A 144,179-nucleotide genomic window follows, 5' to 3' on the forward strand; every position below is an offset into this window, starting at 1 on the left:
AGACTGATCATTGTCTCTACCTTGGTTCTGGACTGCGAGGATTCTTTGGCGATTGAATAAACCCAGGTGAGTTGGCACTTTGACAGGGACGTGAAATATTCCTATATTGTATAAACATTGCATCACCGCCCCTATAAGCTTTGACTGGCAATAGTCCACGAGGTATTCGTTTTCCTTATGTGATGGAGAACAAGAGGCCTCTGCTCTCATGGCCTCAGTCTGTTCCTCTCCCCATTACTAAATCCAGAGGTAGCATACATGTAGAACACTTGTGTGTTACATGGATTTGATCTGATATTGTATCATGGATCTGCATCACATCTCAATTCTATATGTATTATGTAATGTTAATGAGGACATGAAGATGGATTCGTTGCTCTGGATCTCCTAGAGATTGAAAGATTACTAGTGATGATGCCCACTATTAGATGGTTGTGGAACACCTATCTCCAGACCGGACTGAGCTGAATGAGAGAGATGGACCTTCATTTGTCATTTGAGATCAAGTGAAGAGAGAACTCCCTGTTTTATGATCTCTTGGAACCCTCCCACCTTGAGATATTCCACTTATTTTGTCTTCCCTCCACTCGCCCGTAACAACGAATAAAATAACCAGACATTGAAACACTTTGAACGAGATTGGATAGTTTGATATTTTATTTTGACTTCAGCTGAGAATAGTGAGCATTTTTGTATATAGAGTGCACTTGAATGTAAACCAGACTTTATTAAATTGTGAACTTGGTGGGAACATATTTTTCTTCTAGAGGAACATACTTGAATAAAAGGGTTCGGGTTTCGTGTTATGTCTTTGTTACAAATTACATGGCTTAACCCCAGATGTAAGACAAATACATACACATAATATCTTCCTTACCCAGACTCTATGAGACACATCTGCAATGCTTTTCTGACACCGTTAAGTGATTCTGTTTTATATTGTTCTGGTTAGGCTAACGTTTGTGCCAAGGATTTGAAGAAAATTGATTTCAACCCTTCACTTGATGAATATGTTTTCAAAAGGAGAAAATGTATTTGCTTTTTTAAATTTGACAAGGTGTTTGTCAGAGTTGTCAACAAATGTTAAACACGTTCACATGAGTCATTTATGTGGATTAAGGAACATACAGTACCTTGAACTGCTGTTATTCCGTCTTTAGAACTAAACTCAAATTACATAGATGACATTTGCAATGAAGTTTAGAAGAACACATGTATGGGGGTATTTCCATTGATGATCCAAAAGAAGTACCACCAAGAGAATCTTAGACAAAAACACTTTGCAGGTAATGTAATTCATGCTTGATTCTGAATGTATTACGTATTAATGTCACATGTTCCATTTCTACTACCATTTGAACACAAATTACGACCCAGTTCTATCCAGGAAAAACACACTACCCGAAGGCCACTTTTACTTTTCAAGTTGAAGGTGCTACCCTCTGCCCTCACCTTTCAACGAGAATCTCTTCATTCTCCCCTTGGAGCCTTGGCGTGCTCAGAAGCTGTGTCTGGCGGTGTATACTGTGTAAACAAAACATTTAAAATGGGTCATCATCATCCTTCAAAATCTGTCCTTTCCACCAGAATACATGACAAAGCAACATCTACAAATTGCCTTTGAATTGCTCCATGGTGAAATCCCAGCTTCAGGGTTGAGATTTTTTTCTCTCTCCAGTGAATGAATCATTAAAATGTGACAGTTTGACATTGGGTTTGGAGCTGATTAATGACTGTAGCTATAGCTGCTGTGGAAAGTCCTGAACGGTTTTGAAGACAGCCGCTAAGCGCTGTATCAGGGCAATCCCACTCTGTGTGTCCTTGTGTTGATTCCCTGACATAACATCTGGTGGGCAATTCCCTATCATCCCCCATGACTGAGCTCTAACACATTTGGAATCAGGCATCCTGTTCCTTCTGGTATGATAGAAATCATATATTCGGGTTTGATGACAGAACTAGAACTAGGAGTTACAAGCAAAGACATGACACTTACTGCATGTTAGGTGATGGTCCCTTAAAGTGATATTTCACTCCAAAATCAAAGTTTGTTAGACCTTTTCCGACCTCCAAAGTGTTCTAATGTCGAGATGAGTCCCTGTCCCATGCCAGCTGTGGTGTAGAACTAGCTATAGGCCTCAATCCCACATGAATGGAAAAGATGGGTACTGTCTAATTTCAGCATTTTCCTGTTCATTTGGGAACATGGACACCCTGGATGTGACCTATGCATAAGAGGGTTGCAATGGCAGCTTGCTACCTTCAAGGTCCTTCTTGGGTTGCCCTCTCTGACTAAGCACCGGTGCCTCTGTCTGCACTTCTTTGTTGACTTTGTTGATCAAAAGCTTCACCTCTGAGTTAACTTATACCTCAGACCAGCTATGTTGAGTTGGCACACTCTGTTCATACATCACTGTTGGGAAGAAAGATTGCTTTAATATAGCTAATCATAATCACATACCTTGAGTCACATAAACTCACGAACTCTGAACTTTGATTGGCCGGCCAAAAGGAGATGCGTGAACTTTGCAAATTTAAATTAAATGATTTCATCCACACTGCTCACGTGCGATTGGATTGAATCCTGACCTCAGTGTCACAAAATTCACATTTTAATAGAAGCTCTTATCCAGAGCAACTTACAGTAGTGAGTGCATATGTTTTTCATGCTTTTCTGCACTGGTCCCCCATTGGAGTTGAACCTACCACTCTGGCATTGCAAACCACCTGCTCTACCAACGGAGCCGATGGGACCCAATTGTCACATTATTCAAATGTTGTCGTGGTTCCTTTCACCTTGTTTGCAGTAAATTCTGGAACACGTATGAATAAATGGATAAACTTATCAAATGAATTGCTTAAGCTGGAGAAAGATGGATAATGGATGTCAAAATACTGTATCAACAATTTTCTGTGGTGAAGTACACTCTAAAAAGAAAAGGTTCCTGGAGTATCCTGTAGGGGTTCTTCAAATTGTAACTGTGGGGGAACCCCCATAAGTTCTTAGAATAAAGAACCCCTTTAATTGGATTCTTGAAGAACCTTTTGAATAACCTTTTGGGGTACATTTTTTAACTACCCCCCCCCCCCCTCCTCCCCTACTATTATTATTATTATTAACAAAATAATTTGCATAACAATAACCCAATATTTTAGTTCTCAGTGTTTATTATGATTTAAATATGAGGTAAACTCCCAGCAGAGCCCCAAGTCCAATGGGCACATCTTCTGGCATGTTGACGTTAATGTGTTGATGTTCTCCATGTCCATAGCCAGACGGATTTTGCAGTGCATGGTGATCGAACAGGTTTCCTGTTATATTCATCAGAGGTGTAGGGAGGGTGAAGTCTATGATTCCAAAAAATAGTCATTATACAGATGATTAGCAAAACGTGCACAGAACAGAATTCATACCTTGGTGTTTGTGGTTATGTGAATGAAAGAAACTGCTTGATAATGGTGTTCATACACACACCTTGTCCATAATGTAGAGGCCTATGTGATATTCATTGAAGAGGTAAGGGAGGAGGATGGTAAATGTGATCTGCATAACATACCAATGCCAATTGGCATACCATTGTATGCCTCCTTGTCTGTATACCTGCAGACACAGACATAAAAGCGAGCAGTTCAGTCATCTTTTCTGTTTTGGAAAGATTGGCACAAATATGAAAATATAGATGGTATCATCATACAACAATATGAATAGAGATCATACAAGGGACAAACCTTACCTTAAATTGAGGAGATCTTTACATTTTTCAGTTAAGTGCCTGCACCTGCTGTCCTTTCAAACCGAAATGTTTCAGTTGGACAGTTAGGTTCCTGCAAGAACCCCCACCAACTAAGGAGGTTCCTTTGATGAACCCCACCTTCTATGATGTTCTTGCAACAACCTTTTGGGGGGCATTTTCAGAGAAAAGAACCCTAAGGTTCTTCAAAGAACGTTGTGGAACTAAGAACCCTTGTTGAACCCATCATTTTTTGAGTGTTGAGACCATTATTATACATAGTTTGCATGTTGCAATTAGCACATCTAACGAGATGTGCTAATTGGACTTCTATTGGACTTTCTTTGCTAAAATGAGCTAGCATTTTGTGAGGGCTACTGACAAGGTTTAAGGGAACACTTAAACAACACAATGTAACTCCAAGTCAATCACACTTCTGTGAAATCAAACTGCCCACTTAGGAAGCAACACTGATTGACAATAAATTTCACATGCTGTTGTGCAAATGGAATAGACAACAGGTGGAAATTATAGGCAATTAGCAAGACACCCCCAATAAAGGAGTGGTTCTGCAGGTGGTGACCACAGACCACTTCTCAGTTCCTATGCTTCCTGGCTGATGTTTTGGTCACTTTTGAATGCTGGCGGTGCTTTCACTCTAGTGGTAGCATGAGACGGAGTCTACAACCCACACAAGTGGCTCAGGTAGTGCAGCTCATCCAGGATGGCACATCAATGCGAGCTGTGGCAAGAAGGTTTGCTGTGTCTGTCAGCGTAGTGTCCAGAGCATGGAGGTGCTACCAGGAGACAGGCCAGTACATCAGGAGACGTGGAGGAGGCCGTAGGAGGGCAACAACCCAGCAGCAGGACCGCTACCTCCGCCTTTGTGCAAGGAGGAGCAGGAGGAGCACTGCCAGAGCCCTGCAAAATGACCTCCAGCAGGCCACAAATGTGCATGTGTCTGCTCAAACGGTCAGAAACAGACTCCATGAGGGTGGTATGAGGGCCCGACGTCCACAGGTGGGGGTTGTGCTTACAGCCCAACACCGTGCAGGACGTTTGGCATTTGCCAGAGAACACCAAGATTGGCAAATTCGCCACTGGCGCCCTGTGCTCTTCACAGATGAAAGCAGGTTCACACTGAGCACATGTGACAGACGTGACAGAGTCTGGAGACGCCGTGGAGAACGTTCTGCTGCCTGCAACATCCTCCAGCATGACCGGTTTGGCGGTGAGTCAGTCATGGTGTGGGGTGGCATTTCTTTGGGGGGCCGCACAGCCCTCCATGTGCTCGCCAGAGGTAGCCTGACTGCCATTAGGTACCGAGATGAGATCCTCAGACCCCTTGTGAAACCATATGCTGGTGCGGTTGGCCCTGGGTTCTTCCTAATGCAAGACAATGCTAGACCTCATGTGGCTGGAGTGTGTCAGCAGTTCCTGCAAGAGGAAGGCATTGATGCTATTGACTGGCCCGCCCGTTCCCCAGACCTGAATCCAATTGAGCACATCTGGGACATCATGTCTCGCTCCATCCACCAACGCCACGTTGCACCACAGACTGTCCAGGAGTTGGCGGATGCTTTAGTCCAGGTCTAGGAGGAGATCCCTCAGGAGACCATCCGCCACCTCATCAGGAGCATGCCCAGGCGTTGTAGGGAGGTCATACAGGCACGTGGAGGCCACACACACTACTGAGCCTCATTTTGACTTGTTTTAAGGACATTACATCAAAGTTGGATCAGCCTGTAGTGTGGTTTTCCACTTTAATTTTGAGTGTGACTCCAAATCCAGACCTCCATGGGTTGATAAATTTGATTTCCATTGCTAATTTTTGTGTGATTTTGTTGTCAGCACATTCAACTATGTAAAGAAAAAAGTATTTAATAAGAATATTTCATTCATTCAGATCTAGGATGTGTTATTTTAGTGTTCCCTTTATTTTTTGAGCAGTGTATTATTTTGGCATGCGCTCATTCATTATAATGAGATAAAGATCGGAACGCCATTGTTTATTGTAACTCCTGAATCATCTAAGAAATTGTCTGTACCTCCAACGCCAAGCTCTGTCATGCAAAATGGCTTAATTATTTTGAATTATAATATTAGCTTACAGTATACTGTGCCTTCAGAAAGTATTCACACCTCTTGACTTCTTCAATTTAGTTGTTACAGCCTGAATTTGAAAGGCATTAAATAGCAAACAAAATAGTCACTGGCCAACACACAATACTCTATAATGTCAAAGAGGAATTGTGTTTTTTAACATTTTACCAGATTAATTAAAAATGAAAAGCTCAAATGTCAATAAGTATTGGCAAACCTAAGTAAGTTCAGGAGTAACAATTTGCTTAACAAGTCACAAGTTGCGTGGACTCATTCTGTGTGCAATAATGTTTTTTTATGACTACCTCATCTCTGAACCTCACACATACAATGATCTGTAAGGTCCCTCAGTCGAGCAGTGAATTTCAAACACAGATTCAACCATAAAGACCCGGGAAGTTTTCCAATGCCTTGCAAAGAAGGGGTCCTATTGGTAGATGGTTAACAATAAAAAATAGCAAACGTTGAATATCCGTTTGAGCATGGTGAGGTTATTAATTATAGTGTATCAATACACCCAGTCACTACAACGATACAGGCGTCCTAACTCAGTTGCTGGAGAGGAAGGAAACGGCTCAGGGATTTCACCATGAGGCCAATGGTGACTTTAAAACAGTTACAGAATGTAATGGCTGTGATAGGAGAACACTGAGGATGGATCAACAACACAGTAGTTACTCCACAATACTAACCTAATTGACAGTGAGAAAAGAAGGAAGCCTGTACAGAATAAATATATTCCAAAACATGCATCCTGTTTGCAACAAAGCATTAAAGTAATACTCCAAAAAATGTGGCGCAGTTGTCTAAGGCACTGCACCGTAGTGCTAGCTGTGCCACTAGAGATTCTGGGTTTGAGTTCAGGCTCTGTCGCAGCCGGCCTCGACCAGTAGACCCATGGGTTGGCGCACAATTGGCCCAGCGTATTCGGGGTTACAGGAGGGTTTGGCCGGCAGGGATGTCCTTGTCCCATCACGCACTAGCGACTCCTGTGGCGGGCCGGGCGCAGTGCACGCTGACACGGTCGCCAGGTGTACGGTGTTTCCTCCGACACATTGGTGCAGCTGGCTTCTGGGTTAAGTGGGCATTGTGTCAAGAAGCAGTGCGGCTTGGTTGGGTTGGGTTGTGTTTTGTAGGACGCACGGCTCTCGACCTTCTCCTCTACCGAGTCCATACCAGAGTTGCAGCGATGAGACAAGACTGTAACTACCAATTGGATACCACGAAATTGGGGAGAAAACGGGGTAAAAAAAAATAAATGTGCTAAAGCAATTATGTTTGGATTTGCCTCAAACATACAGTGTAATGTTTGGGGAAAATCCAATACAACACAATACTGAGTACCGCTCTCCATATTTTCAAGCATAGTGGTGGCTGCATCATGTTATGGGTATGCTTGTAATTGTTAAGGACTGGGGAGTTTTTCAGGATAAAAAAGAAACAGGATGGAGCTAAGCACAGGCAAAATCCTAGAGGAAAACCTGGTTCAGTCTGCTTTCCAACAGACACTGGGAGATGAATTCACCTTTCAGCATTACAACAACTTAACCCTCATATTATGTTGCGGGTTAATTTGACCCATTTCCACTTTTGAGTTGTCTAAAATACTAGTTAACCTCTCTTTTTCTCTATGAAATTAAATGACTTTTCCCAATTTAGGGTCATGAACCTAACTTCAAAATGCGGACACACTGATGTGTTGTGGAATGTCTGTGTAGATTTTGTATACAAACATGATGTTGTTGGTCATTTTGACCTGGAGGCTTTCATGTGTATAGATATTTGCACAGGTCAAAATAAACAAGTGTCTCTGATGTATTTAGTTTTGACTGGTTATGATTGCACTTTTATAATTGTTTGGGTGAAAAGGAGCTTTCCCAAGCTTCTCCTTCTCAGTGCCAGAGCAGCAGATCTCTGACACAGACATGCAAAAATGAGCTCCAAACTGAAAATGCTTGTTTGTGAGAATAGATGTTTAACAAATAGTCCTTAAATTGAGTTTTTGAAATCAAATGTTTGTCACCCCCTGACCTGAGATATCTCTGTTTTCTTTATATTTTGGTTAGGTCAGGGTGTGACTAGGGTGGGTACGTTCGTTTTTGTATTGTCTAGGGTTTTTTGTTTGTCTAGGGTTTTTGTAGGTCTAGGTGTTTTGTATGTCTATGGTGGCCTGATATGGTTCCCAATCAGAGGCAGCTGTTTATCGTTGTCTCTGATTGGGGATCATATTTAGGTAGCCATTTTTCCTTTTGGTGTTTGTGGGTCCTTGTTCTATGTTTAGTTGCCTGTCTGCACTGCTCATATTAGCTTCACGTTTTGTTATTTTGTTGTTCAGTGTTCGTTCTTATAATAAAGAAGAATGTACGCTTACCACGCTGCGCCTTGGTCTCCTCCTTACAACGGCCGTGACAATGTTCTTGTATTTCTTCTTTCTGAAAGGTCTGACAAGACAAAAGAACGTTTTGTCAGTTTTTTCACTGTGCGGGTCAATCTGACCCATACCACAATGGACATCATTTTTTCCCAGCAAAGCACAAGGGTTAAAACACAAGGCCAAATCTAGACGGTAGTTGCTTACCAAGAAGACAGTGAATGTTCCTGAGTGGCAGAGTTACAGTTTGGACTTACATTTACTTGAAAATGTATGGCAAGCCCTACAAATGGTTTGAAGAATTTTGAAAATAATAATTGGCAAATGTTGAACAATCCAAGTGTGGAATGCTCTTAGAGATTTAAGCAGAAAGACACAGCTGTAATCACTGGCAAAGGTGATTCTATGTGTTGACTCAGGGGGTTGAATTCTTATCAGGGGGTTGAAATCAAGATATATTAGTGTTTTTTAACATTTTTATTGTACATTTTTCTTTCACTTTGACATTATAGAGTATTTTGTGTAGACCATTGCCAAAAAAAATCACAAATACGTTTTAATCCCACTTTGTAACACAACAAAATGTGGAAAAATATACTTTTTGAAGGCAATGTACCAAAGGGAACTTCCCTGCAAAAATTCCTTTTGAAGTCAGCAAAATCACTGCTCTAGAGGAGATCTGCATGGAGGAATGGGCCAAAATACCAGCAACAGTGTGTGAAAACCTTGTGAAGACTTACAGAAAACGTTTGACCTCTGTCATTGCCAACAAAGGGTATATAACAAAGTATTGAGATAAACTTTTGTTATTGACCAAATACTTATTTTCCACCATAATTTGCAAATAAATTCATTAAAAATCCTACAATGTGATTTTCTGGATTTTTTTTCTCATTTTGTCTGTCATAGTTGAATTGTACCTATGATGAAAATTACAGGCCTCTCTCATCTTTTTAAGTGGGAGAACTTGCACAATTGGTGGCTGACTAAATACTTTTTTTGCCCCACTGTAGCTCTATACCAGGGATAGGCAACTGGCAGCTCCGCGGAACCATTTCCAATAAGTGGGGGCGGTCGAGGTCTCAATTTACTGTTGAGAGTTAGAATAGTAGAATATTGAACAATTGACCTTTCGCTAAGCCCCGCCACATAATTTTGGGCAACCGATCTCAGCGCTCCGTTGGATAGCAAGAATCTCGAAACAAGCTCGTGTCGGACGTCATCGGACCAGCGCTTGTTTCAAAAGCATGGAAGCCAATGGTAAAAACTCAGTTTTTAAAATGTATTTGTATGGCTAAATAATTTAACAGTGCGATTCCTGAAATGCAGAATGTCATATTTTTTTTAATCCAAAATTATACTTTTGTTGTATTGCTTGCTAGCTGGTTAGCTAGCTTTGTGTCATTGGCCAACTTTGAAAATGCTCCTAACGCTAGCTAGCTAGCTAGCCAGTTAATATAACTTATTTTCTCCAAATGTATTTTAGCTAGCTAAGTGAGTTATGTCATGAATATAACTGTCACCTGCTGTCAATGTCAGAATATTATTTGAGAGCACCAATTAGGTCCAAAGGGGGTTTGTAGCTTTGACTGCAAGCTGACAGTGCATAATCAGAGCCATCCTAGCCTATTCATAGAGGCTAACTATCTCTAGTGCAGGTAAGAGTATGGCGGACTGCAAAATGTCTCATGAAAAAGCTTAGAAATAAATGTACATAAAACTGACCAAATAATAGTACTTTTATCCACACCGGATAATAACTCAAAACAACTTGTAAGGCAAGAGAATTTCATAGAAAAATAATACAAAAGCAGTCAACACCAAAACATGGCAGAGAGTAAACATGGAAAGAATGGAGAACCAAACACTAAAAGAAAACGAAGAGACTCTTCACCTAACACAGATTGGCTTTTTTCACCACCTTGTACGGTAAATGTGGAAACCAAACTGCTAAAATCTATAAAGTATGAGTTAGGCGTGCTTGAGTTAGTCCATAAAGATGTACAAGAGGTGAAGGCAAGCCTTGTAATGAATGATGAGAAAGCCGCGACACTGAGAAGAATGTACTATAAAGCTGAAGGGTACAGTCAATGTTATCGAAGATGAGGTTAATGAACTTAAAAAAAGGCACAAGATGTTAAGAGAATCCCTACTTGATATACAGACTAGTTCAATGGAAATCTGGTGCTTATGGAATTAAAGAGGATGGAGGTGAGGATCCAGAGTTTGGTGAAAGAATTCATGGTTAAAGCACTGCAGTTCCCAGGCGATACTGTCGAACCAAATAAACTTGAACACATGCATCGTTTCGGACTGAGGGGACAGCGGTACCAGCGGCCATTCATTGCCAAATGTGCACCCTTTAAAGATAAAATAAGGGTAAAAAGCCTGGGCAAAAGACTCGCCGGCTATAAAATAGGCATGAACGTTCAGGAAATTGCAAAATGAAGTGAAGTACTGTATCCACTCTTCAAAGACCATATACTAAAATGAAGACGTGTAGCTCTTATAGTCGACAAGCTATACATTGATAATCAACTGTTCTGAGACACCAACACCACTCCATGGCTATTCTAAATAAAATGAACATCCAACCCTATTAATGGTAGGGATAGTAATAATTAAAAAAACTGAAATAATAAAATACAACAATTAATAAAGAAACTATAAATACACTATGTTATTCAAGTTACGGAATGTTGTAAAATTATTTGTATTCTATTTTTTATGTATAGTATTGATAAATAAATAAAAGAAAGGACAATTTATTAAATAATAAATCACAAAATACAAGGAACCGGAACACAAAGCACCCAAAGCCCGAAATTAGGCAGGAATCAATCTATGGGTGGAAGGGAAGAGAGGGGCATAAATGTTTGTTTAGGATGGGTGGGGTGAGTGAGTGTATGCATCCCACATCTGTTGATAAAAATAAAGAATTCCTACTGCCCACCCTTGTTACAGGTAACAATCCTCCGTAGAAGTGCTTATATTATTACACATATTATTTGTCGATTGTTTGAATAAATTTAGATATGCAAGATTATTTTAGATATACACTACCGGTCAAAAGTTTTAGAACACCTACTCATTGTACTATTTTCTACATTGTAGAATAATAGTGAAGACATCAAAACTATGAAATTACACATATGGAATCATGTAGTAATCAAAAAAAGTGTTAAGCAAATCCAAATATATTTTATATTTGAGATTCTTCAAATAGCCACCCTTTGCCTTGATGACAGCTTTGCAGACTCTTAGCATTCTCTCAACCAGCTTCACCTGGAATGCTTTTCCAACAGTCTTGAAGGAGTTCCCACATATGCTGAGCACTTGTTGGCTACTTTTCCTTCACTCTGCGGTCCGACTCATTCCAAACCATCTCAATTTGGTTGAGGTCGGGGGATTGTGGAGGCCAGTTAATCAGCATTCCATCACTATCCTTCTTAGTAAAAAATATATATACACTACCGGTCAAAAGTTTTAGAACACCTACTCATTCAAGGGTTTTTCTTAATTTTACTATGTTCTACATTGTAGATCTAACTGTACTTTGTTTCATTCATCTTTTCCTCGATCCTGACTAGTCTCCCAGTCCCTGTCACTGAAAAACATCCCCACAGCATGATGTTGCTACCACCATGCTGCACCGTAAGGATGGTGGCAGGTTTCCTCCAGACGTGACTCTTGGCATTCAGGCCAAAGTTTCATCAGACCAGATAATCTTGTTTCTCATGGTCTGTGAGTCTTAAGGTGCCTTTTTGCAAACTACAAGCAGGCTGTCATGTGCCTTTTACTGAGGAGTGGCTTCCGTCTGGCCACTCTATCATAAAGGCCTGATTGATCGAGTGCTGCAGAGATTGTTGTCCTTCTGGAAGTTTCTCCCATCTCCACAGAGGAACTCTGGAGCTCTGTCAGACTGACCATTGGGTTCTTGGTCACCTCCCTGACCAAAGCCCTTCTCCTCAATTGCTCAGTTTGGCCGGGGTGCCAGCTCTAGGAACAGTCTTGGTGGTTCCAAACTTCTTCCATTTAAGAATGATGGAGGCCACTGTGTTCTTGGGGACCTTCAATGCTGCAGACATTTTTTGTTACCCTTCCCCAGATCTGTGCCTCGACACAATCTTGTCTCGGAGCTCTACGTACAATTCCTTCGATCTCATGGCTTGGTTTTTGCTCTGACATGCACTGTGAAATGAGGGACCTTATGTAGACAGGCGTGTCCCTTTCCAAATCATGTCCAATCAATTGAATTTACCACAGGTGGACTCCAATGAAGTTGTAGAAACATGTCAAGGATGATCAATGGAAACAGGATGCACCTGAGCTCAATTTCGAGTCTCATAGCAAAGGTTCTGAATACTTTTGTAAATCCGTTTTTTCAGTTTTTTCTAAAAACCTGTTTTCACTTTGTCATTATGGGGTTTTGTGTGTAGATTGATGGATATTTAATCAATTTTAGAATAAGGCTGTAACGTAACAAAATGTGGAAATGTCAATGGGTCTGAATACTTTCTGAATGCACTGTATCTATTTGGGCTTCTTTCGCTCAATTTGCGTTCTACAAATTATTAGTAATTATCTTCTGTCCCCCTGACCATCCATCTAGTACATGATCCCTGGTGTACAGTAAGTGTGTGTTTTGCATTTGTGAAATTATTTTGATGTGATATGAAAGTCGAGGTCTTCATGTTTCTAGGACCGTACCGCAATTGAGAATCGATTTACGTTTAGATGGAGTATTTGGCTGTTTTGGGTGTCAGAGTCAATTTACTTTTTAACAACATTTAAGGTCCTTGGACCATAATGAGTAATGTTAGGCTCCTTTAGTCCATTTCATGGGCTAAAGCCATCCATGCTAGCAACATTACAAACTTGATCTTACCAGGTTCCTGTGAAGCAAATGTAATGACAGCCCACCACAACAAACCCGAGAGTCTCCTGTTAAATTTCATTGTGTAGTAAAAACACCGTTTGAGATCATTGGGATGGGGTTTTCTCCAGTGTTCTGAATGAGGAATTGGGCTTCCCAGGAAAATGTTGTCCAAGAGAGCATGGCTTAGCAAAGGGTCAATTGAATGCAAGCTTTACAAAAATGTAAATTGTTAAAACATTCTAGCCTGTCTATCTATGGGTAAGAGTTATGCTCGACCCACTCAGTTTTCCACCACAAAACACCAGAAAATGACAAAAAAGAGTAGACGCAGCTCACCTGCTTTTACACCGTTTTGACTAGAAATTCAATGTTTGAACAAAAAAAGATTTTAAAAAATGAATAGTTTCACCATATTAAAATGGCAGTTAAATTTACGTATCAAAGTTGACCTTAAAATGAGGGGCAGATGTAAATGAATCACTAATCACATGAAATATAAAATAATCTTCGGGAATTACTTTGTCAAAGCAACAACATAACTAGGGCTTTACAATGATGGTGAAAACTTGGAGAAATGTTTGGGTTAAGTGGGATACAATCTTCCTAGAAGTCACAGAGGGTGCACAGAGGAATTTAATTCTCCGTGTGTTCTATATTAAAGGAACCTTCATTGAAAATATCAGCCTTTTAATTACAAATATTTCATATTTAAATTCGATATTGGTGCACAATTTCTATTTAAAATATCAAAGGGAACATCAAAGGCACTCATGTCGTGGAACAACCCAACTACCAAACTTGGCCCCCAACCCAGAGATCTGAAGAGGCTTGTTTTATTGCTTACTAATGATTGCTGATGCAGAATTCATCTACTGTATAATCAACACAGTGAACAATGCATGAAGTAAAATTTCCCCTTAGATCTTTAAAGCGGAAGTCTAGAAAGGATACCTGCTGTGGTGGCAGGTACCCTAGTGGTTAGAGCGTTGGACTAGTAACTGAAAGGTTGCAAGATCAAATCCCCGAGCTGACAAGGTAAAATTCTGACGTTCTGCCCCTGAACAAGGCAGTTAACCCACTGTTCCTAGGCTGTCATTGAAAATAAGAATTTGCTCTTAACTGACTTGCCTAGTTAAATAAAGGTAAAATAAAAAAATGTTTAAGGTCTGACTGATCCTATACTCCACCTTCACTGGCTGGTAAGATTAAAAGATGGGTCTCATCATGCCTGGTATTGTTATCGAAATTGACCTGATGGGTAAGATAAAACCCTTAGCTGTGCCTAAGTGCCTATACAGATCTCTGTCTACACAGGAAAAAGATAAGTGTGGCTCTGCCCAGCTCCAACCGAAGCTTCTAATTTGGTGGCTGGATCACAGAGGACACCCTGGTGGGGTGCGTGGGAAGTCTGGAGATGGATAAAGACTGAGCTCATCCAAATGATGCCTTACTGCCTTCCTGTACACTTCTGAAACAGGATACCATTCTCTGTTCTATTGGTCAAAGGGTAAACAAACCTCCTATTCTCAACACACAGATCCGTGTGTGAGATCCTACATAGGGCCAACTCACAGCACTTACTAATGTGTAGCACCCACCGGGGTGATGCCATGGTGGCCATTTTATGCTGTAAAGCTCCCTGTTGACCACCCATCAGGTATTATGATAGAAGTCTTGTAAGACAACATTGTTCCTGTACTGTGAGAAAGCCCCTGAATTTCTTGTTGATCCACTCCGTAATCCTTGTTTGGCAACTAATTGTTCTGCCACATATGGTATCATGGCCCTCCCGATCAGCCCAGTTAAAGCTCTTCTCTGTCCTGGCACCACAATGGTGGAATGAGCTCCCCCCTGCCCATCTTCAGAAAAATGTCTGAAACCCTACCTCTTCATGTAGTAACTTGACTAATCCCACAGTGACCCCCCCCCCCCCCCCCCACATAAAAATGTTAAATAAACGAGCACCCTTTCGTGAACTAATACTTACTAGCACTGACTTTGCTAGGGCTTGACTAAGATACAGGTAACTGCCAAAATAAAGTCAACACCAACATAGTGTCTTATTAGGGCATTGAGCCTCCATGAACCAGAACAGCTCCAATGCACATTGGGTTGGTATAGCCCACAAATCTTTGTGGGCTATACTCGGCCTTGTCTCAGGTTAGTAAGTTGGTGGTTGAAGATATCCCTCTAGTGGTGTGGGGACTGTGCTTTGGCAAAGTGGGTGGGGTTATATAATGCCTGGTTGGCCCTGTCCAGGGATATAGGGGCCCTGTCACAGTGTCTCCTGAACCCTCCTGTCTCAGCCTCCAGTAATTATGCAGCAATAGTTTATGTGTCAGGGGGCTAGGGTCAGTCTGTTATATCTGGAGTATTTCTCCTGTCTTCTCCAGTGTCTTGTGTGAATTTAAGTATGCTCCATCTAATTCTCTCTTTCTCTCTTTCTCTTCTCTCGGAGGACCTGAGCCCTAGGAACATGCCTCAGGACTACCTAGCTTGATGACTCCTTGCTGTCCCCAGTCCACCTGGTCGTGCTGCTGCTCCAGTTTCAACTGGTCTGCCTGCGGCTATGGAACCCTGACCTGTTCACCGGATGAGCTACCTTGTCCCGGACCTGCTGTTTTCGACTCTCTCTCTCTACCGGACCTGTTGTCTCTAACTCTGAATGATCGGCTATGAAAAGCCAACTGACATTTACTCCTGATGTACTGACCTGTTGCACCCTCTACAACCATTGTGATTATTATTTGACCCTGCTGGTCATCTATGAACGTTTGAACATCTTGGCATGTTCTGTTATGATCTCCACCCGGCACAGCCAGAAGAGGATTGGCCACCCCTAAGAGCCTGGTTCCCCTCTAGGTTTCTTCTTAGGTTCCTGCCATTCTAGCGAGTTTTTCCTAGCCACCGTGCTTCTACATCTGCATTGCTTGCTGTTTGGGGTTTTAGGCTGGGTTTCTGAATAGCACTTTTGGACATCGGCTGATGTAAAAAGGGCTTTATAAATACATTTGATTGAATTTGATTGATAGATTCTGCAACTGTCTGGAACTCTATTAGAGGGATGCGACTCCATTTTTCCACGAGAAATTCCATAATTTTGTGTTTTGTTGATGGTGGTGGTAAACGCTGTCTCAGGTGCCGCTCCAGAATCTCCCATAGGTGTTCATTTGGGTTGAGATCTGGTGACTGAGATTGCCATGGCATAAGATTTACATAGTTTTCATGCTCATTAAACCATTCAGTGACCACTCGTGCCCTGTGGATGGGGACATTGTCATCCTATGGGGGCATAACCATAGTACCCAAGCATTTTCATACATGACCCTAAGCATGATGGGATGTTAATTGCTTAATTAACTCAGTAACCACACCTGTGTGGAAGCACCTGCTTTCAATATACTTTGTATCCCTCATTTACTCAAGTGTTTCCATTATTTTGGCAGTTACATGTACTGTATGTGGTTGTCTCACCTAGCTATCTAAGATGTATGCACAAACTGTAAGTCGCTCTGGATAAAAGCGCCTGCTAAATTACTAAAACGTAAACATAAAAATGTAAATGGGCCTATAAGGAAGCTATAAGGGTAAGTATAGGGAAATGGCCTATGTAATTACATTGCAGCAGGAATGTTAGTACAGGCAGTTACATAGCACTTACCATTGTTCATTCTGTTTTCCAAGAAGATCACAAGCGAGTGTGAAAGTACCCATAGCTGCATGTATTTACTAGTCCGCTACTATGGTAATTACGTAGATTGTTCTGCTTGTACTTGCTGTAGTATACGACCTACGTAATGTTAGCGTGACTCACCACTTTATTGAGTAAATAAATCAAAACATGTATTCTTAAAACACAATAGATGTGACAATCCTTTCATTTCATCCTTATACGTCTGTATTGCTACTCATCTTCGGGAATGCATGTCTCAGGTAGGCAGTTAGTGGTGAATCAAGTAACCGGTGAGGTAAAAAAAAAAAAATGACTTTAACATGTGTGGGTTCTCTAGCTGGGGGACTCAGTACTCCACTATATTGAAAATAAAAAGAAAGCCACTTGATAAAAATACCATTCAAATCGAGACTTGAAGGCAGTCGAGCTCTGTTTCCGGCACACATCATCCAGAAGACATCTGCCAGAGCTGTACATGATGGAGCAGTGTGGGTGCAGCAGTGGGCTCCACATTCAATATGCTTTAGTCATTCATTAAATAGAGGGAATTCCCCCTGACTCTGATAGTTGAGACTGATGCCAACAAGAATTATTGCCAATGTGTTATACACTACTGTATGTAAGGTATCATTGTCTTAAAGATAAATCAGAAAGCTTTAGTAAATCTTGCCGTAGCCCTTTCCTGCAATCAATGACAGAAAGTGCCCTCTTTGGCCTCATGGGTGGAATGTTATTCATATTTATAATTTCAGAATTAATAAAGGTACATTCTTTTACAATGAAAATCTGGTGTTTCTGTGTGAAACAGTTTTGTTATAGTTCAGTCTTCTGTGATGCATTTAAAGTGTAATTTTGGAATGCAAACTTTTTTTTAACAAAACAATGTTTAAGCCTGTAACCATGTGTTTGAGATGTCTACTTAGGTGATCCTGATTTAGCCCACTGCAGTAAATGGTTATTAAGTGAGTAAGGGGAGAACATTTACTGATGCCGAACTGTGGTCACAACAATACAATAGGCATAAAAGTCAGATGAACAACATTGGTTGACGTTCATTTCCTAATTTCTTTGCAAGTGATCAGCCATCAACATTTCTCAAAACATTTTGTCAACTTGCATGATCATGGTTTGAAGAGACATGGAGGTCTATGAGAGTGACCAATGGACTGTCTTTCTTTTCCGAAGGTGCCACAGCGTCGACAAAAGGCAGTTGCATAATCTGTCAGGTTCTCAGGTGACGTCCCTCGGTCATGGCTGCGTGCCCGCAGTCGGCTGTTTTGTTGTGATTGGGCTATGCTGATCCGTTTCATTAAGAGGTAACCCGAGACCTCGTATCTCAGTTTCACCGTCTTGAGGGAGTCCCCTGGGTGTGCAAACAAAGCCAGCGGGGTCCTACATGGGGTACACCTCAGGAGTGGGGTTGAAAAGAGAAGGCTGGTTCAGTTACCTGTAAACACAGACAGGCAGGGGTACTGAGGAGGTCACATGCATGTGTGGGCCTTTCTTACGTTTCTTACAGGACATTATGGGTTAAAAGTGATTGATCTTCACCATGGAACATCTCAGCCATGTTCAACAGCCAACATATAGTTCTCATGTTTTTACTGACCTGTATTTCTCGGCCTTTCTATCTCATAGAGTACAATAAACACAGGTTCCACATTGATTGAGAGAACAAGCTCACATGGAAAAAATCTTGACTGTTTCTTGTTTGCTAAAACGTTTATCTTATGGAAAAACAGACATCGGCTAATATAGCATAGTATTTGTAGTGGCAATTCCATGAACTATTCAAACAAGTAACTCGTCTACCAAAGGTTGTTTCAGCATGACACTTCAAGAAATCTTTAAGGTAGCCTGTGCAGCCGTCCATGGGTCATGAGTCGGCGTTCACCTGAGAAAAGATTGATTTGGTGTGTCGTTTCTCACCTTGACCCCGGACACTGTCCAAACACGTGTGTGTGTGTGTGTGTGTGTGTGTGTGTGTGTGTGTGTGTGTGTGTGTGTGTGTGTGTGTGTGTGTGTGTGTGTGTGTGTGTGTGTGTGTGTGTGTGTGTGTGTGTGTGTGCGTGCGAGCGCGCATGAGTGCACGTGTGTGTGTTTGCGTGGGGTCAACTATGTGTTGAGAGAAGGGTTCCTATGTGTGTGAGTGCTTTGGTTTGCACATGAGTAAGTAAGCAAATATGCTTTCAAAGTCCAGTAGTCTGTGATCCACGGAGACCACCACACAGCCACTAATCCCGTTCACAGCCAAGGCAAACACATTAGGCACACAACATCAACACCCAGGCGAAGAGCCCCATTGACAAATCCTTCAGTCTTTCACAATGGACCCAGTAGGATAAGCCAGTGTTATGCCTTAAACAGGTTGGGAAATCTATTTGATAGAGGATCCTCGTTGCGTTCTAAATAAATGGTGACGCGTTTTTTTTTTAAGATAAATTGTATTCTTGTCTTTTGTTGTTAGAGTGGTTTGGGTCCCTAAGTGATCATGCTTAGGAAACGATACACTACTCTGATGAATCAAGCACTAAACGATGTTGATGACATCATGGATACAGGTCAATGATTGGACGTAAACCATTCTCTTCTTCCCTTGACACTTCCCTTTTTTTTCTGTCATTGGCTCATTTTCACGACATAAGTATATCACCTGAATAACAAGAGTAAACTACACATAGAAAGCAGGCACAATGAAAGAGTTTCATTTCAAACCGCTATGTGTTCATTTTCTGAAATGTTGGTAAATTAGCTTTTGTTGTTTAAAGAAATGATGAAAAAGTCATGGAATGGGGTTGTTCAATTCCAGAAATGTATTTGTTTAAAAACTATCACTTGATGGTTTAATTTCAGAGAGACAAATAATCATGTTTTTTTTGCAAAATTCTACATATCCACCCCCCTCTCAATGAGGTAGTACTGGTGGGATTTACAGTCAAATGTAACAAATAACTACATGTTTTATAAAGAACTGTACAAATGATACATTTGTGACATCAATATTTAAAACATTGAAATAATTCAAAACAGTAATATGAGATATGTATGTAAAACATTTATATTTGACATTTAAGTAATTTAGCAGATGCTCGTATCCAGAGTGACTTACAGTAAGTGCGTTCATCTTAAGATAGCTTGGTGAGACAACCACCGATCACAGTCAAATATAGAGGATACAAACATTCCATTCCAATGGATATATAGAGTTTTGCAACAAAACAAAAAAAAGGTTTCATAAACATCTATTTTACATACACATGAAGGTACCCATAAGCAATAATTTCTGATAAAAAAACTAAAAAACTAATGGGAAGATAAAAATGTTTCGGAAATAAACTCTTAAATTGTTTATCATGTGTGTTTGTGTTTGTTCTAGAGGCAATACGGTCTATACGATTTCATTTGAAACACAATACCATCTCTAAACAAACACTCCCTGTATAGATTGACACAACAGGATAACAAACCTCAGTGCTCCCTACAACAACTGTTGGCCTATAGAACTTGAAAGGCTATCCCATGCACAATGGGACTAGACAAGAGGCCCCGGGCCCCATGGCCGCTTGCTCCGAGCAAAAGCCTGTGGGCTCCCTGCTGTTCTAAGCAACATGCTGAACAGTAGGGGGTCACTCTCTGTTTGTTTAAAACTCACAGGAGTCCCATTAAATCCCTGATTCCCCTCATTTAGGACTTCCACGGGGACACAAAGGACAACCCTGGGAAGCGGCACGTTGCAAGGGATACCAATTATCAGGGCGAAGACACAGTCCAGCTTGTTCGTGCTCAGGGACATGTCAATTCGTTGGACGACCCCCTTCGTCAAACCCATTGACCACAGCGCACGGAGAGGCATCTTAATTGGTGTTGGGTAAACAGATTTTGTCACAAAGTAGCAAAGGAAGCTAAGTAGCTGAATGTTCACATTGTCCAACCCCTGACCTGGGCTTCGGGGCCATTCCCAGGCATCATTATGCTCCGTTACTTTGATTAATCGTCTCTGACTCCCCTTTACGGTAGCGGGAAATTCAGGACAGCAATTAAAAGCAATATTCTGGCAATAACCACCAGAGTAAATAAAAAGTGAGCCCTTTTCTCTGTGTACAATGATATGATAGTGGCGAGAGGCTTGGCAGACAAAATCATCAAGTTGGTTTGTGTTTGGTTTTTTGTCTCGATGTTTGTGCCTCTTTTTTGCCCCCCCCCCCAAACCTGGCCCCCTCCCTGATCACCCCACTACCCTACCCGGCCTCCCCCTCTTGTGTCTTTCATTCCATTTAAAAAGGGGATTTTGTTAGGGAATCACTTGACATCATTAGTTTTGGAGAGCGGCCACAATGACAGTGTGCTTGTCTTGTATTACGAAAACATATGTCAGATCAGCAGTCGAAGACCAGAGTTCCGACCTCAGGTGAAAGGTCTGGGAATATTTGTTTCTTGCCAGTTGCTTCTGTTCCTTCTGGTCCCTATATCTCTGGGCCTTTCCTCTGTCTTGGTTTGGGAGGAGTCCATCTTCTCCAGGCAGAACCCAGTCCCATGATTCATTATTACAGGGACTGACCAGTCACAATAGGCCAGTGTTGTCCCACGGGGCCTGAAGTACAGAGTGTGAAGTTCAATGACCGATGATGGGCTTTTATGCCAGGTGACAGTGCGGAAATTAGCAAGAGGATATTGACTTGATCTCATCTGCTTCACACGCTTTATCAGTGTGATAATGCGAGTGAGCCAGATGGGTACTGGAACTCACAATGTAGAGGGTCCTAGGTCCACGTCCACGTATGTTGGGAAGGCAGGGATGGACCCTACTTTGTTACATTTAAAAAAGAAATACCGCACTTGCCACTATCATTGTCTTTAGAAAGACAAAGCCTATACTCTGTCAGATGTTTATCAAATGTAAATGTTCTATAACTCGTAAAAAAACAGCACATATTTTCTAGGATGTGTAAAATTGAAATGATCTTGCTATAACTGCTCAATAAAGAGTTGTTTATCTGATATGCTGTATAACATTATGTAGATCAGGCTAACAGGACAAGGTTGTCTCTAAGTAGATTAACAAACAACCATGTGGCCTCCTCTCATTCACCCCCAACATGTGAGGGACCACAAATATACTGTAAGTAACCTCACATTAGTAGTGCTGAGTAATTAACCACGTTTTCGGTTTTTAAACAACAAATTTACTGACATCGGTTCAATTATTTGAATTTAATTTTGTTCTTTTTTTCCTGTGAGCTCAATTCACACATTGCACAGTTTTTCTAGCGATAAATCACATCAAGCCCAAACTGTGAGATGTAGTAGTGTTGCAGTTTCCAACAGGTCAATATTCTACATAATTTTGCGCAGAAAACGTGGCAATTAACTACAACGACCATAATCCATTGCGCGCCTACTTGTCCGGTCTGTTTATTTGAAGCCTGCTATGTAAAAGAGACAAGAATGTGCGAACAAGAGAGATAGAGAGCAGTTCCCTCGCAAGGTATCTCTACCTGAAAATACATCTAAGTGATTGATAGTTGGTATTCAGCAGTCACAGAAGTATGCCTTATTTACTTTGATGAACTACTAAAATACGGATTTTGTCAGACAGCATAGGCATCAGCTCTATAGAGATACGATGATGGAAATTAAATAAATAAAGTCATCATATAAAACAAATGTAATATTCACAACAACTGAAATATTTTATGAAACTAAAGTAATGTGAATTAATGATAGTTAATAAGTGGTCATCAGTACTGGGCGATCAATACCATCATGTGACTTTTATTAATTGTTTTAATTTTGTATTGTTACAGCATTCAACACACATAATGCATAGTGCATCATTAATGCATCATTATTTTTTCATAACGAACCAACCTCAAAAATAACTAATCCCTCAGCACGACAAATTAATTACATTTTTAGGTTGTTTACTCAGTTATAACAATGTTCTAATGACGAGCTGCTTGTAATATATATCTATATATTTTTTAATCATATTTTTGTATTTGTTGTTTGTGTACTGTATGTTTGTTAGTTTGTTTCTCTGGCCATGTTTGGAGTTATGCCTGCATCCTAATGAATAATATCTTTATTTTTAGCACTAAAACAAAACACTTTGAGATCAAATAAAATCTGACACTATACTTAGTGAGATAAAATTAGCTATCAAAAAAAAGAAGAAAGAAATGTGACAAATAAGAGCACCAGTAGCGGTACATGATCGGACATTTTGTTTCAAGTCGTAAATATATCCAGTTAGACTTACTCGTGTGACCCTAGCTCAAAATCTCGGTTCACTTGCTCTAGTGGTGTTTAGATGATCTGATGGCCAAAAAGCATCGCTCCTTTGAAGAGGCTTAGATTTGGCCTTGAAAGAGTCAAGGGGCTTTTACCCATTGGTGGGAAAATGCTGATTAATTGTGTCGTAGCCCTGTGAGAAAGTACGCCCAGCGCAAAGCACTAATTATGGGCCCTCCACTGCCCGAGGAAAAAGGGCAAAAACTCCCAACAAAGGCTCATCTCATATCTCAAGACAATGAAGGCCGAAGAGAATAGGAGAAAGGGGAAGTTAATGAGGTGTGTCACCTGGCAGCTGCTGATAGTGGGAGGGGAGGAGGGGGGAGTATTGGGGAGACAAGGGGTATTCAGGACTATGGACTATGGAAGTCCTTCTGGAGGTCCCTTTTTTCCTCAGGGGGGGTACCCAGCAGGTTGTGTCTGCCAAGGATGTGAAGAGATACGCATGAAGGGCCAAAGCCTGGAGAGTGCCTAAAAGAGATCATTGCGGAAATAAAAAATCCCAGTTTAAAAAGAAATCCCGGTATATAACAACAACAAAACTAGGATCAGTTGCCTTCAGAAAGCATTCACACCCCTTGACTTTTTTCACATTTTGTTATGTTAAAAAGTGGGATTAAAATGTATTTATTTATCGTTTTTTGGTCAATGATCTACACAAAATACTCTAACGTCAAAGTGGAAGAATAATTCTAACATTTATGAAAAATGTATGAAAAATAAAATACAAATATATCTTGATGAGATAAGTTTTCATCCCACTGAGATTATAGATGTTAGAAACCCCTTTGGCAGTGATTACAGCTGTGAGTATTTTTGACTACGTCTCTAAGACCTTTGCAACCTAAATTGTACAATATTTGCCCCATTATTCTTTAAAAGATTCTTAAAGCTCTGTCATGTTGGTTGTTGATCATTGCTAGAAAGCTATTTTCAAGTCTTGCCATAGATTTTCAAACCGATGTAAGTCAAAACTCTAACTAGGCCACTCAGGAACATTCAATGTTGTCTTGGTAAGCAACTCCAGTGTAGATTTGGCCTTGTGTTTTAGTTTATTGTCCTGCTGAAAGGTGAATTTGTCTCCCAGTATCTGTTGGAAAACAGACTGAACCAGGTTTTCTTTTAGGATTTTGCCTGTGCTTAGCTCAATTCCATTTATTTTTGTCCTAAAAAACTCCATTGTCCTTGCCGATGACAAGCATACCCATAACATGATGCAGCCACCGCAATGCTTGAAAAGATGGAGAGTGGTACTCAGTAATGTGTTGTATTGGATTTCCCCCAAACAACACTTTGTATTCGGGACGTAAAGTTAATTTCTTTGCCATATTTTTTGTAGTATTACTTTAGTGCCTTGTTGCAAACAGGATGCATGTTTTGGAAATAGTTTTATTCTGTCCAGGCTTCCTTCTTTTCACTCTGTCATTCTAGGTTAGTATTGTGGAGTTACTACAATGTTGTTGATCCATCCAAGGTTTTCTCACATCACAACCATTAAACTCCGTAACTGTTTTAAAATCCCCATTGGCCTCATGGTGAAATCCCTGAGCAGTTTCTTTCCTCTACAGAAAGTTAGGAAGTCTTTATCTTTATAGTGACTGGGTGTATTGATGCACCATCCAATGCCTAATCACCATGGTCAAAGGGAAATTCAGCTTTCTTTATTTTAACACATCTACCAATCAGTGCCGTTCTTTGCGAGGCATTGAAAAATGTCCCTGGTCTTTGTGGTTGAATCTGGGCTTGAAATTCACTTCTCGATTGAGGGACCTTACAGACAATTGTATGTGTGGGGTACAGAGCTGAGGTACTCATTCAAAATGATGTTAACCACTATTATTGAACAAAGAATGAGTTTAAGCAACTTATGTGATTTGTTAAGCACATTTTTACTCCTGAACTTATTTCGGCTTGCCATTACAAAGGGGTTGAATACTTATTGACTCAAGACATTTCAGCTTTTCATTTTTTATACATTTTGAAAATGTTCTACAACTAAAATTCCACATCGACATTATGGAGTATTGTGTGTAGATCAGTGACAACAAATCTCAATTTAATACATTTAAAATTCAGGCTGTAATACAACAAAATGTGGAAAAAGTTAAGGGGGTGATTTCTTTCTGAAGGCACTGTATATGTAGGTATTTAAAAAGAATATGTAATACATCAAATTAACACTTTTACATGTACTCTATATCATTTATCATAAAAAAATCTATCAATAGAATAATATTTCTCAAACGAACCACTTAGTAGGGGTCAACGGCTAAAGCAACTACCCATCAAGAAGACCATCAGTCTGTAACTTGCTCATTTTTCCATTATTTTCCATTTTAGCAGATGCTCTTATCCAGAGCAACTAGGGATAAGTGCCTTGCTCAAGGGCACATGGACAGATTCTTCACCTATTCTGCTTGGGATTCAAACCAGAGACATTTCAGTTACTGGCCCAATGCTCTTAACCACTAGGCTACCTTCTGCCTAGGCGCAAAAGACTACATGAAAATCTATTATTCAAAGAAAACAGACGGTTTTCAACAAAAAATAGTATATAAGCAGATTTATAATCCTGTAAAAACACTGCTCAGCTGTATATTCAAAGACAAACATTCAAAACATTGAGAATCACAAAATGTTTCCCCAGTGGATTTTTCAGTCATAAAAGAAGACCAGTCAAGTGCGGTTTAACGTTTAGCTAGAATAAGAAAGACTGCGGTGTCTTGATGGTAAATGACGTGACATAGATCTACAGTAAATGGCATATGTAAAATGACTGTATTAGGGCTTGGGTACCATTTTGGTTTTGTCTTTGTTTTTCTCTAACCTGAGGGCAAGTTAAGTAGTCTTCGAGAGACAAAGGTGGTTCTATGTCTCAAATAGTGTGCCACCAAATTTCTGTTGACAGGGCTTCTTATTAAGTTTGTGGTTGCTGATGCTTGAATTCTGAGGAACACTTTGGTTGTTCCACTGACATTTTATTTGACTTATGTGCCACCACAAATAGAACAAATTTCCTCAAGACAGTGACAGAGGCCGTTGTAATGCCATTCTTAATATGTTGTTATATGTTGATGGATGATGTTAGGAGCTGCGTTGAGTTAATAAAGAATCATTTATACATTTTTTGCACGATGAAAAGAAAATATCTGATAATAGAATAAACTCTTTTGCCGCTACTGCATTTAGAGATTCAGTTCCCTGCAGAAGACATTTGGAACGAGGATTTCATGTTTCATTTGAAAGTTATCGATTCAGCTCCAAGTCTATCCTACAGTGATCAATGGTTAACTCAAATAAAGGCTTGGCAGGAGGTTTATACAAAATGTCTTCAGATCATTCCGAAAGGTTCAATCCATTTGTTACCATTGGTGCTCGTTTAGACAACCCTCAACCTCTATTTCTTAAGATTACATCTCTCTTCTTTCTCTATCATAACAAGTTGTTGAGGGACATTATTAATATGCATATCATTCTTTCATCATTACTATTCTGTAAGTAATTTGCACAGGCACAATGTCTGTATTCAGATATATTAAATTGTCACATTTCTCACCCTGGTCTGTATGAACCTGTTAGGGGATTCTATAATTAAATTGAACGAGTATTGCAAGAGTATCGCACATGAAAAAACGTCATGTAAAATAGTATTTTTAAAAGCAGACAGAGCATGAGACATGCATGAGACCTCTAAATCCAATGACGGAATAGTGTCTTCATCTGGTATAGCTAGGTGGCTAGGCAGACTGCCGTGTGTCTGATAACATCAGTAGGAAGTTAAACAAAATACGTTTTTTCTTCAAAACTGCCATCTTTCAGTCTGACGGTTACTGTAAACACCATTCCAGCGCACAACATTATAAGACATACTATTGCACATTCCTTCACCCTGTTTTTTAGTAGGAGAAATGTCTCAAACGCTTTTGCCAAGAGAAAGCTCACAACATTATATAAAAGTGGCATCCTTTGTAGCAGAGTAACACAAGGTTCAGTTATAGCATTTCTAATAAAATACTTGTGTGAAACAACAGAATAGCAGAAAGTTCACAGCAGAGGACTCTCTGCTATTCTCTCAACACTCCTTGTCTTTCAACCTCATGGCAAAATATCCTCTTTCTTGATATACAGTTGTTGTGCCAGTAAGGTGGCAATTGGAACACTCGCTACAGAAAATATCTCTTCATATTTCCACATTTTGAATTATGACAAACTTCTTAGGAGATGTAAAACGAACTCCTTTCAGACTGGTTTCCGGCCTTGATTTTGATGTCTGCATAACATCCCATGGAAGTTGAGGACATCCCAGTTATGATCGCAATTTGCGTAATGGGAAAGGTTGTACAAGCCCACATCTAAACCCAGATGTTAGATGAATCAAAAATGATATTCGTATCAAGTGGACCAAATTCAAATGACTTTTGTTCCTTGTACACAAAATTGCCTTACAGTCCCAATAGGATTTAGCAGTTGTACACCATGCACATACAAGCACTGTTCCTAAAACATAAACTCGATCAAAATATTAAAGAGGTGATGAGAGGTACCCACTGGGCAAAATCTGGTTGACTCAATGTTGTTTCCACGTCATTTCACCTCAAAATGTAAATGTGTTGACGTTGAATAAAGGTGGATTTGCAAAAAGTCATCAACGTAAGGGAATTTTGTATTTTTTTCCCCCCAACCAACTTTTAACCTAAATCAAATGACATGGTGAAATGTGTGGTTGACTTCACGTTGAAGTCACGTTACTTGACAACTCAACCAAATGTAAATCAAAACTATACATTGAAATGACAATGGATGTCGTTCCGTTGGATGTCGTCTTGGCACAGACACAGCTAATGTACTATCAAAGTTCATGGTTAGGTTATAGTAAACGTAGCTCTTACAATGATTCCGCAATGCAACATTTCTCAACCTAGAAACCTACTGCTGTTAAAAGCAGCCTTCACACATTTAGGTTTGTATAGTATATGAAAATGCATTTAGTGAATTTATATAACCCCAGTGTGTAGGAGAGAAAAGGCATGCATTTGCCTCTCAACTATAATACCAGGACAAGTAAATACATAGAAAAATTGTTTTAAATATAGTCCTCATTTTATTAACAGAGGCCAAATAAATTCATCACATTGTATTTACAAAGAAAGGCAATAAATATCTTATAATAGTCATAAACTTGTTTTTGCATACATTTAAAAAAACAAAAACATTAACGTGTCATGTTGTTAGTAGCATCTCATACAAAACCTGTCAGGTGGTAGACAAATATATAGGCTACTACAGCTCTACCCAGGAATAGAGGCTGAACTTTGTCATCAATGGTAATGATCTACAATGTTCTGTAGGGATCACAACTCCTCTGGTTGTCTGGTCTAGTATTGGCTGCAGTCTGTTTCCCGAATCCAAGATAAGCATATTTCTGGTTGTACGGTTTTCAGGGTTTGAGAGTTAGGTCTTACAACACAGAGATAGTGGGTGGATAGGATGAATCTATACCTGTCTTAGTACACATTTGAACAATTCAGTGCTCTCGACATTATAACTGGCTTGATTGAACACATTGTTAAAGATTAACAGTTTTTGGGATGTCTCTTTGAACATGGGTGCTTGGGTGCACCATGAACAACCAGAAATACAATCCACCTTTTGGTTGTAGGCCTATGAAAAGCAGGGCAAAATTGGTGGATGCAGATGTTAATAATAACAGAAAGCTTGCTCTGTGTCAAAAATGATTCTGAAGTATATCAGATAACATCATATAAGGCAGTGTTTGAAAAGCTGTCCAGTATTCATTAGGCTTGTTTCAACTTTCTACCACAGTAAGACGAGTAAGGCTAAAGGTGTGATATTATGTTTCCCATTGTAATAGTCAGTTAACTTCTGAGCCACATCAACTGAGGTTAAACAAAACTACAACCCCATCTGTCTGATACCTGGCTAGTCAAAGCATGTTGAATCATCAGTTGTACAAAAATGTCAAGGAAATCACACTGTACACATCGTGTTCAGCGCATTCCAGCCAGAGTAGCCAACGATTCAGGCAGAAGGTATCAACACAGAGGGAGAGTTGGGGGAGAGAGAGTGGGCACTGTCAAATATTGCACTCAAAGCTACACAGTTATCTAGGTAGACTGTGTCACCTGCCACTGTCACCTCTTTCCGTTTCGTCTCCTTGGCGTCTGATTCCAGTAGAAATACGGGATCCATGTTGTCGGGGGGGGTGACACAAACAAAACTGACAGGTATTCCAATAAAATCTAGCGCTTTCTTTTTATAACATTTATAAACTCATGCTTCCACCCTCATTGTCAGAAATATGCCTTCAGTTTGTAATTCAAAGGAGCAGAAGACAAGCAATAAGGGTCCTTTGTCATTCTTAGTTTATCCGATATAAATAAAATAAGACACATTATAATAATTATAACAACCCAGAAACATCCAACATTTGGGAGATGTTCAATGTTCCTGAAATATAAAAATAAAACATCTTTGAATGTTTGTTCTTTTTTTGTCGTCGTTCTTTTTACAGAAGAATCTTGTGATTTCCTTGGAAAACAGTGTGTCTGATGTCCATCGGACCATCAGTTAGTTTCGGGGTTCTGTTTTAAGCGACGCGCCCTTCGTGTCCGCTTAGTTACTGTAGTGAAACGGAACTCTTCCAGTGGGTCCACCTTGCCCTTTGGGTGGCGTTTCATGAAATGCACTTCCTGTTGTGTTTGTGTGGTCCGCGATCCTTTTTTGGGCCTCCCCTTCCTGTTGAAGCCTAGGTACCACCCTTTGTACTTGGCCGACACGAGAGCTGTGTAATTGTTCTCCAAGAATTCTTCCACAAAGACGCACTCCTGATTCCTTCCATTGAGCTGCAAGGAAAACAACATGGTTTTAGACACTTAGCACCTGGTTTCCAACACTGTGAAAAAATCACTTCCGCCTTCCACAACGGCAAACCATCAAGGAAATCTATTTTACCTACTGCCAAAGAAACATTTCTGTATGTCATATAGGCCAGGAAGAGATGGAACTATTACAGTTGCATAAAGTTGTTATTCATTTGTTTTTAAATTGTGTTTCTGGTATGGCTCTTGTAAGGACACAAACTTTACGAGACATTTCAAACTTTGCTTTTCTCAGTTTTAAACTATGTCTGTATTTAAAAATAATTATACATTTTTGTGACATACACTTCCATACTTATGTATTTGGACAGTTAAACTGCATTTGGACGGTGAAGGAACAAACATCACACCTCACAAAAAATGCTGAACTCCCCTGTTATTGGAAATGGTGAGAGGTTAGCATTTTTGGAAGGTATGATCTTTGTTTTTCTAACTTTCTCACACATCATTATTCAGGATTAATTCATGATTATCCATAAACATGGTAGCATCCACATGAACTTGGAAGTGTTCAGAAACATCTTCTATTCTTATTTACAATAAAAGTGACTCCAAAATTACACAATACATTATTCACTATTCAGTTCCTCCTGGGGAAATTTTTCCGAAACCAACCAAAAACTGCAAATGTATCCAACAAGTTTGTAGAGTCACAAGCTTGATGTAGTCATTACGTGCTAGAAATAGGGGACCAAATACTAAACTTTTAACTAGACATGTATAAAAACACCCTCAAATAAAAGGTGACATTCTGTACTGTCGTCTTAAATGAAACATTTGATCTCAAATCCAAAATGCTGAAGTAAAGAGACAAATTTTTAAATGTTAGCTTCACTGTCCAAATAAATACGGAGGGGAGTGTACATGCTGCTATCCAGTGGTGTAACGTACTTTAGTGAAAATACGGTATCTACGGTATTTTCGGTATCTGTACTTTACTATTTATATATATATTTTTTAAATTATGTACTTTTTACTCCATACATTTTCCCTGACACCCAAAAGTACTCGTTACATTTTGAAAGCTTAGCAGGACAGGAAAATGGTCTTCAATTCACACTCTTATCAAGAGAACATCCCTGGTCATCCATACTGCCTCTGATCTGACAGGCTTACTAAACACATGCTTCATTTGTAAATGATGTCTGAGTGTTGGAACATGCCCCTGGCTATCCATAAATTAAAAGAACAAGAAAATGATGTGGTCAGGTTTCATTAATATAAGGAATTTTAAATTATTTATACTTGTACTTTTGCTTTTGATACTTAAGTATATTTTAGCAATTACATTTACTTTTGATACGTAAGTATATTTAAAACCAAATACTTTTAGACTTTTACTCAAGTAAAATTTTACTGGGTGACTTTCAAATTTACTTGAGTCATTTTCTATTCAGGTATTTTTACTTTTACTCAAGTATGACAATTGGGTACTTTATCCTTCGCTGCTATTTTACATTGCGCCACCTGGTGAACAAGAGGTATAATTGCAATGGCAATGCTGCTATGAGGCCATTAGCCTGTCAAAGCATTGTGATGATTGCAGTCTATAATTGACTGGTGGAGGATCAAAAGGAAAGCACAGATTACGTAGCAGGATGCCAGTGAGTTATCAAAAGATTTCTGTCAGGGGTACACTGAGTAAAGCACTCTCCATCCTGGCTTGTATGTTCGGCAAGTGAACATATGAAGATTTTCATTCCAAAACGCTATATATTTTTTATTTACCTTGATTTAACTAGGCAAGTCAGTTATTAAGAACAAATTCTTATTTTCAATGACGGCCTACATCCACCAGGCTCTGAGAAAGAAGTAGTGCTGCTTGGTTTTACACAGTTAAATGTAACGAATAACTACATTTAAAAAAGATATAGAACTGTACAAATTATACATTTGTGACATCAATATTGAAATATAAAAATAAATAAATACAGTAATATGAGGTCGGTATGTAAAACATTTACATTTGACATTTTAGTCATTTACCAGATGCTCTTTTCCAGAGCAACTTATAGTAAGTGCATTACTTTTAAGATAGCTAGCTGAGACGACCACATATCACAGTCAAATATATAGGACACAAACATTCCGTTCCAGCTAAACAATGGATATATAGGGGTTTTGCTAAAAAAAAAAAAAAAAGAACGAAAGTCTATTAATAAAAAATCTGATAAGAGTAATATTTTACACACATATGAAGGAACTCATAAGCAATCGTTTCTGATGAAAAAACACAAATGCAAAACATTTGTGGATATGGCGTTTTGAAAATAAATATTTTTCATCTATTTATGTCTTATGTATGTCTTAGTCTTGCTAAAATATCCGTAAAGTGTAAATCCACAGCTGAAAAAATAACCGCCAGGGCTTCGGTAAAAAGCTAAGGAATGGGAATGGAGAAATGTAACCACTCTTAAATGCATAGACAGAGCTATGGATGCAAGGACTGACCATCCATGATATCAACAGTATACTTGTCACCATGTCTTGAGACTATACAGTGTCAAGTTGAACTAAGCTCATGAAGCACTTATAAGCTATATTCTTCAAGAATCAATGTGTACATATAATTCTTTTAGAAGTCCAACAGTGGATGTAGCAACTGTAGATTTCCCCTTTAAAGAGGAACTTTAGCACACATAATAATAAAAAAAAACTTATTGTGTAAAAGTATTTTTTCTAATGTTAGTTATAGTAATGTCTTCATCCACTGGAATCACTCAAAGAATCTGTTATTGGCACTAGGCAAAACATTTGTTTCCTTGAGTAAGATTTGCCACATTCTCTAGCAAGAGAGTAACAACCAAGGATATGCTTACCTTCCCAATGATTTTGCCATTCTTGTTCATACAGATGTAATACTCACTCTCCTTCCCTTTTATTCGAATATGGCTCCCAAAGGTTTCCGTCTCGACAACAAGAAGAGCTAAAGGGGAAGGAGAAACACATTTACTTAATGAATACTTTCAACCACTTCATTAAGTTGATACAGACCATTTGAAACAGATAATAACTATTGGTTCATGAAAAATACTCTATAATTGACTTCGCCATCTCCACAGAATAACAAATATACAACTTTAGCCTCATAAACATTTGAAACGACCCATTCTAAACAAGCACGCCGGCGGCTTCTTTTGCTCTGGCACAACCTTAACCCCTGTGGGTTCATCTTTGTTTCTGTTCGCTCCTCGCGGGCAAGAGATCTGCCAAACATTTTGGAGCGGTTACGCTCCCTCGGGATTAGGTTTCAGGTTCTCTTTAGTCTGTGCTCACTCAATCAAAAAGTTAAAGATGATCCATTTGTTTAACACACTGGCCTATTCAGTGGCACTCAAGGGAACGGAGGCGGGCGGGCGGGCGGGGGGGGGTCCTCAAAAATAGTCCTGTAAAACAATCTTGTAGGTGAGTGGGAACCTCATCTCAGAACTGACGTTGAGCGAGAGAGGGAAGAAGACATGCCGCTCTTTCAACCAGGGAGCAAAGAGGATAAAATGACTGCGGTGAGACTTCTCTGAATGCACAGGTTTGAGAAACACATTGGAGCTCCTGAGAGGAGTTGGAGGAGCTGAGACAGAGACAGCCACAAGTCCCCACTTAGCTGCCCCTCTTCCATCCCTTTCATACTACAATGGAATAAAGCGAGCTGTACCGTGATATCCCGGGTTGAAGAGGGTTTTAGTGTAGTGTCGCTCACTGCGGCCAAGCTTAATAAGAAACACAGCATTCTCAGCGCTGAATCGCAAACGACTGTGCCTCGGACTTATGCATGTACCACTGGAGACTCCAATTGCAACCTGAAACTACAGGTGCAACAACTGCCTCAAAAAAAAACACTTCTGCCTGTTTCACGTGGATTCTATTTATTTATTTTTCTTACAAATGTGACTATGCATTTAGATACATAAGATGCTATCGGACAAATGGTGACATCAATTATGTGGGATTGCATGTGACACATTCTCTAGCCCAGCTCTACTGCCTGGGGAGAATTAGAACTCTGTCTTATCCGCGTGTATATGTGGGGTAGCTGACCTTGTAGTAGCTGAGGCTCCATTTCTCAGCCGTGCTTTCTGACCCTCCATTGTGAGGTTGCTGTTATGACTGAGTGAGGATTAGTGCAGAGAGGAGAGAAGAGTGTCTTCCCGAGCCTCCTGTTAAATCAGTGTCAGGGAGTTCACAGGTGCCAGGTACTGGGGCTGAGTGGAGGGGGCAGGGTTGGCAATTCCTCATGGGGAACATTGAATCTGCTTCCACTCAAGCTCTAACAAGCAACGAGAGGAAACCTCGCCTCAGTGCATCTGTGACTGAACACAGTCGACCGGCGGTGCTTGTTGGCGACTCATACATGTGAGTGCAAACAGGCAAGCACTCCCATACAAACGCGTCTAGACCGCAGCCCAACTTTTAATAGAAAATGGGCCATGTCCACAGTGACAAGTAGTGGATATAGCAACTGATAAACCCTCCACAGAGTTGAAAAGAACTATGCCAGGCATCACGCAGAATTACTTTCCATGACAACAATCAGATGTATTTCCACCTCAATATGATCACTGACCAGAACAGTGGAAGGAACACAGCTGAGACACAATGAATAAAGACAATATATACAGTATCTCTAGATGTGCTTTCTCTGTGGCCGGACACGCTCATAGCCTCACATTCCCACACTATTCATAATCTTAATGGCTTAACCAAGCAATCAGTAAGGAGCTGAGTTAGGGTCAAAGTTCACTCATTAAAAATATAAACCCAACTCTGACCAGTAGCGGTCGTAAATAGGTCGAATGAATCCTGTTTCACATGGGATAAATCCCACAATAAAAGACCATTGATGAGGGGAACTGGCTTGAAGCGTCTGTAAGTGAAGTGCACAGGAATTCTCCCGTACCGTACTTGCCCCCATCGTCTCCGTTGGCGTTGACCTTCTTGCCCAGGATCTGGACGTGCTTGCCCGTGGTGTGGCTGTACAGCTGGTAGATACGGATCTGCTTCCGGCTCAGGTCGTCCGGGTTCCGCGTGTGGTTCTCAATATAGATCCTGAAATCGGCTGAGCTCTGTTGAGATTCCTGGAGGAGAAAGACATGACACAGGTGGTCATAGACCAGCTTTTACCAGGGCCTCTGTCGTGAAGCTCTGCTTAAAGGCCAGAAACTGAGGTAACACCTAGGAAGTTGTAAGCTGACATTTTAAGTTCCGTTTGCACATTAAAACTGACAGGTTTCTTCCACACGACATGTTTACAAGGTAATGAAACTGTGCGGCATTGTACAAATTCAAAGGGCGCACACTGTAGAAGTTCATCGAGAACAAAAGCACAACATGGTACATGCTTCATTATTATTGTATGTCTTTGTATTGAGGCAGCTGTCTATGCGCCCGGGGATATCTTGAAAACAGTAATCCATTTCCACAAGCAAGCAAGCCACTAGCAATTATACACCTGAAGCATCCAGCCCTGTTACACTATCATCAAACAAATATCTGCCTGAGGGCCCAGTAAGGCCCATAAATCACAGTGGAGATGTGGATGTGATGGCGAGAGGCAGCTTGTACCACAAAAACACACTCGGAGGGAGCCTCTTGTAACATAAATTCGCCATTCAAATATTTCACACTGTTAGCCTGAATGCAAAGGTCTGTTCCGCACTTACAAGTCAGGGCCAAAAAAAACCCGGAAGAAATCGCTGACTTCGACAACACGTCAAAATGAACGCAGCCTGTGTGCCCTGTCACCCAAACCCATATGTGAATGGGAAGGGTAACGTATACTTTCGAAACCCCTGGAATCTCGATTTGCGCCAAGATCCCATTCCCCAGCTGTATCATGTGGTAATTACATAGTAACTGCCTTTTTATGTGGCTTCTCTCAGGTGGCTAATTATATACACATTACATACTCCAACTCCTTGTTGTTTTAACCTCAGAAAATTAATGACATTTAGTGAATGAGAGGGGAAATATGGTCATGGCAGAACAAATCTTTAACACAGGGGGGAAAACAAACCACTGATCTGAACACAAATCCCAGTAGTGTCAGCAAGGTGTCAGCAAAAATGAAAGCAACTAAGAAGCAGAGTCACTTTTGGATGGTCTAGAAACAACGGCAAATACATGAATTGAAAATATGAAACAATTGTACATCGTGTTTAATGTAAGGGATAATCCACAAGGGGCTATGCTTTCTATGATAATTAACGAATGACGTGGTAGTTGTGTTCCACGACACGCTAGCGGAGTGGAACTGACCTTCCACTGAGTTACTGTTTCCAGAGAACACATCGAGCCCCAAGCTGACTATCCCTTTATACCATGGCTCTAATTTAACACATTTGCTGCTAAAAATGTGTTCATTTGCCGGTAGAAATGTGCTCAACATCCACTGAAGTATCTAGCAAGTTCACTAGATAGCAACAGTAGTTGACGTGGTAACCAAACAAACAGACTTGCTGGTTGAGCTAACCAAACCATCAGTCGTAGCTTGCTATTATGAAATTCAAATTCAACAATGCCAATGATGTTTTCAATTCGACTTTTGCTTTCAAAAGCAGCTCAAACATAGAACATGCAACAATGAACTATAGCCATTGAATTCTACCGTGCAAATATACTGTGCGTTACAGGGAAATAATACACGCTCTATAATCCCCTTCAAGCCAATCAGAAACATGTATTCAACAATGCCATGGTACAACACTAAAATTAAATTGTTTGCCTAAAACAAAGATGCATCTTAATCAATAAGCAAATCTTATTGAAATCTCTATATCAAACTTCCTTTGAATTTAGTCAATGCTTAGGCGGAGGAACATTAAGAATTTGTAAGTCGCTCTGGATAAGAGCGTCTGCTAAATGACTTAAATGTAAATGTAAATGTAAGAAGGTTATTATGACACACCTCATACTTCCGTACCTAAGAAACAGTGCATCCAATAGAGAATCCAGAACCCCATTAAAGCTTCCACAACTCTAAAAGAGCATTCAAAACTATCATAGAGCAACCAAATCCAATAGAGAATCCAGAACCCCATTAAAGCTTCCACAACTCTAAAAGAGCATTCAAAACTATCATAGAGCAACCAAATCCAATAGAGCATCAACATCTCCATTAAAGCTTCCACAACTCTGAAAGAGCATTCAAAACTATCACAGAGCCTCCAAATCCAATACAGCATCTTAATAGAGCTTCCAAAACTCACCACGACCCTAGAATGAAATTGTCTTTCTATTATACTACCCCACAAAGTTCACCACCAAGCCAGCATTCACTAAAAATACTTTTAGGATAACTACTGCTTTGGGATTTGTATCAAATCTCTCCATCTCCAAACAAACATAAAGGTGTGTTTTGTAGACAGTTGCATTTCACATGGAGGAAATAAAGGCAAGCCGCTGCAGAGGGCCGAAGGTAAACGCAATCGACCCCAAAAAACATCGGGTCGTCTCCCTCTTCAAAGACGGGACGAAAATGGGTATGGTTGAAACTTTAAAAGCCTGGCACCATCTTTGCTGGGAAGCTTAGCCCCCTTGCATCTCAGATACACCTTACCATCTGCGTAACCCACACATAGGTCTACAAAACACTCGACATGCCATCAAGGTTGTGCTACGCAATTGTATTGGTCTATCTAAAGTGTATTTCCTGCAAGAAAGCCTCTACGAGACTTCCTTCTGACCTACCTCTTCTTTGCAGAAGCAATTAGCCATGCAAAGCATGAAGCATATTGATATATATCACCGCAGATATGGGAAGCAATTAAAATGATATTATTGCGATTGCTGTCTCGGTTGGGGGAGATATCAGACAGTTGACACTAGTGTTGTTTTTGCCAATTCCTTTGGAACAAGAGCACATACCCTTACATAACCCAGTTGTCTCCTATTTTTTTTTAAACCACCAGCTTTTTTCCTCGCTGAGGGGTGTCTTTGTAAGATGTCCCCTTTATTATGAAATGGTAATGCCAGGTTTTATAATCATGATCCCTTGACCCATTTGTTTAGAACATCTCTGACAGAGATGTGATGTCCAAGAGGTAGAATGAGGGATTGTACTCTATGTCTTCATCTATTGCAGCATCATAGGATGGATTGGGCTTCTCCATTAATAATTTGTTTGGCATGAGTGGTTTGTTGACAATCTTAATCCTCATCTTCAATGCAAAGGATTACTTGTTGAAGCAACTCTGGAAATGTTAAGATTTTTAAACTAGGTGATATCTTATCACCTCAATCAAGGGGAAGGGATTGGGCACATTGTATGTAATTACTTATCCCTGTATAAATAGCCAGCAATCTTTCTGACTTTTAATAAGCATTAAATTGGAGACAGGGAAAAGAATCGAGTAATTCTCTGTAATCCCTGAGAGATTTGATTGGCATCAACCCTGGTATATGATACTGACTAGACTACAAAACTAACCTCAACAACAGAGGCATGGAAGCATTTCAGGATGTGGGCTAACCGCTGCCTCTCACTGTATCCAACAATATAACATGCTGGTTTCCAAACTACCCTTTGTATCTGCTATTCATTTACACCAAATACATCATGACAAATAAACTGAACTCAAAATAACCAACACATTCATGCCCAAACGCATTCATTTTTTATATTAGGCAACAGTTACATCTAACTCCATGCAGCATGTTACACTCCATGATAGTGAATGTGGATTTTTACTGACGTTTGCTATAGACAACCAAGTTAACAAATAAATCGCATGCGTAAAAGATGCGGGGTTAGTGCGGTTTATACTATTATTACAAAATAGATCCACGAGGCTGAAATTGATCAAAATAGCAAATTATCCTCATCTAAATGTCCTTGAAATGTATTTTCATCTCAGTTTTTTCTCTGTCTCAATGCTGGTTGCCTGGCTCAATTGTGCGCGGTGGGTTTATCTGGTGCACTCGAGGATGCCTCGTTCATTAGCGAGATGCAAAAGGATAGTTTCCTCTACATTCCAAACCTATTTCCTTACAATAAAATGTACTATATTTTAACAAGGGTAGAGTTACTTTGCTTGTATTTTTGTTTGACGAACAACAAACATCGATCTTTAATTTGGTAATTGTGTTCATTTGATCTAATTAAAGTAACATTAAAAAGTAACTGAAATCTGAGAAAAAGAACCAGCGCGTCTAACCAAGTTATGTTCAAGGTTGCCAAGTGTCCACAAGCTAAAATAGTGTATAGTTACTCTCTCCAATTGTATGAGTATTTGTTCATAAAAAATCCAGAATGGGTCCAGCAAAATCACACACACACACACACACACACATACACACACACACACACACACACAGTGTTCAAAACCAGAACAATCAAATCAACCTACCTGGAGGTGGAAATAGAGGACCAGAACATGTAAACACCTGGAGAGAGAAAAGGGAGGAGGGGGTTAATCACAAGCAATTACATAAAATATAAACGGCTATATCCATACCTGAATGTCAACGGTAGCAACTATGAAGCTTTTAGCGACTTCTATTGGTAAGAATGTACGTGTTTTGAGAAACGAAAGTAATAGAAAGATGGAATCCTTACAGGTATATGAACCTCGAAGGCACAACAGACATCTTGACTTGCTGAAATACACCTGTTTCCACAGTTTTAAAGCCCCGAGAGAAGTTGAGGATAGACCCGCCAGCGTCCTTACGCACACAATCCCGGAGGTGTCTATGAAACCCAGTGTAATGATAAATAACTGGAGTGCAAAAATGTCACTGCATGCAACATTAGGTGCTTCCTTGTTGTAAGAAAATGATCCAGAGGGAAAAGGTAGCGTATTGTTTCTTGTCCGCCTCCAAATCTCCTAGCTCCGATCTCACGGTCCGTTTAGACAGCGGTATCTTGCCAGGCGCGGAAATATTCAACTTGCAACCATTGCTTAGTAGATTTCCCCTTGTTTAAAAATCCATTGCGCGCACCCTCTTTCCTCCCAAAAGGTGCTCCTCCAAAGATCAGAGGTACTTCAGTTCCGTCCGTACCTGCGGGGGATATCTACACATTGCAAGGATCATTTTAAATCTTCCGACTCCACAGTGGAAAAATGACAAAAGGGGACAAAGTGCGTAAAATCGAATATGAAAATAAATATTTTTTTATGTGGAATACCTCGCGTTCTGATAAAAAGTTAGTGTTATCCAGAGGGTAGCTATACATATGAAACCTGAATCTAACGTAACAGCAGATCTTCGTAGCAGGGGCGATGGTGTAATGCCTGTCAGTGGAGTATCTGCGGCTATGGATTTGGGCACAGTGAGGTTTTTCTGTTGGTGGTGGGTGGAAATTGTCAGCGGTTTGCACCTGATAGGGTAATCTTTGAGAGGCCATCAGTTTGGAGAATGTTTTCCTCTAGTCAGAAATGATAGTGATTGGGAGGGAGTTGGTACAAGGAGGAACACACGAATTGATGGACTTGTTTTTACCTTTTTTAGAGACTTTTGTATATAGGCTACATTTTATTTGGAACAATTCGATATTACCTTAAAAGCAGGTGTAAGCCTATTTCAAGTTCCAAATAGTTTACTTGGGCGAATAGTGGATTCTCATTTGAAGCTTAAATCATATTTTGTATTTTTCATAAATGCCTATCTGTTTTTTTAAATATATATTTGTATTCAGTGTTAGTACTATTAATATCGAATTAATATTAGTTTATTATTGCAGCAGTTTTTGTTGTATTACCTTTGTAATGATAAACAATGTGTAATGTATTTTCAGAACACAATATTACAAAATTGTGTGCCGAGTTGGTAAGGCAACAGTCAAGACTACTCTTTCTCGGCTTCTCTTGTTTTCAGGTTATGTTGGAGGTCACTTCGTTTGTGGATTGGGCTTTACTCTCCCAGACAGCATTGAAATGCAGGTTGTTGTGGAACTCGATTTTTCAATAATGTGCTATAACTTATCCCGCATTTAAATGAAAGAGAGGTGTGAATGTGTTTACGAGGCCCTCTGAACTCGCAGTGGAATGATCGATCATCCCTCCCGCCACTTAGGACCATTGTGTGATTCCCCTTTATTGTCCTATTAGAACGGGAATTACAGCATTCCATCCTCATTGCATTTCAAATAAAAATTCATAATTTTCCCATATGGTTAGAGGTACCTATTTAAACTATAGTTGATTGCACTTTGAATAGCCGGCAAGAATGAGGGTGGCTCTGTGAATCAATATAATGCCAAAATATTATCCCCAGAATTGTGAAATTCTGTACCTATGTAAAATACATTTGTACTACCAGAATTCAAAGCTCCTAGGTCCTCCATTGACAAAATTCAAAAAATCCTAATTGCACAAAACATTATAATTTATGATAGGAACAGTTGAATTAACACAAGGTGTGAATGTCTGATGATTAGATTGACCTGGGGCTTCCATTTGGTGTACATCCAAAATACTTACAATCAACAAAAGACAATATGTTTGAAGCATTGGCTTGCAGTCCAAAATGAAGCTTTTTGAAAAGTGATTAAAACCACAGGCATGATAAACTATAATTACGATACTGCACAAAAGGAGCCAGCATTGAGTAGATACTCATCACCTCCAAAGCACAGGCTTGTGCCAATGCCTTGAAAGTATAAACCAGGAGCTGTGGCACAGAGTGAACAGAGCTGTGTCTTTGATGTGCTGCTCAACTGTGTGACACTTGTAGCAAGCTTCAAAAGAAGAAGCTCCTTGCATTCTGCTTACCTGCACATTTTCACTTTTTTTCTACTGCCTCGGCCAGATGTTGAAAAAGCTTGGTGGCAATCTTGAAATAAATGATGGAGACTCATGAAAATAAAAAGTCCTTGTTCACTGTTTTGTGGCACTTCTATGGTATCTACCCCTCTGGTAGAACCACGTTACAGCAGGTATGACACATGGAGAAACTTTTCCATTCAATAGTTTATTCTAGGATGGAGGATACATTGCATTGACCGTGGACTCTAATCAGTCACATTAAGCGACACGAACTACGGCGTGTCAGATTTGTTCTTAGAAACATTTACATTTCGAATTTAGACTAAGTGGCTATGAAGGTGGGTCAGAATTGTGATCAACAATTGAGAATTTTTTCTTGGGTGGAAAGTTGAGCCTACTGGTTGACAATGACTAGAGTTGAGGTTTATGAATGGGGAGCTGTCTCAGTCCTTCTGAGGAGAGGAGGGGGAGGTGGGCAGGCAAGCCAGCAACTCAAGAGTTAGGATTAGGTTACCCACAAAGCTTACCCACAGCGACTGACTGAGTGAAGAAAAGAACAAGCAAGTAAGCTAATGGTCTTGGGATAAACCCCACAGCCGCAAAAGAGAGTTTGTTACAAAATGCACCGTGGCTTTGCACCATCATCGCTACCGGTAGATGTCTGAGACTGTGTCGTGACGGTCATCAGGAATGTGGAGAATATCTCATTGACGCTAGAAAAAAAAGGCGGGGTGAAAAAAGCTATACGAGGGCGGTCAGCCAGGGGTTCAAAGGGCCTAGCAGGCCTTTAAGCTTGACAAAAGAACTTGGAAGTTCTGTAAGTGAATTCCAATGTACTATATTAGTGTCAGGACCCCCCTGCCACCCCCTTTCCTCCCCTCACTTCCCACTTTCATCTCCGACACGAACATATCGACTGGGGGGGTCGGGTGTTTTTTGGGGGGGGCATCTGCATCCTATTGAATTCTCAAGGTGAGGAGACGGCCGAGAAGGACCTAGTGGCTCGTATAAGCCGTCCAGACCCTTTTCACTCCAAGTCACAGCCCAACGAGCGTGTGAGGAGGCGGGGATAGCCTCTTCCTCTCATCTCCCAGGAATCAACACAACCCCATTAGTATATTGGCGGCCCCTTTCACACTGTTGGCTTAGCTCTTTGGCCCTGGGCCCCCGGAGTCCCGTGGCGTAAGGTGGACTAGTCAGGAGCAGGTCACCGCGGGGTCGCGACACCTCGGTGTGCGATAGGGTGACGGAGAGAGTGCCCAGAAGAGTGTCGCTGAGAGAGAGGGCGAGCCTTGAAGAAAAGCTGGGAAGCATTTTGTATTTTGTAATTTGTCCCCCATCACATTTGCTTGGAGTCATTTAGGGCATCTTTGCCTTGAAGTTTGGGGCCACAGTGTGTGTGTGGGTGTGTGTGCCTTGAAGTTGGGGGCCACAGTATGTGTTTGTGAGAGAGAAAGAGACCATGTGAGTGTGGGGTCAAAATTAAACTATTGCTCCTCGACAAAAAATCTCAGAGTACCGCGATACATGCAGAACCTATTGACAAATCCATTAGCTTCAGTACCCAGCATGACACTAATGATGATATTTCCCCCTCTCAGTTCAACAGAGGTCTTACGTACACACATAAAAAACAAACACACAGTATGGATCCCTCGCCACTAGTTGCTAACATATGATATCATTTTCATGATGTATTTGCACGCCTCACTAAACTCCTCTTACAATTACTCTCAGGCTCCAGGTTAATGGATGGTGAAAAAGGCAACTGCCAAAAACTGTCATGATGTAGTAAAAACAATTGTTTCATAACACTGATCAATGAGCCACATACCTCTACTTTTCTGGTCCATTTTGTATCTTTGGCATAATATGAAGATTCACTTGGATAGCAGAGGCTAATGTTGGGGGCTCATTTAACCTGTCAAACCAATGCTGAATTCTATGAGTTATGTGCTAACGACATAATAACTGCTAAGAATTGGGTGGACCTGTGAAAGAAGTTTCAGGGAGCAAAATGAAGTAATTTGTTGTCAGCTCTTGAAGTTTTTCTGCATTGAAATGACCCCCTAATTGTTTGTTGGATTGCTGTAATTACCAATTTAAGGTGCTGGTTGTTGGTAATGTGGCACAAAATTGCTGCAAGATTTGGAGAACCTGGTCAGAATGGTTGACTCAATCCATACTGTCAGCTTTCAGTTTTGAAGACTGGAAAGTGTCAAAAAAAGTTATACAGCTGTACATACACAACCATATATTTGAAAGAAGTGTCTAAATGCGTAACCATTTTGTAACTTCGACAACAAATTAAAAACACCTCCAAAAAGAGGCTTCCATGAGATTATACCCGTGTCGACACCATGCCACAGCCCTCCAACCTCATGACCTAGTCAACCCACCTAAGGCAGTAAACACTTTGATTTGAAGTCATTACCATCAAGTCAATGGGCGAGAAGTATTTAGTGAGTGTTTAAAGGTTAAAACCTGTTAACAGAATAGATCAACCCATCTAATTGCTATTAAACTGTGGAGTGGGCGAGTATACTTCTTCAGGTAGAGGTGGGCTTTGAGAATGTAGTCCCATTTCACTCCTAGAGGTCAGCTGTATGGTTAGGATTGGAATAACATGGCGCTGGAGAACAAGGCTGACATTTTACGTATTCCTAACCAATTGTGTTTTTTTGTTTGTTTCTTTGCGTAACTTGTTTTTTTAACTTATTTTGTACATAATGTTGCTGCTACTGTCTCTTATGACCGAAAATAACTTCTGGACATCAGAACTGCGATTACTCACCACGGACTGTCAGAATCCTTTTTTTCCTTAACGTGTCTGACAGAATGATATACTGCTTTCCCGTCATTTGCGTGAAGAGAAGGCAGAGAAAAAGGGGCAAGAGGGCGGGCTGCCTTCTGAGAATTTGTAGGCGATCTAATAAACCCCCACTTCCTTCCATTCTGCCAGCAAACGTGCAATCTCTGGAAAATTAAATCGATGACCTACGCGGAAGTTTAAATTACCAACGGGACATTCAAAACTGTAACATCTTATGATTCACGGAGTCGTGGCTGAACGACGACATTATCAACATACAGCTGGCTGGTTATACGCTGTATCGGCAGGATAGAACAGCGGTGTCTGGTAAGAGAAGGGTCGGCGGACAGCTGGTGCACGATATCTAAGGAAGTCTCGAGGTTTTGCTCGCCTGAGGTAGAGTATGTCATGAGAAGCTGTAGACACACTATCTACCTAGAGTGTTTTTATCTGTATTTTTCGTAGCTGTCTACATACCCCCACAGACTGATGCTGGCACTAAGACTGCACTGAATGAGCTGTATTCCGCCATAAGCAAACAGGAAAACGCTCACCCAGAGGTGGCACTGCTAGTAGCCAGGGACTTTAATGCAGGGAAACTTAAATCCGTCTTGCCAAATTTCTATCAGCATGTTAAATGTGCAACCGGAGGGAAAAAAACTCTGGCCACCTTTACTCCACACACAGAGACGCATACAAAGCTCTCTCTCGCCCTCCATTTGGCAAATCTGACCACAATTCTATCCTCCTGATTCCTGCTTACAAACGAAAATTAAGCAGGAAGCACCAGTGAATCGATCAATAAAAAAGTGGTCAGATGAAGCAGATGCTAAGCACAGACTGGAAAATGTTCCGGGATTCCTCCGATGGCATTGGGGAGTACACCACATCAGTTATTGGCTTCATCAATAAGTGCATCGATGACGTCGTCCCCACAGTGACCGTATGTACATACCCCAACCAGAAGCCATGGATTACAGGCAACATCCGCACTGAGCTAAATGTTGGAGCTGCTGCATTAACCTGGAAGCTTATAAGAAATCCCGCTATGCCCTCAAATGAACCATCAAACAGGCAAAGTGTCAATACAGGACTAAGATCGAATCATACTACACCGGCTCTGACGCTCATCGGATGTGGCAGGGCTTGCAAGCCATTACAGACTAAAAAGGGAAGCACAGCCGAGAGCTGCCCAGTGACACGAGCCTACCAGACGAGCTAAACAACTTCTATGCTCGCTTCGTGGCAAATAACACTGAAACATGCATGAGAGCACCAGCTGTCCTGGAAGACTGTGTGATCCCACACTCCACAGCCGATGTAAATAAGACCTTTAAACAGGTCAACATTTACAAGGCCGCAGGGCCAGACGGATTACCAGGACGTGTACTGCAAGCATGCGCTGACCAACTGGCAAGTGTCTTCATTGACATTTTCAACATTTTCCCTGTCTGAGTCTGTAATACCAACATGTTTTAAGCAGACCACCATAGTCCCTGTGCCCAAGAACACTAATGTAACCTGCCTAAATTACTACCGACCCGTAGCACTCAAAGTGCTTTGAAAGGCTGGTCATGGCTCACATCAACACCATTATTCCAGAAACCCTAGACCCACTCCAATTTGCATACCGCCATAACAGATCACAAATAATGCAATTTCTATTGCAGTCCACACTGCCCTTTCCCACCTGGACAAAATGAACACCTATGTGAGAATGTTATTCATTGACTACAGCTCAGCGTTCAACACCATAGAGCCTTCAAAGCTCATCAATAAGCTAAGGACCCTGGGACTAAACAACTCCCTCTGCAACTGGATCCTGGACTGGCCGTGATCAGAGACCTGGCAGTGTGGTGCCAGGACAACAACCTCTCCCTCAACGTGATCAAGACAAAGTAGATGATTGTGGACTACAGGAAAAAGAGGACCGAACAGGCCCCCATTCTCATCGACAGGGCTGTAGTGGAGCAGGTTGAGAGCTTCAAGTGTCCTGGGTGTTCACATCACCAACAAACTAACATGGTCCAAGCACACCAAGACAGTCGTGAAGAGGGCACGACAAAACCTATTCCCTCTCAGGAGACTGAAAAGATTTGGCATGGGTCCTCAGATCCTCAAAAGGTTTTATAGCTGCACCATCGAGAGCATCCTAACTGGTTGCATCACTGCCTGGTATGGCAACTGCTCGGCCTCTGACCGCAAGGCACTATAGAGGGTAGTGCGTACGGCCCAGTACATCACTGGGACCAAGCTTCCTGCCATCCAGGACCTCTATACCAGGCGGTGTCAGAGGAAGGCCCTAAAAATGGTCAAAGACTCCAGCCACCTTTGTCATAGACTGTTTTCTCTGCTACCGCATGGCAAGCGGTACTGGGGCACCAAGTCTAGGTCCAAGAGGCTTCTTAACAGCTTCTACCCCCAACCCATAAGACTCCTGAACATCTAATCAAATGGCCACCCAGAATATTTGCATTGCCCCCCCTTTTACGCCACTGCTACTCTCTGTTGTTATCATTTCTGCATAGTCACTTTAATAACTCTACCTACATGTACATATTACCTCAACTAACCTGTGCCCCCGCACATTGACTCTGTACCGGTACCCCCCTGAATATAGTCTTGTTATTTTACTGCTGCTCTTTAATTACTTGTTACTTTTACTTCTTATTCATATATTTTCTTTAACTGCATTGTTGGTTAGGGGCTCGTAAGTAAGCATTTCACTGTACAAATCAAATCAAATTGTATTTGTCACATACACATGGTTAGCAGATGTTAATGTCAGTGTAGCGAAATGCTTGTGCTTCTAGTTCCGACAATGCAGTAATAACCAACGTGTAATCTAACCTAACAATTTCACAACTACCTAATACACACAAGTGTAAAGAAATGAAGAATATGTAAATAAAGATATATGAATGAGTGATGGTACAGAACGACATAGGCAAGATGCAGTAGATGGTATCTAGTACAGTATATACATATGAGATGAGTAATGTAGGGTATGTAAACATATAAAAGTGGCCTTGTTTAAAGTGGTTAGTGATACATGTATTATATCAAGATGGCAAGATGCAGTAGATGGTATAGAGTACAGTATATACATATGAGATGAGTAATGTAGGGTATGTAAACATTATATGAAGTGGCATTGTTAAAAGTGGCTAGTGATAAAAAAATGTAATCAATTTTTACATTGTTAAAGTGGCTGGAGTTGAGTCAGTATGTTGGCAGCAGGCACTCAATGTTAGTGGTGGCTGTTTAACAGACTGATGGCCTTGAGATAGAAGCTGTTTTTCAGTCTCTCGGTCCCTGCTTTGATGCACCTGTACTGACCTCGCCTTCTGGATGATAGCGGGGTGAACAGGCAGTGGCTCGGGTGGTTGTTGTCCTTGATGATCTTTATGGCCTTCCTGTGACATCGGGTGGTGTAGGTGTCCTGGAGGGCAGGTAGTTTGCCCCCGGTGATGCGTTGGGCAGACCTCACTACCCTCTGGAGAGCCTTACAGTTGTGGGCGGAGCAGTTGCCGTACCAGGCGGTGATACAGCCCGACAGGATGCTCTCGATTGTGCATCTGTAAAAGATTGTGAGTGCTTTTGGTGACAAGCCAAATTTCTTCAGCCTCCTGAGGTTGAAGAGGCGCTGCTGCGCCTTCTTCACCACGCTGTCTGTGTGGGTGGACCAATTCAGTTTGTCTGTGATGTGTATGCCGAGGAACTTAAAACTTACTACCCTCTCCACTACTGTCCCATCGATGTGGATAGGGGGGTGCTCCCTCTGCTGTTTCCTGAAGTCCACGATCATCTCCTTTGTTTTGCTGACGTTGAGTGTGAGGTTCTTTTCCTGACACCACACTCCGAGGGCCCTCACCTCCTCCCTGTAGGCCGTCTCGTCAATGTTGGTAATCAGGCCTACAACTGTAGTGTCGTCTGCAAACTTGATGATTGAGTTGGAGGCGTGCATGGCCACGCAGTCGTGGGTGAACAGGGAGTACAGGAGAGGGCTGAGAACGCACCCTTGTGGGGCCCCAGTGTTGAGGATCAGCGGAGTGGAGATGTTGTTACCTACCCTCACCACCTGGGGGCGGCCCGTCAGGAAGTCCAGTACCCAGTTGCACAGGGCGGGGTCGAGACCCAGGGTCTCGAGCTTGATGACGAGTTTGGAGGGTACTATGGTGTTAAATACTGAGCTATAGTCGATGAACAGCATTCTCACATAGGTATTCTTCTTGTCCAGATGGGTTATGGCAGTGTGTAGTGTGGTTGCGATTGCGTCGTCTGTGGACCTATTGGGGCGGTAAGCAAATTGGAGTGGGTCTAGGGTGTCAGGTAGGGTGGAGGTGATATGGTCCTTGACTAGTCTCTCAAAGCACTTCATGATGACGGAAGTGAGTGCTACGGGGCGGTAGTCGTTTAGCTCAGTTACCTTAGCTTTCTTGGGAACAGGAACAATGGTGGCCCTCTTGAAGCATGTGGGGACAGCAGACTGGGATAAGGATTGATTGAATATGTCCGTAAACACACCATCCAGCTGGTCTGCGCATGCTCTGAGGACGCGGCTGGGGATGCCGTCTGGGCCTGCAGCCTTGCGAGGGTTAACACGTTTAAATGTTTTACTCACGTCGGCTGCAGTGAAAGAGAGTCCGCAGGTTTTGGTAGCGGGCCGTGTCAGTGGCACTGTATTGTCCTCAAAGCGGGCAAAGAAGTTGTTTATTCTGTCTGGGAGCAAGACATCCTGGTCCGCGATGGGGCTGGTTTTCTTTTTGTAACCCGTGATTGACTGTAGACTCTGTCACATACCTCTTGTGTATGAGCCGTTGAATTGCGACTCTACTTTGTCTCTATACTGACGCTTAGCTTGTTTGATTGCCTTGCGGAGGGAATAGCTACACTGTTTGTATTCGGTCATGTTTCCGGTCACCTTGCCCTGATTAAAAGCAGTGGTTTGTGCTTTCTTACGACACGCTCTGGACAGTGTGTACAGCCCGGGCTACTGCGCTCCGAACTGAGTAATAGACGCAGGCAGCCTGGAGAGCCTCTACGGGTGCTAGCTAACATTGAGAGCCTCTCTCGGCGGGCATATGCTCACATGCCCCCCTCCGTGCAGAGCGAGCTAGCACGGGACCAGTTCATACAGGCGCTCTCTCCTACGGAGCTGCGCATACAGACCCAGCTGGCTCATCCTGAGTCATTGCAGACAGCCTTGGAGATGGCTTTGGAGAGGGAGCTGGTGTGGGCTGGGGCTTCAGCTGGGGCTTTGGTGGGGGTGCAGGGAGACACACCCTCTGTGCGAGGGTGTGTCTTTCAGTGTCTTTCAGCGTGTCTTTCAGTGTCGCGCGAATGTGTAACGGTCCTGACCTGTTTTATGTTGTTTTTGTATGTGTTTAGGTCAGGGCATGTGTTTTGGGTGGGCAGTCTATGTTATCTGTTTCTATGTTGGTTGTGGTTGCCTGGTATGGCTCTTAATTAGAGGCAGGTGTTTTGCGTTCTCCTCTAATTAAGAGTCATATTTAGGTAGGGTGTTCTCACTGTTTGTTTGTGGGTGATTGTCTCCTGTGTCGTCGAATGTATGTACCATACGGGACTGTTTGGCTGTTCGTTTATTTTGATGTCGTCTGTTTCCTGTCCGTGAGTTTACGTTTAGTTATGTAAGTTTATGTTCAGGTTTCGTCAACGTCGTTTTCTTGTTTTGTATATTTGAAAGTGTTTTGTTTCGTGTTGCCATCATCGTATTGAAATAAAAAGATGGCTTACTTCCCGAATGCTGCATTTTGGTCTGATGATCCTTCTCTCCTCTCCTCGTCCGAGGATGAGGAGAGAGACAGCCGTTACAGAATCACCCACCACGCTAAGACCAAGCGGCAAGGGAATGCTCAACAGAGCAACAAGGACTCCTGGACTTGGGAGGAGATCCTGGACGGCAAAGGACCCTGGACTCAGCCAGGGGAATATCGCCGTCCCAAGGCGGAGCTGGAGGCAGCGAAGGCAGAGAGGCGCTGGTATGAGGAGGCAGCGCGGCGACGCGGTTGGGAGCCCGAGAGTCAGACCCAAAAATTTCTTGGGGGGGGGGCACACGAGGAGTGTGGCAAAGCCGGGTAGGATACCTGAGCCAACTCCCCGTGCTTACCGTGGAGGAAGAAGGCGTCGTACTGGTAAGACACCGTGTTATGCGGTAAAGCGCACGGTGTCCCCAGTACGCGTGCTTAGCCCAGTGCGGGCTATTCCACCTTGCCGCACTGGGAGGGCTAGGTTGGGCATCGAGCCGAGTGCCATGAAGCCGGCCCAACGTATCTGGTCTCCAGTACGTCTCCTCGGGCCGGCGTACATGGCACCAGCCTTACAGGTGGTGTCCCCGGTTCGCCTGCATAGCCCAGTGCGGGCTATTCCACCTCGCCGCAATGGCAGGGCTACGGGGACCATTCAACCTGGTAAGGTTGGGGAGGCTCGGTGCTCAAGAGCACGTGTCCTCCTTCACGGTCCGGTATACCCGGTGCCACCTCCATGTACCAGTCCTCCGGTGGCAGCCCCCCGTACCAGGCTGTCTCTCCGGGTTCTCTCTCCAGCTGTTTCCTCCTCTCCAGCGCAGCCAGTGCCTATACCACGCACCAGGCTGTCTCTCCTTCTCCTCCCTACAGAGCCGTCCTGCCATGACCAGCCAGAGCCGTCCTGCCATGACCAGCCAGAGCCGTCCTGCCATGACCAGCCAGAGCCGTCCTGCCATGACCAGCCAGAGCCGTCCTGCCATGACCAGCCAGAGCCGTCCTGCCATGACCAGCCGGAGCCGTCCTGCCATGACCAGCCGGAGCCGTCCTGCCATGACCAGCCGGAGCCGTCCTGCCATGACCAGCCGGAGCCGTCCTGCCATGACCAGCCGGAGCCGTCCTGCTATGACCTGCCGGAGCCGTCCAGCCAGGACCTGCCGGAGCCGTCCAGCCAGGACCTGCCGGAGCCGTCCAGCCAGGACCTGCCGGAGCCGTCCAGCCAGGACCTGCCGGAGCCGTCCAGCCAGGACCTGCCGGAGCCGTCCAGCCAGGACCTGCCGGAGCCGTCCAGCCAGGGCCTGCCGGAGCCGTCCAGCCAGGGCCTGCCGGAGCCGTCCAGCCAGGGCCTGCCGGAGCCGTCCAGCCAGGACCTGCCGGAGTCCCTCAGCCAGGACCTGCCAGAGTCCCTCAGGCAGGACCTGCCAGAGTCCCTCAGGCAGGACCTGCCAGAGTCCCTCAGGCAGGACCTGCCAGAGTCCCTCAGCCAGGACCTGCCAGAGTCCCTCAGCCAGGACCTGCCAGAGTCCCTCAGCCAGGACCTGCCAGAGTCCCTCAGCCAGGATCTGCCAGAGTATCTTAGCCGGGACCTGCCCCTTGTCCCGGTGCTGCTCCTTATCCCGGTGCTGCCCCTTATCCCGGTGCTGCCCCTTGTCCCGGTGCTGCCCCTTGTCCCGGTGCTACCCCTTGTCCCGGTGCTGCCCCTTGTCCCGGTGCTGCCCCTTCTCCCGGTGCTGGCCGTTCATTTAGGGGAAGTTAGTTTTAGGGTGGTCATTGGAAGAGGAAGACAGAAGCGGGGAGTGACTATGGTGGTGTGGGGGCAGCGTCCAGAGCCTGAGCCACCACCGTGGTCAACTGCCCACCCAGACCCTCCCCTGGACTTTGTGCTGGTGCGCCCGGCGTTCGCACCTTGAGGGGGGGGTTCTGTAACGGTCCTGACCTGTTTTATGTTGTTTTTGTATGTGTTTAGGTCAGGGCATGTGTTTTGGGTGGGCAGTCTATGTTATCTGTTTCTATGTTGGTTGTGGTTGCCTGGTATGGCTCTTAATTAGAGGCAGGTGTTTTGCGTTCTCCTCTAATTAAGAGTCATATTTAGGTAGGGTGTTCTCACTGTTTGTTTGTGGGTGATTGTCTCCTGTGTCGTCGAATGTATGTACCATACGGGACTGTTTGGCTGTTCGTTTATTTTGATGTCGTCTGTTTCCTGTCCGTGAGTTTACGTTTAGTTATGTAAGTTTATGTTCAGGTTTCGTCAACGTCGTTTTCTTGTTTTGTATATTTGAAAGTGTTTTGTTTCGTGTTGCCATCATCGTATTGAAATAAAAAGATGGCTTACTTCCCGAATGCTGCATTTTGGTCTGATGATCCTTCTCTCCTCTCCTCGTCCGAGGATGAGGAGAGAGACAGCCGTTACAGAATGCTGCCATCAATCCACGGTTTCTGGTTTGGGAATGTTTTAATAGCTGCTGTGGGTACGACATCGCCGATGAACTTGCTAATAAACTCGCTCACCGAATCAGCATATTCGTCAATGTTGTTGTTTGAGGAGGAAGGTCTACACCTACACCTGTTGTATTCGGCACATGTGACTAATACAATGAAATTTTATTTGATACAATGCCCCTTCTGATGGACCGCCAGTAAGCCATGTAGCTTCTTAGCGATAGCAGCAACCGCATTAGGTAGGAGGAGTCCCCTCAGCGCAGGAGGGTGCCCCTTCAGCTAGCCTCAACCTGCAAACTCCACTCAGCCTAATGGTTGAGCCCAATCCATTCCCCTGTCTCGCACCTCTTTAGAGCCTCCTCACCCCTTTGTTCTGACAATACACAAACGGCCATTCAAATGGGGGGACTCTGTAATCAGTGAAATACTAGCCTCTGGGCTTTGTAGAGAAGAAAAAAGAGAGAAGAAGAGAGAGAACTAGAAGGAGAGAGAGGGGGGGGGGGAATCCATCCATGACCAATCAGCTCTAACTACCTGTCTGGGCTTTTAGCTGCAGATGTTATTTGCAGAAGGAAAAAATTAGCTTTTCCAGATGTAGATTTGAAGATTAAAAAGGCGAGCAGACTGATACCTCCACCCACTGTAAAACACTGAATTAGTCGACACCCTTGGAGTTTCTGTTGTTGTTGCTTGAGTGTCTTCATTTTTGAGGAGGGGAAACACTATGTTATAGACTACATTTTTGCTGTGAAATCTGCATCAACGGATTTCCTTTATGATAACTCACTAAACACTAGTTATTAACATCATGATATTAACTGCGAGGAGTGTCTAGATTCATGCGCAACGGTGTTGCAAAAAATTACTAATTCTCTTTGCTCAAATAGGCCGATTCGAATAACACCTGGGTGTTTTGTATTGTCAGTTATAAATCAATCCACCACCACTTGAGTAAAATGGTACATTTTCTTTGCAAGAAGACCTGTATATTCTCCAACCTTAGCAGAATGTGCAGGGGCGGACGTTAAGTGGGGCCAAACAGCAACTGATCCTTCCACTAGATGAGTTGTCTGGGAACATTGTTTTATGAGTGTTCAGTGTTCAATGCTACACGTGCGCTACAATTTATTCATGTTCTGTCCAAAAATCGCATTTGAAGCCAGGTGTGTGTCTTCCGTGCAAAAGAAATAGATATTAAATCAGTTCTAATGAAGTGCATGTTGACGATTAAGCTTATGGATGAGTGTAAACTGTGTGTCTACAACAATATACAATATGTTGTTTAACATGCAAAACAATACATAATACTATGAATATGTAGCAATTTAGATAAAACGTTTTTCCCAAAATAGATATCAGAAGAATACTTTTAAAAGCACTATATTATACATAAATGATCAGCCTAACACGTTCATGTGATTCTGCTAACTTGAAATATGATATGGTGTAAAGTAACTAAGTAAAAATACTTTGAAGTACTACTTAAGTATTTTTTGTGGGGGTAGTAAAAATACTATTTATATTTGACAACTTTTACTTTTATTCCTCTACATTTCTAAAGAAAATATGTACTTTTTAATCCTACATATTTTCCCTGACTCACAAAAGTACTTTTTACATTTTGAATGCTTAGCAGGACAGGAAAACGGTCCAATTCACGTACTTACTGTATCAAGAGAACATCCCTGGTAATCTTTACTGCCTCTGATCTGGCAAAGGCACCAAACACTAATGCTTTGTGTGTAAATTATGTTGGCGTGTGCCCATGGCTAGCCATAAAATAAAATAGAAATTGTGCCGTCTGATTTGCTTAATATAACGAATTTGAAAGGATTTCTAGTATATTTAGACTTTAATTCAAGTAGTATTTTCCTGGTTGAATTTCACTTTTACTTGAGTCATTTCCTATTAAGGTATCTTTACTTTTACTCAAGTATGACAATTGGGTACTTTTTCCACCACTGTAAACTACATAGGTTGTGCGTTGACAGACAGATGTACGTTAGACAACATATGCAGAACCAATCACATTGGCACAGAGTGAGGCAGCAAATCATAGCGCTTGTCACACACCATTTAGCTGTAAATGGGTTCAACTCATCTTGATAAGAGCTTCCAGAGCAGATACGCTTTAGCTGAAAGCTACCATCATTCTTTGAATACTGAAGGTTCCCCCATTACGGTTAAGTGAGAGTACTAAATACCCTCACACCTCGGGGGCTACACTCATCACAGATACAATCATATTTTTGGAAGTGTTTGGGGACTGACAAATTGCTTTATTCAACTCCACTGTTGTGAGTGAGACATGTTAGCCAAATGTCTGCTTAAATAACCTACAGCCCAAGGCTTGTGCTGGGGTTGGACTCAAATGGAGGGAAGCAACAGGGGACCTTTATGAGGAAAATGAGGGCTCTCAATTGGAAGTATTTTTTAGGTAGCATATCTCACCTTTGCAGTGACATTTTAAATAACCACATGACGAGTGCGGTTACAGTAAAATGTCCTCAAATGGGCTGTTGTAGGGTACTTCTGAACACTCACAACATGATATTACTTATTATGGGTTCAATAATAGCTTTTGTTGTCCAACTCAAACAATTTGCATGAATTCACATGCACAAAATGACCAATCGAAGGGTCACTCATTCAAGGGCCAAAGTCTACAGAGGCAGACTGTAGTGAGGGTTATGGTGTGAGGGTTATGTGTCACTACTTATGGTGACTCGCGACACTAATTGATTGTTTAAAAGCCCAATGCATCTGTTTTTATATCAATATCAAAGCATTTCTATGTAACAATTATGTACCTTACTGTAAATAAAAATTGGCAAAATAGATTTTTAACCAAAAACTATTTCAAATTCCTTGCTTGAGAAATTTATCTTTGCTAAGAAGTCATTATAATTGAAAACAATCACAGTAAAGTACTAATTTTTACCCAGAAAATTATTTGATATTGAGATAAAAATGGCTGCATTGTAGCTTTATGTCACGCCCTGATCTGTTTCACCTGTCTCGTTATTGTCTCCAACCCCTCCAGGTGTCACTTGTTTTCCCCAGTGTATTTATCCCTGTGTTTCCTGTCTCTCTGGGCCAGTGTATTTATCCCTGTGTTTCCTGTCTCTCTGTGCCAGTTTGTCCTGTATGTTTTCAAGTCTACCAGTGTGTTTTTTTCCCCTTGCTCCTGTTGTCTATTTCTCTTTGCTAGTCCTCCCGGTTTTGACCCTTGCCTGTTTTCTGGACTCTGTGCCCGCCTGCCTGATCACTCTGCCTGCCCGCTGACCTGTACATCTGCCTTCCTCTGGATTACCGACCTCTGCCTGCCTTGACCTGTCTTCTGCTTGTCCCTGTTGGAACATTAAATATTGTTACTTCGACAGTCTGCATCTGGGTCTTACTTTGATTCCTGATACTTTAACCAATTTACCACATTGTGATGTCACCATGGAAAGCTGAAACTCCCGCCCATGCAAACCTGCTGATTAGAAGGTCCTGTGTATCTTGTATTTTCAACCAGCAATTATTAGGAAATAACACTGATCTAATGTTTTTCACACTTTTACAGTTTACATTTCATCAGCGACTGTACAATATATAAAACACAGGAAAAATAGAATATTGACTGCTCTGGGCCTTTAATACCGGGGTGGCCAAGTCTCCTCCTATAACCCTGCTGGGTGTGTAGGCTTTTGTTCCAACCCTACTCTAACACACCTGATTCAGGACCTTTATGAGCAGAATAAGGTGTGTTAGAGCAGCAGGGCTGGAGCAAAAGCTGATGAAAGACAGAGGGTGCATGCTAAAGGTTAACGTGTCCATCACACAAATGCACTTCTATCCAAGCTCCAAAGAGGTGAAACACAAACTTGCAACACAGACACTACTGAACAAGTCCACAACAAATCCACATGAACTCACTATCTTGCTAAAGTGAGACATCTCCCAACTACTGTTACTGCCTCTGCTCTGTTGGTTAGAAAAAAAGCCTGGGTTTGTGGGCAGAGGAATGCAGCTCACATCTTTGCCATAGCCAGCCGTGGAGGTAATGCTCTCGCGTGTTGGCGCTTGTCGAGCAAAGCACACCTCCCCTCTTATTAATAACCGCGGCCTATTGCTGTACCCAACACTGTATTTTACTGGTCCGGGACGCTTATGGGAATAGATGATGAACTCCCTCACGTCCTCTATCCCACCCTCCTCCTCCAGACAATCTCTTCCTAACGTCTGTTTTGGGAAGTTGTTCTAGCAAAGTCCCCCATCCTTGGATAACCCCTACTCCCCAAAATTCTCCTTGCAATGTAATTGGCCTAGAAGTAACCGTCTAAAAGAAGAACTGAAAATAAATGTTGCCTGCTTTCTGCCTATAAAGATATACATATGTGTGGAAGTAAGAAGTATATCCAAGGAATTGTTGTCAAGAGACAGTAGACTGTCAAAGTGGTTCCTGTGAAAATAAATCCCTTACAATGACGGCTTCCTTTCTGTCTAATATAAACATACCAGCATGATCACTTTTTCCCCCCGAGGCCAACTCATTGTTCCAGTTCCATTTTGAAAGCTCTCCATGAATGCTTAAAATGTTCCCTTTTTTTTCTTCTTCTTGTTCATTTAATTGGCTGTATCTAGGTGGTGTCAGCCTGTCACTTACTGGCATATAGATCAGCGTCTCCTCAAAAGAAAGGTCACAACATTTGAAAGGGGGTGGGAGGGAGGTAGACCCCACACTCAGCCCATTGATATGCCCCTAACATGAAGAAAGATCTATGGTCAAAAACATCTACACCTTGGCTGTATGCCTGACGCCAGAGCTATAAGACTCTATGCACCCCTAATGCAACACTAATCTTGTTGCAGCACTGGACATGTTTGAAGTGATGTTGTCAGAGCGTTGTGATTATAGTTATGTCCAATTCGATATCAGCTGTGAGAGGAGAAGGTTACTGCTAGAATGTCTCTGTGAGCGAGTCAGCCTGAGTAGAATATGCAGCCATTACGAATTGGTAAGGGCTGAAATGTAAGCTATGTCGGTCGGTCCGGGTACAGTTGTCTGCTAAGTACGGAAATAACAATACTTCTAAAAGAGATCTCGGGGGGATTTGACACGGTCAAGACACCAGTCGACCTCAGCTATTCATAGGCCCCTCGGCTGTCGTACGTCTCTGTAGTCAGCCAGAGGTGGCTGCAGTACGCATCTCTGTAGTTTGCCAGAGGGGAGGTCAATTTGATTCCATTACAGTTTAACTAGGTGTAAGCATTTGTACTAACACACAATTAAACTAATCTAATCATCAAAAAAGCCCTTGACTGACTGAAGGAGCATTAGTACAAGGCTGGAACTGGGTTGTAGGTCCAAAGGATCAAGATGTAAAAACATTGGTAAAACAATGAGATCTGAGATCAGTCTAAGGTCACGGGGCTGAGGTCCACTCAGGACTGTACAATTTTGCAGAATCTACACATCCTCTGCATCCATACTCTACCACAACCAGTCCATCCAGTAGTGTCGGAGAACACACTGACCAACAGCACAAAGAACATATCTCAGATGTGAACAGTGATGTTCAGTGCTGTTCAGATGCCCATGATAACCCTTCATAGGTTGTCACGAATGTGGCCAGTAATGTCACGCTCCACAACGTGCAGGGAGAGAGTGAGCGTAAAGGGCGACATTTCCCTATGCGTTGTCAAGTCTCACTGGCATGGGCCGATAAACCTCGGACATGACACATGTCTCTTAGCCTTCCGCTCAATATTTTCCTCCCATCGTCTATCTCCCGTACCTCCAGGCTGCATTTAAGTCAAACCCTGGCCTGGAATTCAAGTCAAGCACAGCAGGGGCTTTCCACGTGCCTGCCAGTCATCTCCAAGGACCATAAAGTGATGTGTCATCGTGCTGCTTACATCCTCTAGCGGGTCTCACTTCCTACGAGCTACAGGGCAAACTCACTGACTTGGGGGAACGATTCTCATAGCTCACGGGTGGAAGATCTGAGCTATATTACAGTTGGGGGACAATCAATTCATACTTAGGTGAAGCATGCTTTGAAGTAAGCCATGGACATTACTGCCACCAAGTGGTGACTGGTCCTAAGTGATTAATTGGAATCATAATTCATAACTAATGTGCGTCATATTTATGGATGGTAAGAACGGGTAAGATCATGTCTCAGGTCATGTGAGCTCACTTTTTGAGTTTGTTCTCTAATCTAGATAAGTGGTCCATAAATGTCATATTTTTGTGTAAACAATGGCATTTTTAAATCAGCTTCTGATGAGGCAATGGCAATGTAACCTCGTCCCTGCAGAGCCAGACTTCTCCTTTTGAAAGGACTGGGCTTCCCGCTGTTGCCAGAGTTGGTGTGATCCCAGCATTATACATTAACCATGGCTAAAAGGGTAATATATTCTATGTAATGTGAAGTAGTCAGACATGAAGCATGATGTATTAGCTTTACTTGAATGATGCAATGTAGTGTGCATTCAGTTATGCAACTTACAGCAATTAGAAAGCAATCCACCCTTCAATTAGGATCCATCATAATGTCACCTAAAATAAGTCATTCAACTACTAGACTACAGCATTTATTTAGTGAAAGGAACCAGTGTGAGAACCAGGTGTTGACGGCTATCTGATTACACTACCAAAAGTGAAGCTGTTTTACAAATGCCTCAGGGCTAGGTTTTGTTTATTCTGATAAAAGGGAGAAAGAACAGACAAAAAAATGGACGGATATGTTGATCTCAACAAGCCATAAATAAACAACCACTCACTATGAACCGTCATGCGTCATACGTATCAAGAATATTTGAAATATCAGATGAAATTACAAGTAGTCTTTTGAACTTGCCCAATGCCTGCCTTCCTTCCTCCAGTCAACTTTCCTGCCATGCAACTGTAAAACGGGTGTACAAAACATTAAGAACACCTGCTCTTTCCATGACAGAGACTGACCATGTGCCAAGAACTGCAACGCTGCTGGGTTTTTCACACTCAATAGTTTCCCCTGTGTATCAAAAATTGGCCCCCAGCCAAAGGATATCCAGCCAACTTCACACAAATGTGGGAAGCATTGGAGTCAACAAGGGCCAGCATCCCAGTGGAACGCTTTCGACACCTTGTAGAATCCATGCCCCGAAAAATTGAGGCTGTTCTATTAGGAAGGTGTTCTTAATGTTTTGTACAATAACATAACATTTTGTACAATAACATAAAATTTATCAGAAATATAGTGTAGACATTGTTAATGTTGTAAATGACTATTGTAGCTGGAAACGACTGATTTTTTATGGAATATCTACACAGGCGTACAGAGGCCCATTATCAGCAACCAATGGCACTTGTGTTAGCTAATCCAAGTTTATCATTTTAAAAGGCTAATTGATCATTAGAAAACCCTTTTGCAATTATGTTAGCACAGCTGAAAACTGTTGTGCTGATTAAAGAACTGGCCTTCTTTAGACTAGTTGAGTATCTGGAGCATCAGCATTTGTGGGTTCGATTACAGGCTCAAAATGGCCAGAAAAAAATAACTTTCTTCCGAAACTCATCAGTCTATTCTTGTTCTGAGAAATGAAGGCTATTCCATGCGAGAAATTGCCAAGAAACTGAAGATCTCATACAACGCTGTGTACTACTCCCTTCACAGAACAGCGCAAACTGGCTCTAACCAGAATAGAAAGATTGGGAGGCCCCGGTGCACAACTGAGCAAGAGGACAAGTACATTAGAGTGTCTAGTTTGAGAAACAGGCACCTCACAAGTCCTCAACTGGCAGCTTCATTAAAAAGTATCCGCAAAACACCAGTCTCAACGTCAACAGTGAAGAGGCGACTCCGGGATGCTAGGCTTCTAGGCAGAGTTCCTCTGTCCAGTGTCTATGTTCTTTTGCCAATCTTAATCTTTTCCTTTTATTGGCCAGTCTGAGATATGGCTTTTTCTTTGCAACTCTGCATAGAAGGCCAGCATCCCGGAGTCGCCTCTTCACTGTTGACACACTACCGTTCACTGTATATGTATATATACAGTGGGGCAAAAAAGTATTTAGTCAGCCACCAACTGTGCAAGTTCTCCCACTTAAAAAGATGAGAGAGGCCTGTAATTTTCATCATAGGTACACTTCAACTAAGACAGACAAAATGAGGAAAAAAATCCAGAAAATCACATTGTAGGATTTTTAATGAATTTATTTGCAAATTATAGTGGAAAATAAGTATTTGGTCAATAACAAAAGTTTATCTCAATACTTTGTTATATACCCTTTGTTGGCAATGACAAAGGTCAAATGTTTTCTGTAAGTCTTCACAAGGTTTTCACACACTGTTGCTGGTATTTTGGCCCATTCCTCCATGCAGATCTCCTCTAGAGCAGTGATGTTTTGGGGCTGTTGCTGGGCAACACGGACTTTCAACTCCCTCCAAATATTTTCTATGGGGTTGAGATCTGGAGACTGGCTAGGCCACTCCAAGACCTTGAAATGCTTCTTACGAAGCCACTCCTTCGTTGCCCGGGCGGTGTGTTTGGGATCATTGTCATGCTGAAAGACCCAGCCATGTTTCATCTTCAATGCCCTTGCTGATGGTAGGCTTTGTTACTTTGGTCCCAGCTCTCTGCAGGTCATTCACTAGGTCCCCCCGTGTGGTTCTGGGATTTTTGCTCACCGTTCTTGTGATCATTTTGACCCCACGGGGTGAGATCTTGCGTGGAGCCCCAGATCAAGGGAGATTATCAGTGGTCTTGTATGTCTTCCATTTCCTAATAATTGCTCCCACAGTTGATTTCTTCAAACCAAGCTGCTTACCTATTGCAGATTCAGTCTTCCCAGCCTGGTGCAGGTCTACAATTTTGTTTCTGGTGTCCTTTGACAGCTCTTTGGTCTTGGCCATAGTGGAGTTTGGAGTGTGACTGTTTGAGGTTGTGGACAGGTGACTTTTATACTGATAACAAGTTCAAACAGGTGCCATTAATACAGGTAACGGGTGGAGGACAGAGGAGCCTCTTAAAGAAGAAGTTACAGGTCGTGAGAGCCAGAAATCTTGCTTGTTTGTAGGTGACCAAATACTTATTTTCCACCATAATTTGCAAATTAATTCATAAAAAATCCTACAATGTGATTTTCCTCCCTAATTTTGTCTGTCATAGTTGAAGTGTACCTATGATGAAAATTACAGGCCTCTCTCATCTTTTTAAGTGGGAGAACTTGCACAATTGGTGGCTGACTAAATACTTTTTTGCCCCACTGTATATATATATGTATAAATATACAGTTGAAGTTGGGAAGTTTACATACACTTAGGTTGGAGTCATTAAAACTCGTTTTTCAACCACTCCACACATTTCTTGTTAACAAACTATAGTTTTGGCAAGTCGGTTAGGTCATCTACTTTGTGCATGACACAAGTCATTTTTCCAACAATTGTTTACAGACAGATTATTTCACTTATAATTCACAATTCCAGTGGGTCAGAAGTTTACATACACTAAGTTGGCTGTGCCTTTAAACAGCTTGGGAAATTCCAGAAAATGATGTCATGGCTTTAGAAGCTTCTGACAGGCTAATTGACATCATTTGAGTCAATTGGAGGTGTACCTGTGGATGTATTTCAAGGCCTACCTTCAAACTCAGTGCCTCTTTGGTTGACATCATGGGAAAATCAAAAGAAATCAGCCAAAATTGTAGACCTCCACAGGTCTGGTTCATCCTTGGGAGCAATTTCCAAACGCCTGAAGGTACCACAATCATCTGTACAAACAATAGTACACAAGTATAAACACCATGGGACCACGCAGCCGTCATACCGCTCAGGAAGGAGACGCGTTCTGTCTCCTAGAGATGAACGTACTTTGGTGCGAAAAGTACAAATCAATCCCAGAACAACAGCAAAGTACCTTGCGAAGATCTGTGAAACAGGCACAAAAGTATCAATATCCACAGTAAAATGAGTCCTATACTGACATAACCTGAAAGGCCGCTCAGCAAGGAAGAAGACACTGCTCAAAAACTGCCATAGAAAAGCCAGACTACGGTTTGCAACTGCACATGGGAACAAAGATCATACTTTTTGAAGAAATGTCCTCTGGTCTGATGAAAGAAAAATAGAACTGTTTGGCCATAATGACCATCGTTATTTTTGGAGGAAAAAGGGGGAGGCTTGCAAGCCGAAGAACACCATTCCAACCATGAAGCACGGGGGTGGCAGCATCATGTTGTGGGGGTGCTTTGCTGCAGGAGGGACTGGTTCACTTCATAAAATAGATGGCATCATGAGGATGGAAAGTTATGTGGATATATTGAAGCAACATCTCAAGACATCAGTCAGGAAGTTAAAGCTTGGACGCAAATGGGTCTCCCAAATGGACAATGACCCCAAGCATACTTCCAAAGTTGTGGGAGGACAACAAAGTCAGGGTACTGGAGTGGCCATCACAAAGCCCTGACCTCAATCCTACAGAAAATTTGTGGGCAGAACTGAAAAAGCGTGTGCGAGCAAGGAGGCCTACAAACCTGACTCAGTTACATCAGCTATGTCAGGAGGAATGGGCCAAAATTCACCCAACTTATTGTGGGAAGCTTGTGAGGCTACCTGAAACGTTTGACCCAAGTTAAACAATTTAAAGGCAATGCTACCAAATACTAATTGAGTGTATGTAAACTTCTGACCCACTGGGAATGTGATGAAATAAATAAAAGCTGAAATGAATCATTCTCTCTACAATTATTCTGACATTTCACATTCTTAAAATAAAGTGGTGATCCTAACTGACCTAAGACAGGGAATTTCTACTAGGATTAAATGTCAGGAATTGGGAAAAACTGAGTTTAAATGTATTTGGCTAAGGTGTATGTAAACTTCCGACTTCAACTGTATATCTTAGCCAATTGGAGCTCTTGTCACCTACTACATTCATGCTCTGAATGGCACACATACACAATCCATGTCTCAATGGTCTCAAAGCTTTAAAATCCTTCTTTAACTGTAATGTAAGCTTCAATTGGCTAAGACCCTAAATCCAATTGTGATCAATGGAGTGTGGTTCATTGATAGTTTAGCTCAATGAGTGATGCAATCTCTTCAATAAACATTTGCCATTCTCCTCCATAATGTGTTACAGTATACAAAAGTGTAAAGAAAACAAAACTCAACGCAAAATTAGAGAGCAGCGTTAAAACGAACATTAAAAACAAAAATACACAAGCCAGAACCAGAGGAGTTTGTTTCGATAACCAATCTACAGTATTTTGAAGCTACCATAACAGCGCATTAAATTGTACGGACTATTTACAAATAACAATGTCATCATTAAAGGTACAGTTAACAAAGTACAGGATAAAAACACATCATTTCCCACTTACCTAGGCTTTCGTCTAGCAACCCAATTATTTTTTACAAAGCGACGGTAATGAAATCATTCCCTTAATTACTAATGATCATCTCTGGAGTGATATGGTAATTTTGGAATGTTTATTCTAGCATTGCCACAATTGATGCCAATGGACATGCTAAGAATACTAACATTCTGAGCTAACCAGATGCTGGTGAAAATGACTAAATAACCCACATACGCGCCTAAAACTGGGTCGATCGACAACAACCTACGTAATAAGAAAATCATGTATGAACTATTCCTTTAATAAGCAGGGACTTGATTGAACATATGAAACAGTTTGCAAAACATCACCATAGTGCACCCAAACAAGGGCACTGCGTTCATCCACCTCTGGCCTGCTCGCCTCCCTACCTCTGAGGAAGTACAGTTCCTGCTCAGCCCAGTCAAAACTGTTCGCTGCTCTGGCACCCCAATGGTGGAACAAACTCCCTCACGACGCCAGGTCAGCGGAGTCAATCACCACCTTCCGGAGACACCTGAAACCCCACCTCTTTAAGGAATACCTAGGATAGGATAAAGTAATCCTTCTAACCCCCCCCCCCTTAAAAGAGTTAGATGCACTATTGTAAAGTGGTTGTTCCACTGGATATCATAAGGTGAATGCACCAATTTGTAAGTCGCTCTGGATAAGAGCGTCTGCTAAATGACTTAAATGTAAAATGTAAATGTGCAAAGGCCTATGGCTCACCGATGGACACCAACAGTAGGCTAACACCATTTCTTTAGCAGGGGGGACATTACACACGTATTCACTGATGCTCTTAGTAATGGGTTAAAACATTAGAGCTACAATGTTCTTGGGGAAAGCATAGAGAAAACAAAAAAATCCAACATAACTGTAAGAAATGCAATGACTTATTTCTTCTCTGTTTTCAATGTTTGTACAAAGTTCCAGAGGTCTTTAACCACCTGTATGAGACAGAGAGAGATAGAGAGAAACTAATTATAATGCATGCAAATGACATGCTGCATAGCAGAGAGCTATGATTTTTTACTAAAGAATGTATTTTGTGCGCCTTGCCTTGCCTTACCATGCCTGGGGAACAATGAATTGAGACAGCATGTAGGGGTACAAGGGGTTGGGTGGGGGGCAATAGTACATACCAGAAAGAATGACTAGGTGCTCGAGTCTGACACATCCCAGAGTCTTTGGCTTCGGAACCAAATCACTTCCACAGATGTTTTCTACACATTGGGATCAAGCCTCCCCTGACCGCACCTTGCAGTCTAAAGACTTTTCACCTGCACAACAACTGCCGATGATGACAGCATGTTCTTAATGGAGGCCTTAATATGTCAGGCGGTTGGATTCATCTCAAAGGACTCCTCATCAATAAAAAGACAGCCTGGTCTGTGACTTGACCCATCCTAGTGCACACACACTTTTGCACGCACGCACGCACACGCACACACACACACACACACACATTTGAATGCTTACATTTGCAAATACACCCGCAAACGCACGCATGCACGCACACACACTCTCAAGCACACACCCAACCATTTAAGAGGGCTTTTTCTTGTTTGACACAAACATTCCAATTCCAGTTGTAATAGTTTCCCAGAAACTAAACTGGAATAAAATGGTGATTAGTGAATGCAGTGTCATCACCATCTTGGCCCCATGTGGTCAAGATTAAAGGACTCTTTACTTAAATACTCCAAGTAAAATACTGCTTGGGTGCTGCATCGACATGAGTAAAAATAATCTTCAATGTACATAAAGTCCCTGCATTTCTGCATTACGTACAGTAGCCCAAGATTCATCTAGAGGAATATTCCTTCAGTTGGTCAAAGACCTTGAACATGACAGAGTCTGGTACCATTCACAAACCTCAAGTCCCTTAATTAGGGCTACAAAAGACACACTTGTGAGAGAACTACGACATTAAATCAATGGGGAAGACTTTGCCTTGGCAGGTCTACTCCCATTCCATCCCAAAAGAGAGCGCGGACCCAAGATGAACATATTTCACTGCACACACTTTGCAAAAAAACTATCTGAAATAACTGGGACATTTTTTGTTTCTAAGTTGTGTGTTATACATTTCAATGTTTCAGGTTTTTTATTCAGCAATTCATGTCAATAGTCTATAATAACTACATACATATGCTACAATGCTTATGCTACAGCAAATACTTTCACTATCAAGACAACAAGAATACTTACTTTTTTATCTGACATCCTGAAAGAACTTTTGGCAAAATTTTCAAACTTCGCCTCTTCGGAAGAGGTTTTCCCAGATTGGAAAAGAGCCAGTAAATATGTTTTTAATCTGGGTGAGACATTTAATCAAACTAATGTTTAATCACACTAGAGGGGAAAACAACATTATTACAGTGTAATAACATGTATAACCTACAATTCTGTATTATTCACGAGGCAAATATGAAGTGGGCCTTGTACAGCTGATTCTGCCAATACAGTTGGAAGAGGTTTCTGTAAGAGAGGAAGAGGAAGAGAGAAGCTAATCCCTCTCTATGATGTCATGGCTGCGTGTGCGCCAGTGGTCAGTCACCCCCCACCTCAGGCCTGGTGGCAATTGGCGAGGTCAGAGGTTATTCCCACACAACTATGGAGGATGTGTTTCATGTGTTCCACTGAGGCTTTGCTGCAGCCCTTTTTGAATGGAATCAGTGGGAAAAACAAGACATCAATGTGAATTATCTTCAGAGAACACCTTTGATGCCAAGCAGACTTTGGCGTTTATGGCATGTTATGTATGGAAGCTTGCAGAGGGAGAGATCACCACAAGATAACCTGTGAACTTTTGCTAACGACTTGGTGTTCTAAGCTTAACTTTGAAGCATGAAAATGACTTATGGCTGGTCGATATGACCAAAATATGATATCACAATACAGTGCCTTGCAAAAGTATTCATCCCCCTTGGCGTTTTTCCTATTTTGTTGCATTACAACCTGTAATTTAAATAGATTTTTATTTGGATTTCATGTAATGGAAATACACAAAATAGTCCAAAATGGTGAAGTGAAATGAAAAAAATGACTTGTTTAAAAAAAAAGAAAAGAAAAGTGGTGTGTACACACCCCCTTTGCTATGAAGCCCTTAAATAAGATCTGTTGCAACCTATTACCTTCAGAAGTCTCATAATTAGTTAAATAAAGTACACCTGTGTGCAATATAAGTGTCACATGATCTGTCACATGATTTCAGTAAATATACACCTGTTCTGAAAGGCCCCAGAGTCTGCAACACCAGTAGGCAAGGGGCACCACCAAGCAAGCGGCACCATGAAGACCAAGGAGCTCTCCAAACAGGTCAGGGACAAAGTTGTGGAGAAGTACAGATCAGGGTTGGGTTCTAAAGAAATATCCCAAACTTATTTCTTGTTTGTTTCACAATAAAAAATATTTTGCATTTTCAAAGTGGTAGGCATGTTGTGTAAATCAAATAATAAACCCCCCAAAAAATCTATTTTCATTCCAGGTTGTAATGCCAAGGGGGGTGAAAATAGGAAAAATGCCAAGGGAGGTGAATACTTTCGCAAGCCACCGTATTTTTCACATTTTTGTTTTTTAATAATACGTTCTAAATTGACTTTATGAGCTGTGCATGACCCTAGGGTGGCAACACATACATTCTAACTGATTTCAATGGGACTTTCTCCATTCTGTATGTTTTATACTGTTCAATCAAACTTCAACCAAAAGTTGATCTCATTTGAGATCATTTCCACACTGCTACTTTGGGCTGCATAATATGGGCAAAATATATATATATTTTTTAACATGAAATTGCAATTGCGATTTGACTTGCGATTTAGATCTAAACACTTATTCTAATTTTACTGTTAGAATGTAATTGTGGGCACTTTGAATATAGTGTTTGACATGACAACGAATGAAAAAGCCAGGGAGGTGTTCATAGAATTAGGAATTATAATACTAATAGAATCTCTATGGAGGCATTATTGTGACAGGGTAGGAACAAAAGTGTTGGTCAGTGTTTTCCAGGAGAGTGGGACCCTATAGTCTTTGGCTACATTAAATGTTTTCTCTTACTTCATAGCTAACATATTCCTCTGATTTAGAAGATACGGTTGCACAAACAACATGTTAATTTACGCCTACTCCAGCACTGGTATTAGGCTGTATTAGCGAGCTACGTTTGCTCTGACTGAGTACATTTATTAGCTAGCTAGCTAGCCAGCTAACTAGCGATTAGCATTAGCCACAACCTGCTAAGAAAAGACACAAACTAATAGTGTAAATATATAAAACTCTTTATATAAAACAGATTTATATTAACTCAATGAGGCCCACCGTATGGCTGGCACGTTTTGCACTTCTAACCCCTTTTAAACATAGTGTGTTTGAGCTAAAGACTTCCGAGTTGTACCATTGTATTCGTTGATTTCTTTTACATCCATAGATACCAACAATTCGTCTGTGTGATTAACGGGGGCTGAGCTAGAGCGGTGTTTGTGAGACAAGGGCGGATCCCGAAGGGGCTGGGTCTTTTGTACAAAAACGTCTGTAGAGTCCGAATGGTTTGAGCTACAAACTATTAAAAACTATTTATGAAAAGCTGAGACTGTCACGAACCCGCCAATGTTTTGCTCTGCTTCGCTCACAAGACACACAAGGGTCATTAGAAGGCCAGGGTCTATAATACTGTAATAAACTCACATAGTTGCTTTCACAAACTCCACACAGTTGTCACTGACTCGTTGGATATTAATTTTCCAGTGAGCAAAAAAAGTTATAAAAAATAAATACTATTCTGTACTTACAGCATTCATATGAATGCATTTCATTTATCAGGTTTTTGCTTTGGCTGACCTTATTTTTTTATTTGACATTTATTGACTGTTTATGTCAAATTGTTTTGTGTTCTACCTGTAGCCCTGGTTGTCCTGAAAAGAAAATGGTAAAACACTTCATTGTGAGGCTAAATATAAGGGCTGGACATACAAATAAATGAAAGTCAGATAAATGAAAAGCAGATGTTTCCTGGGGTCTCGGGACTGATAGGGTTAAGAAGCAAAGTAGAAAGCAGCATTGTTGTCATCAACATATTGTTGCATTGACCATGAACACTGAAGAGTGAACGGTCGCCAAGTGACCTTGTGGTCGAGGGGGGGGGGGGGGTTGTTGAGAGAGAGAAAGACAATTCAAGTAGAGGAATAAACTATACAAACAGAGTGATGTATTACATTTAACAAAACAAACATTGAAATACACTTATAGAAGGTAAGGTAAAAAAAAAACTAAACCAGTCCGTGCATCAATACCGGTCTAAAGTAAAATACATTATACCGCCCAACCCTAAAATGAACGTGTTACCTCTTTGGCTAACGATGCTAGCTTGCTCTTGATTTCAGGCACGGTGAGAACATTGGATGGGCCAGCTCCAGACTTTTCCTTCTGACTCTTGTCTTTTCCTCCCACTGGTGTCTGCAAGTCAAACAAGATCAACATCATTCAAAGTATCATTCAGTGGTGTGCTTGTTCCAGTAACTAACTAGCCTAACTGAAAAGTTGAAACTTAGGCTTAGATTGGTGTCAATATTCACTAGTTTCTATGTAGGCTACATACAGTACCAGTCAAAAGTTTGGACACACCTACTCATTAAAGGGTTTTTCTTTGTTTACTATTTTCTCCATTGTATGGATTGTATAATGGTTGTATAATGGTGAAGACATCAAAACTATGAAATAACACATGGAATCATGTAGTAACCCAAAAAGTTTTAAACAAATCAAAATATATTTTAAATTCTTCAAAGTAGCCACCTTTTCCCTTGATGACAGTGTTGCACATTCTTGGCATTCTCTCAACCAGCTTCATGAGGTAGTCACCTGGAATGCATTTCAATTAACAGGTGTGGCTTGTTAATTTGTGGAATTTCTTTCCTTAATGCGTTTGAGCCAATCAGTTGTGTTGTGAAAAGGTAGGGGTGGTATACAGAAGATAGCCCTATTTGGTAAAACACCAAGTCCATATTATGGCAAGAACAGCTCAAATAAGCAGAGAAATGACAGTCCATCATTACTTTAAGACAAGGTCAGTCAATCTGGAAAATCTCAAGAACTTTGAAAGTTTCTTCAAGTGCAGTCGCAAAAACCATCAAGCACTATGATGAAACTGGCTATCATGAGGACCGCCACAGGAAAGGAAGACCCAGAGTTACATCTGCTGCAGAGGATAAGTTCATTAGTTACCAGCCTCAGAAATTGCAGCCCAAATAAATGCTTCACAGAGTTCAAGTAATAGACACATCTCAACATCAACTGTTCAGAGGAGACAGGCCTTCATGGATGAATCAGGCCTACATGAATCAGGCCTTCATGGTCGAATTGCTGCAAATAAACCACGACTACAGGACACCAATAATAAGAAGAGACTTGCTTGGGCCAAGAAACCCGAGCAATGGACATTAGACCGGTGGAAATCTGTCGTTTGGTCTGATGAGTCCAAATTTGAGATTTTTGGTTCCAACCGCCGTGTCTTTGTGAGACGCAGAGTAGGTGAATGGATGATCTCCGCATGTGTAGTTCACACCGTAAAGCATGGCGGAGGAGGTGTGATGGTGTGTGGGTGCTTTGCTGGTGACACTGTCAGTGATTTATTTAGAATTCAAGGCACACTTAACCAGCATGGCTACCACAGCATTTTGCAGCAATATGCCATCCCATCTGGTTTTTGCTTAGTGGGACTATCATTTGTTTTTCAACAGGACAATGACCCAACACACCACCAGGATGTGAAAGGGCTATTTGACCAAGAAGGAGAGTGATGGAGTGTTGCATCAGATTACCTGGCATCAACAATCACTTGACCTCAACCCAATTGAGATGGTTTGGGATGAGTGGTCCCGTGTGGCTCAGTTGGTAGAGCATGGCGCTTGCAACGCCAGGGTTGTGGGTTCATTCCCCGCGGGGGGACCAGGATGAATATGTATGAACTTTCCAAATTGTAAGTCGCTCTGGATAAGAGCGTCAGCTAAATGACTTAAATGTAAATGTAAATGAGTTGGACCGCAGAGTGAAGGAAAAGCAGCCAACATGTGCAGTGGGGAACTCGTTCAAGACTGTTGGAAAAGCATTACAGGTGAAGATGGTTGAGAGAATGCCAAGAGTGTGCAAAGCTGTCATCAAGGCAAAGGGTGGCTATTTGAAGAATCTAAAATCTAAAATATATTTTGATTTGTTTAACACTTTTTTGGTTACTACATGATTCCATATGTGTTATTTAATAATTTTGATGTCTTTCATTATTCTACAATGTAGAAAATATTAAAAATAAAGAAAAATTCCTTGAATGAGTAGGTGTGTCCAAACCTTTGACTGGTACAGTAGGTCTTTAGTGTGTTCCTCTTCCCACCATGACAACATAAGAAAATCATTGTCTACTGGCCAAAACAATTCATGTACATCCAATCAATGTATCTGTGAGGGGCATCTATGCCATTCGCCCATTTTCAACTGTCCCATAACCATGCGATTGGTGGTAGCTAGTGAATTGGCCTTGTGAGCCCAAGACCAGCCTGTGCTTAGTATGCTGGCTACAGCCCCTATCCTGACCTATTTAGTGTGTCACGCCCTGACCATAGAGAGGGTTTTAGTCTCTATTTTGGTTAGGCCAGGGTGTGATTAGGGTGGGCATTCTATATGTTATATTTCTTTGTTTTTGGCTGAGTGTGGTTCCCAATCAGAGGCAGCTGTTTACCGTTGTCTCTGATTGGGAATCATACTTAGGCAACCTTTTTCCCACCTGTGTTTTGTGGGTAGGTATTTTCTGTTTTAGTGTCTGCACCTTACAGAATTGTTTCGTTTCTCACTTTGTTATTTTGCTTGAGTGTTTTTGGTGAATAAATTATCATGAACACGTACCACGCTGCGCTTTGGTCCACTTCTTCAGACGAGCGTTACAGTGTGACTGAGAGAGGTTCCTCTATTAGGGACAGCTTGAGCAACCAGCTGGAAGGGGATTAAAGCAAACGGACACCAAATTCTACCCTAATTACAGCACCTTTTGACAAATAAGGTGGGAAAAAATTATCCTTTTATTGCTTCCAAGCAGAAGAGGGCAAACCCAGACTTTAGCGTTGAGCAACAGAGAAAAACGAAAAAATTAGGGTTAACTCCCCTAGACTGACACTGTGAAAGGGATCATTCTACAATGGGAAATGCAGCGGCCGCTTGCTCACGTTTCGCTAAACGTTTTGCGCTACGGCTAAGAGTGAAAAGCTACCAACGAACACTCCGAGAAGTAATATTGAGTAATATTACGAATCCAGAGGCTCTATATAGTGGTGAGAGACTTTTCCCGCTCATAGCAGTTATGTAAACTGACAACGTTTGAGTTCCATCGTCATTGTTTTCCTTTACAACACAAAGAGGCCCTTTGTTTGTTTGTCTGTGCGTGTATGTAGGCATGCATACAGTGTGTGAGCCTCAGAGAGCCCTCTGCGAACATGGTGTTAACAGGGCTACAGGTGTGTCCAGAGCTGGGCGGACAAGGCCCCAGAAGTCATCAATTAGGAGTGTGTGAGTGTGATACAATTTGACACGCCATACGCCGTGGCTGCGCGTTACACAAGCAGGGAGCCTGTTGCTACATGCAGGCCCGGCTGGAATCCACTGTGATTGCAGGGTTTGATTGATGGACGGAGCTGTGTTAAAAAACTAGGGGAGAAGGACCTTCTTGGAGAGACTTTCTGTCATGCGACTGAGGAACTAACAATAAGAAAGCATTCTGTTTTTTATGACCAAGGAGTGATATTTTTGCTCCTAGCGAACACTTGACACTTGCCTTAAAAACTTTTACCCGTACCAGCACCATAGTACAGTGAAAATAATGACCTGCACGCAATCCAAAGCCGCCTGTCAAAAATACTTCTGTGCAACATTTGTGAAAAGTATCATATTAAATCTCAGATTGTGTGTATTAGTGTTTTGACGTTACAGTGTTAATGATGGTGCGTGACGTCAAAAGGTTTTTAGACAATCTTTGCCATTTTGAATGTTAAATATCAACATACAATAACGGATGTAAAGATAGCAGCATCTACGCTAAAGAGGTGATGGAAGCAAATGAGGATAGTATATTCAAAGTTGGCACATTCAAATGGCATGTCACTCAGAATCACCACGGAAACATCAGGCTGTGTGCGTCCACAACAAGCGTGTGGACCCGGACAGTGAGAATAGAATAGGCTTGTCGCTAATTCAAACCATTGCATTTGAAACATATTGAAAGTAGATGCGTTCCATTGTATTTGGAACATATTCAAAGTTGTGTAAACTGATCATTACCCAAAATAATAACAGACCAGATATCTTGATTGTCGGATGGACAAAGGAACCTCTTTTTTTCCCCCATCGTACAGATTAAAGGTATCAAATAAGAGGGCAAACACGCACACGGGTACACACACAAACACACATATGCACACACACCCTCACACCTTCGACTTGAAAAAACCCACATGCCACTGGCTCCTGGCCAAGAAATGGCCGGCGTATTTATTATTTGGGGGGCGGCTCTCCACTTCCAAAGGACAGCTGTGGAACTGAAACAGCTGATAAACAGACAGAGCAGAGCAAGCTGTTTAATCTGCGCCAGACACTGATTACAGATGCCACGGGACATGTGACTTAATCACTTGCACACTATCATTTGATGTAATCGCTCGTCTCCGATTCGCTCGTCTTCGCTCCAAATACATGGTCATGATGATACTTCTGCCGGCTAAGTCTGAATGTCTGAGGTAGTAATTGTTCCTTTGGTGTCTTGTAGGAGGGCTTTGGGGCCAGGTAAAGAGACAAAAGACGTTTCGCTGAGAAACTTCCACTCTCAAGACCAGGACAAAAAAAATACCTGTTTTTATTGATAAAAAGATAGAGCTCAACTTAATTAAAATAGAACAATGCAGAACCATTGAAAAATCGGGCAAATTTGCGATGGGATTAAAACAATCGTGAACAGGGGTAGGGATGTGTGAAATGGACAATGTTCAAACACATTTTCTCCGGTTTTCAGTAAAAACATTTTATTTAATTTTTATCATAAAATTCCATGTGAATTCACAATGCTGCTGCCAGCAACGGTTTGGGTCTCATGGCGCGTCCCTTTCAGATTGTTAAACATTGCACGTGTACTACCATTACTGTACCTCAATTCCCCCTCACAAAGTTAGCATTTCCTTCTCATTTAACTTCTCAAAGTATTGTCATACAGGACTTCACTGCGGTTGCTTGCCTTTCCCTGCCATTTTCCCAACTGTTAACGACGATAAAGTAGTGATTGAGAGTCGGCTCAAAAATAATTGATTCCTCGACTGTATTTCAATGTTTATTTTGTTAAATGTGATATGCCGTGTGTAACGTCCATTTTTATTGTTTACTTGGTAACACTTTTCTTGACACCCAGCGTCATAACACGCTATGACACAATCATAATCATGTCATTATATGTCATAACAGCAGACATACCTTGTCATAACCTGTTATAATATGGTCATAACACTGTCATGACACATATATTTAGACCTGTTGTGACATTATTTTATAGCTGGTTATGATACCTCCATAGGAGTGTAAAAACCACAAAACCTACCATGGTAGTTCTTTTATGGCTGGTTATGACACCTACATAAGAGTGTCAAAACCCACAAAACCTACCACAAGGCAAAACATTCCATTACACCATTACACATTAAATTATCATTGTAATTGCGCACACATTGATGTCAGACATGCACCAACGCAAATGCTCTGCTGCTGATGACTGGGATGAAAGCAGGAGAAGATTTCAGAAACAGGACAAGACACCCTCTTTTTGACTGATATATGGGCATGTATGTGATAGGTTATCTGGCTTATATGATTATGGTCATAATGCTTCTTGACAGTGTCATAAAGTGTCTTTTCTACAAGTTATTTAAAATATGATGGAAAAAAACAACAAAGGATTTAAGAAACAAGCCTTCAAATGAAAGGAAACTTCTTGGTAGGGAAAACCCCCCAAATTTGAATAAATGTGGTTTTGACACTGTTATATAGGTGTCATAACCAGCCATAAAATAATGCAATATATGTCACAACAGGTGTAAATATATGGGTCATGACAGTGTTATGACCGTATTAAGACATGTTATGACAAGTTATGTCAGCTGTTATAACATTATGACATGGTTATGACCATGGTTATGAACACACTGAGTGTCAAGTAAAGTGTTACCGTTTACTTCGCTACTTGAGTAATCTCTCTCCGCTCTCTCTCTCGCTCCATGCTGCTTCCCACACAGACTTAGAGCGCATTTGTTGTTCCTCGACCACTAGACACTTGCAGTTCAGTCTGCATGGTCAATGAAGCACATGCAACAATGTTGATGACAACGATGCTGTTTTCACTTTGCTACTTAATATAAATCCACTAGTGTTCTATAGTTACACTATTAGTTTGTGCTTCTTACATCTGCAAACAGCTAGCTCGTATTTTCTTAGCAAGTTCAGACTAAATCTTGTTAGCTGATAATGCTAATCGCTAGTTAGCTGGCTAATAAATGTTCTCAAATCAAATGTTATTTGTCACAGAAAATGTAATTAGCTATACAGCCTGATAATACCAGTGATGGTGTAGACCTAAATCAGCATGTTGTATCTTCCAAATCAAATAGGAATACGCGATTCATGAATATGTTAGCTACATGAAGCAGCTAAGAGAAAACATTAAAGGTAGCCAAAGATTATAGGGTCCCCTAGGAAACACTTCACAACACTTTTTGTTCTGTCACAATAACTCCTCCCTGTCATTTTCATTCGTTGTCATATCAAACAACACTGTACTCAAAGTGCCCACTATTATATTATAACTATAGAATTAGAATAATCATTCTATTTTCATGACTACAACACCAAAGTGTGTTGCTCTAAATCGCAATTGCAACATTTGGAGGAAAGGCAGAAACGTACGAGTCAGAACCGTGCACTAGGCCTATCTTTTTTATTTAGTTTTATTTTATTTTTTATTTCACCTTTATTTAACCAGGTAGGCCAGTTGAGAACAAGTTCTCATTTACAACTGCAACCTGGCCAAGATAAAGCAAAGCAGTGCGACAAAAACAACAACACAGAGTTACACATAAACAAACGTACAGTCAATAACACAATAGAAAAATCTATGTACAGTGTGTACAAATGTAGAAGAGTAGGGACGTAGAGGCAATAAATAGGCCATAGAGGCAAAATAATTACAATTGAGCAATTAACACTGGAGTGATAGATGTGCAGATGATGATGGGCAAGTAGAGATACTGGGGTGCAAAAGCGATAGAGGATAAATAACAATATGGGGATGAGGTAGTTGGGTGTGCTATTTACAGATTGGCTGTGTACAAGTACAGTGAACGGTAAGCTGCTCTGACAGCTGATGCTTAAAGTTAGAGGGGGAGATATAAGACTCCAGCTTCAGTGATTTTTGCAATTCGTTCCAGTCATTGGCAGCAGAGAACTGGAAGGAAAGGCAGCCAAAGGAAGTCCAGTGCAATATACCTGCTGGAGCGAGTGCTACGGGTGGGTGTTGCTATGGTGACCAGGGAGATGAGATGAAGCGGGGCTTTACCAAGCAAAGACTTATAGATGACCTGGAGTCAGTGAGTTTGGCGACAAATATGTAGTGAGGGCCAGCCAACGAGAGCATACAGGTCGCAGTGGTGGGTAGTATATGGGGCTTTGGTGACAAAACGGATGGCACTGTGATAGACTACATCCAGTTTGCTGAGTAGAGTGTTGGAGGCTATTTTGTAAATGACATCGCCGAAGTCAAGGATCGGTAGGATAGTCAGTTTTACGAGGATATGTTTGGCAGCATGAGTGAAGGAGGTTTTGTGGCGAAATAGGAAGCCAATTCTAGATTTAATTTTGGATTGGAGATGCTTAATGTGAGTCTGGAAGGAGAGTTTACAGTCTAACCAGACACCTAGGTATTTGTAGTTGTCCACATATTCTAAGTCAGAACCGTCCAGAGTAGTGATGCTAGGCGGACGGGCGGGTGCGGGCAACAATCGGTTTAAGAGCATGCATTTAGTTTTACTAGCATTTAAAAGCAGTTGGAGGCCACAGAAGGAGTGTTGTATGGCATTGAAGCTCGTTTGGAGGTTTGTTAACACAGTGTAAAAAGAAGGGCCAGATGTATACAGAATGGTGTCGTCTGAGTAGAGGTGGATCAGAGAATCACCAGCAGCAAGAGCAACATCATTGATGTATACAGAGAAAAGAGTCAGCCCGAGAATTGAACCCTGTGGCGTCCCCATAGAGACTGCCAGAGGTCCGGACAACTGGCCCTCCGATTTGACACAGTCAACTCTATCTGAGAAGTAGTTAGTGAACCAGGCGAGGCAGTCATTTGAGAAACCAAGGCTGTTGAGTCTGCCGATAAGAATACGGTGATTGACAGAGTCGAAAGCCATGGCCAGGTCGATGAAGACGGCTGCACAGTACTGTCTTTTATCGATGGAGGTTATGATATCATTTAGGACCTTGAGAGTGGCTGAGGCGCACCCATGACCAGCTCGGAAACCAGATTGCATAGTGGAGAAGGTATGGTGGGATTCGAAATGTTCGGTGATCTATTTGTTAACTTGGCTTTCGAAGATTTTAGAAAGGCAGGGCAGGATGGATATAGGTCTGTAACAGTTTATTCGGCAATCCAAAGCTGTATCTCGCAATGGAATGTTACATTTGAAGTCAGAATTTACATACACCTTGGCTAAACACATATAAACTCAGTTTTTCACAATTCCTGATATTTAATCCTAGTAAAAAATTCCCTGCCTTAGGTCAGTTAGGATCACCACTTTATTTTAAGAATGTGAAATGTCAGAATAATAGTAGAGAGAACGATTCATTTCAGCTTTTATTTCTTTCATCATATTCCCAGTGGGTCAGAAGTTTACATACACTCAATTAGTATTTGGTAGCATTGCCGTTAAATTGTTTAACTTGGGTCAAACATTTCGGGTAGCCTTCCACAAGCTTCCCACAATAAGTTGGGTGAATTTTGGCCCATTCCTTCTGACAGAGATGGTGTAACTGAGTCAGGTTTGTAGGCCTCCTTGCTCGCACACGCTTTTTCAGTTCTGCCCACAAATTTTCTATGGGATTGAGGTCAGGGTTTTGTGATGGCCACTCCAATACCTTACTTTGTTGTCCATAAGCCATTTTGCCACAACTTTGGAAGTACGTTTGGGGTCATTGTCCATTTGGAAGACCCATTTGCGACCAAGCTTCAGCTTCCTGACTGATTTTGTGAAGTGCACCAGTCCCTCCTGCAGCAAAGCACCCCCCACAACATGATGCTGCCACCCCCGTCCTTCACGGTTGGGATGGTGTTCTTCAGCTTGCAAGCCTCACCCTTTTTCCTCCAAACATAACGATGGTCATTATGGCCAAACAGTTCTATTTTTGTTTCATCAGACCAGAGGACATGTCTCCAAAAAGTACAATCTTTGTCCCCATGTGCAGTTGCAAACCGTAGTCTTACTTTTTTCTTCTTCTTCCTTGCTGAGCGGCCTTTCAGGTTATGTCGATATAGGACTCGTTTTATTGTGGATATAGATACTTTTGCGCCCATTACCTCCAGCATCTTCACAAGATCCTTTGCTGTTGTTCTGGGATTGATTTGCACTTTTCACACCAAAGTACGTTCATCTCTAGGAGACAGAACGCGTCTCCTTCCTGAGCGATATGACAGCTGCATGGTCCCATGGTGTTTATACTTGCGTACTATTGTTTGTACAGATGAACATGGTACCTTCAGGCATTTGGAAATTGCTCCCAAGGATGAACCAGACTTGTGGAGGTCTACAATATTTGTTTCTGAGGTCTTGGCTGATTCCTTTTGATTTTCCCATGATGTCAAGCAAAGATGCACTGAGTTTGAAGGTGGGCCTTGAAATACATCCACAGGTACACCTCCAATTGACTCAAATGATGTCAATTAGCCTATCAGAAGCTTCTAAAGCCATGACATCATTTTCTGGAATTTTCCAAGCTGTTTAAAGGCACAGTCAAGTTAGTGTATGTAAACTTCTGATCCACTGGAATTGTGATACAGTGAATTATAAGTTAAATAATCTGTCTGTAAACAATTGTTGGAAAAATTGCTTGTCATGCACAAAGTAGAAGTCCTAACCGACTTGCCAAAACTATAGTTTGTTAACAAGAAATTTGTGGAGTGGTTGAAAAACAAGTTTTAATGACTCCAGCATACTGTAAGTGTATGTAAACTTCCGACTTCAACTGTATATCTCGCAATTTCTTAGCTTTCAATGTCTCGCAACGTCAGTAAAGCAGGGCCTACTATTAATGGATAGGATAGGATATTGATGAGATGAGCGAGATGCAACACTGTGTGAGAGTCACACACAGGATCGGTGCACGTGCATGGGTTCGCTTCATGCTGTTCACAGCGTGGTAGCCAGGGCACCAAAACAGCGGAGATGTTCAGCCTCACTAGACGGCTAACTTCACACAACTTTCCCCAGGCCTTTATAGCCTATTGTCCAGTTAGGCTATAACACAGAATATTATAGGTTTTGTGCTAACTGCACTGTGATAATTGTTTTTGTGAAAACATAAAATAAAACATTTGGTTAGGGATTTTTCTTAATGTTAAGGTTAACCCCACTAGTACACATTGAACTGAGTGTCCGTCTTTTGCCAATAGTGAAGATTTACGTATTCCAAGGAGGATCCCAGGCAGAGCATCTTACAGCTTTACAACCGTGGCGCAGGCTCGGAGGCATCATCACAGAACAGGCAGCCTGCTTCCACTTCCATCAATCAAAAAGTACTAACACACTACTGACTATAGAATTCAGACCGACAAACTTGAACGGCAGTCATATCGACCCATTTCGCTCCATCAAAAAACGTAGATGACGCGGCAAAGAGTTTAGAAATATGGTGAGAGAGGCACTGGCAAAGGATCTGACGAGCCACCCTAATGACCAGTCACCTGCACTAAGAAAACGCCTGCTTCCTCCAACCTCAGGGGCATCTGGGAGCAACCTGCCTGCTGCCCCAGACATCAAACACCCGTAATGAGAGCAATTGGGAGAAGGTGTGTACAGGAAGCGAGGGGTGTGAGGAGGCTGTTTGAGAGGGGGGGAGGGAGGGAGCGGTGGCTGAGGGATGGGGGGTCGGGGTTAGGATTAGGTGGGGTGGGACTGGGGAGTTAAACTGGCAGGTTTCAGTGGTTAGCCTGCTGGTTAATCCCCGCTAGCACTTTAACAACGGCTGTCGTAACGTGCTGAACAGCGGCCATTACAGAATTAAATAGATTAGCCAGCGTGCTCTACCACACACCGCACGCTTCCCTGAGGGCTACGCAATGCCTCGGGTGATTAGCATAGCAGGTCTCACCTCATTATGCATTAGCGTCTGACATCACACACAAAGGGTACAGTTTTCAGTCCGAAACAATGTTCTAGGAGGATTTTGATAATTTCTTGTCATGACAGGAAGTGTTTTAGGCGTTTTACCTTACATATTGTTTGAGAGAAAAGGAGATTTTGACTTTTTGAGACACTGCTATGAAGTTCTGAAAAAATGAAATAAGAGGTTCTCACATGGTTAACTTCTTTCTTGATTAATGCTCATCAAAGGCTAGCATATGTTATGTCAATACAAGAGAGAAATGACAGGTCACTGGTAATGTTTCAAATCAAGCTAGAGTCATTTGGGGGGCTACGGGGGTGGGGGCTGATTAGGGCATTCTTAAGGACGGGTGGAAAATGAGAAGGTTGCAAAGGTGGGAGGTGGGGGGAGGGACATTTTAGCATCAAAGTGGTCTTCAACCCAAAACGGTAGGTCAGGCCGAGGGGTCGTGGTCTTAAACCCTGTCCTGGGAAACGTGTTCAGGGGTCAGATGTGTTTGTTTAACACAGAGAGAGTTCAATCCTTGGGTTTGTAAGGCTGTCGTCCAAGACATTCCACCTGAGAAATGAAGTACCGGTCTAGAGCTAATTGCTACTTGGATTCATCACATTCTTTGCTGTGCTTTGATTCCATGCAGCTTGCTGAGAGTCTGGCAAGTACCTCTGGGACAGTGGTCTTATAAGCAGACAAGTCTTATAAATATTTGTCTTGACATGAACATTCAAATGTAACTACTATGAAAATGTACAGGTTTTAATAAGCTTAATTTACATTTTAAAATGTAATCTAGTCTCTTGTTACAAGACTGGCAACAGAAATGTCTCTAGTGCACGCAGGGTTTTCTACATTGTCCAGCATGAACAATTTCATGGAAGGAAACAGCTGATGCGTCTGTTCGCTACACATCACATCACATTACTCCTATATGGCGAAAGATGTCTGCAATTTTTCATGTTCAGCAGCATAACGCCGACCTTAAGAATCTTCTTTCTAAACTGGCTGGCAGAGAACATGTGTTTTCCAGGAGTTTGTTTTGAAGCCCAGACCACAAATGCCCCCTTAAACTGTCTGCTTTAGGATTGCCTAACCACAAACAACTCCTTGGAAACTCTCATTGCCTCCTCAGCTCTAGGCCTATTTTGGAATCACCTTACCTTTTCCCATAGATTGAAAACTCTACGATTTATCTGGCAAATGAAAATACCACTTTTGGGAGCAGTCAACAGTGGTTCATTTTGATGTGCGTAATTACTCTGGCTTCATGTTGGCCTAAAGAGGCCTAAACAGGTGTAAAAGTTTACCTACCTTGGTTTGAGGTTTAGCCAATGGTCCCCCTTGATTCCCTGGTGAGCCATTCTGCACCAATGTCACACTTTTAGGCTTCTGCCCCAAAGGCTCCGGGCTCTGAGAGACAACAGCATTAGTTGGGAGAGATGCAGGAAGCACTATACACAATCGAAAATCCAATTACAGTAATCATTTCATTTGGAAGGACATGTTGACACTGCAGAAAAGTATTGCTTTTGTCAAAATAGACCATAGCACTTTTAATACTTTTCAGTTTGAACAGCATTTATCTCACTGTCCGTCTGTCTGTACACTACTTTAGTCAGATCAGTAAAGGAGGTCGTTGGGGAGTAAAGGAGGGCAATTAGTATGCTCTCTGTCCTCTGTGTTTCAACCCAGGAAGCATATTAATATCCATGCTGCCACTGCTCATCACTATAATACAGTATGAGCATGACAAAGAGACAGAGAGCAAAGAAAATAAGAGGAAGTAGAAGAAAATACAAATAAATAATGAATGAAGGAGAGGAGCTGTGTGTGTAGCAGAATAAATCAACAGGTGACCGAAATGCTCAGCTGTCGTCTGGCTCTGGGGCTAGAATCAGTGCTCATGTCGCAGGTATGTGCATCTGCCCCGCTTTGATCTCTCGCGGTCTGGCACAGTTAAGACTTGGACGCTGCCTTTAAAATCACAAACAGACACACGCACACAATGATACACACACACACACACACAGGCACACGCGAACACGCACACTGTTCAAAGACAAAGGCCAGGTGCAATGACGGACTGTTGAACAAGAGAAGGGGGTATCAGACAGAAAGAGAGGATAAACAGAGCAACGAAAGAGAAAGGTGGGAGGACTGAGGGACAGGACATGTAGGCCTAGGTGCCTTATCGAGGAGAGGGGGTGGGGGGTGGAGGAAATAGGAATTCCCAATGCCTAGACTTGTAGGCTGTGTTTGTCGAGTTGTCTTTACTGCGATAGTATGTGTCTCGCTCTGCACAGTGCTGGTGAAACACAGAGTGCTCAGGTAGATTACAGAGGAGAAATCCCATCATTAAACCCGGCAGACCCTGTGCTTTAGTCTCGAAAAAACAGATGGGTACAAGAGGGAACAAGATGAAAAAGTTTCCTCCGCTCCGTCTCGAGCAAAATGGCCGCAGGTCAACGGGTGCAGAAATGAAAGAGCTAAAAACATGTCTAGTTTACAGAACATGCAATAACTATGAAACATTTACAAAATTGTATTTGACACTGATATTCACAACACAAATAAGACCTGATGTTAGACAATAAAATATATATAAAATATAATATGCCTACAATATGTCACAATCCTAACTTTCTAAGATGGTCCCGTGTGGCTCAGTTGGTAGAACATGGCGCTTACAACACCAGGGTTGTGGGTTCGATTCCCATGGGGGACCGGCAAAAAAATGTATGCCCTCACTACTGTAAGTTGCTCTCGTCTGCAAAATATCAATATAATAGGACTTTTTGGATCTAAGGCTGCGTTTAGACAGTCAGCCCAATTTGTCTTTTGACCAATCAGATCAGCCCTGAAAAAGATCTGATATGAAAAGACCTGATGTGATTGGTTAAAGACCAATTAGTGGGAAAAATATCAGAAATGGGCTGCCTATGTGAACGTGGTCTATTGGCATGCTCTGCTACATGGACAAGTCCTTGTCTAGCATGACACCTAGTGGACATATCTGATACATCATCTATGCCCAGTGTCATGTTTTTAGTTGAACAGAGAATAAAAGGGCTTACTTTATGGTTGGTTTGACTGGGACCTTCTGTACTTTCACATCACTCTCATCTTCATCACTATCGTCGTCGTCGTCATCATCACTACAAAAGAATAGAACACGAAAATGTACGTCACGTCATCGAATGGTAGTCCAACAAAGACACATGACGCAAGACACACACCAACAAACCTAAAATACAAAAAAGAAGATTCATACTCATCATCGTCGTCATCTTCATCGCTATCATCATCATCATTTGACTCCATTTTCAGTTTCTTCTGCAAAGGGATACAATATTTTCTAACTTTTGGTAATAAATAAGACCTGCTGAGGAATATGGTATGTACCGTCAGGACAAAAATTATTGGCACCCTTGATAAAGATTAGCAAAAAAAGACCACAAAATAAAGAATACAAATACTGAGCTATTATTGTAAGCTCCAAAAAATTGGGAAATTATATTTTTTTATACAATTGCTCAGTTAAAGAGATTTGGTTCAAAAAGTAATATTTTTTCTCTCAAAAAGATAGTATTCAAAATTATCGGCACCCCTGTATAAAAAATACCTTTCAATACCTCACCTTGCGAGGATAACGGCACTGAGCCTTTTTCTAACATGTTTTTTGAGATTGGAGAACATATTGGATCAATAGCCAGCCTCCACCCAGTACCCTGCCCTGAACTTAGTCACTGTCACTAGCCGGCTACCACCCGGTTACTCATCTCTGCACAATAGAGGCTGCTGCCCAACGTACACAGGCATGGAACACTGGTCACTTTAATCATGGAACACTGGTCACTTTAATAATGTTTACATACTGTTTTACCCATTTCATATTTATATACTGTATTCTAGTCAAGTCCATCCTATTCAACTATTGCTGTATACTATTATATCCATGTATTCTACAGATATACTATATATCCTATCCACACTGTCCATAATGTCTATACATCCCATCACATATATACTGTATATATTTATACTCCGGACTCAGACATTGCTCGTCCTAATATTTTTTAAATGTCTTAATTCCATTGTTTTACTTTTAGATTTGTGTGTATTGTTGTGAATAGTTAGATACTACTGCTGTCAGGACCCGGTGCGAGAAACAGTCACTAAATCGGCAGAACCCAGAAGATGAGGCAGACACAGCAGTACTAGAGATGGTGGTTTAATAAAAAATAGATATCTTCCAAAATACAAAGAAAATCCACAAAGTGGTAAAAACAGCAAGGGAAAAACAAACCTCAAAAGACTAATCCAAAATACAAAAGAACAAAACCAGAGAACCTCTGGAAAATCCAACAAGAGAAAAATATATGTTCACAACAAGGCTTGGGCTGGGGCTGGGTGCTAACATACAAACACTGAGCAAGGAACTGAGGAACACACAGGGATTAAATACTAACAAGGGAACGACATACAGGTGCAAACAATAATTAGAGCAAGGGAAAAACAAAAGGTACAAAAAAGGTGCAATGGGGACATCTAGTGACAAAAAACAAGAACAGTCCTGGCCAAAACCTGACAACTGCACTGTTGGAGCTAGGAACACAAGCATTTTGCTACACCCACAATATTATCTGCTAAACATGTGTATGCGAAAAAGTTTATTGATTTGACGTAAATGTCTGGAGTTTGCTAAATGGTATTGACACTTGGATTGGAACCGGTGTCTTTGGCCACGCACATCATCGGTGGATTTGGCATTGAAAGAACGATGCATATGCAGAACAGAACCCCATACCTACTGTAAAATATGGTGGTGGATCTTTGATGTTATGGGGCTATTTTGCTTCCAATGGTCCTGGGGCCCTTGTTAAGGTTAACGGCATCATGAACTTGATCAAGGATCTGGAAAGATTCTGTGTGGAGGAATGCTCTACGGTTTTTCCCAATATGTTCTCCAATCTCATAAAACATTTGACAAAAAGGCTCAGTGACATTATCCTCGCAATGTGAAGTATTGAAAGGTATTGAAAACAAGGGTGCCAATAATTTTGACCCCTATAATTTATTTATTTATTATTAGTTGTTGTCTATCTCAGAGAATTAGAATAAAATAACATAATTTCCAATAGTTATTTTTAAGAATACAGTATTTGTATAGCTCAGTATTTGTATTCTTTATTTTTGAGTCTGTTTTGGCTTTATCAAGGGTGCCAATCATTTTGGACCTAAATGCATGCAGTTGAATCCAATCCAATAATGAGCTAAGTAAACAGCAGGAGGAACATACCGGAGCTGGACGCTTCCCTGAGGTCAAACTTGACGGCCTCGTCACAGGTGACGAGCTGTTTTCCTCTTCTTCGTCATCAGAGTCCTTCACATCTACAAATTGAGATTAGGTTACACCTAATCTCAATGCTGCTGCTGCTGTCTTGTAATGTCAAAATGTCACCTTATATCTAGCCCAAAGAGAGTATACAAACAACTAAATCAGCAGACTGCAAATGAAGTCACTCACTGATAAAATGCTGTCCACTGATGTACACTGGTCCACAGCCAGACTGGAGGCGGAAGGTTACTGGAGGGGTGATCCCAAACCCTCCTAAATTCATCTGCCAAAATTAGGAATAAAATAAGCAAGTCGAATCAACAAAAAATGTTCAACGTCACAATTTTTATTTTTTTTACAGAATGTACATTCAAATTGCGGAAGGGAGGGAGGATCCCACACACCTGCAAGCAAAGGTGTCTTATCAAATTATCTATTACTACATTATCTTATCAAAATCAAAACATCTATTCAGATGTATCTGCTTGCTAAACATTAAAGAAGTGGGTGCTGCCAGACAGTTGTGAATGTGAATTCCAAACTGCCAGGCCATTGTTCTGGTTGCGATAGCAACCAAACAAAACACAGATGTATGTGTTAGAATAACTACTGTAAAAATTTTCAGGTAGTGATAACTTCCATAAATAACACAATTATCCACTCACAGCTAGTGTTTTCAAGCCCTGAACCAAAACCAAAATACACACTAGCTTGTAACATTGGCCCGAGCTTTGCAGAAGGCGACAAGCCAAGCATGTTTAAACAATGGAGGTCATAAACAGAGACAATCAATCAAATGTATTTTATAAAGCCCTTTTTACATCAGCAGTTGTCACAAAATTGATTATACTGATACCCAGCCTAAATCCCGAAAGATCACGTAATGGTGACAGTGTTCTCTGGATCTCTGGATCAGGGCGGCAGTCATATTTTCCATTTAATAGGTGGAAACTGGATTACTTTAGGAGCAACAAGCCTGACATCATGGAGACATAGCCGCTCATGGTCTGCTTCAGAGTCATTCACAAGCGTAAGTAGCTGTCTCTAGAGCCACCAATGTAGTGTGTGCAAAATCATGTGCAATACACTGGAAATGGGTTGTGTGTTTCATTGCATCCAGCCCAGTGTTGTGGCTTGGATCATGGCCAAGCATACCTGTAGCATCTTTGTAGACCTCTGTCGTAGTAACACTGTAATTACTACAGTAACAACACGTTATTTTAGTAATTGCTTAGTAATTGCATGGTAATGGAGTTGAGTGCTTTTCACTATTATAAAAGTGGAATAACAGACAGGGTTAAAAGAAGCTTCAGGTAAGTAACAGCACAGAACTATGGCGATTCATCATTCTAAAACACTCACAGAGGGCAGCACAGACGGCTTCAGCACAGCCAGTGGAATTTTGGTGGTCTTTCCGTCGTATGTGATGCCCTCGATCTCCACCGTGTGAAACTTATCCTCTGCCTCAGCACCCAGGCACACCTGCAACACCAACACACACACAGCTGTTTCACAGATATGATACTGTATGTTTCGCCACTTTGGAACACGCCAACAACATACAGTCTCCCACATTTCTCTGTCAACCATCATCTCTGCTTGGTGGCAAAAAGGGAGTGACTGAAAGCACATTACGATGATGATATCCATTTAGAGGACAGGGACTGAGTCATTTTCAATGGTAGGAAAAGGTTAGCTAAGTATAAGAAAACACATTGTTGATTAAAATGTTATTCCTTTAAATACACATCAAAAAACTATGACTAGATATTGTATTCATTGTATTATTATTCACGTTTGCTGACATTTATAATATTGACAGTGGTGAACTTGGTATTGTGGTGTGGCGGTACACAAAATAGGAAACAGGTGAAATATAGACTGGATATGCAATGACATAAAATAAAAGTTGTCACTGTATGTCTTACATTTTTCTCTAACAGGTGCAAAGATAAATATACTGCAGAAAGTGTACAAATAAAAGGACTCGATGAAGAATATTATAAAAAACATTCCAATTACAGAAACTCTCTCAGTGTAGTTTAATTGAAATGTGTCAATTGTCAAGACCTAATTCTGATGGACCTTTTTAATGCATGTATCGTTTGTTAGGACATTTTTTATTGTTTTAAAAATAAATAATGAACCTTTGGCCAAGTACAATGTTATGATATTCTCTAGTCCAGGGTTTCTCAAACTCAGTCTTTTTGTCCTAGCACTACACAGCTGATTCAAATAATCAACTAACCATTAAGCTTTGATCATTTGAATCAGCTGTGTAGTGTTAGGGCAAAAACGTGCACCGTGTTTGGGAAATGCTGCTCTCGTCTAACACAAGCTCGTGCTCAGAATTGGCATAGTGATGATCTTACTGCTTTGAGTGACAGCTGATGATCCGCATCATCGTCCTCCTCAACTTTGAACTCCTTTTTGTCCGATTTGAGTGTACAACCTTAAGTTGACAACACATAGGTTAGCAAACTCTAAGCAAATAGCTGTTGGCGTACTACAATTGAAAACGGAAATATAACATTATCATTGATAACAAATTCATCTAGTTAGCCTGTTAGCTTGCTAGAACGCAAACAAAGAGCGGTTTGTTGAATTGGCGCGAGAAGCGCATTACCTATCTTAAAGTTAACTAGCTAGATACATATGGTGTGTTTGGGACAGCTATAGCTAGCTAGCTACATAACGAAAGACACACGTCTGTTATTACTAACAGTTAACTAAAATTTAACTTGGCAGTGCAGACGTGCTCACCAAATAAATACATTTGAAATCTGGTTATATCTGGAACGCTATCATCAGCCATTTTCCCTGAATGTTATTGTTCTGTTCCGTAAAAGCAAGTGACATTCAGTAAGCCAATGGGATAGCTGAAAAGGAAGTTGTGGAAATCATACGTCCAATCGAATCAAAGGCTTGGGTGGGACAAAAGGGGGGAACATACACTTTGGTTTACGTCCGCTAGATGGAGTCATTGCAAATAACCTAAAAATAAGTCTGTGTGTGTGTGATACTTGCAGAGATTGGAACATATAAGGTAGTATGATACTGCTGTTTTGTAATGGTGTGTAACACTTTACATGACATACAATTGCGTTTATACTTGTGTTGTAACACTATCTACTACAATAGCATTACTACTTTTGTTATTGCACAGTAATGAAGTAGTGTTTGCAATAAGGAACTGTGCATATTTCTCTAATTACAGAAATCACTCAACGCCATTGCGATGCAAAACAAAAATACTATCTACAACATGTTGATTCAGTGTTGTTGTGTAAAAATAACAATGTCACTACTAGGTACAAGACCAACTTAATGTAATGTGTTGCTGTGGGTCAAAAGAACAGGACCACTTTTAAGGGTTCACATTAATGTATTCTTCATTCCTATTAAGGATTTGACATTTTTGTTTCTTCTACATCAATGAAATGTTATTGTTGGTTTGTCAGCTGTCCTTTTCTTTGAAAAGTGATGGTGATAATTAGTGTTGCAACCTTATGCTGGTTCAAGTATTTTGCTAAGATACGAACAGAGCCGTCATTAAGGTGACTGACCCGTATCAAGGAATGGCGGCTTTTCATGCAGGTGGTTTGAAGTCTTGTTTGTGCAGCAAAGTCTGCTCTGGCTTGTCTCAAGAGCCATTTAAACAGGTGATACATGGCCCCTGCACTCAATCAACAGTTTTTCTTCCAGGCGCCCTCTGAATCATAAGAGTACTTGTGTCAGCACGATCAGGTAACTCTGGACTGATGCCACAAAAACTACTGTCACTACCGCAAGGTGACTCCTCCATCCCACATGTCAGATTCCATTTTACGTAAAATATCATATGATACAGTAGGCTAGCTTGTCTTTGTGTGTTAAAAAAAAACCCACTGAAAGCCAATGCTACTTATTTCTCTGGGTTGGTGACAACATGCTCACTGTACACATGCCCTTAGTAGATATATATACCTTCAGGAGAGACCCAACTTGTAATACTTCAATAAATCCATTTAGTTTGATAAACATAAATACATTTGGATTTAATTTTATTGTGATCCTTTTCTTAATACTTTAGTTCAGGACAAGGTAAAAGCCTAAAACATTTTTCACAGATTATATCTGTTGAAAAGAAAACAATGAAGATCCCAATCTCCTGTGAGACCTATGGATTGGTTTATCTTCGATGTGTGTTGACTTCTTCCCACCGAAGCGAATCTTCAGTGCAAAACATTTGTGCGTCATTCATAAGTATTTTGAATTCGTACATGCTACTTAAGACGCCGGATCCCATTGAGGGTTGAGGCAGAGGACAAAGAAACTAAACCGTAACATAAGGTTTTAGGTTTCCTCACACGCTCAACAGATTGAGTGTTGGAACAAATTCGAAAATTAAACGAGGTCTTCGATACTTCTCTCAGTGTGAACCACTTGTTTATGTGTTTATCTATTAACAGGTTTCATTTACACAAAGGCAGCTAAAGAGGTTGGGTGAATGCTGGTATGGTATCCAAAACAAGTATTTTATATAGGCCTTTTATTCTGTAAATGGATCCAAAATCACAACTGACCATGTAGGTTTTTGCTTTCAATACACTTTACAAAACTGGAAAATTAATGAATAGAAAATGGTAGAGTGAAACTTATAACATGTGATGTATAGTAATATTTTGGTGCCCTGTACCAAAACTTGTTTTTGTGTGGAGACATTTTATTGGAAACGGATAAGGCTATTTTTGGCGGAGAGGTAAAAAAAAACACACACTCAGCCTCTTTAAGCACCTGTAGCAAAACACAGTGCATGGTTTTGAAAACAGTAAGGCTGAGGAATTTTTGCAAAATGGGCCAAGTCACGTCTTCATGGCATTGGAGACAGCAGGATGAAAGAGGCCCAAGGTCTGGGCAGAGGAAATGGGGGTTGAGTAGGCGTCACCTGGACAACTGCCTGCAGTTGACAGGATCTCAACCAGGTGAGACGCCCTCAAAACATGCCATCTCTGCGCAGTAAGGGTGGCTGACAGTTGTTTTGAACTAGGAAGGTTCTCCAGATTCTCTTGATATCAATGACTGATGCGTTGTATGGCCTTTTTGTAAACAGTACAACATGGGAACACTGAACAATGGAAAAGTACTACTTCCTGGTTTGAGCAACCATCTGTGATCTATGTGAAGTAGAGAGAGTGAAGCTCCTTTACATACAAGAGAAATGCAGTTATATATGCCCCAACCTAGAGATCTATCTAGATTAGCAGTGTTTTGTGCCTTCAGATAGGACCTTTTTGTTTTGACTTGACATGGATGATATTGGATGTTGACGACTGTCCAGTTTATGGGTGGACATGGTTCACAGACATCCCCGACACTGTTCTCCCCACAAGGTATCTATCGTTTTAGAACAAACTGTTCAGAAAACCTCCCACCTGGGCCTCGTTTCCCAGAAAATGTGTTGAGATAGGCTAATCATTACATCGATAGCATCCAAGCAGTCTCACAAAAACCATTGTTGCACTAAATTGTATATACTGTAGTAACTCTCACTTTACTGATGAAAGCATGCTGTGTAAAACTTTATACAGCCTTTTCTGGTGTTATATGAAACATGCCCTGCTGGTTTGACTATGGAGAGGAAGTTGTCATAAAGGATGGAATATTGAAATGAAAGAGTAACACTGAAAGATGCAAATAAGTGTGTAATAATCAATAACATTAGGTTGTTAGAGTAAAGGACACTCTTAGTTTAGGAGGTGTGATTTTGTGAAATTATGCAGTTATCCTTTCTGGTGAAAGAACCACAAGACACAACAACAAAACAGGCTTTCAATTTTGATAATCTTTTCAAAAAGTCACAATATCATTTAATATAAAACACCTTTAAATGTAGTAAGTTATGAGGAATCCTCGAAGAGATATTCCACAATACCACTTGCAAACTGCAGTCAGGGAAGGGATCCACCTGGAAAGCTGGTGACTTCAACGGCAATTCCAAGTGCACACAGAAATATCGGAAACATGCATTACTACATTGTACAAAGCCAAACGCAAAGGAATCAGATCCAGTTAGAGGAATCCGATCCAGTTAAAGGAATCAGATCCAGTTTTGTTGCCATATGGCTGAGAGTCAGTGCTTCCCTGTTGGCAACAGGACAGTCTTGATGGTAGGCATCTACCGATGTGTCCATTAGATTTCAGGTAGGATTTAGCTCCGTCCTCTGTTTAGACCGACAGCTGAAGGGAGAGTGAAAATCTAGTGTAAGGTAGGAAAATTACTTGACAGAATCAGGTCTGAAAAAACTTAGTAGACTCATTGATCATTGTCCATTTCAGTGGAACTAAATGTATGTCTGTCCACGCCAAGAAGTCCACATATGATCTATAAAAGAGAATACGTGGTTTATAAAGAAATACATCGAGAAAACGTCATATACTATAGGTTTCCTCCTTGTCCTTATTGTCGGTTGTTATGCACGTTAAATAACAAAACATATTACTGTACAATTCCACAATGCAACAGTCTGCATAAAATGCATTTTAATGTGCATCCGTCTACTGTAGATATGTGGTCCCTCCCCAACAAATGGCCCACCCACATTTAGAAAAATCCTCAACATTACTATTATATTCTTATTATGAATTACACAGATGCACACACACCATTCCCCCCGACACACACACACGCACGCACACACACTGTCAGTCAGACCACAGATGCCAGGGAGGTGACGGAGGTCACCTTGTTGTCCTCTGCCCAGGGCTGTAGGTTCTGTAGGGCGTACAAGGAGGAGTTGTGCAGGCACAAGGGGTCCTGCTGCAGGGGCTGGCTCAGGGTCTTCTGAAATGCCTCCTGTTGGAGCTGCAGCATCAGACGGTTGGCCTGCTGTCTCTCTGCCTCGCGCTCCTCGGCTGTCTGTCTCCTGGTTCCACAGTGGGAAGAAGATGTTTTTTTGTTGTTGTCAAAACAGTGCCTAAATATTCATATTCATGTCATCATAAATCCTACTTTCAAAAGCAAAATACCAGATACTTCCTGAAATATGTGTTAAATGCCCTCAAAAAGTGATATTGATCAAAATAACTACTTTATAATAACTACTATATATAAACATGATTATTTTACTTAATTATTTCATTTTCACCCTTAGTTATTTCAGATTACCATTATTTCATTATGATGGAGAATAATTTTTTTTTTTTTTTACAATCGTGTATGTCGTAACTACATATGAGGACACCAAGGGGACTCAGTTGTGGTCTCAACTTACTGTTAAAAGTGATAATACACAAGGTGCTATTTCAAAATGTTGTTGTGCATCAGCAGTGTTCCTCTTGTTATATGTCACTCACTGACAGTCACTGAATTAGCCCATGTCAATAAAAAAAAATGTGATTGGTAAATTTGTCTAGTTAGTCTAAGCTAAGCGATCTAAGCTAATAATCATGGCAGAATTACCAACCGGGCACGCAGGGCACATGCCCAGAGGCCCTGACCTCCAGGGGACCCCGATGGATTTTTGTAAATTAATTAAAAATGAAAGCTGAAATGTGAACATCTAGCAACCTAAAGGTTGTGAGTTCGCATCTCATCACGGACAACTTTAGCATTTTAACTAATTAGCAACTATACAACTATGTACTACCTTTTAGCTACTTTGCAACTACTTAACCCTTCCCCTAATCCTAAAACTAACCTTAACCCTTTCAGGTAACCCTTCCCCAAGCCCCAACCTTAATGCGTCTAGCTAACTCCTCCCCTAACCCTAACCTTAACCCTTTAACATAACTCCTAAACTTAACCCTAACCGCTAACACCTAGCCTACCTAACGTTAGCCACCTAGCTAGAATTTGTAATATACAGTGCATTCGGAAAGTAATCAGTACTCTTGACTTTTTCCACATTTTGTTACATTACAGCCTTATTCTAAAATGTATTAAATTCAATTTTTTCCCCATCAATCTACACACAATACCCTATGATGACAAAATGAAAACAGGTTTTTTGAAATTTTAGTAAATGTATTAAACATAAAAAACATAAATACCTTATTTACATAAGTATTCAGACCTTTTGCTATGAGACTCAAAATTGAGCTCATGTGCATCCTGTTTCCATTGATCATCCTTGACATGTTTCTACAACTTGATTGGAGTCCACCTGTGGTAAATTCAATTGATTGGATATGATTTGCAAAGGCACACACCTGTCTATCTAATGTCCCACAGTTGACAGTGTATGTCAGAGCAAAAACCAAGCCATGAGGTTTAAGGAATTGTCCGTAGAGCTCCGAGACAGGAATATGTTGAGGCAACAGATCTGTGGAAGATACCAAAAATGTCTGCAGCATTGAAGGTCCCCAAAAATACAGTGGTCTCCATTATTCCTAAGTGGAAGAAGTTTGGAATTCTTCCTAGAGCTGGCTGCCCGGCCAAACTGAGCAAAATCGGGGGAGAAGGGCCTTGGTCAGGGAGGTGACCAAGAACCCAATGGTCACTCTGACAGAGCTCCAGAGTTCCTCTGTGGAGATAGGAGAAACTTCCAGAAGGACAACCATCTCTGCCGCATTCCACCAATCAGGCCTTTATGGTGAAGTGGCCAGACGGAAGCCATTCCTCAGTAAAAGGCACGTCACAGCCCACTTGGAGTTGGCCAAAAGGCACCTAAAGACTTTCAGACCATGAGAAACAAGATTCTTGAGTCTGATGAAACCAAGATTGAACTTTTTGGTCTGAATGCCAAGCTTCATGTCTGGAGGAAACCTGGCACCATCCCTACAGTGAAGGGAGGTGGCAGCATTATGCTGTGGGGATGTTTTTCAGCGGCAGGGACTGGGAGACTAGTTAGAATCGAGGGAAAGATGAACGGAGCAAATTACAGAGAGGTCCTTGATAAAAAATCTGCTCCAGAGCGTTCAGAACCTCAGACACTAAGCACACAACCAAGACACCGCAGGAGTGGCTTCGGGACAAGTCTCTCAATGTCCTGGAGTGGCCTAGCCAGAGCCTGGATTTGAACCCTATTGAACATCTCTGGAGAGACCTGAAAATAGCTGTGCAGCAACGCTCCCCATCCAACCTGACAGAATTTGAGAGGATGTGCAGAGAAGAATGGGATAAACTCCCCAAATGCAGGTGTACTCAATTCTGTAATCACTGCCAAATGTTGTTCAACAAGGTACTGAGTAAAGGGTCTGAATACTTATAGAAATTTGATAATTTGAAAAAATCTCTAAAACCTGTTTTTGCTTTTTCATTATGGGGTAAATTAATACATTCCATACGAAACGTTACATATAATACTAAAGGAGTTTCTCGGATTTACATTCAGAATAATACAAAATGTTCTGAGACCAGGTTGCACCTATTGGTAAAGAAAATAACAGACATTGAATATCCCTTTGAGCATGGTGAAGCTATTAATTACACTTTGGATGGTGCATCAATACACCCAGTCACTACAAAGATGCAGGCGTCCTTCCTAACTCAGTTGTCGGAGAGGAAGGTAACCGCTCAGGGATTTCACCATGAGGCCAATGGTGACTTTCAAACAGTTACAGATATTAATAGCTGTAATAGGAGAAAACTGAGGATGGATCAACAACATTGTGGTTACCCCACAATACTAACTTAATTCATAGAGTGAAAAGAAGGAAGCCTGTACAAAATAAAAAATGTTCCAAAACATGTATCCTATTTGCAACAAGGCACTAAAATAGTAAATGTGTCAAAGCAGTTAACGTTTTGTCGTGAATACAAAGTGTTACGTTTGGGGCAAATCCAATACAACACATTACTGAGTACCACTCTCCATATTTTCAAGCATATAGATGGCTGCATCATGTTATGGATATATTTGTAATCGTTAAGGACTGGGAAGTTTTTCAGGATAAAAAAAATTATGGAATGGAGCAAAGCAAAGGAAAAATCTTAGAGGAAAACCTGTTTCAGTCTGCTTTCCACCAGACACTGGGAGATTAATTTACCTTTCAGCAGGACAATAACCTAAAACACTAGACCAAATCTACATTGGAGTTGCCTACCAAGAAGACAGTGAATGTTCCTGAGTAGCTGAGTTACAGTTTTGACTTAAATTTACTTGGAAATCTATGGCAAGACCTGAAAATGGTTGTCTATCAACGATCAACAACCAATTTGACAGAGCTTGAAGAATTTTGAAAATAATAATGGACAAATGTTGGAAACTTACCCAGAAAGACTCACAGCTGTAATTGCTGCCAAAGGTGCTTCTACAAAGTATTGACTCAGGGGAGTAAATACTTATGTAAATGAGATTTCTCAAAACATGTTTTCACTTTGTCATTATGGGGTATTGTGTGTAGATAAGTGGAATTATAATGTTTTTAATCCATTTTGAATTCAGGCTGTAACACAACAAAATTTGGAACAAGTCAAGGGGTATGAATACTTTCTGAAGGAATGGCAAAATGTATAGAATTGCAGGAAAATAGCTTTAAATTTGCAACAACAACAAAAATCTGTAAAGCGAACTCATTTGTTTACTTTTTGTTAATAAAATACTTTTTCTGTTAACAGATCCCTCTGTACATATTAAATTATACTTTTTAATCCCGGTGCTGAATTTATGTCAGTTAATATGTAGCGGCTAATTGTATTGCTAATAGGCTATAGCTGTGTTCGAATACCCATACTAACCTACTGTATACTACATACTTAATGAGTATATACTACATACTATATACTATAAGTTAATTTTAGTATACTGTAAATGAACGGTATCCTTTCGATTGTCCATACTAGCGCTACGCTTGCCTATCGGAAGTTGATGCTGTTGCTATGCCCCCTCTTGCTAGTTGGTTACTGACACCGGCCATATTCAACAGGTGTTGAGCATTCTTAAATTCATCAGTTATTCTGCACTCTGGGAGAGTGCTCTGAAATCGGCGTAAATAGCCAGAGTGAACTCATGTCCATTGAGAACACACAACGACTATACCACTTAGCTAAGAATGACGTGAATAATCAAGTCAATAAGCGTTGGGTAGTTAGTTAATATACTGGTAAATTCAATGTATTAGTAGTCAACTAACGTTAGGTAGCTAGCTAACATACCGGTACCTAATGCTGTAATGATATGACCTGCAGTTCATAAGGATAGCGTAGCCAACAAATTGTCAGCCAACATAAGGTGTAGCGTAACTTATTTGAAAAGTCATTACTTTATTACATTGCTCAACATTTCCTTAAGATATGTCATAATTAGTTAAAGCAATGAATTTGTATACGCTCTCGTCGGACTTCGGCTGCATATTTTCCGCCATTTTCTTCAAATCTGAAAACAATGTGATGCCAAGCCCATTTTCTGAAAAATTGCATTACGGGCCCTAAAATCACGGAAATAGTGTCCACTGCTTGTATACTTCATATTTTGTCGAATGTAGTATGACATCCGGGAACTTATGGCATACTAACTCTATCCATACTATGACCAATAAGCATACTACATTCTCAATTTACATCACAAATAGTATGGTTAGTATGAGTATTCGAACACAGCTTATATGTTTGTAGATCGACTGAGGTGAACGAAGCTTCAGCAACATGTGATAATGGCTGGGGTAATTTTTGCTTGTTCTCTAAATATCATTTTAGGACCTCACTAAAACTCAAACCCTGGTTACGGCCCTGGATGTATGTCATTCTTACATGGATATTATGCTACATGCTACATGACCAAAAGTATGTGGATGGACACCTGCTCGTCGAACATCTCATTCCAAAATCATGGGCATTAATATGGAGTTGGTCTCCCCTTTGCTGCTGTAACGGCCTCCACTCTTCTTGGAAAGGCTTTTCACTAGATGTTGGAACATTGCTGCGGGGACTTGCTTCCATTCAGCCACAAGAGCATTAGTGAGGTCGGGCACTGATGTTGGGCGATTAGGCATGGCTCGCAGTCGGTGTTCCAATTCATCCCAAAGGTGTTCGATGGGGTTGAGGTCCAGGCTCTGTGCAGGCCAGTCAAGTTCTTCCACACCAATCTCGACAAACCATTTCTGTTAGGACCACACTTTGAGGGCGTTGTCATGCTGAAACAGGAAAGGGCCTTCCCCAAACTGTTGCCACAAAGTTGGAAGCACAGAATCATCTAGAATGTCATTGTATGCTGTAGTGTTAAGATTTCACTTCACTGAAATTAAGGGGCCTAGCCCGAACCATGAAAAACAGCCCCAGACCATTATTCCTCCTCCACCATACTTTACAGTTGCTCCAGAGTCCAATGGCGGCAAGCTTTACACCACTCCAGTCAAAGCTTGGCATTGCACATGGTAATCTTAGGCTGCTCAGCCATGGAAACCCATTTAATAAAGCTCCCGACGAACAGTTATTGTGCTGACGTTGCTTCCAAAGGCAGTTTGGAACTCGGTAGTGAGTGTTGCAAACGAGGAAAGATCATTTTTATACACCTCGGTCCTGTTCTGTGAGCTTGTGTGGCCTACCACTTCGCTGACCTTTCCTCTTCATGATAACAGCACTTACAATTGACCGGGACAGCACTAGCAGAGCAGAAATTTGACAAACTGACTTGTTGGATAGGTGGAATCCTATGACGGTGCCACATTGAAAGTCATTGAGCTCTTCAGTAAGGCCATTCTACTGCCAATGTTTGTCTATGGAGATTGCATGGCTGTGTGCTAGATTTTATACACCTGTCAGCAACAGGTGTGGCTGAAATATACGATTCCACTCATTTGAAGGAGTGTCCACATAGTTTTGTGTATATGGTGTATTTCCATGTGATGGTTAGGTCTGCATGTGCAGCAGAGTCAGAAAAACACCTCTAAAATATTGTTTTATACACACCATCCTCCTTCCATTAGCCACACGTTATTGTTAACTACATTATCGTAATCTGATTTCGCTGCTGTTCATTTGATCATTTGCTTGTTACTAGCGTAGCTGTGACACAAATACATCTTTCATGCACATCCTATCAACACACTATGGGGAAATATAAAAAATCACACCAAAACTAGCTTGGAAATTAGGAAAGTGAGTTAGCCAATTCCCTGGTTATTCATGATATGCCATTTAGCCATTCTTTTTTTCATGTTTCTGTAGGAAACATGGCCCTGTGTTGACGCCTGGCACATAAATACCTATTGAAATAGGATCCCAGGCTTTACTTTTCCACCTGGTATTGAAATAAATCATTTGCCAGCTTTTCAAAGGTGAGTCACATCACAAATCCAATTATTGCTATTGGATTTCGTACGGCATTTAATGACCTACGACCCCATGTGCTGTTCACAATATGGATAACAACAATACATCCTTGACCACATCAGGTGAAGGTCAGCCAGATCAGTTGGATCTCAGTGAATGACCACTATCTGATCACAGAGTCTATGATTGAAGATGACTCAGATGTACAGGAATGACTACTACAGTACATGCATTCCCTTTAGTTCCTTGTTTGTCATCAAAGGTTAAGTAAGGCATTATAATTTGAATGTCCACTCATTCATTTCAAATGACCATAAACAACCGTTTGAGTGAGTTAGGGGGAAGAGTTTCGGCCATGGACAATGCACTCAATTATTCAGACTAGTGTGTCAATATTGCTTTGGACAGCATCTTTCCAGAGGACATTTTAAGAACAGGGCTAATTGTGCTTGGTCAAGGGAATTGGCCTCCAAAAAACAAGTAGGAGCTAAGCTAAGCAAAAAAGGTGTTTCCCTGTCACAACAAAATGCCTTGGGTGCATAGAGTGGTCCTTTAAAACATCACAAAAGCTTGCTCACCTCAAGCAAAGCAATTCACATACTATACCATACTCTAATTTAAACAGCTGCCTAGTTGTTACTTTGTGACACTTCCTGCATCAATCTGATGTATCAAAATGCATAAAACATAAGGCAGCATAACAATGGAAAGCAGTTTTGGGGAAAAAACTTGAAATAAAAAATGTCCAAAAGCGATAATTAAAAAAAAACATTAACACTGAGAGTGTTGATACAGACAGTGTTAAAGAATGTCTAGAAGTGTGTTGCTGTAATGCGTTGCTGTAATGGGCCCCTACCGCCATTTTGTCCTCCTATTCTGGAACCAGGTTTTGACCTGTGCGTCTGTCATCTTCAGGGCCTTGGCCAGGGTGGCGCGCTCCGCCGATGCCAGGTACTTCTGTCGGTGAAAGCGTTTCTCAAGTTCGCAGATCTGCACACGGCTGAATGAGGTGCGGGGCTTTTTTCTTTTGGGTGGCGTCCGGTTCTGATAGGGGTGGCCGATGCGCCGGGTCACCGAGAAGGGAGAAAGGGCTGCTGAGAGAGAGCGAGAGAGAGAGAGAGAGAAAGAGAGACTAAGTTTGTTTTTCCAGAGATGAACCTTGGTCAAGTGAGAACCTTCTCTGACATATACCATTCTTTGCCATATATTTAGCTTGCATGATCACTCATCTTATAATTGTGATTATGTTGTCCATCCCTAACGCAATTCAATATTTCATCATCTATGTTTTTATTTATTTTAACATGAGTTAGCCACCATTTAATGATTCATTACTAGCTATTGAACCTTGTAATATGATTACAAGGTGAAAACAGTCCTTTCTCATAACAAATGCATACAGTTTTTCAGTACATAGTGTGTTGTCCTATGGACCTAGCTATGCATTTTGGTATTTTAACACCCCTGATGGAAACCAGGAGAAGACAAACTAGGGCAAGATAAAGGACACATGTAAAAGAAGAGCAGGGAAGTGACTCACCTGGACAAGTACCCTTTCGAAAGGGATAGTCTGCAAATGGGCCAGTGTCTCGCAGGTGAGCGAGTTCGGGGTAATAGTGTTTGGCTAATGTCTCCATAGAGCTCCAGGTAGGGACCCTGCCGATGTCCCCCTTGGGGAGAGGGCAGAGGCCTGGCAGGGCCGGGGGGGCTCCTGGCCTCCCACTGGGGTCTCCTGCTTGTCTGTCCTCTGCCTGCTCCGCTAAAGAAAGGGAGACACAGTCAGGGACCCACAAGGAGCTGTGGGGGTCAGGTGGGGGTACTCTGGAAGTAGCTCTTATTGCTATTTTGTCAAGATGGGGATTTGTTACATTTGTCATTTTTTGTCATTTAGCACAATAACTATATATAATATATGACATTTAGCAGATGCTTTATCCAAAGCAACTTACAGTCATGTGAGAACAGATTTCACTTTTGGGTGGCCCTGGGAATTGAACCCACAACCCTGGCATTGCTAATCCCATGCTTTACCAACTGAACCATTCAGGACCATTAAACTGATTGGTTAGGCCAAAAGTATCAAATTTGGTTTTATGCCGAATCATTACAGTTAGCTTTTTAAGCTATCCAGCCAAACATAGTAACTTAGGCGATATGTACACGCTACATTTGTAAAAAGAAATTACCAATTAAAACATGATACAAAGGAAAAGTACCAATCTCAAGCACTTTGACAAGGTAGATTATTTGTGCATGTTGTCGTCAGGCAGCAGCGCAACTTTTGTTTTAGAAGTGGAGTTTTGTATCACATTTCAATTATAAAACTGGCATTGGGACAAAAATGCTATTTCAGAATCTGTGTGTGTGGGGGGGGGGGGGGGGGGGGGTTGAAGACAACGATGACATGTCCCCCCTGTCCCCAGTGAAAGTTGCGCCCCTGGTGCCGGGCATGAGTAAACAGAACATTCATAAATGCAATATAATATGTTTGGATATAAATCCCTTCTAAAGCCTTATTGTCATACATACATAACCTGTAAAACAGATGTTTCTGTCGAAGGGATCGGAAGCAGGCTTCCCTGTTCCTCACAAGCTGTTGTCTTACAGTATGTTTATGTGCCTAGTTCTGTCAGAGCTCACCAGGAGCCAAAATGCATATGAAACATCTCCATATGTGTCCTGGGGGACCAATGTTACTGTGTTGAGAATTTAGTAACCTGAATTCAGTGTGAGCAATCAAAATGTATTTTCCACAGAGGCACTCTGGAGATGAGATAAAACACAAATGAAACACAAGCCACATAACGCACTCAACAATCATTTTGAATCACTCCCAACTTCTCAGATTGGTTATAAACCTAAATAGCAGAATAAATAAATAAATACACATGATTTTTTTTTTAATACTTAATTTTTTAAAATTAGGTACATTTGCAATACAATTGCAGTGACTCAAAGTGTTGAGTGTTGAAAAAGTGTTTAAAAACATATTTTTAATCTAGAGAGGGTCCAACCCTTCATTGCCTAAGGATAGAAATGAATAGGTCACACATTTGGAGCAAGCATGTCTGCTCCCGGCTCAACATGCAGGTCTGGGTACAGATAACACCACATTAGACTTCTACTTCAGGCCATCTGTGGACCAGCTAATGGACCAGGCACATACAGTACAAGCACGTTCATATGCAACCCAAGAGTAACAAGCAAACAGACTGCCATCCAGTCGAACGTGCTAAAGGTTCCCTTCAACCTAACTTTAATTCTGACATAAGGTATTCCAAATAAACAGTTGAAACGTGACACTATTCATATTGATGATGATTGACTAATTAATGTGGAAATAGAACAAAAGACAAAAGGTCTAGACGTTGTAAAATAGGTTTTAATTGTACTTTGTCTGTGATGTTGCTAGTTTTGACCAGCTTCCAAAACAAAGAGCCAAGTGTGTCGTAGTAGTCCACTAAATTCAGCAGTGTGCCAAGAGCCCAGAACACACCTGTCTGTTATCAAAACCTGCAGACATGGAATGAGGCAGTTAGTTCAACTTAGCCCTCAGCCTCTTTACAGTGACAGGCTTTATAATTTGATGTGATTGCTTTTAATTACAGCCCATATTGCAAGAAGTTGTCAGAGTGTTTACACACAGACAGTTACCACAATAATTGTATTCATTGAAGTAAATACTGTTTCCCATAACTGAGAAAGACCAAGTATGGCCACAGAGGCTATAGGACATTTCACTTGACTACCACATCACCATTCAATTCCCAAGATCAACGTATTTCATAAAGGAGAGAAAATTGAATGTGGTCAAAAGTGTTCAGTGTTATTCATTTTTATTTCATTCACTGATCTTATTTAATTTTTATTTGAAAGGTGAAAACAGTCCTTTCTCATAACAGGAATTGTGTTAGGAATTGCTGTTACAATTCTTGTTTTCAAGAAAACATTGCAAGAATTGTTTTTTGAGAATTGTTTTTTTCTTCCAACGGATGACAAAGGAAATACTAAATCTGATGCCTGGGTAATATGATTTAGCATAAGGATATCAAAAAATAAAATGCTACCGTGGAGATATAATAAAGCCAGATATACTTAATAACACCTTTCTGTGACAGCGCCTCTCTTCCCCACTGCGGATATTACATGCGTAGCAATCTAATAAATATGTGCGTAAAGGATTCTTACCGGGGTATTGAAATATAACATGAACATATATCGCTATTTATTACACTGTGAGGCAAAACAGAGCCACTTGCCCCTGCCACACTGGCTGAGAATAGAAGCAACTTCCAGAGAAAACAGTACGGCTTTCCCCATTAATATCCAATTACTGTAGCCATCATTACATTTATATATTTGTGAGGAAGGTCATTGTTTTTAACTAAGATAGAACACTACTACAGGAATACAATTGGATTTACGCTATGCATTAACATAAGGCATGCTCTAATTTCACTGGCCATGGTGGGACATTGCACAGGTACAACAAGCAGGTGGAATGTAATCGCAGTACACATTACATAGTATTTACAACTGTTATATCTGTTCGTGGTTTGTGTAATTATATGTCATCAAGTTATTTTAAGGTATTTATAGTTCTCTAAAGAGTGATAACCACTTATCAACTCTCCTAATACTGAAATCTCATCAAAAGACATTGATTATAGAGGTATAGATTGGTATTATTTGTTACCTCACTTTCAAGACTATAGTGTATTACAGTATGGATATATTATTTTGTGCTAATACATGCAGATATTGTAAAAGTTTAAATGGCTTTGGTGGTAAGCATATGTTGCTATGAAACTAACAACAGACCAAGGGCCTACAATTTCCCCAGAACCTATAGAGCCACAAGATCAACTATGTTTGTTGACTTGATGGGACACATCTGTTTATGCAACTCTCTTCTTTTTCAAACTTGCAAACTGCCAAGTCAATTAACATAAAAACATGTGTTATTCCCTTTCAGTACCACCCAATCTGTCCGGTCTGTTGTGAATATCGCATCTCCAATTCTAGGCCTGTTCGCTGTTTCACTTGCTTTGACGCTTGCGGTGAAGTGCAGCGCTGCAATTCAATATGAAAGGGATCATTTATTTAAAAAAGGAGAGGTCTATTTCAAGTATCCAGAGAAACGCTTTACGATTTGAGATATTCATTTAAGATAGGTCAACCAAAAAGACTGGCGCTGAATGCTGAAGTAAGTCCATCCAGCAACTAAAACTAATGTCCTATCTTTTGTAGCCTAGTAGGCTTATCAGGGTTCCCGAAATGAATTTATTTGGGATTATTTTTAAAGGTGGAAATACAATCTGGCCCCTATGATACTAAACTCAAATGAAATCGATGGCAAAAACATCAGAATATTAGCCTACGATGTGTGATTTAAAAAATAAATGTCTCAAACAATGTTGACAAATGGCTATACCGTAAATACTTCAAGCACTTTCAAGATAGGCCTTTTTCTCAAAGGTTGATCACAAATGATAACAAAAAGTGCTCACTTAAAATAAAGTTTTGTTGGTGGGTAATAATGAGGCTACATAACCAACACCAAAGATAAACCAAATTAAACGAGAGGCCCTTTGTGACTATGAATACAATAGGTACGCATATTTACACAATATATTTTATAGTTCACATATCTGTTCTGGTTTAAATAATTAATGAGGAATGCACAGCGCTATAGCATTGTTAATATTTAATGAGGGCTAATACATGATGATCATAATTTTCGTCTTCATTGTGGTGACGTCATCGCAGAAAAACTCATATCTCGGCGGAGTGGGAGCTGAGGTTATGGTCATTGTAAAATGTACAGGCCAAAAGCTGGCCATCGAGTTATGATTTAATTTACCACGTTCTTCTCTTTCCTTAATCGTTCAAATAAATGTTCGTCGAATTAGAAAATATTAAACATGAGGCCTATATCATGGCCCATGCAACCCTTCGTGTTGTGCCTTTTTCTATGCTAATCGAAAACACCAGACACCTAGAGCCTACGTGAAAAATGATTTTGAACCAATGCCACTTTCCAATTTCCCAAAATACGAGAAAAGCGTTGGTCAAATGATTCAGGACCTGCAGGCATTGATATACAGTACGGCCTAAGTCATATTCACAATCCCAGACACAATACTTTAATGTATTCATTCTTCTTCTACAGATTAAACGCCTGAATTGTACAAGCCTATTATACGCAATAATAGGGTCTTATGATAGCTTAAACTAAAAGCGCGTGAAGATAAGAGAAATCTGAACATGAGTGAGATAAATTATGCCATTACATTTGTGCTTAGGCCTACAGCAAAAATAATTTGTTTCTGTGAATGATAGTAGATAGATAATGCATTACACCTGCCAATGTCACATATATAGGCCAATACATTTGGTGAAACCTGAAGCGTTCGTAATGTCATCTCATTTACCTTGACACCCCGATGGTGAAGATAAACGTAAATTCAAAGGTTTATGGATTAAATAAACAAGTACGCTACATGTTTAAATGCCATGCTTCAAAGTTTGTATAGAATTTGTCACAATTATGTTCCCTTTTTATTTTATTTCAATGGTTCAATTAGGTTGGACGTAACTGGATAGTTGTTCAACAGTGTGTTGAAGACGGTTCTATTCAAATAAGACAGCATTTATTCAAGACCTACACGAATAGATTATTTGTATTTACTGTCGTGACGTTCAACGTGGAAAGGGAAATGTCAAAAACGCCTAACAAGGGTGTCCTTTGATAGTGACAGTGTTGCTATCTTCTCTAATCGTCGTCTGTATACACAACTATAGGCCTAAATGGGCCCGTAGAGCCCATTCACCATTATTTACGTAACACACCTGCAGGAGTGCATCATCAATGCCTACCTTGCCGTAAACTGACTCGCTAGTTTAGGGCCCATTTTGTATTGAAAGGAGCTAGAGTAGGCCTATATGCCAAAACTGCAAAGCTTAGCTACTATATGCCTCTAAAAGTAAATGTATCATAGGCCTGATAATGATAATAATAAGCTAGAATAAGCAAATTGTCATATTGTTATTAGGCTGCTACAATAAGCAATACTACTACTACTACTACTAATACTAATAATAATAGCCTAATAACAGCAATACTCTATTCTATTATTATTAGGATATGTTTATGTTTAGGATATTATTATGATTGTTAGAATTATTGCCGTTAACCTATTAATTGTATTATAGGTATATTGATATTGATGTTGTTGTTATTAAAATTCTTCGGATGGTGTTGAGCGGTGAATTTTATATTCAGAAATATATCTGTTCTATTGCATTTTGAAAGAGAGAAATCTCTTCAAATCGTGTCGTACATTTTGTATGCTATGGAGAGCTATCATTTTGATTAGGGTGCCAGTGATTTATCACATTTATTCCCTCCTATTAAACGAAAAGCCAATCTTAATGGTTGACATTATACCATATAATTATACAAATCTACACAACATATATTCTTAACAATACCTGCAAGTATTTATTTGCCTTTTAAATGAACTAATATGATACATATAGACAGGCCTTGATGTTAAATCGAATTCCTCATGCCATATGCCCAGTCGCACATCATGCCATATGCCCAGTCGCACATATGATTTGATAAATGAGTCTGTCACATAATTGCCTACCATGGCTTCTTAATTGACAGCGTCAAGATGCTAAAATGTTTTGCTTAGGCATACGCCCTGCTTGCAAGGATGTGGGTTAAACTGAAAAACAACAAATAAATGTGAACTTTTAAACGAATTATATTGAAGTTTGAACCTCTTTTCAACTGGAAAGGATACATCAGATATGATAGGCCTATGGGGAAATCCACGAAGCAATGTTCCCATTTAGTGACATGTTTTTTTGTCTACAGAAACATACATTTTCAGAAGTTTAGATGAATCTTACCAGTGAGTCTGTCCTTTGCGAACCTTCGACTGCTCTCCATCCACGGGAAGGTAAAGTTTGCTGCATTTCCCATACTTGGCATTGAAGTCACTGAGGTGATGCCACCCGCGAGGCCAGGTGGATGGGTAGGCGGGGGCTGATGTGGATTCGGTGGCATAGGTCTGTGAGCTGGCACCCTGATAACACCACCGGCGTTCCCACCATTAACGTTAACGTTCATGTTCATGCTGACATTCATGTTCATATTCACGTTATAGGAACCTGCGAGTCCAGCCGCCATAGAGCAGGCCGGGTTATAGACGCTGTTATAGCCATTGGTGTAAACGTTTGGGGCAAGCGTGTAATCCGTGTCGCTGGTTCGGTTGGGCAGCATGCAGCTGCTGGACTGGTCCGTGCTGTTCAGAATCTGGTCTATTCCAAAGCTGATGGGCTCGTGCTGCTGGTGTGTCTGGTTGACCTCTTCAATTCCAGTGTGCTCCATTGTTGTATTCATATTAGCGTCTCAGAACGTCTCATATGTTGATGAAAAGTATGCTATTTGTTTTCCTTATTGTCGCAGTATCGGATGCAGAAATGATGCCCCCGTCTGTGTTCAGATCATTTAGTCTAAATATACTTCCTTGAGCAGTGCGCGACCAACACCGTCCGAAGCGTTTCCATTATCTGTCCAGAAGACATAGAACTGGAGTAGACTAAAATGCACTGTTAATAATCCATCGGGATAGATTCTGGGGGAGTCTTAAAATGCATATCCATCACCTTGTAGCATGATCTTTAACACATTTACTTGCACATTAATCGATAGAGATGAGTAGCCTATTGGTAATGTAAAAATAGTTAGCCAGACTACTTACAGCCAAATCTTCAATTTGAGGAGTTCCCAAGTTCCTGTGAAGCGGATACCGGCTCTCTTCTCTGGCATTGTTGTTGCAACATCTACAAAGGCAGAGGCCATTGCTGACTCACCCTCATCGTATCAAAATATGTAACAAAATGAAGTGTTGACTGTGCTAAACATGAATATTAATTGGGAAAGATAGCTCCGTTCCAGTGAATCTGAAGTGATTTTAGCAGCTGTCGAGACACCCCTCCTGCCTAACTCTTGCCATTCGGTCATCCATTGGCCCACGCATTTCAATGTTTTGCAGCCCGCTCCCTTCTCTTAAAGAACCCGCAGCCCCAGTTTTATTGTGCTGTATAATATGACATGCGGTGTATATCAGAATAGAACTGAGTTTAAGCACATAGGCTATCACCAACCTTAATCCCACTATAAAACGATATGACATGAACAACTAGCTAATAGATATGGACTATCATGCATGAAACTATGTTTAATTGCTATGTAACTATGGGTTTTATTTGATATTATGCATCCCTGTTTATTGTCCTTTCATTGTAAGGCCTGATAGCAGCCAAATAGCCTGACTAGACAATCGAGCCACGAGAATTTCAACTAATTTATAATTAAGCCTATGTGGTTCTTTTTACGCACCAATAACATTCGATATGCAAGAAGATAACCGTTAACGAGGAGTAGGAATATAGGACAGGCTATATAGCCTAATCATGATTATGACAAGATGGTCTTCAATTAGTAACATCACGCAAGAAGACAAAAAATATGTTGCAAAGCAAACTGTGAACGTTGCACTTGTCCAACAACACTTGTGCATTAACAACTCAGAAAGACATACACACACTCTCCGATGGGACTACACAAAATAAGGTTTCATCAAATAAATTAAAGCGGCAATCTGCAGTTGCTACATCCATTTTTTGACTTATAAATGAATGACTTATAAATGAATGACATTGGTTCTTCAAAAATATCACTTAAATTGCCTCATGAGCTTAGTGCAACTGTCGAGGGGTGCTACCCCATCAGAACCCAAAATATAAGCTTGTTTTATAAACAAAGCAAATGTTAACAAACACTATATAGCCTCAGCATATGTTTAAAACTATTATTTTTGGATTAGTACAGATTATTAGACCAGCCTATGACTATGCCAATAAAGTCCATAAGAGAACCCTGGCTTGCCCTTGACAATGCAAAACACAGTGTTGATTGGCACAAATTATTTAACCTTTCTCTGCCTGAAGCAAGAGTGCGGATTTCCCGGTCTAAATTTAATCAAAATGAAAAATGACTCATAATAAAACTGCAACACGGGGAAAACGGATTTAATATATCTTCGTTTTATTACGCACTTATTCAGGCCAGGCTTATTTCAGCTTCCGTGTGAATAAAGATATCTCTCAACTGCTCAAACTGGCTATAGGGAAGCATAAAAATCAATTGTATGAATTTAAAGCTATATCAATAATGGACGTTGATACGTGAGGCGACGAGAATGGGGGTACTGTAAACCTAAGATGTGTTCGTTTTTAAACATGATCGAATAAAATAAAGAGGGAACGAATATGTTGGGAGAGCCATCCTGGGAAGCGCGTAAAATGTAACTCAATTGCTGTTAAACTGCCTAGCCTACCTATTGATGTCACGTTGGGGATGACAGGCTATGCCACTGGACATTTGGACGATGAATGCGTCATTATGGCAAAATGAATGTGTAAACGACCATGATGTATCACACATCATCTCCAATTGGTGACATAATGGTTATCGGAGAGGCTATCTTTTTGGTTCTTCACAGTGAAGCCTCGAGAACAAAAGGAGGATGTCTCACTGTATCTGCGCGCGCCCTAAGGTCAAACGCAAAGTGTGGGCGCAGTTGAGAGTTATTTAAGATACTCATGCAGCACATTGTGAATTAGCCGAATGAGAGTAATGTATAGGCCTGTACCATATAGGCCTATAGCTTGGCAGCGAGTTTAATTGACCAAAACATAGGCATATTTTATGGGTATGGGATACATCATTGCCTATAGGCTTGCGAGTTACTTTCACCAACACATATAGACTTATGCTAAACTCAAAACCAATTCGAAGAAGAGGCGAAATGGTAGCTTTAATTCGTTTATGTCCTTCTGATTATTTTGAACAGTAAGAATCTCTCATTATGTAACCTGACAACTTGAACCTACCTAACTTTCATTTCACAACCTGTTTTTAACGCCTCATACTGAAATGAAATGAATTAGCCAGGTACAACAGTTAAAAACTATTTCGATGCACTATATTTTTTTAACACAATTGAATATGATAAGCCATCAATAACATCAAATCCAATAAAACTCCAAGCCAACATATATAGGCCTAAGCAATAGGCCTAAACCCTAAGTTAATTATGAACAGGGCACATTAATACATGTGAAACTATGGAGTGTATTTGACATGAAACATTTGCCATCAGAAAATCACAATTTTTTCTGTCCAACTTTGACAACGATTGCATCCATATTAAGATTTAAACCAATTTAATCAAACTCTCTACACCCCCCCCCCCCCATTCCCCTTCTCAAATGGAATATGAAAGCCTTTAGCTGGTTGCCCAGAGGCGATGTCTATGGTGACTTCCATGCAGCCGGTGATGAATCGTTATCTCCAGGCTGTGTTGCGCGTCTGGGTAATAAAGTAGCGGCAAAGCACAGACAAAAGGAATTTGTCACAGTTGGCTCCCCGAAATATTATAGTGACCCCCCCCCCCGCTACCACACCCCCGAGTGCAACGTTTCTGCAGAAGGCTTCAAGAGATTTGCAAACAACTGCGATAGTTAGGAGCCATTTAAAATCAGTCCTCTAAGAACTTGTCAAATTAACAATTCAATGCTGCAGTTAAGCGGCGATAGGCTGTGCCATGTGAAACAACCCGTCAAATTGGAACAAAAACAGGCTGTTTGTGATCATTGTAGGGCACAGGCACCTGTTGGCTCGTTTTAAGCTATAGGCCTAAATTCTGTGCTGTGCAGTTACTGAGGCCGTATATGCAGTTGATATTCTATGATATTGGTTATCCACCTTAACTGATTGAATTCGTGACTATCATCAAAAGGCAGACAGCACTGTATTCATAATTAGTACAAAGGTTTCTCTCAAGGTTCTGTGAAAATAATAATAGGTAAATAGCAGCCTGCACAGACTGCATAATAACAACAATAATAATAATAATAATGATGCAGCCTAATAGCCTATCACTCAGTAATCATAATTACGACGTTGTGGTAGGCTAATTGTTATTATCATTTTGCTGTTATGTCTATTCGTGTTTTTATAGGCCTAAAGGAGCCTTTATTTTCGATAATCACAAGAAAGAGAATATGTTTTCTGCGATGCATTGACTCCCGTCACTCAGGCAGGCTCGCGCTCTTTGGTGAGTCTTTTCCAAAGCTCTCCACTCGAGGATGTTGGGCATTAAGCTGATGGGCCTGTCATCCCGACCCATTTGCAGTCGCTAGCCTCTCTGCCTGTTTTGCTTTCTGCTGTAATTAGGTTGAATTCAGACCAGATAGAATTACATTATTCTGCATTTCGAGCTACAGTCCTTGACTCTCCAGCTCCCCGGGGATAACCTGGCGCCTCCTGCCCAGATCAGACGACTGTAACTGGACTGAGTCGACGGACCACTCGGGGGAAAAAAGAAAAACGCTGAGATGCAGGCTATTCGGGAGTATTGAGAGACGTCATCTTGTATGGAGGATGAACCGTACAGAAGCAGCATCGCTCAAGAATAGCATCTTGAATAACGTAAATTGACAAGGCACTGGAAAAGGTGACTGTTGCTTTACTCATTTGTAGAAGATATATTATGCCCTTCTGTTATTGTCGCCATAGCAATATTGGGATGTAAGATTGTTTTGTGCAAATGATATTCACTCATCAAATTGCATGAAGACTGCTGTAGGGTCTCTATAGTGATTATATTGGCTTTAGTATGTCTTGCTTTAATAAAAAAATAATTAGATGATTATGGAGGCAATTTATTATTGTTATTATTAGACGTGTTATTATTAGTGTTAATAAGCCATTATTAATATTATATTATTAATATCATCATTATTGCTACTGATGTTTTCTAATACAGCTATACAGCAATACTGTTTTGCACTGTTCTGCCTCATCAGAACATTTACTCATTATAAAGTAAACAATGTCCCACGTTTGCTTTTTCCATGGATTGTGTTTCTGAAAAGTGTTTACGTTGGGTTGTTGATCGTCTTTGTCAAATCAAATAAATGTCTTATGAATGTAATTGCAGAGGCTGGTAGCCTGCTCAATCAATCACACCGGTTTATATAGCGGACTTTTTCTCGCTGACAACTTGAAATTGAAATGGAAGTGTTTTGTTCTGAAAACTGGTACCATTATCCAATTGACAAAATACATGAAATGGCCAATTTCAGCATTGTGTCTAAAATATTGTCCTCCAATATGGATTAGATATCAGTTTCACTCCTAACTCCAACTTCTTCGTTTCAAAGTGAATTCTCGAGAATCGGCTACTTCTAGTTCTCATGACAATTAGATGGAATGTAATTGACCCATGATATGATCAATCATTTTTGATTTAATCATTCTCCTCTGGTGTTCGTCAAATATATTATTGTCAAAGAAGTCGGAGCTGGGTAATTTACAAACAAGTGTGCAGATACATGGTAAATATTCTCCACCCCAAATCCTTACTGTCTGACTGGTGGTAAGAAATTCAACTCATTTCGACGTGATCAAATTATTAAGGTTATGACTTCAACTTAAATAAAATTACCCCAAAGAAGAATTCCATGATTTCAATGTAAAATCTTACTGAACAAGATGTTCGCAACACATTTCTGCTCATATAAACATAAACCAATAAGAAGACAGAAAAGGATTAGAAATGAATAATCAGCTTCACAGTAACCAAATAGGCCCTGTAATAATGATGCAATACAGATCATAAATGAATTGCAGGTAGTTTTTAGGTTTCATTCTGTAACAAGCACTTCTACAACAAGGACGTGGTGAAAATGTATGTTGTGGCTCAATAACATATAGTAACAAGTGGGCTGTTAAACCTGGTTTTGTGAGAGAAAAAAACACAACATAACAGAAAATAGTTCCACAATACCGGTACCCATCATTTGTCAGAACAAGTAAGTTGTTAGAGCACGTTGAAATATCATTTTTTTCATTCATTTTATCCCAAACTTTTTCTGTGTGTAGGGCTGTGGCTGCCTTTTGGGGTTCAGGACACTCCATGGTTGTTAACATGCATTGCATTGAAGTGTAATTGGGCGTATCATTGTCTTTGTGTTGTTTACAAACTGAGCAGCACGAGCAGTAATTTAATTTCCTCCGACGCATTGAGGAGCCACCAGCCGGCTGTCAGCTCGCCACCCCGGGCTCTGTCGCAGTAGTGTGGCCTGGGGGCATGATGTAGAGAGGGACCTTCTGTTAGCCACTATTGGCAATGATACCCAATACCCCAAACCCTATGAAAACCCATTAAATGAGGGAACTCATCCATGTCTTGAGAACATACTGGACCAACGTTCATAGGCCTATACAGATCGGATGAACATGCAAGATGTAATAGGATTTCAACCAAGTTAGAGGTAGAATATCTCTTTAAGATGAGGGGTGGTGAAATGCAACAATGACCGTTGTGGCATTGTAGTGAACTAGTGGTTTGGGCAATTCAATTGCTTAAAACCTTCAGAAATATGGTCAAATTTCCTCAATTTACAGTCTGTGTGCATTTCTCGTTTCAAAGAGAGAGAGAAGTGGGCGGGATGGAGCAGAGTGATAGACAGCACAGCCACAGAGGCCTGAGGGCACATCATTATTACAAAACCTGCATGCCCCCCCCCCCCCCCTCTCTCACACACTCACTCTCTCTCTCTCTCACCACCACTTTTCTCATCCTGCACTGTCTGTGCAAAGGAAGAGGCTATTGAGGACCAAAGGAAACTTTGTATGGGTCCATATAAAGAGGTCCCTACTTCAAGATAAAAGTATTTATTGCAACCAGGCAAAAACAACAGAATGGAAAGATGAGAATGTAATTTAGACTGTGGGAATGAGTCATGTAGCAGGCATTATTTTAACACAATGTCTCACAAATGTAAGAATTGCCTCAGCTACCTCCATCGAGTTCAGATGTATGTGTTTGGTCTGTAACCAGACTCAAGCCGAGTCAAACAATTGATTGCTTGTTTGTGTTGTCCTTAGCCTGTCCGGGATGATGAGCACGGAGAGTGATTGATGAGTGGTAAAAGTCTTACCCGTCAGCTATCAGCTGGATTTAAGTCATTTGTGTACTTCTAATGATAAGTAAGCATGTTGTTCATGTGGTGAGAGCAATGTTTTTGTATTTTGCACGGTGATCTAAAACACTTATTAGTCCTAAATGCTTTCTGAAAATTAAATGTTTACTGCTTGTAAAATAAGCTACATTGAAGGTGCCATACCCGAGCTTCATTCTTGTACTTTCACTATACAGAACCAGAAGGAAAACTAAGGAAGCACTAACCAAGCAGTGTTGTAAGGTAAATACAAAAATAACATGTCGCCTACGAAGCATTTTTCCTGAAATGTGTCACTAAAAGGTGGAATGCCAGGTAGACCAAATCAAGTCAAAACATTGATGTACAGTGAGTCTGTGACATAACATGGTGTACGCAAAACACTGTTGGCCTACCCTCCCTCGCTTTTTTAAGTTTAGTTGGATCTTACAACAGCGAGCAGTCATTTTTCGTAAAGAACCTTCAACTGTGAGGCTGGATCAATGATAACAGTATGTTTGGCTGGAAAAACAAGGGGAAAATGAAAGGCAAAAAGTAGCACGATCCAGTTAGTCAGTGTGACCATTGCTGCTGTGAGGATATTGCCTATACGACATGTATCATTAGTAATATCCATTTCACAGGTGCCTGACGCAGGTGCACCAACAGACCGATGAGAACGCACTCTGCCTCCATTGCTCTCAGTCTCTCTCTACCTCCCAACCTCAATGTCCTCTTTGTCACCAGGAAAGGGCCTTTTCCGCCGTCGTCGTTCATAAAAAGCGAAAGGACCTCTGTTGCACAACAATATTTATTTGTTCAATAGAGCTTTTAATAAAACCTCAGGCGGGAGAGGAAATCTGAAATAAATAGGATTTCGCTGTCAGGAAACAGAATGCATTACCGGTACACTTTATACGGTGGATGCTGCCTCCATGTTCTCTGCTATAGCTGCCTGGGTGTTTTAATGTGAGAGCTCAGCCAAGACGAGGCCCTGCCTTAGCGCCAACCGGTCGGGCTAATTACGTTTTCCATCTCGACGAGAAGAGCGGAGGATCCTTCTGATGTTATTAATCATAATGAAGGCAATGTAATAACCCGTCCTGTATCATGCCTCTGACAGTCGTAGTTTGCTATTTGCAAGCTCCAGCATCATTTTTTCCTTCTTTTAATAATGGCTTTTAAACCAAATGAATGTGCTCTGTGCTCCATCAAATGAATGTGCTCTGTGCTCCGTGTTCCATGTCTACAATCAATTGTGGATGAGTTGCCCCTTTTAGCATCATTCACCTTTGTTTTTTCAGGGAGATGTTTTGGCAGGTGTCTCTGAGGTGATGACTTAACATAAAACAATGCATGAATCATGATGTCACCTTTGTTTGTAGTTAATTGGGGAGGAGTTGATGTATAGGGCCATGCTCTGTGATTTGACGCTAACCCAATGCTGTGACTATGTTGTGACTTGAGACAAGCTGTGTGTCGTCAGGTCTGACCCCTTGATAGAACCTTGAGTGACAGACAAGAGACAAAATGAATTGACAACTTACAGATAAACTGAGGTTGGAAGGAATGTCTTGGTAGACCTCTGTGAGTTTCATCTTTGGGTTTAATAACACAGAGAAAAATGAAAAGATCCTTAAGGAAACTGTGCTACCAAATGTTGTTATCCGGAGAGACACTGCCATAAATGTAATTTATTGTGGTTCAGTCTACCACCTCAGGCTTCCTTTAATAAATCCCAAAACTACCAAACAGGTGAAGAACATTAACTCATCATCTTCCTTTTCTGTGGTTCAACAGAAAGATCCAATATAATAACTTCATCACAACACTATGAAATTGGGTCAAATTGATCTGGTCAGTCTTTTACTAACTTCATCAATCTTGGAAATACAATTGCCCGCTGTCCACCCCTAAGTTATTTTTGCCCTTTAGGAGTTGGCAATAGAGATTTGTTTTCGAAGGGGGGAACCCATTCTCCCATTTGTAATTAAGAGTATCCAAATAAACTAGATGTTAGCCCTGAAGACGAACACTTGGAAACAAATAAAGGACTAATGAAGAAATGATTGCACTTTCAGTAGAGAAAAGAATGTTAAGACAGTGGAACTCTCTTATGGACAGCTCCACTGTTTTTCTCATTCATTCAAATCATCTGTGGGCAACTAACACATCTCAACATAAGTATTTCCCTTCACGAAGCTTGAAAAAACACACACAGAATGTCATTGTTGAGTATTTTAAGTTTCACCACTGAAGCAACTGGGGTTGTATTACAAAAAAACATCTAATGAATCCACTAGGGCACAGACGTCATTTCAACGTCTAGTTTTGATTTACATTTGGTTGGGTCGTCAACTAACGTGATTTCAACCAGAAATGTCACATCACCATTGAAGTTTTAGTTGTTGAAATGATGTGGAAACAACGTTGATTCAAGCAGGTTTTTTTTTGCCCAGTGGGAAGTTGGTACAACAAAGATTAACAATGTAATCTTAACACAAATAGATTCCCCTTCTAGCCGATGAGTTTGAGTTTCCTGTTTCTCTGTATTTAACCACACACATACATTTTCATTACTTAATAATTGCCTGTACAAAACAGATTCAAGAAGGACACAACAGCTAATTTGTGGCAAGCATACATCCTGACCTGAACGCTACCCTCATTAGTTCTCTATTCCATTCATTTACTTTTAGATTTATGTGTATTGTTATATATTACTGCACTGTTAGACGACTTTCGCTACACCCGCAATAACATCTGCTAAATATGTGTATGTGACCAATAACATTTGATTTGACAATGGATTTGATTTGATTCTACAAGGTAGTATCTACAGCAGATTTTAGATCAACAACTGTTCTTTATAACAGGATGAAATCTTTACCCTTCCCTTATAATCGATTCGGCTGTACACAAGTTATGTTCCAGGTCAATTTGACAAAGTACAGTAAACACAGGAAGTACATCGTTCCTTATCTAAATGTTGCTGAGAATGGCCTCTTTTCCATGGGTTGATAGCCCCAACCGTTCAAAAGTTAGAGCCAAACGTGTGATGCATGTTTTCAAATTTTGTTACATTACAGCCTTATTCTAAAATGGATTAAATCTTTTTTTTTGAACCATCAATACCTTATTGACATAAGTATTCAGACCATTTGCTGTGAGACTCGAAATTGAGTTCAGGTGCATCCAGTTTCCATTGATTATCCTTGAGATGTTTCTACAACTTGACTGGAGTCCACCTGTGGTAAATTCAATTGATTGGACATGATTTGGAAAGGCACACACCTATCCATATAAGGTCCCACAGTTGACAGTGCATGTCAGAGCAAAAACCAAGCCCTAAGGTTGAAGGATTTGTCGGTAGAGCTCCGAGACAGGATTGTGTCGGGGCACAGATCTGGGGAAGGGTACAAAAACATTTCTGCAGCATTTAAGGTCCCCAAGAACACAGTGGCCTCCATCATTCCTAAATGGAAGAACTTTGGAACCACCAAGACTCTTCCTAGAACTGATCAGTCGGGGGAGAAGGGCCTTGGTCAGGGAGGTGACCAAGAACCTGATGGTCACTCTGACAGAGCTGCAGAGTTCCTCTGTGGAGATGGGAGAACCTTCCAGAAGGACAACCATCTCTGCAGCACTCCACCAATCATGCCTTTATGTTAGAGTGGCCAGACGGAAGCCACTCCTCAGTAAAAGGGACATGACAGCCCGCTTGAAGTTTGCCAAAAGGCACCTAAAGGCACCTAAAGATGCTCTGTCCTGATGAAACCAAGAGTGAACTCTTTGGCCTTGAATGCCAAGCGTCACGTCTGGAGGCAACCTGGCACCATCCCTACGGTGAAGCATGGTGGTTGCAGCATCATTCTGTGGGGATGCTTTTCAGCGGCAGGGACTGGGAGACTAGTCAGGATCGAGGCAAAGATTAACAGAGCAAAGTACAGAGAGATCCTTCATGAAAACCTGATCCAGAGCGCTCAGGACCTCAGACTGGGGCGAAGGTTCACCTTCCAACAGGACAACGACCTTAAGCACAGCCAAGACAACGCGGGAGTGGCTTCAGGACAAGTCATTGAATGTCATTGAGTGGCCCAGCCAGAGCCTGGACTTGAACACGATCGAACATCTCTGGAGAGACCTGAAAATGGCTATGCAGCAAAGCTCCCCATCCAACCTGACAGAGCTTGATAGGATCTGCAGAGAAGAATGGGAGACACTCCCCAAATACAGGTGTGCCAGGCTAATAACGCCATACCCATTACAGTTTTTATTTTTAATACATTTGCCAAAAAACTGTCTAAAAAACAATTTTAGAATTTGTCAGTATGGGGTTGATGAGGGTGAAAAAACGATTTATTCCAGTTGAGAATAAGGCTGTAACGTAGCAAAACATTTTAAAAGTCAAGGGGTCTGAATACTTTCCGATTGCACTGTCCGAATACAAAAGTATGTGGACACCCTTCAAATGAGTGGATTTGGCTATTTCAGCCACACCCATTGCTGATAGATGTATAAAATGGAGTACACAGCCATGCAATCACCATAGACAAATATTGGCAGTAGAATGGCCTTACTGAATATCCCAGTGACTTTAAACGTGGCACTGTCATAGGATGCCACCTATGCAACAAGTCAGTTCATCACATTTCTGCCCTGCTAGAGCTGCCCGGTCAACTGTAAGTGTTGTTATTGTGAAGTAGAAATGTCTAGGAGCAACAATGGCTCAGCCGCTAAGTGGTAAGCCACACAAGCTCCCAGAACTGGACCGCCGAGTGCTGAAGCGTGCAACTTCAGAACTCGTCTGTCCTCGGTTGCAACACTCACTACCTAGTTCCAAACTGCCTCTGGAAGCAACGTCAACACTATAACTGTTCGTCGGGAGCTTCATGAAATAGGTTTCCATGGCCGAGCAGCTGCACACAAGCCTAAGATCACCATGTGCAATGCCAAGCGCCATTGGACTCTGGAGCAGTGGAAGCTCGTTTTCTGGAGTGATGATTCAGTCTTCAACATCTGGCAGTCCAACGTAGAAATCTTGGTTTGGCAGATGCCAGGAGAACACTACCTGCCCAAATGCATAGTGCCAACTGTAAAGTTTGGTGGAGGAGGAATAATGGGCTGGGGCTGTTTTTCATGGTTCGGGCTAGGCCCCTTAGTTCCATTGAAGGAAAATCTTAACGCTACAGCGTACAATGACATTCTAGACAATTCTGTGCTTCCAACTTTGTGGCAACAGTTTGGCTGTTTCCTGTTTCAGCATGACTATGGCCCCGTGCACAAAGCGAGGTCCATACAGAAATGGTTTGTCGAGATCGGTGTGGAAGAACTCCACTGGCCTGCACAGAGATTAAACATTGAGGGTAACCTATAGCCTACTTGATATTTATCTGGTAAACTGTCATGACCTTGTGAAGGCTGCTTCATAGCACTTGTTATAGTTAACTTACACAAAGTATACACAAGTGTTTTTTTCTCACAATTGAAATTGATCTCATAGTTCACGTAATCCTAAAAAAGTGTTCTGTTTCTCCAAAGTGTATGCCTTTTTCAGAGTGTTCACTTTTACTTGAGATAACTGACAGCAGATCTACCCTTTAAGCTGTTTTCGGTGAAAGGTTTTGACTATAGAGATGAAAGTTTGTAAATTCCACAGTACAACTAAGTCTCAAATTTCAAAGGGGGTCAATCCACTTGCGGTGACTAGGAGGTGCATGATCATAGTGCCAAAAGAGGCCTGTCAGCTATTTCATGATCCGCTGTCATGTTACGTACATTTTATTTAATGGCCAAACATTTACTGAATCTTAAATGTGTAAATGTGATATGTATATCACAGCAAAATTCGCCAACGTGTCATGTCGTACTAGCTTCGTGGCCTACGGAAAGTGTAGTGCATATCTCCTCAGCGAGCTGTTGCAGAGGCTTCTTGGCTATTGGTGTGTCAGCACACATCTGAAACTTAATCTTTCATATCTGCTTCTTTCCACCATGGACAAATTCCTAGCTACTGTAGCCAAGAGATTGTTTTGTTCCACTGTAATGCAACTTCCACACTCTTTTTCCTATCCTTCCATAAAAGTGTCACGATTTAGATATCTGGATTAAGAGTGAGTAAGGTGGACACCCTTTTCAACATGTCATGTGAAATGCATCTGTTGGTCAAACTTAGCCTTTTTCCAGGAGGAAAATGCATTAGCCAATGGCAACGAGTAAAAAAAGAACCCCATGGAAACCAGATATGATGCTTCCTTGAGTAGGATATAAGTCAATTTATGCCATGTTGGTTGGCTAAGTCTCGTCTTATTTTTGTTTCATGCCGTCACTGATAAGAGCTTTGTGTGCCTCGCAGGTGTTCTTTGAGTTAAGTCCTGGTCTTGGCTGGGAGGTCAAACGGTTCACAACTCTTTTTTACAGGCACCTTTAACAACTGACTATATTGAATGACCTATAATGACCTCTCTGTGTGTCTGGGGTCTTTTGGTTCCTTAGCGGTTTCTGCTGTCGCATCAGGAGTCCAGCGTTTACTTTGGCCGAAATAACATGGTTTCTAAACATTTAAACCACCACAGCAAGTTGACATGGTGAATCCTCATCATTGAAACTCTCTTTAAAGCAAGCTACCTTAAAACGGCAAGACAACAGTCAAAGAGGAGCCTGGCACTGTTGTACTTTGCGCTACGTGTCCGTGCAGGTTGAGGCTTCCCGCTAATATTGATGCATTCCCATCTGCCATTGACTCGGCGAAGCAGAGCGAGATCATAGACAGGACAGACAGCAGATGAACAGCTACTTGTGCTCGGCTCCTTACAACACTCTTCCACCCAGTGACTCGTGGAATGAACACTTACAGGGAGAGAGTCTGGACAGCGTCTCTTTTCTCAGGCTTGTCTGGCCCCTCGTAGCTATTAAGGCTCTTGAAACATTTTGTCGCCATGCAGTCCGGGCTGTGCCATTTTCATTACATCCCTCCTGGCCTATCTCCCACCTGTCATCCATCTCACAAGCCCTTTTCGGGGTGACCTGATGACAGCTGCTGAACGTGAGGGGATTCATAAACCGCCATGGGGAAGTGTATCAGTTACCTTGATGTGTTTTAGTCACAAGTTTACTGATCAATGACTATTTAGGGGTTCAAGCAGCGAAGCTGGGCGACACCCTATTGTTACTGTATGTTGGCGTTCAATATCATTCTCCTTTCGGCGATTTCGTGACAAAAATACAAAAGTCCCAGGAGGGGGCTACTTTGCAAGATGGTAAAGGGCAATGCGATTATGTAAGGAATTCCAAAAATGCTAAATTTGAAAGGGCACGCCCCTCACCCCGTGTGACCTAGTGTCTTGAAATTTGGTACATCGGTCCCTCTCCTCACAAGGAACAAATGTGTCTCAAGGACCCTTAAGTTCCGCAATGATGGATTTTCTGTCATTTCATTTTTTATTTTTTACACTTTAAATGCTACTCCTCTGGTTCCGAATGACCAAGCTCTCACAAACAATGTTTTTCCAAGCTAGCATCTCAAACAACATGTCAGCTACAGACCAATAAACATTCACGTGGGTGTGGTCTGGCACATAAATGCATATAAATCAGACACGGTTATTTGGTACACATCTTCCAAACACTGTAAAGACTCAACATATGCAAGAACAATCAGATCCACTACACGGTGGTGCTATAAAGAGCCCATGTTTATACCTCTTAATCTGTTTGATTCAGTTATGGAATTTGGCACACATGCTCAGTGATGTGAGTCTAGCTAACCTGTAGTGTATTGAACTGTTTGGCCTCATGGTGGCGCTGTTGGACAGGAAAAAACATTAATGCCAGCTCATTGGCTTATTATTGTTTGAACTGGAGTCTTGAGTTCTGATATTTGGCAAGCATGGAAATGAGTACAGAAGTTATTCATCCTACTGTAGGTCAATGTGTCCAATTTGTCATATTGGTGGCACAGTGGGTCCATAGTTTTAACCCCGGTATTGCTGCTTGCAACTATGCTATAGTGTTGGCATTTTACTGTCGGTTTTCCACTTCAAATTTATGAATGGCAATCTCAGCGCTGAATTTTTTTAACGCTACTTCTCTGCAGAAGTTATAAAAAATGAATAGAGAAACAAAGTACCTTTTGTTTTAAAACTTCTTAGGGATCAAATCCCTTTAGCGGGATCGATTTGACAACATCCGGTGAAATGTCAGAGCGACAAATTCAAATTAAATTACTATAAATATTAAACTTTCAAGAAATCACACATGCAATACACCAAATTAAAGCTACACTTGTTGTCAAAAAGGCTTTACGGCGAAAGCAAACCATGCTATTATCTGAGGACAGCACCCCATCAAACAAACACAGACAATCATAATTCAACCCGCCAGGCGCGACACGAAACTCAGAAATAACGATATGATTCATGCCTTACCTTTGACGAGCTTCTTCTGTTGGCACTCCAATATGTCCCATAAACATCACAAATGGTCCTTTTGTTTGATTAATTCCGTCGTTATATATCCAAAATGTCCATTTATTTGACGCGTTTGATCCAGAAAAACACCGGTTCCAACTCGCGCAACATGACTACAAAATATCTAATAAGTTACCTGTAATCTTTGTCCAAACATTTCAAACAACTTTCCTAATACAACTTTAGGTATTTTTATTATTTATTATTTAATAATCGATCAAATTTAAGACGGGATAAACTGCGTTCAATACCGGACGAAAACAAAGTGGAGCGTGCTTTCAGGTCATGCGCCTCTAACAAACAGTACACTTCACTCGACCCTCGTTCTGAACTGCCCTACTTCTTCATTACACAAAGGAAGAACATCAACCACTTTCTAAAGACTGTTGACATCCAGTGGAAGCGATAGGAACTGCAAGCAAGTGCCTTAGAAATCTAGATCCACATAGAAAAAAATCCTGGATGGTTTGTCCTCAGGGTTTCGCCTGTCAAATAAGTTCTGTTATACTCACAGACATCATTCAAACAGGTTTAGAAACTTCAGAGTGTTTTCTATCCACATCTACTAATAATATGCATATCTTAGCTTCTGGGCCTGAGTAGCAGGTAGTTTACTTTGGGCACGCTTTTCATCCGGATGTGAAAATACCGCCCCCTAGCCTTAAGAAGTTTTAACAAGCAAAAAACTGACAACATTCTTAATTTTTCTTACAATTAAGACTGAGAACTTTAATATTTCCGACCTAGACTTTTCAATAATTTCACAGGAGCTCTAATAACCGATGAACCCTATGTAGTTATCTCATTTGTTACTTGGCTAAGGGCTTGATATGGATCTGCAGATTAAGACACCACTTCTTCCTCCCAGGATGTGAGAAAGCCCTCAGCCACCATGATGGGCTGGATGATATATGAGGCTGCGCCATTGAAGTCAATCCATAATAATCCAGGGACAAAGCTGAGGGTGTTTGGGGAAACAGAAATAGTACCATCATGGCTCTATTTCAATAAACTGGCCCCCAGTCCATCGGGCTGTATCTCCCAGCCATCTTCTGCTTGAGTTATATTACCTTGTGTGATGTTACAGAGATCGTGTTAATGGCTAAAACAGTGAAAAGGGCTTTCTTGATGAAATATTTAATCTTTCATTACACAGGAGAACCTTTGTATATCCTATTTATCTTTGGCACCTGACATCCTTTCTACAAAGGCTAAGAAATCATGCATACAGTGCAAGACTATTGTAAAAGTGTGAATGTAGGGGAACAAATGGTATATACACTGTAAATTGCTATTCAAACTACCTTTCAAAGCAATGACTATCATACTGGAAAGTTTGCCTGTCTTTTCACTATATCACCTCAGCTTGAAAACCATAAATAATGGCAGTTAATGAAGTGTAGTCACAAGTTCCTTACTAGGTACCATCACTACACTTCCAGCCATGGTGACTCTGATTCAATTATCAGAAATTAAATAAAAAATGACAGCAGAATAATATGATTGAAATAATTGTATTTTGTATTCTTTGATTATCTAGATACATCATACGACGATTCAAAAAGGATTATATTGATTCCACAAGGTATTTTAGACAAATGTACACCTTCCCCAAGCTCCTCAAGCACTCCAACCTCCATTAAAAACAAACAAACAACAAATGAAGAACTACATTTTTTTGCTGATGCAAGCAACATTTCAGTCAAAACCAATCACGACCAATCAGCCTAATTCGCTGCGGGTGTGGCGGCATCACGCTGTTCGCAGCATCTCGGTCGGTGCCTGTTTAAAATTAGCTCCAATAGAAAAATACAAAATAAACTCTGGCCCCACTATGTGGTGCTGCCTAAGCAGGAGGAGTTATTTAATGAGCCAGCAGGTATCTGCAGCTGGGCCTAAAGTAATTTCCCCCCAGCTAAAGAGCAGATCCTTTGGAGCATAAGTGGTTGTGATGGATGACTACTACAGCTCATCGTCCCCCTGTCATCTTCATCATAACCCCCCCACCCCCGCCGCAGCCCCTTGAAAGTTCCCCCCTCTAACCGAACGGTGGGGCGACTGTCTGGTGCCGGCCCCCTGCTCACCTCTCCTCTGTGACATCACCACCATTGGCGGAGTGCTTGTGTTTTTGTTGCCTGTGAGTGCTAAGCATGTCTCCAGCATCAATAATGCAGCGCTCCAGTTGTTGGGGCTTGGGGTTTCAGTTAGCTAAGCATGAGTGCAGCACTTAAGCTGGCATGGCATCCAGTTGTCTGGGGTGTCGATCCCTCACTCATGTCCGAGGAGGGTGACTGGTGTCCCCCCTCTCAAGGGCAAAGAGATGTCGCCGTCCCGGGTCAAGGGACCATGTGGTGGGATATCCATACAGGGTAACTTGAGTAAACACTGGGTAAAGTGGGTATGCGTTGCTGCTCACTGTTGACTGTTTACACTAGCATGTTTTCAGAAAGCAGCCAAGTACATTATCAGGGATTTCCTAATCATGGATCAGTTGACCCTATCCATCTCCAGTTGATCCTATCAGATTCAGAATAACTTTATTATCCCACCAGGGGGAAATTCATTTGGTCAGGTACTTAAAAAAACGGTACATAAAACATGAAAACACTAGTTTCTAAGTGCTATAGCTACACATTTACAGTGAAAGTGCAATATGCTGTATACGCGAGGGACCAACAGACTGTCCATTATACAGCCTCAAACTTCTGGATCTCGCATCCATCCACCTTCATTATAGTTGCTGTAGTTCATTGCAGCTTTATCTTTTGTTTTTCCTTCACTTCACAAGTCATTGCCGTCACAATATAAAATGGTAGGCTAACGAATTACCCAAGTGGTTTAATCAACATTAAAATAGCCCTGTCATTAGAATACAAACAAGCTGAATCTGCTATGAGAGTAGGATGGTGAACTTGTAAAACCTGATGTAGCATGCTTTATTTGAGTGACACAAAATAAATAACTCAAATCGTTAGGTTTAATAGCACTTGTTGATATAAATGAATGAATCATGCACTAATTGAGCAATAAGGAGCCTCATAATAAAGGTGGTGGAAGTGACAAAGTGAATTGGTCCGAAGCATAAGGATCCCTAGACTATATTCAAGTGAGTGGTGAATACGTGATATTTGGAGACCGTTTTGCCGACATTTTGACCTTAGCGTCTCATTTTGAAGAGGATTGTGATATGAGAGGGCCTGATGGTTAATAAAAAAGCGCACCGGCCAACTAAAAGTGTTCTCCATGCTCCTTCTCCATGAGTTTAGAATGACAGACCGGACTGTGACACCATCTGTTCGAAGTCTTCCTAAACTTGACCCTGTCGCTCTGGGGTTTGACCTCTAGGATTGCGCCGTGACCTATGGAACATGGAGTCGTTAAAAAGAGTAAAGGCCTCAATATGAATCACGTCGACATCTGTGGGATTAATCTTGAGTCTGGAGACCTATTGCTATTACCGTTTCAAAACAACAACTACAACAGCCAATAGTAGCAGACTGAAAGGAGACAGAATTAACATTTTACTGCAGTGGGCTAAATCAGGCTCACACAGAGTGTTTCTTGGTAGTCTTAAACAAATTTACTTTGAAACAAAAGTATACACACATGGTTATGGGCTTAAAACAAACAAAACACCTGTACCATGTCAGATATAGAGGTGAAATGTATTACATTTTGAGTCCCAATATTACACTTTACATACATCACAGAAGAGTGAAATATAACAAAAACAGTTTGACATAGAAGCACCAAATATTCTGTGTTAAAAAAAATGATGTTTATTAATTATGAAATTATGAAAATATTAATAACTTTCATAATATTCCACCCATGAGGCCACTAGAGGACGATTTGATCATTTGACTGCAGGAAAGAGGTCTTACATGCCTGTAAATCCAGAGAAGGTCCGCTTGTCTTCTGTCTTTGGCAGTATTTAACATGATGGGCATGAAGACTAGGCAATTAGACAACACTTTACCCAGGATGCATTCCAGAGCAGCCTGAGTAAGCTGCACTTTCACCAGCTTGGGAAAAGTGCTGTCGTTTTCCATGGCTCTGTTTTTCATCCTTTTCCACCGTTTGAGATGGTGTCTGAGATGCCCAGGGGCAGCAGACTAGCATTACATTTTTGTTGTTGTTGTTGTTGTATGAAAATATTTCTCGTTTTGATATTGTTTAAGAAGAGGCAAACAATACCGTTAAATCGTAAATTATTTGCATAATCCTCTGGGAAACCCTAGGGCAGCATTTTCATGCAAAATTACACTTAATATTACTTTTTTGGTTCTAATATGACTTAAGACATATTTCCCTTTACAGTGCCTTTTTCGTGGGTAAATGATTGCTACAAAAGTGTTGACACGGTCATGAGATTGTGCATGAAGGTTATCGATGAGGACTGTCGAAGACCCTGCAAGAAAGGTTATTAACGAAAACAAATCTCATTAATATGTTATTACCACCTATCACCAACTACAAAGGCGAACGATCCACCACAATCAGCATGAAGCAATGCACTTCCAAGTGTGTAACACTTACAACAGGCCAGGCTCTTCTTACTCCCCTCCCCAGAGGGCAGCACCTCAGTGGTATTGGGACCTGTAGCCACCATCCTGGCTTCAAGCTGTTTAGTGCATGGCCTGACCCTGGCTCACCTCTGGTGGTACAATCCTCACTGCCCTAATGCCTACATCAATATCCATAAAAGTAGTGTGCATTATGTACTCTTACCAGTGAAGGCTGCTCAGGGTAAGACGGCTCATAATAATGTCTGGAACGGAGCAAATGGAATGGCATCAAACACATGAAAACCATGTGTTTGATGAATTTGATACCATTCCATCTATTCCGCTCTAGCCATTACCATGAGCACTTCCTCCAGAATTACGGTGCCACCAACCTCCTGTGACTTGCACCATCACATTCCAAACCGGCATTAGATAGATAGATAATCAAGGCTTCACTTGGATGTGGCACATGCGTTTTGAGAACTGCTGTGACAACAACATTTGGTTATGCTGTCCAAATACCTTTTTCTGGTATTTAACTGTGTCATGCTCGTGTGGCGACACTTTGAACACAAGGTAATGAATGTGTTATGACAGCTCACATGAACGTAAAGCTGCAATATGTAACTTCATGGGCAACCTTACCAAATTCACATAGAAATGTTGGTTATAGATCTGTCATTCTTATTGAAAGCAAGTCTAAGAAATGTTAGATAAGTTCTATGTGCGCTATTTCTATGCTTCCTGTTCTTTAAGTTTTGTTTTTGCCTCTTTTTCTTTCGTTTTTGTACACCAGCTTCAAACAGCTGAAAATACAATATTTTTTGTTATGGAAAATATATTTGACAGCGGTTTAGATGGTACAATCCTTCCCTACTATATACTTGCTTGTTATATCACATACAATTAAATTAAACAAACTATTTGAATTTTAGCAACCAAGAAATGGCGGAGCGATTTCTGCGTAGTGAATCTTTAAGTGGTATAGATATTTCATTATATCGTGGTCCATAACATTGTGCTAGTTGTCACCAGTGGCAATGGATTTGTCATTTATGTATGATTAAAATGTAATGCATGTTTTTCACTGTGAGGAAGAAAATGATTTGCTTGCGTGTTTGTGTGCGGGCGACAAGCCCGCACACGTGTGATTGCATGTGTGCATGTTTTATTATTAAACTGGAGATCTTAAAACTTGATTACCATAACTCAGATTAGCCATCTCCAGCACAAGGCCAAAGAGGCAAATAAAGAAGGACAAGATGGCTTTGTTTGCTTGGCTTCTGTCTGCCACCGGGTGATGTGACGAATGTGAGTGGGGTGTCTGTTTGACTGGGTACTAGGGCTCCGCTTCACTGGTCTGGTCAATTGATACATGCTGCAGCTATTGATCTTAGCTGGTATTTTAAGTTTGCCGAAGTGTGCTCGAGTTTCCATGCACAACTACTCAGTCTGTTGCCTACCCCATCCCTAGAAACCTCTCTGACATTATGGTTCTCTAAAGGCGGGGGGATGGGGGATAGGTTAACCCAGGACTCTAACGGACAGAAGTGGAAAGTAGGGAACGCATTTACAACATATTTGACTTACTCATAGAAACACACTTTATATAGAGTAAGGGGAAAATGTAGGACATAAAGACCACAATGCAAGTCAAAATTACGCTAATGCTTACTATGCCACACACACTACTGAAAACAATGTATCTTATGTAGCCTATTTAAATTTGAAAATAATAAATGTAACTGCATTAGTAAATTCAATGGAGGTGAAATTGAACATGTTATAATTTAACGCGGTAAAGCAACCCCTCTCCATATCTACCCTTCAAACAGTAATAGACATACAGTATTCCCCGACACTCAAATGGCAACAAAAACACACGACTCACGTGGGAAATAAGCACCAACTAGCCTAATGATGGAAATGGCTTAATGCGCCGGCAACATTACCCAGTCCTCCTCCCCGACAATGGCTGCAGCGGTGTGTTATGTCCATTTGGGACAGCCAGCTAATTTACTGCATCGAGCACTATACCTCTCAGCCATAATGATCACTAAGCCATCAAAGTCTCCCCCTATCACAATCAAACGCTCTCCAGTCACAACTTCAGCACGAGAGAGCTGGATTAATTTGAAACCAAAGCTGAGGTTTGAAAAATGACCTTCCCTGTTGTGGCACGTCAGGCTGTCAGGAAATATGTGGATAGTGAGGAGTCCTGACATTAATGAGACACCTTGCAGCTGTGGGGCAGCAGCACAACACAACACCAATCCTCTGACCGGGCCTCTCTCAGTAGAAACTGTCTATCACAGTCTCATTCACAACAGACCAGCAGCCCGATTAGGGTCCATTTGGCTCACTGAAGCTAAAGTAACGCATAGTTCTAATTGACAACAAAAATAGGGAAAATACTGTAGGCCTACATGAAAGGCTGTTCTCCAGTTACAGTGAAACGACAGTATATTTTGCGTAAAATAAACGTTCCCTTCCAGGACGATTCGGTTGATTATTAAAACCAATATTTTGTTTTATTATGTTAAAAAATGCCATAAACACAACAAAAAGGGTGTCTCAGAACTGGGAACAAACTTATTGAATCAATAGTGATGTTAGTGATGGATATGTGCTACTTACAGTTGTGGCCAAAAATGTTGTCACCCTTGCACATTTTAAAATAACTCACAATTTTCCATGAAAATAAGTTGAAATTGACCAAAGTATATGCTCTCCACAATTCTTTATTTCGTTGTTAATATTACAGAACCTTTGTTTTTGATTCAGAACTTAATATATCCATTTAAATCAGAAAATAAACAGATGGAATTGACCAAATTATTGACACCCTAGACTTAATATTTGGTAGCATAGCCTTTGGTTAAAATAACTGCAATCAAGTGCATCCTATAGCCATTGATGAGCTTCCTGCATCTCTGTACTAGCAGTTTGGCCCACTCCTCTTGCGCAAACTGCTCCAGTTCTCCCAGATTTGAAGGGTGCCTTCTCTCAACTGCTGTTTTCAGATCTCTCCACACATTTTCAATGGGATTTAGATCTGGACTCATTGCTGGCCACTTCAGAACAGTCAAGTGTTTTGTCTTGACACCATTCCTGGGTGATTTTTGAAGTGATCTTTTGAAGATCCATGACCTCCGACGGAGACCTACACTGGGTCTGACTTTCCACTCCAAAATGCCTTTGTATTCTCTTAATTTCATGATGCCATGCACACGTTCAAAGTGACAGAGAAAGCAAAGCAACCCCCAAAACATCACTGAACCTCCTCCATGTTTGACTGTAGGGAAGGTGTTATTTTCTCTGAAGGCTTCATTTTGTTTTCTGTAAACATAGAGATGTGCTTTACCAAAAAGCTCTAATTTGGTCTCATCTGTCTACAGGACATTCTCCCTTAAGGATTGCAAATTGCAGTGGGGCTTTCTTACAGTTGAAGTGGGAAGTTTACACACACTTAGGTTGGAGTCATTAAAACTTGTTTTTCAACCACTCCACAAATTTCTTGTTAACAACTATAGTTTTGGCAAGTCAGTTAGGACATCTACTTTGTGCATGACACAAGTAATTCTTTCAACAATTGTTTACAGATAGGTTATTTCACTTATAATTCACTGTATCACAATTCCAGTGGGTCAAAAGTTTACATACACTAAGTTGACTGTGCCTTTAAAACAGCATGGAAAATTCCAGAAAATGATGTTGAGGCTTTAGAAGCTTCTGGTAGGCTAATTGACACCATTTGAGTCAACTGGAGGTGTACCTGTGGATGTACTTCAAGGCCTACCTTCAAACTCAGTGCCTCTTTGCTTGACATCATGGGAAAATCAAAAGAAATCAGCCAAGACCTCAGAAAATAAATTGTAGACCTCCACAAGTCTGGTTCATCCTTGGGAGCAATTTCCAAACACCTGAAGGTACCACCTTCATCTGTACAAACAATAGGTATTTGTTTGTACAGATGTCAAGGTATTGGAGTGGCCATCACAAATCCCTGACCTCAATCCGATAGAACATTTGTGGGCAGAACTGAAAAAGCGTGTGCAAGCAAGGAGGCCTACCAACCTGACTCAGTTACAACAGCTCTGTCAGGAGAAATGGGCCAAAATTCACCCAACTTATTGTGGGAAGCTTGTGAGGCTACCCGAAATGTTTGACCAAAGTTAAACAATTTAAAGGCAATGCTACCAAACACTAATTGAGTGTATGTAAACTTCTGACCCACTGGGAATGTGATGAAAGAAATAAAAGCTGAAATAAATCATTCTCTCTACTATTATCCTGACATTTCACATTCTTAAAATAAAGTAACCAAACTGACCCAAGACAGGGAATTTCTACTAGGATTAAATGTCAGGAATTGCGAAAAACTGAGTTTAAATGTATTTGGCTAAGGTGTATGTATACTACTTCAGTTGTATACAACTGTATGTCTTTCTCTCAGCAGTGGGGTCCTCCTGGATTTCATACCATACAACCCCCCTTCATTGAGTTGGTGACAGTTTCAACTCGCACCAACCTTCATACCTTGTGTCTGAAGGTCAGCTTGAATCTGTGTTGGAGTTGATCAGGTTGCTTTCTCCAACATTCGATCAATCCTTTGCTGCAGACTTCTATCAAGTTTTCTCTTGAGGCCATGTCCAGGGAGGTTGGCTTCAGTGGCATGGGCCTTAAACTTCTCGATAACATTACGTTTGGTGGAAACAGGAACATCAAATCAAATGTTATTTGTCACATGCGCCGAATACAACAGGTGTAGACCTTACAGTGAAATGCTTTCTTACAATACCCTTAAACAACAATTCAGTTTTAAGAAAATACCTAAAAAAAAATTGCGATAAGGAAAACAAACAAATGAGGAGCAGCAGTAAATAACAGTAGCGGGGCTATATACAGGGGGTACCGGTTCAGTGTCAATGCTTCAATGTGCAGGGGCACCGGTGTCGAGGTAATTGAGGTAATTATGTACATGCAGGTAGGGTTAATAAAGTGGATATGCATAGATAATAACAGAGAGTAGCAGCAGTGTAAAAGAGGGGAGGGGGGGCGATGCAAATAGTCTGGGACACCATTTCATCAGATGTTCAGGAGTCTTATGGCTTGGGGGTGAAGCTGTTTAGAAGCCACTTGGACCTAGACTTGGCGCTCCAGTACCGCTTGCCGTGTGGTAGCAGAGGGAACAGTCTATGACTAGGGTGGCTGGAGTCTTTGGCATTTAGGGCCTTCCTCTGACACCGCCTGCTATAGAGGTCCTGGATGGCAGGAAGCTTGGCCCCGGTGATGTGCTGGGCCGTACGCACTACCCTTTGTAGTGCCTTGCGGTCGGAGGCCAAGCAGTTGCCATACCAGGCAGTGATGCAACCCATCACTATGCTCTCGATGGTACAGCTGTAAAACCTTTTGAGGATCAGAGGACCCATGCCAAATCTTTTCAGTCTCCTGAGGGGGAATAGGTTTTGTCGTGCCCTCTTCATGAATGTCTTGGTGTGCTTGGACCATGTTAGTTTGTTGGTGATGTGGATGTCAAGGAATTTGAAGCTCTCAACCTCCTCCACTACAGCCCCGTCGATGAGAATGATGGCTTACTCGGTCTTCCTTTTCCTGTAGTCCACAATTATCTTCTTTGTCTTGATCACGTTGAGGGAGAGGTTGTTGTCCTGGCACCACACGGCCAGGTCTCTGATCTCCTCCCTATAGGCTGTCTCATCGTTGTCGGTGATCAGGTTTACCTATGTTGTGTCATCAGCAAACTTAATGATGGTGTTGGAGTCGTACCTGGCCGTGCAGTCTTGAGTGAGCAGGGAGAACAGGAGGGGACTGAGCACACATCCCTGGGGGGCCCCTGTGTTGAGGATCAGCGTGGCAGATGTGTTGTTACCTACCCTTACCACCTGGGGGCAGCCCGTCAGGAAGTCTAGGATCCAGTTGCAGATGGAGGTGTTTAAGTACCAGGGTCCTGAGCTTAGTAATGAGCTTTGAGGGCACAATGGTGTTGAACGCTGAGCTGTAGTCAATGAATAGCATTCTCACATAGGTTTTCCTTTCGTCCAGGTGAGAAAGGACAATGTGGAGTCCAATAGAGATTGATCCAGATCCATCATCTGTGGATCTGTTGGTGTGTTATGCAAATTGGTGTGGGTCTAGGGTTTCTGGGATAAGGGTGTTGTTGTGAGCCAAGACCAGCCTTTCAAAGCATTTCATGGCAACAGTTGTGAGTGCTACGGGTCGGTAGTCATTTAGGCAGGTTACCTTAGTGTTCTTGGGCATTGGGACTATGGTGATCTGCTTGAAACATGTTGGTATTACAGACTCAGACAGGGAGAGGTTGAAAACGTCAGTGAAGGCACTTGTCAGTTGGTCAGCGCATGCTCGGAGTACACGTCCTGGTAATCCATCTGGCCCAGCGGCCTTGTGAATGTTGACCTGTTTAAAGGTCTTACTCACATCGGCTGCGGAGAGAGTGATCACACAGTCATCCGGACCATGCATGTTTTGGTGTAACTTGCCTCGAAGCGAGCATAGAAGGTTTCTGGAAATGGACTTGTAGCCTTGAGACTGTGTGTGCTTGGCTACAATCTTGTGTCGGACCTCCTCAGATAATTCTCAGGTTTTCTTTCTTTTCTCCATGCTCATTGCGGTACACACAGTGACACCAAACAGGAGAAAGAGTCCTTTTCTCTATTCAAACTGGTTGAATGAGTGATTTTTATATTGCAGGCACCTGCAACTCACCACAGGTGATTTCAATTCCATAGTAAAGGAGAATAACCTGCTTAAAGTCTAATTATTTCTAACTAAGGTGTTCGGGCCATTTTAGGATTTCTTTGTGGAATAAGCTAACATTTAGTAAATTATAAAGATTTTTTTGTTTTGTACAACTGCAAACCAAAGACACACCATACCAAAATGTTTTTTAATTTCAACAGTTTTCTCGAAGAAATGGTGCCTTATTTGATAAAAAGTGCAAGGGTGCCAATATTTTTGGCCACGACTGTAAATCAATAAGACAAATATTAAGACGAATGTGGATCTGACTGTGAAACCAAACCGTTGTAAAGAGAAGATAATAGATACATATGAATCTAAACGACTGCCTTGCTAAGAAGGTGTAATTGATCATGTGAATGGCTAAACCAGAATAATGGGGCATCGGGTGCGTCTCCCAAAGGCCACTCTGGGGAAACATCATCTCCACCTCGCCGCTATTGGCCTTCTCCGTAACGCTATCCACATCAGAGACACTGCTGCATTGATTTACCACTTAGCCCCACCGTCCCATATGAACGCTTATCATTTTTTTACTCCCAGCCAATGTCCAGGTGTCAAAGTTACCAATCAATGCTTGGAACTTTGAAGATGGGGAGGGAACGGTGGGGAAAAGTTGTTTTCCGTTTGATGGGACGGCAATGGGGGTAAACAGGAGGTGGGTTATTTGAAAGAAATAAGGTAGCAGATGGTCAAGTCTCTACCAGTCAATCGTCTATTATGATGGTTCTTGGTTTGACACACCAGATACTCTTTCTGTAACATTGACCAGTTGCATTAGCATTTAGAAATGAAAATGGCGCTGACATTACGTAGGAGGCTGCTGGCACAGAACGTTTCCCACAAAGGTGGCTGGGACGGTGACCATTTTTACTGAGCTTGATTGGTACGATTATAGACAACACCCTTTAGTTAACATGTTGGTAACAGAGCAACAATGCCTAGAATCTATGGGAGAGTGAGATTAAAGTATATCAGTGGCAGAATAAAATGTTTCCCTGGTAATGGATGTGACCACCAGATCCAGTTACATAAGTTATTAATAATACTACATTACTGTACATGTATTATTCAAACCCATTCCTTCAAATGGCAATTTGGGCATCATGGAATTTCAAAATACAGTTAATGCGGTATATCTGTTCAGTGCATTGATGCATTTATGAAATGTACATGCAAAGTATAGTAAAGGGTTTCCTGTTGCTTCAAATGGACAAACCAGACGAGTCTCTTCTTTACCCTTTCTCACATATGAACAGATGTATCCTATAATCAAAGTTCAGAAGAACAATAGGTTACATTATTTGAACATAATATAGATCAGACTCTATTGTCCCCAAAGGAAATGTGAAGTGATGTGACTAGAAATACTATTTGCAGACACGTTTGGTTTTGAGTAGGCTACCTTAATTATCTTCCCACATTGTCTGTAATTATGTTATTATATCCTCATTAATTAGACATAATAGTTCATACTAACAAGATATCCTCTCCAGTTCCAGAGAGGAGTAGCCTACCTGTGTCTTTGTTGTGAACCACAAGCTATGACCTATGACCCCATTACTGTTCCCTAGACTTGGAGGCAAACTCATTCACCTGTGAAATAAAAGGAGAGAGGAATTTATTTACAGGTCTACCTGCCAAAAGACAGACAGAAATCCCATTTATAATGGTCCCGTGTGGCTCAGTTGGTAGAGCATGGCGCTTGCAACGCCAGGGTTGTGGGTTCATTCCCCACGGGGGGACCAGGATGAATATGGATGAATATGTATGAACTTTCCAATTTGTAAGTCGCTCTGGATAAGAGCGTCTGCTAAATGACTTAAATGTAAATGACTTAAATGTATAATGTTGCATGTTAACTGAAACCGTGAGCTCTGGCTTTGTTGACTAACACTAAACACTCATTTGTCTCTGCATGAACAGTGTCAAGCTTTTAACTGAGAAGTTTCACTGTCATGCTTGATCAGACAATGAGAGCAAATGTTCAACAAATCTCAAAAACATAATCTGTGATCTTATTGGGGATTTGGCAACAAAACGTTACATCTGACATTGACAAACGAGGCCTGGTGCCAGGATAGTAGCAAATGCATTACAGTACTTTAAAGCAAATGGCTCGATACATAGATAGAATGAGCTCACAGACCGGTTTTCTTTTTAGTTTCCTATTCAAGCCCATTATAACCCTTCCTTGTGAGTGGCATCCATGTTTTATCGGAAAACGGGAGAGTTGTAGAATGTTTATTTATGTTTATTGCTTTTTTTTTTGTTGCTCTGTGAGCCCAGCCACCTCCAGGCATGAACCCACACCAGCAGGGGAGGAAAATATTGTGTAATTACAGGAGCTGCAGCAGCTTGCAGGGCAATAATACGTTATGTGACTATTAATCATTTCTGTGACAAATAACAAAATAAAAGCTGGACGTGTAGTGGTGGAGACATGGATTTGATTGATGCTCTAGAGCAGGGGTGTCAAACATACGGCCCGCGGGCCGGAACCGGCCCCCAAGGAGGTTCGATCAGGCCCGCAGGATAATTTGAAAGTGGAAAAAATGCATAAAAGACATGGAATTAATATTTTTAATTCGCTGCAATTCATGGATTATCCGCTAAGGGGCGCACTCTTTCCATCAGAGTAGAAGACAAGCCGCATCACTGAGACAGACTGAAAACAGCAGACGGTATCAATGCGCCATCTGCTGCTTGTTACGACGTTGTTAATACCTTGGTCTCTACCTCTCCGCTACACCCTCATTAGCCAAAATGTCGTTATCCAAACGGAGAAAAGTAGATAAGGAGTGTAGAATTTTCAAAGAAAAATGGACCACGTCCTATTTATTTACAGAGATGCACGGAAAACCTTCGTGCTTGGTGTGTTTGCAACAAGTTTCGGTATTGAAGGAATATAATATTCGACGCCACTACGAGACTCATCACAGCGAAAAATATGACGGCTTGCAAGGACAACTGAGAAGAGATAAGATTAACGAATTGCTGGCGGGTCTGAGGAAACAGCAGTCAACTTTCATCCAGAGCCGAGAAGTCAGTGAAGCAGCGGTAAAAGCCAGCTACCTAATTGCTAGCGAAATAGCATTATTTTGGTTATTTATAGCAGATTATGGTATAATTTTAATGGTCCGGCCCACTTGACATCTCCCTAGGCCGTATGTGGCCCACGATGCGAAATGAGTTTGACACCCCTGCTCTAGAGGCAAGGCCGTAAGTCGCCACGACAACTGGAGGTAGATGTTGAAAGGACATCAACATTAGTTACAATCGTTACGTTAATCTTCATGAGACAATATCCTTTGATAACTCACTTCATTGTTTTATAATTCATTTTTGAATATAACTTTTTGCAAATGAGTAAATATGAGCTAATAGGAGATGGTTCAGTGACCAATGCTCATGTGAGCAATGACCTTGCCTACTGTAACAGTCCTGACCTGTTTTATGTTGTTTTTATGTGTTTATGGTCAGGGCATGTGTTTTGGGTGGGCAGTCTATGTTATTCGTTTCTATGTTGGTTTTGGTTTGCCTGGTATGGCTCTTGATTAGAGGCAGGTGGTTTGCGTTTTTCTCTAATCAAGAGTCATATTTAGGTAGGGCATTCTCACTGTTTGTTTGTGGGTGATTGTCTCCTGTGTCAGTGTTTGTCGCACCATACGGGACTGTTACGGTTTGTTCATTTCATGTAGGCTATTTTTCCCTGTTCGTGCGTTCTCGTGTTTATGTATGTTCGTCGTTCAGGTCTGTCTACTTTCGTTTTGTTATTTTGTATCATTATCAAGTATAGTTCGTTTTCGTCTTGTCTTTAATAAATATTATGTGTTCACAACCCGCTGCGCCTTGGTTCCCTCACTACTCCTCCTTTTCGGTAGAAGAGGAGGAGGACCGCCGTTACAGAACCACCCACCAACAAAAGGTGACCAAGCGGTATGGGAATGCTCGACGGAGCAACAAGGACTTTTGGACTTGGGAGGAGATCCTGTCTGGTAGAGGACCCTGGGCGCAAACTGGAGAATATCCCTGCTCTCGTGAGAAGAGTGAGGCAGCCACAGCCCAGGAGCGGTGGTTTAAGGAGGCAGCTAGGAGACGTGGATGGAAGCCGGAGAATCAAGCTCGAAACCGGAATTATGAGGGGACACGTCTTGCACGGAAGCCCGAAAAGCCCGTGAGTAACTCCCAAAAATTTCTTGGGGGGGGGCTAAAGGGTAGTGGGCCAAGGGCAGGTAGGAGACCTGCGCCCACTTCCCAGGCTAACCGTGGAGAGCGGGAGTACGGGCAGACACCGTGTTACGCAGTAGAGCGCACGGTGTCTCCTGTACGTGTGCATAGGCCGGTGCGGGTTATTCCACCTCCCCGCACTGGTAGGGCTAGATTGGGCATTGAGCCAGGTGTCATGAGGCCGGCTCAACGCGTCTGGTCTCCAGTGCGTCTCCTCGGGCCGGCATACATGGCACCTGCCTTACGCAGGGTTTCCCCGGTTCGCCTACACAGCCCGGTGCGGGTTATTCCACCTCCCCGTACTGGGCGGGCGACCGGGAGCATTCAACCAGGTAAGGTTGGGCAGGCTCAATGCTCAAGAGAGCCAGTACGCCTGCACGGTCCGGTATTTCCGGCACCACCTCCCCGCCCCAGCCTAGTACCTACAGTGTCTACACTACGCACTAGGCTACCAGTGCGTATCCTGAGCCCTGTTCCTCCTCCACGCACTCTCCCTGTAGTGCGTGTATCTAGCCCGGTGCCTCCAGTTCTCCCTGTAGTGCGTGTATCTAGCCCGGTGCCTCCAGTTCCGGCCCCACGCACTAAGCTACCAGTGCGTCTCCAGAGCCCTGTACACACTGTATATTCTCCCCCTACTAATCCTGATGTGCTTGTCCTCAGCCCGGCGTCACCAGTGCCGGTACCACGCATCAGGGGTAGAGTAGGCTTTGAGAATACAGTGTGCCCTGTCCCTGCTCCCCGCACTAGTAGGAAGGTGCTTATCATTAGCACGGTGCCTCCAGTTCCGGCACCACGCACCAGGTCTACAGTGCGCCGTATCCGGCCAGAGCCATCCGTCTCACCAGCGCCATCTGAGCCATCCGTCTCCCCAGCGCCATCTGAGCCATCCGTCTCCCCAGCGCCATCTGAGCCATCCGTCTCCCCAGCGCCATCTGAGCCATCCGTCTCCCCAGCGCCATCTGAGCCATCCGTCTCCCCAGCGCCATCTGAGCCATCCGTCTGCCAGGAGCCTGCAAAGCCGCCCGTCTGCCATGAGCCTGCAAAGCCGCCCGTCTGCCATGAGCCTACAGAGCCATCCGCCAGACAGGAGCCGCTAGAGCCGTCAGCCAGACAGGAGCCGCTAGAGCCGCCCGCCAGACAGGATCTGCCAGAGCCGCCAACTAGACAGGATCTGCCAGAGCCGCCAACCAGACAGGATCTGCCAGAGCCGCCAACCAGACAGGATCTGCCAGAGCCGCCAACCAGACAGGATCTGCCAGAGCCGCCAACCAGACAGGATCTGCCAGAGCCGCCAGCGAGCCATGAGCAGCCAGAGCCGCCAGCGAGCCATGAGCAGCCAGAGCCGCCAGAGCGCCATGAGCAGCCAGAGCCGTCAGAGCGCCATGAGCAGCCAGAGCCGTCAGAGCGCCATGAGCAGCCAGAGCCGTCAGAGCGCCATGAGCAGCCAGAGCCGTCAGAGCGCCATGAGCGTCGAGAGCCGTCAGCCTGCCATGAGCGTCGAGAGCCGTCAGCCTGCCATGAGCGTCGAGAGCCGTCAGCCTGCCATGAGCGTCGAGAGCCGTCAGCCTGCCATGAGCGTCGAGAGCCGTCAGCCTGCCATGAGCGTCGAGAGCCGTCAGCCAGCCATGAGCGTCGAGATTCGTCAGTCAGCCATGAGCTGCCCTTCAGCCTGAAAAGGCTAGATACCCAGAACTGCCCATCAGTCCAGAGCTGTCTCTCTGTCCGGAGCTGCCTTTCAGTCCGGAGTTGCCCCTCTATCCTGATCTCCCTCTCTATCTTTATCTACTTCTATATTCTTATCTATCCCTCTGTCTTGATTTATCTCTCTGTCCCGGTGTTGTCCTTATTAGATATGTTGTTAAGGGGATTTTGTGGGGGTCAAAAGAGGGTGGACATTCTTGGAGGGAGGAAGTTAGGATGGACTATGGTGGTATGGGGACAGCGTCCTGAGCCGGAACCACCACCGTGGTCAACTGCCCACCCGGACCCTCCCCTGGACTTTGTGCTTGTGCGCCCGGCGTGCGCATCTTGAGGGGGGGGTACTGTAACAGTCCTGACCTGTTTTATGTTGTTTTTATGTGTTTATGGTCAGGGCATGTGTTTTGGGTGGGCAGTCTATGTTATTCGTTTCTATGTTGGTTTTGGTTTGCCTGGTATGGCTCTTGATTAGAGGCAGGTGGTTTGCGTTTTTCTCTAATCAAGAGTCATATTTAGGTAGGGCATTCTCACTGTTTGTTTGTGGGTGATTGTCTCCTGTGTCAGTGTTTGTCGCACCATACGGGACTGTTACGGTTTGTTCATTTCATGTAGGCTATTTTTCCCTGTTCGTGCGTTCTCGTGTTTATGTATGTTCGTCGTTCAGGTCTGTCTACTTTCGTTTTGTTATTTTGTATCATTATCAAGTATAGTTCGTTTTCGTCTTGTCTTTAATAAATATTATGTGTTCACAACCCGCTGCGCCTTGGTTCCCTCACTACTCCTCCTTTTCGGTAGAAGAGGAGGAGGACCGCCGTTACACCTGCGACCTGAAGAACAGTGTTAGCTCCCAGGGTTAATGCCTCGGCGTTTATCTCCGTAGGCTAATGTGGTCTTGAGGGGTGTGGACAGACAGCCTAAGTACAAAACAGAAATCCCCTTTCTAAGATTTCATGTTTCGACTCTTCCGCCTTCCCCACTGCCATGGACTATTAAAGCACTCACGCTACACACTTTATCATTCTTATGACCCCCGTCTTTGACAACAGTGCTGAGGCGGGTCTCTGCCTCCACCTCTAATTCATCATCCTTTATAGAGACTAATAGGCTAGAGGTGACACTAGGGAGAGCCAACCATGATTCCGGGTTGCTGGAGTAGGCCTCAAATCCCGTCAGAGTGGGGGGGGTTTGTTTGCCTCAGAGACACAGCGGTATTTATTTGCTGTAATGCATCCAATTTTATCCTGGCTAGAATGACCTTCTAGGCTAGCTAATCTTTACAGAACGTGGTGCTGTAGTACCATAGTGTCATTTGAGGTAGCCGTTGCCCCTGACCACAGATCTAGGATCAGATTAACAGTAGTTAAGAAGGGGCCATCTACATTGATAGAAAACTACAATTCTGCCAGAAACTAAAACGGTTGCTGGTTTGCAATATAGCAACTGTGGTAACATTAGCTGGAAAGTACAGTTAGCTAGCATCCGTGACATCGATACCTTGGCTGGCTTATCAAAGTAAACAAGGCAAAATAACTTTCACCCGTCAGTGTATTAACATGTGAATGTAAGACTGACTTATACTTCATTCTCTACGTACAGGGTCTCGAAAGTGAATTGTTGTCTTTGCAAAACACCCTTTTTTTTAAATCATCCCAAACTATATCTCACCAAGTGTACCCTGTACATCCTCCACCACTGGGTGATTAGAGATAGGGGATGATGAATGGAACCAGACGCAAGCTCTCTCCGCAGCGTAGCATGCCTCTTGGCCTGCCTGGCCAAGTCACAGGCATCAGGCATGATCCCTGACGCCCATCACTCCTGACTGAGCAGCGACTGCACAACCTCAGCCGAATAAGACGGGCATCGCGGAGTAGGGGAAAAAACCTGTTCACACTGACAGCAAATATACCTCGGAGGGTCGTCAAGAGGAAGCGCTGAGCGAGTGGCACAGTTGATGAGCGCCTCCGGACAGGAAGTCAGCATGTGGTGGAGTGTGCCTATGTGTGTCTATGTGAGAGTGTGTCTATGTGAGAGTGTGTCTATGTGTCAGAGTGTGTCTATGTGAGAGTGTGTCTATGTGTCAGAGTGTGTCTATGTGTCAGAGTGTGTCTATGTGTCAGAGTGTGTCTATGTGTCAGAGTGTGTCTATGTGTCAGAGTGTGTCTATGTGTCAGAGTGTGTCTATGTGAGAGTGTGTCTATGTGTCAGAGTGTGTCTATGTGTCAGAGTGTGTCTATGTGAGAGTGTGTCTATGTGTCAGAGTGTGTCTATGTGTCAGAGTGTGTCTATGTGAGAGTGTGTCTATGTGTCAGAGTGTGTCTATGTGTCAGAGTGTGTCTATGTGAGAGTGTGTCTATGTGTCAGAGTGTGTCTATGTGAGAGTGTGTCTATGTGAGAGTGTGTCTATGTGTCAGAGTGTGTCTATGTGTCAGAGTGTGTCTATGTGTCAGAGTGTGTCTATGTGTCAGAGTGTGTCTATGTGTCAGAGTGTGTCTATGTGTCAGAGTGTGTCTATGTGTCAGAGTGTGTCTATGTGTGTCTATCAGTGTGTCTATGTGTCAGAGGGTGTCTATGTGTGTCTATGAGTGTGTCTATGTGTGGGATAAGCCAGTGAGCAGTCCTTACCACACTTGTTCGATAACAAAGTCCATTACAATGCAAGTACTATGCAAGTACTATGCAATGCAAGTACTAGTGCAAGTACTACACTATGCAAGTACTAGTTCTGGACTCAAATCAAATTAAATGAAATGTTATTTGTCACATGCGCCGAATACAACAGGTGTAGACCTTACAGTGAAATGCTTACTTACAAGCCCTTAATAACCAACAATGCTGAAAATATGAAAAATAAGTGTTAAGTAAAAAATAGATCAGTAGAAAATAGGAAATAAAAGTAACAAATAATTAAACAGCAGCAGTACAATATCAAGCGAGGCCATATACAGGGAGAGCTGTGTAATTTGACCAAACTCCAGTGAATGAGTTTCCCTTTAACACTGTTTATGAAACTGAAATAAATAAAAGCAATCGGGGTTACCGACAGATAAGTCATTAATGCCACCAAGGCTACCTACATGGACATCCCCGTCACTTTCTCTTTCCCAGAGTGAAGAGGGATTTGATTGCACTGAAAGGCACAGTCTGTACTGGCTAGGCAGTGACACTCCAAGATGGAGAGCTAGGGAAAGTGAACTGTCAGGCCAGTGGCTTGATCACACACAATCAAACACTACATTCATCGCACACAAACTACCAAAACAACGTTTGTAGTGCACAACAAAAGGAAACTGAACTGCATAAGAGGTACTTTTTCACTGCAGGGGAAGTACGCTGTCTGTGACTTACCCCGGAAACCCTGCAACCAGGTTTGATTGAATTGTTTAATGGCAGCAAAAATGCACTCTTTCTCCTTTTAATACCCGTACCTAACATATTAAGAGGTTTGTTGAGCTTTGGTAACCTAATTGATGGTGGGATGTGTTTTTAACTGATACGGTCTATTCTTTAAGCTTCAGTGTTTTCCTTCCTCTAGTCTTTCAGAGCCTCAACTGTCAACAGCGTATATGTCTATAGAATGAAGATGAATGACTATGTTGCTGCTGCTGTGTGTGCAGACACTGAGGGAAGCGTTTCCTCTGTGCACAATCTTTCCTGTAAGGGCTTTTACAACATACTGGTAACTGCCAAAATAAAGGAAACACCAACATTTAGTGTTTTAAAAGGGCATTGGGCCACCACGAGCCAGAATAGCTTCAGTGCACCTTGGCATAGATTGTACAACTGTCTGGAATTTTTTCACGAGAAATTCCATAATTTGGTGTTTTGTTGACGGTGGTGGAAAATGCTATCTCAGGCCCCGCTCCAGAATCTCCCATAAGTGTACAATTGGGTTGAGAGCTGGTGACTGAGACGGCCATGGCATATGGTTTACATCACTTTCATGCTCATTAAACCATTCAGTGACCACTCGTGCCCTGTGGATGGGGGCATTGTCATCCTATCGGAGCATTGCAATAGTAGCCCAAATAATGTCCTGCCCAGGATTTTTATACATGACCCTAAGCATGATTGGATATAATTGATTAATAAATTTAGGAACCACACCTATGTGGAAGCACCTGCTTTCAATATACTTTGTATCCTTCATTTACTCAAGTGTTTCCATTATTTTGACAGTTACCTGTATATCTAATGCTTAGCTAACCTTGGACTAGAGTGTCATAACAGGCCCAACACCAAAAGAGAAATGTACTCCGTCTCCGCTATGGGTGAGAGGCATGGCCCTGACTTAAGCTCTCTTTCTTCGGGAACACCATCCATTAGTGATGACCTTTGACCTGACCCCTTGTGATCATGTGATAGTGGAACATAGAGGTCATAATAGCCCTGCCAAGCAAAAGGTGTTGAAGGGTGAAAA

At 41.6% G+C, this 144,179-nt stretch overlaps 2 protein-coding genes across 9 annotated transcripts; both read right to left on the reverse strand.

The window, feature by feature from the left end:
- Positions 1 to 28,129: 28,129 nt before the first annotated feature.
- On the reverse strand, positions 28,130 to 88,633 carry LOC139581151 (fibroblast growth factor 18-like). Of its 4 annotated transcripts, XR_011676154.1 has the most exons (11): positions 88,560 to 88,633; positions 88,169 to 88,248; positions 87,159 to 87,278; positions 85,986 to 86,079; positions 85,758 to 85,849; positions 83,730 to 83,791; positions 83,533 to 83,613; positions 81,770 to 81,868; positions 69,362 to 69,472; positions 39,289 to 39,325; positions 34,930 to 35,019 (listed from the first exon to the last, which is right to left on the reverse strand). XR_011676154.1 is itself a non-coding variant. In XM_071410615.1 (5 exons), the coding sequence occupies exons 1-5, from the start codon at positions 39,527 to 39,529 to the stop codon at positions 29,633 to 29,635; spliced, it is 624 nt and encodes a 207-aa protein (XP_071266716.1). In that variant the 5' UTR covers positions 39,530 to 39,899; the 3' UTR covers positions 28,130 to 29,632. The 4 variants fall into 4 exon arrangements, 3 of the variants coding, with proteins under 3 accessions (XP_071266716.1, XP_071266718.1, XP_071266715.1); XM_071410615.1 differs by lacking the exons at positions 69,362 to 69,472; positions 81,770 to 81,868; positions 83,533 to 83,613; ... (4 more) ...; positions 88,169 to 88,248; positions 88,560 to 88,633 and adding exons at positions 28,130 to 29,911; positions 32,767 to 32,873; positions 39,498 to 39,899 and having other exon boundaries at positions 34,851 to 35,019; XM_071410617.1 differs by lacking the exons at positions 69,362 to 69,472; positions 81,770 to 81,868; positions 83,533 to 83,613; ... (4 more) ...; positions 88,169 to 88,248; positions 88,560 to 88,633 and adding exons at positions 28,130 to 29,911; positions 32,767 to 32,873; positions 39,498 to 39,664 and having other exon boundaries at positions 34,842 to 35,019.
- A 2,972-nt stretch (positions 88,634 to 91,605) lies between these two features.
- On the reverse strand, positions 91,606 to 108,016 carry LOC139581152 (T-cell leukemia homeobox protein 3-like). 5 transcript variants are annotated; one of them, XM_071410621.1, is made up of 5 exons: positions 106,912 to 108,015; positions 100,529 to 100,747; positions 99,845 to 100,079; positions 92,521 to 92,701; positions 91,606 to 92,015 (listed from the first exon to the last, which is right to left on the reverse strand). In XM_071410621.1, the coding sequence occupies exons 1-5, from the start codon at positions 107,402 to 107,404 to the stop codon at positions 92,004 to 92,006; spliced, it is 1,140 nt and encodes a 379-aa protein (XP_071266722.1). In that variant the 5' UTR covers positions 107,405 to 108,015; the 3' UTR covers positions 91,606 to 92,003. The 5 variants fall into 5 exon arrangements, with proteins under 5 accessions (XP_071266722.1, XP_071266721.1, XP_071266720.1 ...); XM_071410620.1 differs by having other exon boundaries at positions 99,845 to 100,082; positions 106,912 to 108,014; XM_071410619.1 differs by having other exon boundaries at positions 91,618 to 92,160.
- Positions 108,017 to 144,179: the final 36,163 nt, after the last annotated feature.

This window comes from Salvelinus alpinus, chromosome 7, assembly GCF_045679555.1.
Source record: "Salvelinus alpinus chromosome 7, SLU_Salpinus.1, whole genome shotgun sequence".
NCBI classification, from domain to species: domain Eukaryota; kingdom Metazoa; phylum Chordata; class Actinopteri; order Salmoniformes; family Salmonidae; genus Salvelinus; species Salvelinus alpinus.

What these genes read in the sequence shown, in the direction of transcription:
- LOC139581152 (XM_071410618.1), bottom strand. Translation starts at nt 107,404, where the DNA reads ATGAATACAACAATGGAGCACACTGGAATTGAAGAGGTCAACCAGACA. An exon ending in CGCAAAGGACAGACTCACTG is followed by an intron (nt 100,748 to 106,911) that starts GTAAGATTCATC and finishes CCCTTTCTTTAG; the next exon opens with CGGAGCAGGCAGAGGACAGA. An exon ending in AATAGGAGGACAAAATGGCG is followed by an intron (nt 92,702 to 99,844) that starts GTAGGGGCCCAT and finishes CTGTGGAACCAG; the next exon opens with GAGACAGACAGCCGAGGAGC.
- LOC139581151 (XM_071410617.1), bottom strand. Translation starts at nt 39,529, where the DNA reads ATGTCTGTTGTGCCTTCGAGGTTCATATACCT. An exon ending in TCCTCTATTTCCACCTCCAG is followed by an intron (nt 35,020 to 39,288) that starts GTAGGTTGATTT and finishes TTTCTCCTCCAG; the next exon opens with GAATCTCAACAGAGCTCAGC. An exon ending in ATGGCAAAATCATTGGGAAG is followed by an intron (nt 29,912 to 32,766) that starts GTAAGCATATCC and finishes TTTTCCTTGCAG; the next exon opens with CTCAATGGAAGGAATCAGGA.